The 133,020-nt window shown below is 38.7% G+C and overlaps 3 protein-coding genes and 1 long non-coding RNA gene across 9 annotated transcripts; 1 reads left to right on the forward strand and 3 right to left on the reverse strand.

Moving 5' to 3' along the window:
* Window positions 1-8,217: 8,217 nt before the first annotated feature.
* Window positions 8,218-56,149, reverse strand: ATP6V1H (ATPase H+ transporting V1 subunit H). Of its 2 annotated transcripts, XM_053981134.1 has the most exons (14): window positions 55,973-56,148; window positions 54,538-54,664; window positions 46,294-46,396; window positions 44,798-44,887; window positions 39,613-39,726; window positions 36,833-36,937; window positions 35,712-35,765; window positions 33,516-33,613; window positions 31,915-32,107; window positions 28,666-28,844; window positions 27,757-27,882; window positions 25,511-25,612; window positions 20,584-20,697; window positions 8,218-9,229 (listed from the first exon to the last, which is right to left on the reverse strand). In XM_053981134.1, exons 2-14 carry the CDS (start codon window positions 54,639-54,641, stop codon window positions 9,169-9,171), a joined length of 1,443 nt encoding a protein of 480 aa, XP_053837109.1. In that variant the 5' UTR covers window positions 54,642-54,664; window positions 55,973-56,148; the 3' UTR covers window positions 8,218-9,168. The 2 variants fall into 2 exon arrangements, with proteins under 2 accessions (XP_053837109.1, XP_053837116.1); XM_053981141.1 differs by lacking the exon at window positions 25,511-25,612 and having other exon boundaries at window positions 55,973-56,149.
* Window positions 56,150-57,467: 1,318 nt separating this feature from the next.
* LOC128819853 (uncharacterized) lies at window positions 57,468-59,751 on the reverse strand. The gene is made up of 5 exons (XR_008440769.1): window positions 59,699-59,751; window positions 58,671-58,750; window positions 58,262-58,399; window positions 58,127-58,172; window positions 57,468-57,632 (listed from the first exon to the last, which is right to left on the reverse strand). It is a non-coding gene; the product is annotated as an uncharacterized LOC128819853 (long non-coding RNA).
* A 3,103-nt stretch (window positions 59,752-62,854) lies between these two features.
* RGS20 (regulator of G protein signaling 20) lies at window positions 62,855-96,538 on the forward strand. 4 transcript variants are annotated; one of them, XM_053976471.1, is made up of 5 exons: window positions 62,855-62,977; window positions 89,643-89,791; window positions 93,815-93,901; window positions 94,770-95,004; window positions 96,216-96,538. In XM_053976471.1, exons 1-5 carry the CDS (start codon window positions 62,855-62,857, stop codon window positions 96,402-96,404), a joined length of 783 nt encoding a protein of 260 aa, XP_053832446.1. In that variant the 3' UTR covers window positions 96,405-96,538. The 4 variants fall into 4 exon arrangements, with proteins under 4 accessions (XP_053832446.1, XP_053832461.1, XP_053832453.1 ...); XM_053976486.1 differs by lacking the exon at window positions 62,855-62,977 and adding an exon at window positions 79,543-79,625; XM_053976478.1 differs by lacking the exon at window positions 62,855-62,977 and adding an exon at window positions 80,414-80,918.
* A 6,301-nt stretch (window positions 96,539-102,839) lies between these two features.
* On the reverse strand, window positions 102,840-129,242 carry TCEA1 (transcription elongation factor A1). 2 transcript variants are annotated; one of them, XM_053976444.1, is made up of 10 exons: window positions 129,120-129,242; window positions 123,147-123,209; window positions 118,638-118,743; window positions 110,795-110,882; window positions 109,627-109,775; window positions 107,738-107,794; window positions 106,729-106,883; window positions 105,207-105,353; window positions 104,200-104,271; window positions 102,840-103,147 (listed from the first exon to the last, which is right to left on the reverse strand). In XM_053976444.1, the coding sequence occupies exons 1-10, from the start codon at window positions 129,186-129,188 to the stop codon at window positions 103,139-103,141; spliced, it is 915 nt and encodes a 304-aa protein (XP_053832419.1). In that variant the 5' UTR covers window positions 129,189-129,242; the 3' UTR covers window positions 102,840-103,138. The 2 variants fall into 2 exon arrangements, with proteins under 2 accessions (XP_053832419.1, XP_053832428.1); XM_053976453.1 differs by lacking the exon at window positions 129,120-129,242 and adding an exon at window positions 128,670-128,688.
* Between the last annotated feature and the right edge of the window lie 3,778 nt (window positions 129,243-133,020).

The raw sequence follows: 133,020 nt of genomic DNA on the forward strand, positions 1-133,020 counted from the left end.
TTGTTTCTAAGTGATTTCCTGTCTAATTTACTAGAGGAGGTGTCTAGGGGAGAGCTGCTGTCACCAAAGTTTTCAGCAAATGTAGGACAATACCAGCACAAGAATGAGTAAATAAAAATACCCAGGATGAGGGCACAAACTGAAATGCAGAAAGTTTCATTTGAATATGAGGAAAAGCTTCCTTATTTGGAAATCTGATCACTGAATTAGCCTTTAAAAGGGTTGAAATCAGGAACCACTTGTACAGTAGGGCAGTGCACCAGAGCAGCTAAACACAGCAGATTCCTCACTGGTGCCCTGCTCAAGCTGCCACAGCGCTCTGGGGGGAATGGGGTGACCAAGCAATGCCCTGCACTGCTCATGGTGTCTGCCAAAAGAGCTGGGCTCTTCTCCTGAAAACCTTCTTGTTTAGTACAAACCAATGACCTCCTGATGCCATGCCTGGGGAGGGAGGCTACACAGCAAGTTAACTGTGGAGCCTGCTCATTTGCTCTGGCATAAACCCAGATGTTTTCATAACAAATTGCATTGAGAAACAGATTGCTTTGGTTTAACTTCTTTGGCTTATTACACATCCCAGGCTAAAACAATGATGATTAAACAGTATTCCCAAGCACTGCTTTAATTAAGCAGCATCACTAAGTTATTTATGCTACACAGGAGCTCCTGATAATGTTGCAACCTTTAGTTTTAATTCCTTTAATTCAAAGTTGTGCTGAGAAAAAGCACTTTCCTCTACTTTGGTCACCACTTTAGTGACTCACCAGATACTCATTTTCAAAAATGCTAAGAAAAGGGCATGCATTTCAGCTAAAGTAATGTTTATTAGAAGCAAATTCCCAAACTTTTAGAGAAGCTTTATGCAGACACCATTGTAAGGGCTTTTCATGGCAATTATTGTATTCAAAAGACAACAGCCAAAAGGTACTTTAAATGGACACATGACCTGATCTGGCAGTAGAGGTTCTTAAAGCTCAGAAAAGTCAACAAAACCACTTAGGGTCTTTGTCTTTTGTCATCACTGAGGAGGCTCTTCAAAAGCAAACCAGAAATTATTACATGCTTCAGGAATATAAGGCATCACTTTAATTTGTCCAAGACCAATGCCAGGAACAAAACCAGGATGTTGGGACTCGGGAAGGGTGAACTTACCAAAACAAGAATCCAGGTAGAACCCAGAGGAAGCTGCCCATTTCCCCCTAGTAACCCCTCACAGATCCCAACCCCCCCCCATCACCTGGCCTGGGTTATTACCAAGGATCCTCCAGGCCATCTCCCTGCCACAATGCCCCAGCCAGGCTACAGGGACACAGCAGAATCCTTTAGCTGCACAGACTCTTTGCTGACAAGTATTTTTAGCTGAACAACCCACCCAGTTCCTCCCATTTGGTGAATGATGACCTCTCAGGCACGGCACACACATCAACCTGAAGGCAGAAAGCCACTATTACTGGCCCTTTGAGTAAGTCTCAGAAGCATCATTTGATCAGGTCTGACTCTATTTCCCTCACTTCACAGGCACTTCAGTAGGTAATAGTCTACCTGCCACTTCACAAAATGACAAGTTTTATCTGCAATTTCTAACAGTGTCACATAATAGAAAAAGAATATAAAGACTGAAAAAATAGTAGCTTTAAAGGAAGTACTAACAATTCTCATCCTGGAAAAGCTGTGTGGAGGTTTTTAGCCATAATTGCACCAGGAGAAAATACCACCTCTCCTGGCTTGCTTGGTGTTTGTTCCTCAGGGGGAACATGTTTTCCTGCAGACATGGTGGAAGAGAGAAAATTGAAGCTGCAGGTCTGCTTAGGGAAGCAGATTGGCAGCAATGAAATACACTCAGCACAAGCCATGAGACTTCTGCTGCTTTGCCATGCTCCCAGAGAGCCAGCAGGTTAAGTGGGAATGCAGAGCAGTCCTTCCTTGCCCTTGGAGCTGGCACTTGTATGCAGACACAGCTCTGCACCAGGCAGTTAACCCAGCCACCTTCAGGGGACAGTGAAACAGCCACGTGTGTGCTGAGCTGAAGCCTCAGCACACTGTCCTCTAGGGGCTGGGTTTGTTGGATTGTTTCCTTAAGGCAAGCCTGTCTACAGACAGAGGGGAGAAAAGTCAACAGCATCAATTGTTGTATGCCTCTTGCGAGGTCATACCAGCTTTTGACAGCTGAAGGGCAGCTTGAGAGCCTCCACTCTTTTGACATCCCTTTACCTGACAAAAATCCTCAACTGGGGACAAGGAAAAGCAAACAGCTAGAGATGTTGCATCACAGATATTTCAAATTAAATATGGCTTGAGACACTTACCAGTGGGAGAGTTAGATGGCACAGAGCAGTCTACCTTGACAAAGACTAAGATTTACTTCCTTTTATGTAAGTCATTAGCATAATCTACACAGGCTGCAATGGAGTTCCTTTCAGTGTTTCTCAAAATGTGGTTTACACTTCCCTGCTAACAATTTATGGTAATTAGGAAACTAATTAGAAAAAATTACCTTTTTATTATTTTTGTTACTATTCATTTATTTCAGAATTTTCTTTTATATTGGTAATACATTAGCTAATTCTGTCAGGCTACTGAGTTCAGGACATGCAGATTAAATTTCAAGTATCATGCTGCTGATATTGTGGAGCCTGAATCTTGCGGTGTATGACAGAGTGAAAGCAAAATACATCTATTACAAGCACTGCATAAAAATGGCCTTTATGAACTGGCTTTTAAAATATTTTTTAAAACTGTGATTTGCCATATCTGCTGACAACAATAGTTTAAACAGTAGTCTCACTGCCAGCAAGAGATATTGTTTGCATCCCCTTTACTCCAGAAAGAAACATCTCTGTCTCCTCAAAAGACAAACTTAGAATCCAAATGTTCATAAAACATGTCAGAGATTATGTAGCAGAAAGGAAGGCCAGAGTAGACCAGAGGTCATCCCAGTACAAGAGATGAAAGTCCTCAGTTGTGTACAGTTGTTTTGCATGCAATGAACCAGCTAACAGGAAATTCAGATTGTGCATTGAGAGCAGGGACACAGGATGGAGAATAGAAGATAAAAAAATATGCCAGTGGTTTGATGGAATGATGGACAACACCACTTGTCCTCCATGCTGACTTACAGCATCACAAGAGTCCATGGAAGTCCATCAGTTACTACAGTGGATTAGGAAACAAAGACCATAAAAGGAAGATTCCAGAAATCAACAAAATTCATTTTATCTCCAGAAATGGTACAGAGGCATGACAGGACAAACAGACTAAAAGAAGTTACAGGGCCTAGCCCTGCAGGGCAGTCAAAGTCATGATGTTTGGCCCAGGTTAAAGGCTATTTAGGTAAGAAAGTTGGAACTTCCATAGACACAAAATCTAGGAAGCTTAATGTATTCTCTTTAAGGAAAGATTTTATCTCATTCCAGATTTCTTAGAAGACAAAAATCAGCACTGTGCATATGAAGTCAGAGGTGATAAAATTCAGAACATTCAATGTCTCTAAGTGAGAAAAAAAAATAAAGAAAAAAGGCCTGCCAGATAAAGAGCAAAATGATAAAAATCTTGACTATTTCTTTAGAAATAGAATTTGATAGAGTTTGAACTAGAAAATATAAGAAAAACAGGTAAAATACAACAAGATAGAAGAGGCATAGTCTTTTCTTATCAGAGGAAAGTAACTATTTTTTCTAAAACATTTCCCTTATTCTAGGTCTCATCCATCATCTGCTTGACATAGCAATAAAATATATTTAAATTGTGAAATTCTACCAATTCTAAGATAAATTAGAATATAATACAGAAAGAACTAGATGACACCTAAGAACTGAAATTTTGAGGTGTGACATTCAGACACACAACAGAAGGTACAATTTATGCAATTCCTGTAAAAGGACTTCACCAAAGACATGCCAGATGGATTTTAGTATTTCATCAGTACTCTCTTGCCTAGACACTTGGATAGGAAAGGACCAGCTTCTTTCAAGTGCACCAGCTGGGGAAGCCAGATAAAGTGATTCTTTGTAAATGCATTGTAATCTTTGCAAATCTCCAAAGATGGAGATAGCCCGTGATCTTCTAGCAGAAAAAAAAAAAAGAAAGAAATAGCTGTTGCCATGATCCCCACACTGACAGACTCATAATCCAAAGCTGCATTTTAGCCACCTACACTTGACAGAACAGACTTGTTTTGCACCCTTCCTTACCACAAGAAAATTGCCTAGAGAATGATGACCTTTAAGTCCACAATTTATCATGATTCCTTCCTATAAAATAGTCTGATATTGTAGCACTTCTGTGATTTCTAAATCAATAGGTTTTAACCGTCATTGCTGCAATCAGCTGTCCAGTTTCTTTGCCCATTCTTGGCAGAGCTGGATACATGCAGTTTTTTTAAAAGACTCAGTGAATGACACTGAAAAAGTTATTTTCACCTTAACAGTTTGCACAGAATCCAGACACGGCAAACTGAAGAGCCTTGGAAAAATTATATTATGAATATGCTCAGAAAGGCACCAAAGATGGCTCTTGAAAATCTGAATTTTTCCCTTTTATTGTGCACCTCTAGGAAAATCTGTGAGATTATCAAGTGTATATATATATATATATGTACATATATATATATATATATATATATATATATATATAACCTTTCTGTCCACTTTCATATGAAGAGGGATTATTTTTTCTTTTCCCAGTTTTGCCTCAAATTAAAATTACTTTTCCATAGTATAGAAATTATCTTTGACATAACCAAGAAAGAGAAAGAAACACTGCAATACAATCAGTCATTATTCCTTTTTTTTTTATTATTATTATTGATTAGGTTCCTTACTTTACAGTAATTTAGGCTAAATGCAGCAGTGAGGCCAAGGGGCAGGCCATGAAAAATATTCTTAAACAAAAGATACTGGCAGTTTTTAGCAAAACTTGTGTTCAGCAATGTCTCGTGCATCTCAGAACCAGTTATGCCAATGAAATATGCACACCACAAGGTAAAGAGTTCTGAGGTAGCTCCCTAAATACAGCACCTAACATTTACAAGACAGTTTGTTGCTTTCTGTGGTATTCAAATGATGATCCCCTTGGCCATTTGTACATCTTAACAGCAGTTCAGACTTTTTTAATAATCATTTTGTAGTCTAAGAGGAAGTAAATACAATTAATAACATACCTGGTCATCAAAAGAACACAAGCTCTCTTCTCAGCTTTGACAACATGTGGCTCTAAGAAGACAACTCCCAACTATTCTGCAGAAGCTGCCAAAGGGAAAAGCAAAAACTTTTGTATAGAGATTAGTCAACTAATTTCCCTCTGAGTCCTTGTCACTTACTGCATGCACTTACTGCATAAAACCAGCATGTCATATTCCTGAAAAGGTATAGACCCAGCAGCTCCAAGTGTTAGAAATTAGTGACCATCTTCATTTGTTCACACAGGCGCACAAAGGTATTTTTGAAGCTCAGATGAGATACTGAAAAGAGGTCTGAGGTAGCATGGTATACCCAGGGCCTGGGCAACCCATCTCCTGCTCAACCCTGATTTGTTTCCAGCAGAGTATCTCACTGGCCAAGACCAAAATCTGACCTCCTCTTCACCTGACTTGCAGGCCTTAAGATCTCAACCAGCTTGTGGGAATAATAAACATTCAGTAAGCACATGATTAAAGGCATTTTCCTGCCTTAGTTCTAGGTGTCAGTACTTCATCATGCATCCCTCCTACATAGAATTGTTACAGGTTTAAATTCTTTTCACAGTTGCTGTGTCTTGTAAACTTACTCAATTTTATTTCCCCTTCAGATTTCAGACCAAAACCAAAAGTTCAAAGAAAATCATTTAACCAGAAAAGTAAAAGAAATCTCAAATGCAAAACTTAAAAGTCAGTTTATCAAAAGATTTCAAAGGCTCTTTTACTTTAATTAAACTCCAGGAAAATTAAAGGAAAATTAAACTCCATTTTGTTGGATGAAACATAAGAGTGAAATCAGAAGTTAGGAAAACTAGTGAATTTCACCCAGAGAAGACTGATTACCCTAATTTGGAGGATGATGACTGCATCTCCTTGCTTTAGGAGCAAGTTAGTCATCTGGTCCATGGCAGCTCATCTCCGGCCATCTCTAAATCTTCACATCACCAGAGGGAACAAAGGAAGCTGCTGGCACACGTTTCTCTTCCTGACACTGTGCTCTACCTACACTGTCACCACACAGCTTTGAAGCACCCAACATGCCACCATGGCATCTGCCTGCCTGCACCATGCCAGATTTGGGGAGAAAGAAGCTGAGCAAGTAAAGTGAGTAATGCAAACAGGTGAATAGTAAAAACAACACTCGGTAGCAAAAGCTAGCATTAGGCTTATGAGACAAAAAAACAGATTAAGTAGAAAGTTTTATTAATTAAAATTCAACAAAAACTTTTGGTTGATTTCCCTGATTCCAAACCTTAAAAGCTCAACAGCTCTGTCCTTCTTTCTCTCTTGGGACCACATATGAAGGCCTTTCACTGCCAACAAGTGGGATGGGAGATGAAGAACCCACATCTGGAAATTGCTCTGCAGCTCCCTGCTATGCCAAGATTCCCCAGGACCTGTAGGACACCATGAGCAGTCTGACACCTGCAGATATCTCAGCTTTGGCAACTTCAGTCCAAATTACTGGCTGCACAACAAAGTCCTCTGTAACACCCTCCCCTGCAGGTTTCCAGGCTTCTTAAGGTACAACTGTTGGCAGGAACTCACTCAGACCCAACCTTAGAGCCACCTGAATGTTACCACTGACAGCTGGAAATCTCAGAGCTTGCAGGCTTTCAGGCTTCACAGGCACCAGGACATCAATAGCATACAGGGATATAAGTGAAACTTCAGAACCATTGCTTTAATTAGAGAGCTGTTGGACACAAGGTGGTAACTAAATGTCAGAGAATGCCAGGTATCACACAGTTTAGAAACACACCACATGATGAAGAATTAAATTATGCACAGGATAATACTAGCAAAGCAGGAGAGGAGAATTTATTTGTATAATACATGAAAATAATAGTCAGATGTTTTAGGTCAACCCCTGTAAGCAATTTAGTTTCACATTATGAGTAACTTGGTTATTCTAGCTCCTCTAGAAATTGAAGAGGTTTCCAGTGGTCATATTCATCATGTTTACTTCTATGATTCAATCCCAGATCTCCTTACCCAGCAGTGCTTTAGTGTTCCCTTTGGAAAAGGAAACAACACACTTGGTTTTGAAGGTGGGGAGATATTCCTTTTTCATTAATGCCACGTCACAGTTCTTGGACTCAACATTACAGCTATAACCATAGAACCAATCTTTAATAGCAGTCTTAGGCCCTGATTACACTGACAATTGTGACATGAAAAGCTGATTTGTAGAGCAAGACATTCAGTGCTAATTCAGCATTCACCCCATATGCATTTCTAAAGGCCATACTTCAAACAAAATCTTACATGGTCCAGTAGACTGAACACTTGCCACACAGCCAAGACACACAGGATGTACAGTGTGATGTACATCATGCAAGATGTACATCCTGTCCTGAGATTCAGCTTGCTTGGAGAAGAACCCCATTCATGGGCTGACACCACCATGCAATATAAACTGAAGTGTGAAATGCAGGGAGGACTCAGAGATTCATTTCAAGAGCATTCAAGTGACCCAAGGGAAGAATGGCAGTGTAGGTGCACCCCTGCTCTCCCAACTGCTTCCCACACCACCTGTATCCCCCAGCACTGCAGGAATATGCAGTGCTAAGATCTACTCACATAAACTGACTGTAGTTGGAGTGAGGTTAATTCTTTTCAGGCTTCAGCATGTATCCTTGTGATACTGACTGCAATATCAAAGCCTTTGTCTTCTATATGCAAAAGTAAGCAACAGTCATTAAGCTACACAATCTAATTTTAATTAAGCAGACCAAGAAATCATCAACCTGTAGTCCTCTAACTCTCTTCTCTCTCCATTGCAACAGTGGTCAAATTTTAATTATATATGATGAAAATCCAGGCTGGATAAGGAAAGTTTTCTCAATTAGTCTTTTCACTTGATGACGAAGTACTCAAAGCTTCCTCAAAGACTTGTACCTCAAATGACTACTGACAAGATTAAGAATTATGTTCACTTTTTTTTTTTTAAATTCTAATAATGAATCACAAGAATATTAACTGCTTGGTATTGCAAGTGCCTGGAGCCAGGCTTCTATCTATGCAACAAAACTGTTCTCATATGCCAAGCCAATATCAGCTTAAATTTATTGATTATATATTTTATACTGTCAGAAGCTACAAAACACAGAAAATATTGACAGCCAAATTATCTGGCTTAATATAAAAGAAATACAATGGATTTTGGAATGAAACCAGAACCCTAACATATACAAGTATTTTCAATAACCAAAAACTCCATGAAATTATAATTTCAGCAGTTAGTAGTGCACATTTGAAAAAAAAGAAAAAAATAAAAACAACCCTCAACTTGACCTCTGATCTACAGCCTTAACCACTGGTGTTATACAGCTGGACTAATAATCTTGGGGGTATGTTTTCACTGATGGAGGAGTGCTCATTTTCTTTTCCTCTTCTCATTTCCAGATTTTTAATGTAGTTTCTAACAAGAGAACTATCCCACCCCCCCAAAAAACTCCACCCATACATTTGCTTTTATATACAATTTTAACACTGTTTTGAGACTTGGTATATATTTTAGTATTGATAATCAATATTTCTTAGGCTACTGCACTTTCTATGAAACACTAAGTCAAAGCTTTATTAATTTGTCTGAGACATAAGGGGACAACTTACTTTTCTTGGAAAGTGACAACACTGATAACCCACTAAAGGAAGAGAAACATTTTTCTAGGCTAATTATAATATCCGTTATGGAATGGATATCTTTTAATAATAGTCTTTATTATGAGAATAAATACTTAAAACAAATGGAATATATTAGCCACATTTCCTCATATACATTCAGAATAGAACAAGAAGCTAATAGGCATAATCAGCAGAACCAGTTGAACAAACAAATTTTTAGGAAGCCAACAACACTAGAGGAAAGCTGGAATGTTTATGCACCCGTAGCAGACAAAGAGTATGTGATTTCAGAATTTCTTTTGTATTCATTTCAAGACAAACACACTGTAGTTGTAAGCATGAACTGCATGAACTGATGGAAGTGTTTAGCTCCGTGCTGTGGCCGTCTGAGGTTGTTCTGACTGCAACTGCTTCCCAAGGTATTCCCTGAAATACAACAAAAAATTAGATTGAGAAATGTTCTGGAGAGTGGGGAGTGCAACAGTGGTGGGAATTACAAAGTGCATAGAGAAGAAAAAGCTTTAAGTTCAGAATTAATCCCTCAGATAATGCCAATTGGAGCAACAATGAGAGCACCCGAGCTTTAGATATCCATCATCTGCCCTATGAAAATAAAGTACAAATCAAACATCAACAAAGCTGTCTAGAAAAGGAAGGAACCCAATGGGAACATTTAGAAGCCCTGAAAACTGACACAGAACACCCATGAAGCAGATAAATTTTGCTTGTTGAATACATATTTTAGAACCTGTGGCAAAACATTTAAAAGTATCTCTTTCCACAACCCAGCTGCAGGTGCATGAGTAACACAAAGGACATACTGGCAATACAATAGGCAAGCAAAACAGACACTGACTCAATAATTACATATTCAAGTTGAGAAAAATAAAATATAATCAAACCAGGCCCACTGTATACCAACATTTTCTTTAAAGTGTTTTCCTCACCTGCACTTTGAAGTGCACTAAGCCACTTACTTTCTATCTCTCCTCTCAACACTGGAACATCTCCCACATTACTGGCACTTGCCCTGAGCAACAGTGTCTAAATCCCACAGAAAAACACTGCACAGTTCTTCTGAACCTTACAATCCTACACTCTCTCTTGTGAAAGCAGATCAACACTTCACAAAAAAGAATCACAAAAAAGCTGAAAGGGGTCTTTAATAATAGAACCTGGGTTGCTGCTTGTCACAGAAAATACAGTAATTGTACCACTGTATCAAGTGGAAGAGAGGTTTCAGGATGCATGAAATGTAGGCGTTCTTTTTCTACTGCTGATCATACACTTAGTACTGTGCTTTCTCACTACACAGATATTTCAACCTACACAGGTTAAGCACTAGAAGCATCTCAGAGGAATGATGTTCAGAAAGAAGTCTCAAAAAAAACCCATATAACTCAAGAGTATGTGCTTTTGCTTTATTAAAAAAATTAATTTAAAATATCAGGTTTTTTGCACATTTCAAAAACTAGTTTTCAGCTTAGTGTCCTGTTGAACAGTTATACCTTATGCATTGCAATTCCTATTGCACAATGAAGTTCAGCACCTGAACTGCTGAACCCAACACCACTCTTCACAGTTTTAACATTAAGCATCCAGAAAACCAAAATTTCAAACACCTCTAGCAAAGAAAATAACACATAATTTGTATGCTGAACCATATGTTATGATTTAGCACCTTCATTTACAGCTTCATCAGGTGTTGCTGTAAAATCATAGCATTTTAATGCTTGGGCCCCACTTAATAGATACAACTCCTGCTCGTAACAGACAGGTTATCACCCTCAAAGTAGAGGCTCCTGCTGGCAAAGAAGGAAGTGAGCTGCTCTCTTGTGGTTTTGCAGGACTCAAAACTGTACCAGCAAAACAAAATTTGACAGTCATCCAAAAACACAGACAGCAACTATGGAGAACTTCCACACTCACCAAACTTCTTTCTGCTCCCCCTATGGTTTTGGTTGTCTTTTTTCATTTGTTTCATGCCTATATGCATGTACTGATTCTAGTATTTCTTCTCTGACATCCAGCCTTGAAACCAACTGACGCTGCATACATGGCTCTGCTCATCATATTACAAGCCCACAACATTATTTATTCTTAAAGCACAGATGAACCATATTGAATGTGAATTTCCCACACTATTACTTTGAAGTAGGAAAAGCAATCAAGCTAATAATCCATAACACTACAACTACTACAGAGCTTACACTGTTTCAGATGCATGGCCAAGGCTTTCTAAAAACCCCACTAGAGTGCAGTGCAGTCAGCAAAAATCTCCAAGGCAGCAGAGCAGTAGCACATTTTGTAGGTATTTAGTGCCTTCACACACATATTCAACTTCTACAGTAAGTAGAACAGTATCTTCCCTAGAAAACCTTTTGTAGGTGTAATGTTTAAGTCTAGGGTCAAGGAAAAGCTCTCATCCCATTTCCCCATACAGAATGAGCACCTGCAGTTACAGTTCTACATTGTCATGCTGCAAACCCAAGTGAAAATCCCTTGGTGTTCCTACCCCATCACCTCTTTAGCTACCACCAAGGGCCACTGAAATGCAAAAACCTTGCATTACAAGCTGTTAGAAGGATCACTTAACTTTCTGTTTGGTTATCACTTACATTTGAGGGTCACTGGTTAACCCAGGACAAATTATTGCATGGTCTAGATTAGATGAACATGGAATCATAGAATGGTTTGGGTTGGAAGGGACCTTAAAGATCATCTGATTCCAAACCCTCTGCCATGGGCAGGGACACCTTTGACTACACCAGGTTGCTGAGAGACCCCTCCAACCTGGCCTTGAATACTCCACAGGATGGGGCATCCACAGATTCTCCAGGAAACCTCTTCCAGTGTCTCACTACCCTCACAGGAAGTAATTCTTCCTGATATCTAATCTAAATCAGCCCTGTTTTATTTCACAGCCATTACCCCTTGGCTTTATGAGAAGGCTCTCTCCAGCCTCCCTGTAGGGCTCCTTTAGGTACTGTAAAGGCGCTCTAACATCTCCCCAGAGCCTTCTCTTGTCCAGGCTTAACAAATCCCAACTCAGAGCTTTTCCTCACAGGACAGGTGTTCTATGCCTCTAAATCATCTTCATAGCTCTCCTTTGGACCTGCTCCAAAATGTTAAGTAGGACCCTATTCTCCCTCTGCTAAAACACGTATTAAAAGAATAAGAAGATTCAAATATATTTTATAAATACTGGTATTTCATCCCATTAGGAGGTTAAGAAGCACTGTAAGCTCCAAACTTCACTCATAAGTTGGACATAAGTGTCCAACTTATAAATTAAGGGTCTAAGAGTTTATCCTGCACTGATACTTAGTTAATCTTAAGAGAAAAACTGGGATTTTAAAATTACTATTTACCTCACAAAATTAAAGTCACCTGTAAGAATGCAAGCCTTCAATGCATTGCACTATAAGAGCATGTATGATGAAAGGATGGATCTTGTCATATGATAACAAATCAGTTAATAAAATATTTAAAATAACATCTGAGATTTGTGATGCACACACAACGGACAGTAATGACATAATGACTTTTTTTTTTTTTTTAATTGCAAGCTATAAGCCCAAGAACTGGACCACTACAAGATATTTTAAACCATTTTCCTCACATTATAACAGAAAGGCCTTTATAAAAAGGTCAGGTATAGCCATCTTCTCACTTCCTTCAACATAAAACCATCCTTATTAAAAGCATATGAAGCTAGTGCAAACAAGTTTGCATTTACAGATAACAGCATTCAAACATTAAACAACTGATTTCATATAAATTTACAAGAACAAAAAATATTACCTCTCCACTGCAAAAAAGCTTCAAACGTGCAACTGTATTACATCACTTTTGAGACTAACTATAAAATCTTCCATTTGTCAGTTAAAACTCAGATCAACAACCACACACTTTCACTTCCCTGGTCACCCAAAAGTCTAAAGTGAAGCATAAGTAATTTCCATTTGCAAATTAATCTCTTCATTCTTACTAGAACAACCAAGTGATATTGCTTTCACTCTAGAAATTTCCCCTTTTTTGGGCCTCTTTTTTAACACACATTTTCTGCTGTTTCCAAAGTGTTTTTTTCCAAGAAGAAAAGGAAGCTTAGAGATGAATACATTAATTCATTTTGTCTCAAATAGTTATTCTAATTTGTTTCTTCCTTTTGTTTAATTTAATCAATTTTTTTTTCTCATGAGAGCCACTGACACCGTGAAGCAGAGATACACTTAAATGTCATAATTGAAACAAATGCTTAAAATTTATTTAGGAAAAGGCACACAGAACTGATCCAATATGTAAACTCAGTGAATATGGAATAAGGAGATAATTGCAAAGTGGCACAAGACACCACCTACAAATTTTATACTAACGTATCCCATATATTAAAAGATCACTCTCAACAACAGTCTATGATAGAAGGGAAAGTTATAAGACACATACAACAGATCCCTAGGGGCCATGTGTTAAAAAAAATAAGCCTTGAAGTTTAAGTAATACTACTTTCAGTGTTATTCTCCAAATTCCAGTGCAGTCAGATTTACCTGTCCTTTAAAGGATGCTGAAAATTAATGGGCAAAGGAAGAAAAGAAGATGAAGCACAGAATAAAAGAAGGACGAAATTTTCATATTTTTTCTTTTCACATTTAACTCTTGCATCCTGATTATTAAAGAAGATACCAAAAAATATCTGACAGTCCTGAATAGCTGCAATCTCTAACTTGGCTTAGCAGACTGAGGCTCCCAAGAGATAGAATGCCTTTCTTTGACACAAACCAAAAATACAAATATTGATTTTATTTTTTTCTATCTAAACATAAGCCTAGAGTCCCATACTTTTGAAAATTAAATCAAAAAGCTAGTTTAAAGAAATCCTTCAAAAAGTTTGCCACTTGACTCAATACACTCAAAAGACATTGCCAACATACACTGTTTACAGACAAATCATGAAGATATGACAATAGTTAAACAAATTCACGGGACAGGCAGCGGATAGAATTGATCCATTTTGCCAGCTTTATGTTGCAGTTCTGCTAGAGGTCTAGCAACCTGGAGAGAAGTTAATAGACTAGAAAGAGTTGAGCCAGTTTTACTAATTTATTGTGGCTTTACAAGTAGGTATTTGAATTACACAATTGATGTACTCCTAATTGTAAGCACGCTAAACTAACCCTTGAAAACATTGTCTTGTAACTGTTACATTCCACAGATTAACCATCCCTGGAATCTCTGAGCAGTACACATGAAGTGGCAACACCAGGACAAGGTTGCAACCATCTGTCTAGTCTCCATCTAATCCAATGTGAGACAAAGCTGGAACACCCACCCTTTAACCCATTCCAGCTGTGTAGGCCTGGCTTTCTCACGAGGCACCCAGAGTATTCTGGTGAGACAGCACTTTTTGTTCATGTAATTCTCAAGTGAATTGCAGTGAATTGCTTTCTACAGATAAGTTCCCTTGAAGGTGGTTACTGCAGTGTCTCATTAACACTGGTGGTGGCCGGGAGAAAGGCAAGTGGAGCTCCACAGGGGCCGGGCCACCACAGGTGCATTTGCCTCCCCACAGAGCCACAGTCACAGAAGAAAGGAAAGAAAATAAAGAAGCTAGGCTCAAATCAAACCTGGAGTGATGTTAATATTTGGTTCTTGAAATGCAATATTAACATGTCTTACTGCTGGATCCAAAATTATAATGCTGCACATTTTTATACATCTTTTCTATATATAGTATAGAAATATATATATATATATATACATTACATGCTCCTCATTATCATGTTCTTTACAGAAGTAAACAGGAAGAGAACAGTTATGAAAGTAGTAAAGTAAAAAACAGTGACATCTTCCTAGAGAGCTGGGCTGGGAAGACTGCCAAAGCTGGAGTCCTACCGCTGGAGAACTGCTGTTCTCTTTTGTCATTTGTTTACTGAACACAATTTTCTTCTTTGACTCAGTGGACTTAGGCAATAAGAAATATTCTAATTTAAAAGTGATATTAAAGAATATAAAATATGTGTCTATTATACCAATGCCTAGCATGAGTAGTTTTGAAGGTAAGTCATCACAAACCAACAACAAAAATAAAGAAACAAACATACACAGCAGAATCAAAGTCACTTTGACCAAACAGCTTGGGCCTCCAACACATCAAACTGAAGATTTTCATAAATTATCTTTTTCAGTGGAACCATGGTGATTTTCACCATGTATCTTCTTGTCCTATAAATGTGGCTGTGGATCTCAAGAGAGAAAAGATACTGCAAACATCTCTGCAATTCTCAATACTTAGTTTAACAGATTCCACTTCATACAACAAAATAGAACAAAAGTCAACTGTTAAGATAAACAAAATCTAGGACATTGTTTCTGTTTAATTATTCACAGTAAAGAGATGCTCAACATTCTGATGTGCACATAAAAACTAAACAGTCTGAATGTACACAAGGATTATGAACATTACATGAGGTGCTTTATGTTTCCAAATGGAGCCCTTTCTTCAGCTAAATGCAGTAATATTAATAGACAATCTACAGATTGCAGTAATATTAATAGACAATCTACAGATTATCATGATTATTGAAAACATTACTCATAGCATGGTTTAAAGGCCTCCTTATGACATGAAATGCAGCATAAATGTGAGTCTTCAAACTGATTCACTACAAGAAACTCCTCTCCTCTCAGCAGTTTCCTTAGTTTTTTACAATCTTTGAAAGAGTTATTCTAGACTTCCAGTTCACAACTTCACATACAAGCTATGAAGAAACAGCAGATCAATGAGCTCTTATAACAAAGCTGTTACTTAAGCATTTGATTTAAAAAAAGTAAACTGAAATCCAATTCGGTATGTGTCTTTCTATTAGGGATATAAAGCACGAGCCATTTTTCACTTATAAGATATGCTATGAACTAATACACAGAGCCATTTTGTGAATTCAAAAAACCCACCTGACTAAACCTCGCAATGTGGTTTGAAAACAGTTTTATATTTAAACAGAAGATTTAGTTACCACAAAGAATTTTTTTGCTTACAACACTTAAAGAGCTTTTTATGTAAGAATGACCAACATCAACAGTGTTTCACTGAACTTTCCTGTCAGGAAATCAAATTCTTAAAGAACAATAATCAGGAGTAAATTATCAAAAAGTTACTTCTTTGGTGACATGTTTTTCAGCATAGTTCATGAAAACTAGCAATTACTTTGAAAAAAGAAAATGCAAACTGAGCAGAATGTCTGATATCTTCCACAATAACATGAGCTCTAGAAATATTAAAAAGTGTTTCTGCAAAGAGTAGAGATCTCATGACAGAAAGCATAAGCCTAGTGTGAATCCTAGAGAGCATATGCCAAATAAAAAACACAGCCTCTACACCTACATGGAATGAAGTTTTACAAGAATACACATTTATGTGCAAATAAAAATATGAAACACTCCACTAGATACCAAGTGTGCCTGTAATTAATTGGCTTTTTGCCTAACTTGTCTCATTCTAGCTAGGAACTGTTCTCTTAAAAAAGATTACTTTTTATCAGCGACACTATCTTCTCAAACTTTTCATTTAGTTAACTTCTGTTAACTACTGAAAGAGAATTGTAGTGATAATGAAGGCTAAGAACCAAGAGAAATAAATATAGTGGAAGTTATTTTCCTGTAGATTTAAGCCTACTATTCTATTAAGCATTCCACACCTCAGTGTTGGGACAAGGGAAAAAATAAAGGGTGAGGGTGGGTGCAAACTTTGTGGCTGCCAGTTAACAACCACTACAACCTGCACTTCTCAATCCCAAATGCAGTCATTGTACAGAAGCTATCTGTAGAGTAACAGCTTCTAAATATAGCATCTTGCAAATCCTAGGCAGTTTCAGATTTTTTACTGTCTCCCTGAAGAATTCCTCATTTTAAAAGATGAAGAGCAAGTAATTTTGTTTGGGCTGTGCATTTAGAAACTCATGTATGAACCTGTTGCATATTCAAAGCTTGTCCAATTTGTTGCTTCATTCAGTATGCCCTTTACGAATTCCAATTCCATACCATACTTGACCATGCTGAAGTGACAGATCCTAACTCTCACGGTTTAGCACCTGCCAGCATACTCATACTCTTCATGTCAGTATCAAGGAGGTCAGGAGCCCCATGCCCAAGCAGGTGAATGTCTGAGGGGAGCCTGTGCTGGAGCAGGGTCCTGACAAGGATCTGCAGATCCATGGAGAGAGAAGCCCATACTGGAGCAGGTTTCCTGGTAGGACTTGTGACCCTGTGGAGGGACACATGCTGGAACACCCCTGTTCTTGAAGGACTGCACCCTGCAGAAGAGTGACCCACACTGCAGTAGTCTGGAGAGGGCTGTTGCTCATGGGATGATGAGCAGCAGAGAATGCTCATGGGATGACTCATGTTGGACAAGTTCATGGAGAACCATCTCCCATGGCAGGGACCCTATAATGGAGCAGGGAATGTATTCCTCTCCCTAACTAGTGGGAGAAAACAACGTGTGATGAACTGGCCATTACCCCCATTCCATCTACCTGCAGCCCTAGGGGAAGAGGTAGAACTTGGAAGGAGGGGAGGGATGGAGAGAAGGTGTTTTTAAGGTCATATTTACTTCTCACTATCTTGCTCTAGTTTTGTTAGTAATAAATTCAATTAATTATCTCTAATTTGAGCCTGTTTTGCCTGTGACAGTATTTGGTGAGTGATATCTCTTGGTCCTTATCTCACCTCAGGAATCCTTCACTTTATTTTCTTGCCCCTGTCCAGCCATGGAGGAGAGAGATACAGCAGCTTTGGTGGGTGCAGGGTCAACCCACTACACAGGTTCCTACTATCAGCATGGGGTGTCATGACTAACACAATTCAAGGCAGATTGAAACTCAGGATTAATTCCCATGTATAGGCAGAAAGTGATGCTAAAAAGATAATTTTGCTCCTTGCTTCATCAAGTGCATGATCATTTAACATGCAAATGTAACTGGAATATTTCACTTGAACTTATCTCATCTGAAAAGCTGACAGCAGTTACTGCTTTTGCCAACATAGCTTCACCATTTAAGAGAATGCCTGACAGTCTGATTTCCCCCCATTAATCCCTGACTTAAAAACCCCTAAGGGAAAGCCAGTTGAGCAGCCTGTAATGAACTACTCAAATTACTTTGGAGTTAATTGTCTCTAAGTTGAGCTAACAGTCAAATGATACAGCTGTGTTTTAGGCAGAATGCTACTTCAGCTGCCCCATGGTGCTCCCTCAATTCAAGTATCCCAAGTTTTCCTAACTCTGCTGGCTCCAGGCACAACACTTGCACCAAGCCTCACTGTGGCAGAGCAAAGCTTTATTTTATAATCTTTCTCTCAGTTAACCTTCTTGAAAAGCCTGACTACCTCTGTCACATGTGTCACAGACAGTAATGCCAAATTGTTCTGTGCCAGTTAAACTCAAGGAAAAAAAACACGATTGCTTTGAGTGAAATAACTGTAATTCTAGAATAAGTGGAAGCGAGAGGAAAGATGTTTATTGTTTCCCCAGCTCTGAAGAGCCACGGAAACAAAACCTTGAAGTTGCTGAATAACATATCTTATGACAATGCAAAGCTTAGTAAGTAGGCACTTAAATCACAGTCTGTGACAGTCAGGGGACACAGCTTGTGTGGTAAGAGACAGCAATGAAACAGAAGAGCTCCCAACACTCACCAAAAGCCAGATCTACACAAAGACAGATACAAACAGTGTGTCATTTCCTTCACTTAAGCTGTAAGTCCATGCCAGGGGGACACTACTTTGGCAAATAAGAGCTAAGGACAATGTGTCCCAGGGGCTTGTTCCACTATGAATTAAACAAGAAAACATTCCCTACAGAGATGATAATGTGAATCTGGAAGTGGCACTAACTCACACAGATTCTTTTTACTGAGACATCTGAAGAGCTGAAACTAGGTACTTTTGCCATCTCCCCCTCAGTCTCAAGTCTAAAAGTTCATAAACTGTGAAAAGTAGGCACAGAAATGTTCATACCATTAAAAAACCAAAACAAATCTTGAAGACCAGATGTGATGTTTTTACAAGTAGTCATCTCTCACTGAAAGTGAGAGAAACCCAGGCTTGGCATTCAGGAAAACTTTTCCTACCAGTAAGGTTTGTGCTGGAGAAAGACTAAAGGTCTTCCTACCAGATTTTCAAGACATCAGAACACACATGAAATAAAGCCCATCCCTACTGCAGAAGGCAGTATCAGTAACTAAACTTTCCATGCTGTAATCTCTATTTAGTAGCAGCTGGTTTGTAATACTCAGAATGTTTGAAATGTATCAGAACAGCATAGAGTAAAGAAATGTATTAAACTGAGAAGCAGGGTAGAGCATAATATACAATAATGACCAAAAATTAGATTGAACATGACCATGTGTTTAGACTCCCAGCTCCACACTCAAAAATTCCATGTGATCTTCAAAGTACTCCTTACAGGTGGAGAGTATTAGCTGGAATTTTCACAGTAGGATATTTAAACACATGTTTCTCTTTTATAGAAGGTTCCCACAGTATGTAAGAGAGGGAGTAGGTTAAAATGTATAGAACATGCATGAGAGTTAAAACCTTAAAACCTGTATTCTTCAGAAGGAAAGGGAGAAAATTAGCTTTGTTTTACCTATGATATACTGCAGAGAGAGACAATGGGAGCTTTTTGTCAACTTAGCCAGCCTGTCACAGCAAGGAGGTGACTTAACCTGTCAGAAGGTGCTTAGTAGTCTATGTTCCCCTACCACTTTCACACTGCCAGCATCATCCCTACTCAGTCTTTCAAGAAGTTCACATTCTGCCATAGGTGAGAAAATTGCCAGATATTATAGATATGTCCAAGCACTAAGCTTTTCAGAAATAAAAGGTTGTTTAAATCCAAAATTAAATTAGTTTTTTGTATCTCAACACTTATGTTTCAATATACTCAGATGTATTGCTGTATTTTATCTAGCTTTACGACAATGCCAGACTGAAAATATGAGCTCTGGTGCACTCATAATTAATAACCAGATTAAAAACTCCTAATTAGTATTTTTAACTCTCCATGGTTTATGCTTAGCATACCGAATTAGTTTGGCAACTTATACAAAGTTGCTTCATGAGCACTGTTTTTCAGAGCTTCAGCCCTTCAATGCTTCTCTATAAAGGTCCTGTGTGCTGTTGGAAAGGCAGCATCACGCACCAGCAAGTTCTGTGGCAGAACTTGCCAAGACTTCAGGGTTATTAGAGAATACTCAATCAGCCCATAAACCTCTGCTATTCCACAAGGAGTTCAAATAAATTCACAGAATCATTACAGAATATCCTGAGTTGGAAAGGAACCACAAGAACCACTGAGTCCAGCTCCTGGCCCTGCACAGGGCCAGCCCAAGAGTCACACCATGCGTCTGAGAGTATTGTCCAAACACTCCTTGAACTCTGTCAGGCTGGTGCCGTGACCACTTCCCTTGGGAGCCTGTTCCAGTGCCCAATCACCCTCTAGGTGAAGAACCTTTTCCTAATACCCAACCTAAGCTAAAATACGCTGTTCAAGTGAATTACTTTTGTGACATTCAACCATGCAAGGAAGCTACTCAAATCAATTGCTTCTAAAATACACAGAACTAAGTTTTTACCATAAGCATCACATTAATCTGCTATTTAAAAACTGCTGTCTTAACACATAAAAATGTTATTTCTCCCCTAAAAGAAATCTACTGTCTTGAATCCTCTCTCCACAACAAAGATGTCTCATGGTTAGTAGTATGTTAATAATCATCACATACCAATTGTGAACCATCAGCTTCTGCACAGCCAGTAGTGCATTATAACGAACTTGCTGGTCCTCGTGATGCATGTGGTTCATGACCAGCTGCTTACCACCAAGCTGTTCAATCACTCTGAAAAACAGGAGAGAAGCAAGTTTTATGACATTACTTTCAATTCTGGGTAGCTATCCTACCCAACTACTTCACATTCAAGGCATTAAGAGGTTAAGTTTAAATTATGTAATATTTATTTTATTAAAATTATTTATTTGCCAAGATACACATCTCACCTGGTATGTTGCAAATGTAGATTATCTTCTGTAATAACTACTGATTAAAAAAAAAAATTAAGAATTCACAACAGAGAGTGTTTATACTGGACTCCTGTTTGCTACTTTGGAATAAATAATCAAGAAAAGAAGCCTTTTCAGAAAGGGTTATTTACTTTACACAGCTTTCTGAAAGGGTTTGCAGGGTACAGCATTATCAATTATTACATAGGAGAGGTAGTGCCCTCCACCCCATAAATGGATGACAACCAGGCCACTCCATTTTTTTGCAAGAATAAAACCTTAACCTCTTCTGGCACTTTCTAATACAGAAGAATGCTTGTAATCACACCAACACCTATTAAATCATCCACATATAGTGCTTTTTGAGATTCAAAGTGTACTAGAGCCACAGCTACTCCTGCACAAGATGCAGAACTGGCTGTTAAGGTACCATTCCCAGAAAAAGAGCTTCACCTGCGTCTTTCACTATGAACTTCACCACCACAGTCAGCCTGAGCTTTTTAACAGCTGTACCAAATCCCTTATGAAATACTGATGGAACCTTGTATCACATGCCATGAATACATTATTTCTTAATAAAACCAGTGGAAGGCAACGCACTTAAAACCTGAAACAGTATCACTATCCATGTGACTTCACATGCAGTATTTCAGTCTGTCATAACAAGAAGTTTGGATAGAATTGGCAAGGAATATATAAGTGGATTTACTCACTGACTTTCATATGTTTTTTTACATCAGTTCTGTCATAGGTCACTTAGTAGTTAAGCATGCTATCCTCTGAAGACACTATCATTTGCTTTAGAGGCTTAACCTGATGTTGTCTGCCATTCTAAGCTTGCATTTGCATGTCATACTGCTCTTCTGATGGCCAGATTAATGCATTGCTGCTGCACAACAACCACAATGTATTTTTGCAAACTACAGAACGGGTATGAAGACATAGCAAGGAGATGAAAAAGAGAATTTTCAATTTCATTTTATAACTCAGTCAAAACTATCCTTAAGAACACAGGGAATATTATTTCCCAATAATATTCAAACATTTGTTTTATAAAGCAGGAATGGATTCAGAAAAATGCAATTGTTTCAAGCTGGAAAATCCTTGCCAAGAATTCAAGAAGTTATTAGTAATGTAACAGATTCAAAAAAACCTTTATGCCTGCCTTATGCAGCCTCACCTTTTTAATGAGTTAAATATAAAACCACTGCAAACAAAGGCAAGAGTATAAAACACAAATAATATTTTTTTTTTTAATTAAAGGACTGACTTAAGCCATTGGATTTTTAGGAAGTGAAAGGATGTGAAAAAGGCATTAAACTCAAAAGTTTCCTTATTCTAGAAGAATGCAAGAACCAAAATTAAAGGTTAAAAGCCTATAATCACAAATGGTAATAGGCTCTTTCAGATGACAATACATCATTGAAATTATGGCTGAGAACATGAGGAGTTGAAGAACAGCATTATCATTCTTGCATAATGCTGCCTACAGGTACAAATCACTTCCCAGCCATAGGTTTAACCCAAAGGTCTAAACAGTGAAGAAGGTTCACAGTGAATCATATTCCTTCAAGGTCCAAACTTGTCCAAAACACTATATTTAGTTTCCCCTCTCCTCAATTGCTGCTTATTTTACAGACGTAATAGAGCCCAGTGGAACAGTTATATGTGCACATCTTTTGCAATGACTGCTCCCCAGAACATCACTGCACTAAGCCAAAATAGCGTCATTTCAAAAAAATCTCTGGACGCTGAAGATTCAGATTTTACCATGACCCATTTAGAGGGAGGAAGAAGACACAGCAGATAAAGACAAATGAAGACAATTTAGAGTGTTATAGCAGAAAACAAATATAAAATCCACACTACTTATCTGAAAGCCAGGGTGAAAACGGGAATGCAAGTTTTTTTCTGAGTCCTGAGCTACGGAAGAGAATGGCTCTAGGTGTCCATCTCATACACGTAAAACACAAAGCCCACGTTCACAGCACTCAAGAAATTCTACGTGTTGATCGTACACAACAATAAGCCGTGGGCCACATGGAAGCTGTGCTGGTGGAAGCACCAGTGCTGTACTTTAGTTCTGCTGTTACACTCTCAGAAAATGCATCTTTTGTGAGCCTCATGAGAAACCTATAGTGCTATTGTCGCAACAATTTTGTCCACAATGTGTAATTTTAAAAGCAACTTAAAATTATTTAAGCATTGGAGAACAGCCATGAAGAAATACAGTATTTTGTTAACAAACATTTCTTTTGTCAGACAAAGGGAAAGGCTAGCCAGAACTGCAGCTCTAGGTCTCCACTGTGCCCAGCAGGTGAAGTCAAGCAGTTTTAGCATCCAATTCATCTCTGCAACCTTCAAAGGCTAAAGGATGATCCAGTTAGGAGTTCACAATAAATACTTAACAAAAACACAAGTACACCTGAATTCTTCTACTCTTCTAAACCAAGGAACTGTATCTATTCTTGAAGTGAGTCATGCAATGAGTGTGAAATACCAATCACACATGGGAGCAGTACACAACTATGTATCAAAAAACCATAAGAAATAGATTATTATGCTGGAATGAACACATAACCCATAGGTATTTTAGGCTTTTATTAAGTTCCAAAATTGCTGAAGTCATATTTGGTAAGAATACACTGGATTACAAATGAAATTCTTTAAAAGAAAGAGATTGAGGTATTTCAGTTTGTTCAATGAAACAGAAAGCTAAATAAAGCAAATCTGTAAACAGAAAGCAGCTAAAGTTTTAGAATTTGAGATAAGAATGTGGGTTGGAACAGTATACAGGATACTTTTTATTTGCTAATGACCACTCCTTTTGAAGGTTGGCACACTGCTGAATAGGCTTTAAAGCCTGGGAGCTAAGTGGAGCTGTAGTCCTAACAGCTATACATTTTCCCAACTACAGACAGAAGGATACAGGTCCTGTTTATCCACTCTAATTTCATAGCTTTGGTCCAGCGACTGCATGGCCATACTAACCCACACATTCAGGTAAATGCACGCAAACTGTTTAAAGATTATGGCAAACATTTAATAAAATAAGTTCATACAAAGAGCAGCTCAAAGCAAGAACAACCAGCATTAGACAGTCCTCCAGCTTTGCCACTTGCAGCACTTTAAGTTTCCACCTTACTGAAGGATATCTTACCTCTCCTTCAAATCCCATTTCAGTTCTTACAAGACCACAAGGGCTGGAGTTGACAAATCTTCCTAGCATACATATGGCCTGAAGTTTCAGTCCTTGTCCATGATTCTACTTCTATTCAAGACAGCAGTCTTGAACAGTACAAGAAGTGTTCATGAAATTCCCAACAAGGCTAGAAGGCAGTTCTCATCTTACCTATTGAGCTGGTTTTAGCTGAGGTAGTTAATTTTCCTCTTTGTACTAAAAGCAGTGTTGATTTCATTATTGCTGAGCAGCATTTGCACTGCATCAAGGCCTTCTCTGCTCCTCACCCCACCAGCAAGGGGAGCTGGGGCTGCACAAGGACTTGGGACAGGACACAGCCATGGCAGCTGACCCCAACGGACCAAAGGGATATTCTATACAATATGGCAACACACTCAGCACATAAAACTGGGAGGAGGAGGAGAAAGAGGGGAACCATTCAAAGTGATGGTGTTTGTCTTTCCATTATAGGTGATTAAGACCTGCTTTCCCTGGGATGGCAGAACACCTGCCTGGAAGCAGTGAATTAATTCCCTGTTTTGCTTTACCTATTAAATTGTCTTTATCTCAACCCACTGTTTTTCTCACTTTTACTTTTGTTTCTCTTCCTCATCCTGCTGTAGAGAGAGAGTAAGTGGCTGTATGGACCCTGAGTTGCCAGCTGGGGTTAAACCATGACATCCATTAAACCCTGTGCAGAAACCAGGAACAGACTGCTTCTTTGCTACAAAAATTAAGTCACATGTCCCTCTGTGTGAGTGATGAGCCAGATTCCTGCAAAAACCAAAGGCTGCTTTCTGCTTCAGTGGTCTCTACCTTAGAGGTGCAATTACTCAGTAAACATCTTTGCTCATAGGTTATTAAAGCAGGAAAATATAGCAATGTCCTTGTGTATTTCAACAGGAATTTGGGTTTATAATGAACATGAAAACTTTCACAAAAATGAGTATTTGTCTGGCTAAAACATGCTTAAATGGAAGAGTAACAACTGAATCTGTGCATCACTGAAATTACACCAGCAATTGTTTGTGAAAAAAACCTTCTCTGTAGTCTTAAGTCACAAAACAGTCTTTAGCATTGTTGGAATAGTCCATGTCTACCCCAAGTCCAATAATTATAGTCCACATAGTCATAGAGAGGAAAAATTGTATGTTGATTAAACTCTTGATAGTTCTTCCAATTTCTTCTGGTGCCTGGCTTCTGCTTTAGTCTAAACATTGTATTCAATACTTACTTTAATCATTGGTTCCCTTCACGGTTAAGAGACATTGAAATCTATTAAGTCAAAGAGCCAGTTTGCAGTTTCTCATCTGATCCAATTTGTGTTTCCTTATCTTCCCAATAAAGAAAACGTAAGCATAACCTGCAATCCCTCTGCAGCATATTTTAATATAAATAAGCAGAAAATGCCACAGGCACAATACACACTCCAGCTACCTTCTAGGATAACAACATACTGGCATTTTCCTACCGTTTCCCACGGGGATAGTGCCGTACATATTCTCCCACGTCATGAGCAGCTACAGCCAGCACCTGTGGATCATCAGAAACCTCCAGAAGTTTTGTAAGGATTCTAGGAAAGAATTTGAAACAATGAAGTCCCAGGTTTTGGGTTGATTTTTTTGTTTTTGTTTTCTTATTTGTTGATGGGTTTTTAATCAGTGATAACTTAGAATAACAAAGCCCATAAGCATGAAAATGTTTTACAAGTCACTCAAATAGTAAAGCTAGAACTTTTTCCAAACCTGCAGTTGGTACTTAACAAAACTGGGAACCTGCCCTAATTAACAGAATTACAGTCTTCACTAGAGTCAGTTTAGTGAGCTACATATACCTATAACCAAGGATTATAAAATCTCTCCTTTTTTTATACTCTGGCTTCAAGACCAACAGTTCTGAGTTCTGGACAAGCTTCGTTAAAAAGCAGCTCTGTCCTAACTCAAAGACTGAGATGAAAGCTATACTCCTTGTAAATTACTCCAGTGCCACAATATTTTTGTAGCATGCACAGAAACACAGAGCTGTAAGCAGAGAAAAAAAGCTTCTAGACTCTTAACACTGTCTGAATTTTTTAATTTAAGTAGTTAAACCACCTTTAGTGGAAAACAGCTACAATTAACACTGTTCTCTAGCCAGTAATGAGAAGGGGGAGAAATTACACAGATTATGAAGGTTAGGCACAGCTGAAAAGGTTACACATACAGATCACTGGAAAATTAGAGTGTTCTAAGCTTAGTGAGATGACAAATGTGTTCTAATCAGAGAAAGAAACAAGCTGAAATAGGTTAAAAATTCAACCGGAATTAAAAAAAAAAGGAACATCGTGGTAAAATTAAATTACCACAGCCATTGCCTCCATAGAGGCCAGAAAGTGATAGAAAAATGACTTCTCAAATGAAAAGTACTCCTACTCTTGACAAGAAGAGGAAGCAGAAACTTGAACCATAACACTAAGCAGAACACACCAAAGATCCATATAATGATGTTGAACAAAACACAAGTCCAACATCAAAGTAGGCAGTAATGGCAGAAGGTATGAAAACAATTATGTTTAACAGTAGTGTGAGAGTATTCGGTTTAAAAAACTAAAAAGCAGGCAGATGAGGAAAAATAAAATTATATGGCTCAAAGGAAATAAGGATTGTCTATCAAATGCCTTACAAGGCAAAAAATGAGGTTCTGAGGTGCAAGAATCTCCCCTTTATGTTGTGGTAGAGGGTGGGTGGGTGGGTTTTTTGGTGGATTGGTTTGTTTGGTTTGGTGTTGTGGCACTGAGTTTTTGGGGGATTTTTTTGAGAGTTGGGGGTGTGTTAAAGGAACTACTGAAAATCAGTGTCTTTGTAGTAGCAGAAGCACAAGAAATTAAGTCCCAGAATCAGGAGAAATAAATACAGCAAAGCATTGTAATCACTACAGGAAATACTAAGCCTCAACATCAATTTCATGCTGCAGTTGTCAGCATTTAAAATTTTTAAGTCTATAATCCTACATATTCAACAATACGCACTCAGGGAAGAATTTATCAGATTTTTTCTAAGGTGTCAGGCCAGCCAAAATACACATAAAGCTCAGGATCACCTTGCTCTTGCCATGTCTTCTAACATCTCACATGCTCCATTTGACCTCCTGATTTCTGTTAGATCTGGCACTTATTAGCAAGCCCTGAACTGAAACACCATGTGCTATCAGTTAATGGCAAGAGCCAGGCATCATTTCAGGACATAGTTTCATATGCCAGACAGCCAGTCCTTGACTGCAAATAAATACGAGTTCAGGTTCACTTCATCTAACAATCTACATACTCCAAACACAGCCCCAACACAAAATAGACATGTTGCAACACAATGCATTGAGTCAATGGAACAGTACCACAACTTTCAGCTCCCAAATATCCAAGACAGGAGTTCATTACTCAGATCAACATCACCACACAACACAAATCTAAGATTAAGATACAGTAAAAACATTTTTTAATTAAATCAAACCTGCATACAAGTTAAAGATACTCCCTCTATCATAAATACATTTTCACCAGTAAAAGCAAATAAACAGTTCTGGTTTTGAACACAGCAAACTATACATTCTAAAATAAGCAGGACGTTTTAACTTGCTTTCATTCTTGACTTTGTGTTAAAATGTAAAACTTTTATTAGATTCTGGTTCATTTAAACACAGAAAATATTAAAGGATCACATTATTCAAGACTTGAAAACTTACTTGAGTAGTTCATAATTCTTCTCATTTAGTCTTACAGCATTCTCCCGCCAAAACTTCTCAGATTTGTGCACAGGACTCCATTCCAGTCTTCCTGACTTGAGCTCAGAGCTGTATTCATCAAAGGAGCTGCAACACAAGACCTAAATGAGATATTGGCCAAGCTTCTACAAACACTTTGAACCATATAACCAAGCCTGTCCCTAACAAAGCTGGAGTTGAAATTGCTATGACAAATTTGGAAGTCAGTGCTCTGCAGAGTATGAGAATTGTTCCCTGTTTCACCATTTTGTAACTAAGGAAATGCATGAGAGGCAAGAAGAAAAAGTTGTTTTCAAACACAACCCTCTATCCACCCCAAGACACTATTCCCAGGAAATAAATTAAAAAAAAAAAAAAAAAAAAGAGAAAAAAAAGCCATGCAAATGCACCATTTTGGAATTTAATTCTGTTTTTCTGGGTTTTTATGCTTTAACTTCCCCAATCAAGGATTTCAGTCTACCTTCCATCCACTTTAACCTTTGCTACTACCTACAATATGCACTTCAATTTAGGCACAAGACCAAGAACTAGGTAAACACCAGCAAAAACCCGAGTTAATCTGGACAGTAGAAATTATTCTAATCAAGTAGACTTCAATTTTGACTGGAAATCCTTTAAGATCACTTTTGAGTCCTTTAACAATTTCTCAGTTACAAAGATAACATACGTAAGTGAAGATTTATTTTCTATTCAGCCTCTAAATACTGACATACAATAGGAAACTAACAACCAACATATCTCTGTATGTTCTATCTTACTAAATAGCATTTACATATCATAATTTTGTAGATATTTTAGCCTTACAAAAGAAAAAGGTTCTACCAACATTCACATAACTGCATTTTTTAAAGTGCACACTGCAAAGCATACCTAAGGTCCTGCACACTCTCACCAAGCTTGTCCAGTAGAAATTTGATATCTTCACTGATGTCTTCATCATCATATTTCTGCTGATCCAAATTCTCTAGCTGCTTTAAAACCTTACACTGAATCATGGCAAGAGCATATTCTTGGCGAGTTTCTCTCTCAGTAGATTTCTCTAACAAATTCTAGGGAAGCAAAAATATATTTATTTTGTTTAAGAACAGACTACTTTTAAACAAAGCAGTATTTTACAGAAATACTCTTAATGGAACTTTTTACATTACTAAATCACAAAATTGACCACTTCCTGAAATAATGTCTTTCTTCAATAAAAGAAAGTACTAATTCACCTGTTTTGAATATTTTCCACATGAAACTGAGATGACTACAAATACTGTTTAAAGAAAAAGGGCAGGCTTATATCCCAAATACCAGAATCTCCACCATAAACAACCACTTTTATCTTGGATTATCATTTTAGTTTTCTGTGCAGCAATAGCATAAGGCTAAGAGCCTTTAAAAAAATAACTTGAAGTCTTATTTCCAATTCAAAGTTAATATCTGGCTTAGATCAGCTCTTTTCAAGTTTGGGAATATTCCAATTAGACATTTTTATTTAAACAGAAGTTTGTTGGTAAGATTCCAAGTATAAGCACAGAATGCAGTAGTCAATTTCCAGTGTCATCTAGTCATTCAATTTCTACTCAATTTAATAAGATTTCAATTACGTTTTTCAATCAGAGCTGGCCACTTGCACTTTTTGATAAAGCTGAAAACATGAATTTCATACAAAAGACAAAGTTCTTAATAAACAGAACAGGTATTCATATAAATAGAATTTAACATCTGCCAGAAATAAGCAGCAAACTATATAGAAGGAATTTGACTGCATCACTCTTGTCACAGAACTATTACACTTGAGGTTTCTTTTATACCAGACATCCTATTAGTTACTGAGGCAGAACACTGCAAATCAATTTTAAAACTTGCAAACTAAATATAAGTCATATTGCTGCTTTTTAATGGCTATATACAATTAGCTTTAATAGGCAAAAAAAAAAGACACCCCAGTTTCTACTTCAAGTAAGAGAACTAAAAGGTAATTCACAGAAAGTAATGCTAATTTACTTAGAGTTAAAACTGCTAATGAGAGCAAATGAAAAAATAATTAACCTTAAATAAGACAATTCAACAGGTTCAAGGAGCAGGTGGATAAAGGTTCCAAAGAACTCCTAGTTAAGATAATTGCAAGCAGATGTGGAAGCTATGCTAAATATTATTACCTATCTCATACCATAGTAACATACTCAAGCTTTTCATAATGAATTTGAAAAGATACGTTAACAAAGTAAAAACACAAACACATGACTATACAGAATGGATCAGTAAACTACTCGGTAATAAAAACCAAAATCTTAAGGCATAAGAGTAGTTCTAGGCAGGAAACAGACGTAGAAGGGAATAAAAGTATGCAAAATGAGGGGATAAAATAATAGGTAGAGAAAACAGTAGATTCAAAGAGAGAGGAGTGCCCAATACTTGTCGCTTTTTAGAAGAAAATACTACATTTGCAGTTATACACTTCAGGCAATAAACTTGACAAAAAAAGTGATATACTTCAAATTAGGAGAAGCAGTAGAGAGGACATCCAAGTTGCCAGGACTCATGGAGCACTTTCCGTAATGTACAGATTGGGGAATCACCAAGCCTAGTCTTTTATTCAATTCCCTCCCACCCCACAGAAACTGTGGCATCTCACACAGGAAAAGGACTACTTTTCCTCTGCTACCTATATTAATTTTGCTTCAGAACTCGCACCTCTGATGTCTAATTTCTAATCTATTATGTTCCTAGCTGCCAGTTAACAACTCATCTTCACGCCAACACGAGTCCTTAATGTTGGAGAAAGGAAACAGCTAAGTTACACTCCCCTAAGCCTGTAACAGAAACAACTTATTCTTTCTTAGCCTTTATTTTAAAAAAATGTACCTTCATTTTTGTCTCCTCTTGCAAAACACAGTAGATCTAAGAACTAGCAATTATTTCTCCTACTTTTTATTACCTCAGAATAGGAAGAAACTGGATATTAACTGCTAAACTTCTTAGCTTCTTTTTCTTTTTCAATTTTTTTCCAATTTGTCTTGCTATATGTCCCCACTTAATCACAACACTAAGATCTTTAAGAACACTACAACATCTAGAGAGTAAGAATAGTAAGAATATTTAGTAAGAATAGCTTCTACTGAACACCTCATACCACTGTACTCCTTCAACAAGACAAGCAGCAGATTCTTATGATCTGCCTTATCCAGAAATATTTCAGATGCTTTCATATAGAGAGAGAGAGTAAGCACTTTCACACAGTTTATCATTGCTAACCAGCAAGTCAGTAAGCAACAACTTCCCTCTCCCCAATCTAATGTGCTTGCCACACTTACTATTGGAACACAGTCCACATCCAGGACAACAGCTTCCAAAACCTACATTTCCTACTCAGGATACCAAGTGCTGCTTGAAAACAGCATTACAATTACAGCTTTCCTATATTACTCACAAGACACTTGGCAAGCATGCACATAAAACTAGTAGCATCCATGAACATAAAATGGTACTCTCACAGTAAAAACATCAAGCCTTAGATACTCAGTTCTTCTAATTATCTTAAATAGCACCAGGAATTTTCAGGTAATGCAGACACAGTAAGTTAACTAATCACTCTTACATGGGTATTCTCATCTGCCTTTACAGAGTTACCAAGAAAAGATTTTTGGACTAGTAAATAAAATTCTCAGTTGGACAAAGATATGCATTCAAAATAATACTTTGTTAATTAAAGCTTCATAAGGTAAAATTTATCAGCTGTTAGGAACTCCAGGATTTTACAGTAGTACCAGAAAAAACTAGAAGTACTAGAAAAAACCTTGAATTAAAAAAGAGAAATGTGTTAATAATGGTCTTTTTAGTCAATCTTATTTTAAGAAGGCATTGAATAGCAGATATCTATTACTAGTAATAGCCTGTATATTACCTCTAGCAAAAACTCAAGTTTACAAAAAAGAAAAACAAAAAAAAAAAAAAAAAAAAAAAAAAAAAAAACCCAAAAAAAACAACCAACTAAGCAAAAAAACTCCAGAGAGTTAAGCTTTCAATCAGCTTATTGATATGGTCCAGCAGAAATAACTGTGCATCAGCAACATTTGAGACCTAGGAATTTGTGAGAGAAGCACAGCACAACTGCAGTCAACAGATACTCACCCGAAATGCTGCGAGGATGATCCTGGTTACTTTCTCTTTGACAGATTCCTGAAGAATATCCGACAGCACAGGGACAATATTGTACCGACGAAGATATTCACACATTTGAGGACTAAATGCCAGCAGCCACACACAGAAAATCATCTGATACTGGAGCTGAAAACCGCATTTGTTGCTCAAGACACCCATGATGCTAAAAAATTGACATAGTACACATTTAATTTTTAAATAATGACTACATAGGTTGCATTGCTCCAATCTGAAACGTTAAAAGAAATAGTAACATAAACTTATTGGAAAGAGCTGCTGAGAATGAGCATACAGCACACACTTCACAGTAATCTGCATCACTATTAATCACTGTATAAGCAGCTTGTTGAGAAAGCCATCTTTTAAAGAGATTTTTTCACATTAGCCTTAGAGCCATAAAGCATCTTTTCCCGTTTGAACTGATGTGGTACTGTATCCACCTTTTGGTTCACCAAGACAGTTTTTTTACTGGTATGTTTAAAGCATTATTTGTCATTCTGGAAGAAACAGAAATCTCAGCTACTACTTCAGACTTAAGAAGAAATAAACAGAACAAAATCTACACAATTTGAATTTCGTTCCTTAATTGTACTTGTCCACAGGAGTGTCTGAAATGAGCTGGAGTATTCATTATTTAACAGCAAGTTTTCAGAAAATGGCTCATAGATACAAATATACAAAGTACTGCTAGAAAAATAATAGCACCACAAGATCTTCAAGAAGACATCATGCAGAAGGTTAGCTCAGCGGAAGTTTCGAAAATTTAATAAGCAATTTACAGGTCAATTTTGAAACAGATAACTCAATTTAAAATTTAAAAAAGAATCTATATTCAAAATCATTCTTATCAAGTTTAAGACAAGTTCAAACATGGTGAAACACAGGCTTATTGTAATGCTTTTAATACTTGATTAAAAAGCTTCCTCAGTTTCAGCAGTGTCATCTTGACACACAGAAACATCACTTGAAATTTTACTTCACTAGGAATTTTGACTTTTCTCTATTTCAGTGTAAAGGGATATTTTTCAACCATTCCCAGTAGAGGCATAGATGGCAGAAAAATTATTTATAGACAAGCATTTTTAAATAAGATTAGTGCTGAAATGCTAGCCTAATGCAAAGCTATTTGAGAATTGGATAAAAGAGTGACCTACTTGAAGCCGTATGTGGAAAAAAATTGGTCTTAGCTCTAGAAAATGTTTCTCCTTTCACTAATAATTTCAGACAGAACATCTCCAAACTCAAAGACTAGGATGATTAGCAGAAACTCATTTCATTAGTCCTTGTTCTACTAAAAAATAAACAGAACATCTTCAGCTGAAGACAAATGGTTACATTCCTGTTCAGATACATACTTAAGCAGTTGTTCTTGAACAGGGAAGTTGCATCAAAGCCTCAACAGTGCAAGTTTCATTTGTCTATTTGACTCTGTTAATGTTTGAAAACAAATCTCTTTTGTAGGCAAACAGAACAGCTGTCTATTACAGGAGAGTTCTATTCCAATCAAAGGTCACTGGTGAATGTACTACTGTAAGTGCATGTATATCCATATAAATTGAATAGGTGCTCACCAATTTACTCCATCTGCTTCTACCCATGCAAAGCGGTATTCATTGACCCTGAGCATCAGCTGCAGACATCCAGCAACACACTGTACATACTGGGAACTCTGGGTGAAAAGAACACATAATTTCTTATCAGAAGAGTCAGGTAGTAAGTGCTGAAGTACAGTTTCCCTAATTAGGCTTTACTGGCATGAAAGGAGAGAGTTCTGAATATTAAAGAAGTGTTATGCAAGTGACACCAATTTACATTATCAGAACATTTGAACATGCCTTCCTTCAGTATCTATGAATGAAAGCTGTCTTCTGTTTGAATAAAGCTGCCAGAGCATGTTTTTCTCTTCTCTTACTCAATTGTCAGCATTACGTTCACTAATACTAACCATACATTAATCAGATATGCTGCTGATAAAATGTTGTTTGCTTTTATCCTCACTATAAGCCTTTTCCTTGAAAGTCTCATGGTAGCTCACTCACATAATATAAGATCAAACCTTTCAAACACTTAATAAAGTAAAGAAGTTAGGCAATCCCATATGAAAAGAAGGGAGGCAATAAACAGAATTGAAAACAAAGAGTAACTCATTCTGTGTCTCTCACGAGAGATTTAAGTCCTTTATGTAAAAACTAAGTCTGTGCATCTGGGCTCAAATCATCTAGAACATCAATTTCCCTGTGAAAGTATTCATTTTCACACCCCATGCAAATAAAACAGCTATAAACACACAAACAGCTCTCCCACTCCAAATAATGCATTAATTTATCTGGATCACCAACCCATTGGACTTGTAGTTTTCTTTTTAAAAGAGTCTGTCATAAAAGCATTCTCTTCCAACACCATTACAATTGAAATTTCTTAATAGATTCCAGCTCTCATTTCCTGTATAAAATGCTACAACTGCATCTCTAATTAACTCTGAAATTAGCCAGGACCTGCTTGAAAATCCTGCATAAGCTAGATCTGAAATCCGAACACTAACGAAGTTAAGACAATACTTAACCACTTTAATTATCCTAAAACATATTTGCACTCTGCTGCTCTTGGACCCTGCCATGGCACAGTACATCCATGCAGTGCCACAGTGCAATGAATACCAATTCCTGAGCAAGTCAGAGGAGCTCACAGCTTCATAGTAAGCGGTGCTGTGTGCTGTAGAACTATTTACTCTTTTATGGCTGTATGACAGAGGACTGTCATACATACTAACAAAATCTAACACTATGGAACACAGATCTGCACATGAAATATTGAAATACTTCAACTTATATGCTCAGGCCATTGTTCTATGCCCTACCCATAGTCATGAACAATAGTCTTGCATCTTTTCTACTTTAAACCCCAGATAGGGTAATTTAAGAGTTTTCTCCTCTACAGGAAGCTGTAGAAGCTAACACTTTAAGGCCATGACTACACTTTGAAGAACAACAAATCCCAAGTTAAGTCTTCTGAGAAACTGTGACCACTTTCAAGCTGCAAAACAAACAAAAGACCAGAATGAATTCTACTCCACATTCAAGAACTATGATAAACTGCCTCATCATGCCATAACACCACAGAAAATCCAGTCAGGATGATCATTTGCATTTGTCATACTGCCACAGTTCATCTCCAAGCTCGGCAGCTTTTACAGCTACATGAAATTCAGTACTTAAACAAATGTTGATACAAAAAGAACAACCTATTTTCCTCTGAATTCAAGCTATTCAGATATGAAAAGCTGATAGCTTTGAAAGCACTCCTGCAATGTCATGCCACAGTGGTTTATGGGCAATATCAGTTTTAATATCTGATGTGCCCTTTTCTGAGTTCTGCACAGCACAACACCCAAAAGCTTCTTGGTTTCAGGTTTCTTCTACAAGTCCAACAGCTCAGTGGTAAACAGACAGTACTGAATCACAGAATCATTTGGGCTGGAAAAGACCTCTAAGATCACCAAGTCAGGGACTTAAAAATTTTGAATATTAAATTAAATTTGTATCATTTTTTCAAGTTTTAAAATATACACTTCCACTGCTAATATTCTATGTGAAATTAGTGTTTAAAAATACTTTTGTTTCTTGGCGCCATCACCTGGCACTCTGTTGTACAGTTCTAGTTCCAAGTACTTCTTATCACTGGCACCAGAAGAGATCTGCACCTTAATCCGAGGAGTGAATGTCACCTGCCCAAAATAGCAGATTGACAGATTTCAAAGATATACTCACATCACTTGTGGAGACTGCTCCTGTATCCACAGAACCCCCCGTACCGCGTAGTTTCTAGAAAAAGAAAAAATAAACCTTTAAAATCAGAGTTGTTTCTCACCCTTAAGGAACAGCTGTTACCAAGTTTCTTTCAATTCTCCAATCTTTCTAGTCATTAAAAAAAAAAATTAGAATCTATTAGATATTTTTCCTGCTTAATATATTACCATAATATATTGTACTTATTTCCCACACGCACTTCATGTCTAGAAGAACGTAGAACGTGCTTGGAACTGATCTAGTACATCAACATTTTTAATTATTTAAATGTGGATTTATTCAAGATATTTATTTATCTTAGAATTTGCAAACTGTACTCTTGCATCTTTCTGAAGGAAATTCCAACTTTAAGATTCTCCACATAGAGGAAAAAAATAAAATTCCTTTTTAATAAGGCCAGTTTAGAAAACCATGAAAAATATACCATTAATAAATCTACTGAATGTTTCTCACCTCTCCAGAATCCATTTCTACTACAACACTAAGAGAATGAGTGACAACACTGTGTTTTGAAGACAAATGTCCAAAAATGAATACAAAGGAGAATGATTCATCTTTGAAGGACAAGCCAGAAGTTAGCTGTTCAAACAGAGCTAATACCATAAAAACTATGTCCAAATAAGTCAAAATTCATTCAGTTTCACAACACAGCAGTAAAAGTAAAGGCTTTGTACTACAGTAAACTGGAAAAAGGTTTTGATATTCAGTTTCTGCTGCCAGTTACTTTTCTTCCCAGCAACAACCTCTGATAATCAAAATAGTAGAGGCAAGACAAAAAAAAAAAAAAAACTCATCTCATATTTTCTCAGTGTCCAAAAGAAAAAAAAACAGTGTTAACCAACAGAAAAGGCAAAAAGCTTTATCATTAATTTACATTTCAAGGACTGTAGTAAAACACTTAAAATACTAAGTTAAAAAATAAATGCTTGAATAAAGAACATTTAGCTTTAAAAATAACAAAGTAAAATTTCATTTTAAAAAAACAAAACTAAAAATATACCTTGTTTGCACATTTATACATTCATATTCTTGAAAGAAGTTTCCAAAGTTACCGTTAAGTTTAAACAAAAGCAGCTTTTTACCTGTGAACTAAGCTGAGTTTTAATCCAGTTGAAGTAGTAATTCAAATCACTGCCTTCCATAAGCTCCCTCCCCCAAGCAGCCAGTTTGGCAATAATTCTTGCTGCCTGAAAAAGAATGCAATAAACCGATTTTCCAAACACAGCAATTTTCAGAATTCAGTGAGAAGTTCTGTAAACTTTGGAAACCAATTTTAGATAAAAGATAATCCATTACAGAAATCTACCTGTTTTCTATGTATGGGACTCTTCATGCCCATTATCAGTTACCTGTAGCTGATGAAGTTCACAAGACACCAATAAAGAACTCAGAAGGCAATGGAGGGACGTTGTCGATGGGCTACTGCTGTAGGATACCACTAAAGTCAGAAATCAATCAAAAGCAAGACACTTGATAGCCCAACACACGCAGGCTTGATTTAAGCAACTATGGCATATGCCAATACAAATAGTACCACAGTATTGAAGGTTTTTTTACTTAAACTGAAGGAAGTCATCTTCAAAAAGGGAGAAGTTTCAAGCCCAGAAAAAGAAAAGCAGAAAAGTAAAATGGAAGGTACTATTTAAGAATGAAGTTGGGGAGTAAAAATGTCGTCAGGTTAAGAATTTTCATGATGCCTATGGCTCTAAGAATACTTAAACAAGAGTATATTTCTACAACAGACTTTCCAAATTATATTTGAAGTGAATTTACACTGCAGCTTGCATTTAATTTGCAAAAGCATTTGAGCCAGCTTACATATAAAGAGGCAGTGTAACCAAGAAATTACTGAAGTAGGGGTTCATTTGCATGCACACAGTTCCATGATGCATATAGTGAGGACACTATTCCAGCCACCTTTCCACCTTACTGCATTCACATGTGCAGCACCACCACCACTGATTCTAGAGGGATTACAAGTGTTGAGTCTGGAACAATAATCACTACACTAAAATGCATCAAATCTCCTTAATGCAAGTAAGTCACCCTAAAAAATCCCTCCAGCTTTAAAACACATATTAGCTCTCTAGTCAACAACTCTTCTGAGTTAAAACTGCTACCTAGCCCCTGAATGAGAGACCATTTACACTTAGCAGAATTTGAGCCTTCACAGAGGATGAGTATTTTTATCTGCCTCATCAGATGTAACAATGTGGCATTAAAAATCTTCCAGTGTGCATAGTAAGGAGAAAAATAAAATAAATCGAACAAAAATCACACAATCCTAAAACTTGGGATTGAAAACATTAATGTGCTTTAAAAAAAAATGTACTGTACTAAAAGGTATAATAAAGCAGTAAACTTAGTGGATCCACTTTAAGTGGATTCATTTCACATAAGATTCTGTGTCTTGTTAAATTATTTGTATATTTTTGCAGTACCTAAAGAAAACAATATCCAAATAACACAAATCTGAGTAGAGAAATGCTGACCATCAAAATTTCTATATCTTAGATTTAAAAAATGCCATTCCATGAAGACTACATAGTTTACACTGCAAGGGGCTAAAAATTATGCTTTACCTGCATATTTGGGCAGTCAGCATTGTCTGACTGCTCAAACTGCAGTTTTGCAGGATGGGTCTTCAGTAGCACTACCACCAAAAAAAAAAAATCACAAAACAAATTGCATTGGCCAATAAAAACCCCAGCCACCTCCTCCCTCAGCTACATCAAGAAAACTGATTCACATGTAGTCAACCAGATTAAATAAATAAATAAATAAATAAATCAAGCCCAACATTTTTCTTGAGAATATGCCAGCTCACTGTTCAAGTTGCAGTACACCCCCAAACACGGTTGCACTGCCACACCCCACAGCAAATAGTATGGCTTGCTCGGCATCCTGGAATGCTTGCACCAGTTCTGCCCCCACAGACTAATGCAGACCAGGTAGTGGGTTTATAGTTTGAGTCCCTGATTGGACTCCACCATATCATTCCAGCACAAATGTATGAATTCAGAAAAATTCATAGTTGTGCAGTTTTCTCTTCCTCAAGCCATAATACAAGTTTCACTGTTGGAAACTCTGGTCTCCACTAGGAATTTACAGTATATACAAACATATTTTTGTCCCACAAGAAAAAAAACCTGCTGAGATTAAATGTCCAGTTCTCACCACTGACAACAGAAGAATATTAAGATTCCAGAAAAGCTACTCCATATACAGGGGCAGCAAACAGTAGTCAAAGCATAGCAGAAACCATACACTGCACACAGCTGTACTGGGTTTGGCTGAGATGGACTTAATTCTCTTCACAGCAGTCCATATGATGCTGTGGTTTAGACTGGTGTCCAAAACACTGCTGGTAATTTATCAATGTTTTAGCTGCTGCTGAGCAGCACTTAAACAACATCAAGCACTTCTCTGTTTCTCACTCTACACTTCCAGTGAGTCAGCTGACAAACTGAGCATATAAGAAAATAAGGTTCATCGAGGTAAAGATATTTCCTTTGCACAAGATGAGAACTTAAATTCTAATATTTGTACAGCATTGACTGGCAGCTGTGATAAAAGATTTTCAGGTATGTTTTAGTGTACTTGTTCTAAAATCCCTGCTTTTCTGAATTTTTAAAATTTGCCCTAATCTCCCAGAAATAAACCAATGCCAATTAACAATGTAACTTTGCTTTTTAAAATGTGGTTAGGTGAAGTTTGTATTAAGAATGACTTGTCTAGACTTCAAGAAGAAAACTTTCCAGTCCAGGCAGAAGTTTACTTTCAAATTCCCAAATCTCCTGAGGAAAAATAGAACCAGCATTTTTCTCTACCATCTTCAGAGACAGGTTCATTTAAAACTTACCATATGCACAGTGAAGAGATCTTGTCGATTCAACATTGGCAGAAAATAGGACCATGCAGTGTTTTTACCACGTTTTGCATAATCAAAAAAGATGCAAACACGCTGATGATTTTCCTGTAAAAATTGAGAGAGATGAAAAGATGACAGACTTGTAAAAGCATTCGACATAAAGCAGTTACTTGCTCCTCGGTATGTTGGCATAGATTATCAGTGTATCTTGGCTTGTAAGAGCCCATGGAATTTTTTTGGTTAGACTGAAAAATGACTTGTGGATACAGCTCATTTCAGCACTCTAACATTAAGACTGGAAATTTGGGGTGGAAGAAACAAACCTTGAAGCCTTAGCTGTATTCCAGTACTGCAACATCTGCTTGAGCAAAAATACATATATTCTTCTGAACATGCAAATGGAGTAAGGCAAATGAGAAACACGCTAAATACTGTCATTTTTCTAAGAATGACACTACTTTTCATTTAACCAATTATGCTTGATTAAAGTCCACACAAAGTTTGCAATGTACCGCTACTTCCAAGAGTCCGTTGTACAACTCTTCTACGAGTGAAACCTTAGGGGTATAAACAAGCCTTTCCATTCTTCTCAACTGGAAATGAGCTCTTCTCTCCTGATTCAGCAGTTATCTCAGGCAACTTGCCTATCTATAAGAGGACACTGCCACCAGAAGTCTGTTCTCCAGGACTCCTACCCTGAGCCATAAGAGACCACAACTACCTGAGCACTAGGTACAGCCTCTTTAAGTATTTCCCCGAATAATCACTAAGCAAAGCAGCTATTACAGTTCTCTTTACAGCAGGCCAGGGAATCACGAAGGAGGAAAAAACGCTCTGGTCTTTCCTAATAGCCTAGAATATAGATAGACAGTACCAAAAAAATCTCACTTTTGAAATCTTGCTTTTCCTCAAGCATTTCCATATGCTTTCCAGCCAGGCTTCCTGGTGGATTGGAAACTTTCCTTCTGAAGAGATGTCTCCCCACTGATGTCAATCAAACTACTACCACCAAGTACACAACTCTATCAAGGAAGGCAAATGAGAAACTCACAAAAGGACAGTATCTCAGTCTCCACTACCCCGACATTTTAATTTTCAAACTCTCCTAGCTAGAAAGGCTTTTCTCCATCAATTCTGCTCCCTGTTGTTAACTCTAGGGTCAAAGAACCAGCTAGGCAAGCCTCCTTATTGGAACACGATCCATTATGCACAAGACGACCATGATTCAAGCAGTGGCATCTTACTAAGCCTTAGAGCTGCAACCAACCCTTCCTTGAAAGTAACAGTCCTTACCTGAAAACACAAGTTTTCTCACTTTTACTCTTCCAATTCTCTTCCCCATCCCCCTGCTGCAGGAGTGAGTGGCTGTGTGGTACTTAGCTGCTAGCTGGGGTTGAACCACAACAGTATTGCACCAAGTCGGCTGCAAACTACTGCCCTGATCACTGACTGGGGAAGCTCAGACATCACCATTTATCTGCCAGTTATAAACCTGACAGTGATCCATTCTCTACATGGCATGCATAAAAAAGCACTCAGAAATGTTCTCAAAATTTGTTGTACAAACTATGAAATAAATAAAAGTAAGATCTCAGGAACACAGTGCCTTTGGTGGAGAGTTTTTACTCTGTGAGGGCTTGCTTGATGAGAAATGGCAATTCAATCAAATAAATCACTGTTACCATCTGAATGTGCTAAACAGTCTAGGTAAGAAAGATCAAAACTTACCAGATCAATGAGTTCAATTTACAACAAAACTAAGGAGGAGACAGACAAGTCTGGAAACAGAAATGCTGAAATAATTTCAGTATGCTGTCAGTCAGAAGATTTGTCTGGTTTGCTATTAAGGTGCAGGATCAAGATGGAAGGGAAGGAGTGGAAAACTCCCCGCAGCCCTGAAATATGTAGTGTTGCACCTTCCTAGGAAGCTACTGACTACACTGATGAAAAGAAAATTCTGAAGCTCTCACATCAACAGCTGAATGATTTAGTAGATGTCATTTCTGAAGAAGCATAATGAAGTTCGGGTAATTCTGCTACCTGCACCAACTAGAGTGTAGGTTCTTAAAGATTTCATAAGTAACAGACTGTGCAGTGTGACAGGGTCACTAATGCAAAGAAATTGTTTCAAGAATTTATCAGATGAAGACAGTAAGAAATGTTTCCTCAAGGATGGCAGTATGCTAACACTCTCCACCTTCAGACATAAGCAGAATGGAGATAATCTTACACGGTAAACACCTCACTAATTTCACGTTTGCCAGTGTTCAAAAGAAATCTTTCTTAGAAAAGTCATCAAATCAGTAAGTAGAACTGCTGGAACAATCCTAGACACCCAAGTAAGCTTTTGGTGAGCTCAAAACACAGTTGACATAATTTTTACCACTCCACAAGCAAAGCATAGAAAGATAATAGAAGAACCATAGTCAGTCATTATCAGACAAAAGCTAGATACTGCTACCTGTGATAGTTTCTAAAAGTTCCAGCTGTCAAGAGCAGCTTCAAATATTATTTGTTCATCTCATGAAACTGCAGCAAACATACTTTCTCAAGGCAAATTTTACTCAGAGTCAATGGCACCATGACAGGCCATGTCCTTGAACAATTTCTTGCTTAAAATCTTTGAATGTACTGAATTAAGATGAGTCAGGCAAAGACAGGAGACTTCATACCACAAGAAAAATAGGGCAAGACTATTTACATGAGCATTTACTGACAGGACAAGGGGGAATGGCTTCAAACTGGGAGTAGGTTTAGTTATTAGGGAAAGATTGTGAGGCATTGGGACGGGTTGCACAGGGAAGCTGGGGATGTCACATCCCTGGAGGTCGTCAAGAACAGATTGGATGGAGTTGTGAACTACTTGGTATAGCTGAAGGTGTCCCTCCCCACAGCAAGGGGGCTGGAACTAGATATCTTCAAGGCACCCTTCTAACGCAAACCATTCTATGATTCTATGATACTGTGGGTTCTTGTGTCCAGGCAGTCTGCAGAAACCTACAGTCACACCATTATTGGCCAATATGCTGCTTTCTGACAAGACTCTTACACCTTGAAAACGTGCCATAAGGCACCACTGGCTGTACGTTCCAACCCTGAACATTCCAAAACAAAACAGAAGTCCTGTTTCACCCTTGCAGAGTGAAGATGTCATAGGTTAGGAAACTGAAATAATGCCATGTGGATACCTTCACACAAGCCTTCTATGCCATCATCCCTGAATCCCTGAACAATGCAATCACACACAGCATTGCAAAAGTCAGTACAGCCTTTCAGATACTGAAGCAGAATTTCTAAAGTGAAAAAGGCATTCAATTCCAAACAAAAGCAAATATGTAGTGTGCACCAATATCTCTATTCTGCTCTATCACTATAAAGCCTGAATAATTTAAAGCCATTACATTTAACATTAAGAATTCTATACATGCCACTTCTGGGACAGGGTAAGGCCCAAAATACAGCCATGTCAAAGTCAAGAAAATACATACATCTAACCACTTATGACAGAAACAATAGAGCAAAAGAGAGATTACTCAAAACTACTTTCTGTGACTACCTAGAACTATTCCATCTGTTCAAAAATGGGCCAGTGAAAGCATTACCTGTGGGGTATTAATTCCACAGCAGAGGAGATATCATCAGCTATCACCTACTGTAGCTGCAGGCTATGTGCTAATGCCAAAGCACATTACCAAAATAAGACCTACAAACACTCACAAGTTCTGGCAAAGGGCAAGTGAAATTATGACTTCTCTGGCCACTGATGCACTGATGCACAGAAAGCAAGACCCATTCTTCACAAAAATAGCCATAATAAACAGTGTTCTCACACACTGAGCCAAAGTTTGTCATCCAATGGGTAAACCAAAACAAGGTATTCCCAACCCATACTCCTAATCAAAGAATGATACTGAGGACGCATCTTCTCTGTTTCTCTATGTTTGTGTCACACTTGAAAAAAAGTAAAACTTAATGAGAAAAAGTGACCAAGCTACAGACAAGTAAATTGCTGCCACCACCAATACATTAACCTATTAGCCCAGATGTCAGGATACTGGGCTCTACTGTGCAGACAGGCACATGAAAAAACACCATGGTGCCCATTTTATACAAACTGTGGAGAGGTTCACGCTTTTCAACTTGCCTGTTGAAATACTGAATACTCACAGCAGAAACTAGAACTCACATGGTTCACCTCCTAGGGCAATACCCTAAACCAATAGCACTAAACACATTTCACTGAGACCTGGGATCAAATATATCATAAAACAGGAGAAGAGAAACTACCAAACACAGATAGTTTATGTGAATACTAGGAAAAAACCTCACATAACTCAACCCATCTTGTTACATCCATGTGCCAACTGCCTTCTCTTAGCCAACTTCAGAGCAAGGAAACATAAAAGCAGGATTATCTGATTGAGTAAAGCATCTTCTTGAGTTATTCCAACAGCTCAGCAGTCTGAAACCAAGTTTAATAGCCTATTCTTATAAGGCACTGTTGTCCACAGCTGCAAAGAGCTGTATGTTACACTGAATTAAAAGTACCTCATTTATAATTAAACCATGCAGAATTTCAGAACATTTTGTCCCAAACAACCTAACTGATGTTGGAAACCTGAAGCTGCAGAAACTACATCTTCTCACTGAGGGTAGCCATATTAACACCTTCAAAGGAAAAGCTCCTGTGGTATCCTCCCTATACCACAGGAAACAGCTGAGGTCACAAGTCACAGAATTTTCGAATTGTTTATGTTGGGAAAGACCTTTGAGATCAACAAATCCAACCATTAATCTAACACTGACAAGTCTACTACAATGTAAGCCGATGTATCAAATATAAAAAGTATTTAGAATAAAATTCTGCAAATTAAGAGCACATAAAATGAAACTATTATGCAACACTAGCATTAACAACCAAGTTTTGAATTAAACATAGTTGAGAACCAACAGACAAGCATAAAAGTTTGTTTTATTTCCAGAATTTGAACATATTACAAGCTAAGTTACCCTTATAGCTTTAAGTCTAACATTTAATCTCTGAAGACAGGATCTGAAAATTTAACAGAATATTTTTAACATAGTATGACAAACATCTGAAAATACATTAATTACACTAAGGAAACATTCAAGCATGCATTTAAAGACTTAAAAATAATACAGATTATTGACCTACTTGCAGCATATCATCAACCATAGTCAAAATGTACTGAACAGTCTGTTCCTTGGAGATATGAGTCATCAAGTTTATAAATGTTTTAGCACACTAGAAAAATAAAAGAGACATTAAAATTAATATTAGCAATTGTCTTTGTTCCTTTTGATAATATAAAGCAGGATCTTATTAATTCACAGTTAAGTCTTACATAAGCATTGAGCATCCCAATATCTTATTCAATTGCAGTAAGAGATTAATACATTTGACATTATCTCATAAAGAAAATTTTCTGTCATATTGGTTGCTATTCTTTACGAATTGTTTTATGGCTTTCAAATTAAATAAGTACTTGCTAGTTAAAGTCACCAACATGCTTATTTGCAAGTCAGATTAGAAAATTCTCCCTCACCTTTTTTTTTATGGTAGTGAGATCAAGTAAACTGACAGAACAGCAACTAAGAGCACAAAAAAAAATTTCAGAAATTTGAATGGAGGGAGGAAGACAGGTAACTACTCTGTTCACTTACTATATACTTTGTAGAAAAATCTTTGTTCATCGTTGAATAATGTTACAATTTCAGCAACAGGCTGAAATAGTTACAACATTACTTTTTACACCTCCTCCTCCCCCTTCACCAAATTCAACTAAAACAGAAAGAAAACCGAATGTTGAACTGCTACATTGTAATTACGTAGTGACATATAAGGTACACCACATATGTTTTTGTTACTATGCAAACTATGATACATTAGCTAACAGTAACACACTACAATTTGGAGAGAAGAGAAATACAAAACCAAAACAAACAGCCTAAAATTAAAGTAGAAAAAATGGCCATAAATGCTTGCGTGTTGAAAGCATCAACTCTTCACCTTTCTCCCTGCCTCTCCCAATCCTCTTGATGTCTGACATTCTGTGCTAGAACCTCAGGCTGAGATTCCACTGATTCAAATATTATTAAAGTGTCTTTGGGCATCCTGCCTGGTCTCCATAAGGGCACAGGGCTGATTCAGTCCTGAATCAGCTCTGTCCAGTGCAAAGTCCTCATATCTTACCATGCCTAAAATGACATGGACACCCATGTCTAACTGAATCCACCTTAGCAGTCAATGGACTTCATGCTGTAACTAAATTAAAATTGCTTAGCTAACTAAGCAGCAATCTAACTGGTAGCAGCTGTCATCAATAAACTAAAGAAAAAAATCTTAAAAAAAAGAAGTGACTCAAGTACAAGTATGCATGATTAAGTAAACTGGGATGAGGGAAGACTTGAGCTAGTTTGTCCCACAATAAAATCAAAGGCAGATGACATTTAACAGTTATTTAGTAGGTTTTAAAAATAATGAAATAACATCCAATCCACATCTAAGGAAAAATAAAAGAATCACGATAGCAAGCTTTACACTTATTCCAGAACATCTTAACTGTATGTATACAGTTAACAACAATAAAATAAGAGTAGATAGGAAAATTTCCTTCCTCCCCAAAAGAGACTTCATTAAAAGAAAGTTACTTGATTGCCTTCTGTTTGCAACAACTCCTGTTTTTCTTCTGGATTTCTTTTCTGTTCAAATCTTTGAATAAATTCACAGTCTTCACCTGAAATCATCTGACCTCTGAAAAACAAAACATTAAACCGTAAGTAACACGAATAATAAGTTGGAAATAACTGTACTGGGTTCATATGGCAATGTTTTGTTAGTAGGGGACTGCTTGGGTGGCTCCTATGAGAAGATCCCAGAAGTGGCCCCCATGTCAGAGAGCCAGTTCCAGCCAGCTCCAGGACAGACCCACCACTGACCAAACCTGAGCCTCTCAATAATGACAGCAGCACCTCTGTGATAACATATTTAAGGAGTGAAAACTGCTGTGCAACAGCAGCCATGAGACAGGACTGAGACCATGTGAAAGAAACAATTCTGTTGACTGTCAGATCAGTGCACAAGGAGGGAGAGGAGGTGATCCACATGCCAAAGCACAGATTCCCCTGCAGCCTGTGGTGAAGACAATGGTGAGGCAGCTGTGCTCCTGCAGCCCATGGAGGTCCTAGGTGGAGCAGAGATCTACCTGCAGTCCATGGAGGACGCCCATGCCGGAGCAGGCAGATGTGCCTTACAGGAAACTGCAGTCCATGCAGGTTTTCTTGCAGGACCAGTGGCCTCTAGGGCCTGGAGCAGTACATTCCTGGAAGACTGGAATCTGCAGAAAGGATCCATGCTGGATGTGTTTGTGAATGACCATAACCCATGAGTGGGACACCTCAGGATGGAGCAGGGGAAGAGTGTAAGAAGGAAGGAGCAGCACAGATTGAGTGTTATGAAATTACCACAGCCTCCATACCCCATTCCCCTACACCACTCAAAGCAAGAAGGCAAAGAAGTTGAAGCCAAGTTGAGCCTGAGAAGAAGGGAGGGGGTAGGAGGTGGTTCTTCGATTTTTTCCTGTGTTTCATTAACCTACTCCATTTAATCAGCAATAAATTAATTTAATTTCACCAATAGATCCTGTTTTGCTCATGACAGTAAGTGGTCAGTGATCTCCCTGTCCTCACAGCTCAACCCCAGAGCTTTTTTGTCATATTTTTTCCTGTTATTTTGAAGGAGCAAGCGTGTCCTGTCCTGATGGACACCTAGCGACCCGTCAATGTCACCACCATTCAAACCTTGTTTCCTTCATCTTGAGCTATCATAGAATCATAAAATAGTTTGGTTTGGAAGCAACCTTGAAGAGCCCAATCCCACCTGGCCTTGAACACTTCCAAGGATAAAGCAGCCACAACTCTCTGGAGCGACCTGTTTCACTGCCTCACCAACCTTACAGTTAAGAATTTCTTCTTAACATCTAATCTAAACCTGTCCTGTTTCAGTTTAAAACCATTGCTCATTGTTCTGTCACTATATGCCTGTACAAAAAAATCTCTCTCCCTCCTTTTCATAAGCCCTGTTAAGGTACTGCAAAGTCTCCCCAGAGTCTTCTCTTCTCCAGGCTAAACAACTCCAACTCTCTCAGCCTGATTTTGCAGTAGATGTGCTCCAGCCCTCTGACCATCTTGGTGGTCCTGCTCCAACAGGTCCATATCTTTGTTGTGCTGAGGACCCCAGAGCTGGATGCAGCATTTCAGGCAGGGTCTTGCAAGGGCAGAGTAGAGGGCATACAGTATCAATCACATCACTTTACCAATGCTGTAGTCCACAAAAAATGTAACAAGAGCCTTCCTGCAAAGGGTCTCATGTAAAAAATTTAAAACTAATGGTGGAATAATCTCTCAAAAGTCTTCCCTATGCATCACCTCTGAGCAGCACTCTCTAAATAATTTTTAAACTTCCAGGGGCTGAATGACATGTCAATGATAAGAACTGAATTATGCACAGCTAGCATGTTATGTCAAAATGATAATACATAACATGAATAACAGTCTAAGCCAACCAAGAAATAAATGCTGAAAAACAAAATTACTTGTTACTTTGAGTTTGCTGTAAGCACTGAAGAAAACTGTAAGGAGAACAGAGATCATGGTTCCTAATTTATTTTTAGCTTTCACTAATCACATTTTGAGTTTAAAAACTGATATGCATGCAAGTTCATCCAAACAGATAGCAAGGGGGCTTGATATAGTGAACTGTTGTGGATACCTGTAAGAGAACAGGTGTCTACTTACTCTTCTCTTCAACTTAATATTCAAGTTGTTGCTGCCATCACCAGTGCTATTTCAGAAAGCTGTAGACTCAGCTGAAGAGTCAGACAGACTTGCAGAACACTACTGCTTTTTTTTTTTATAATACAAAACTTTACATCACAAGAAATAAAAAAACTTGTCAAAAGAGTACAGTCAGGTACTCTTCAGGTAAGAAAAGTAATTTTAAATCAAGTAGTCCTAAAAATATCCAAGATTTTAATAGGTGACTAGCTTTACTAGGTAATACCAGGAGGGCTTCAGGAAAGAAGACATTCATGCACAGTCACAGGGGATGAAAGCATTAGACATTCCTGCTTCAGTTATTTCCAAGACTCATCTCCTCTTAATATTTCCACTAAATAAAATGCCTCTTCCACTTTGCAAAGCCATGTAGCATGGACTCTTCACCCATCTTTTCCATATTCAAGGTCAGTTTCCAGATGTTCCATGACTAGAGATTACATTAAAATCATTGCAAAATTTGCAGGAAGTGTTCACCTTTTTTTTCCCAACTGGCTCACCTGGATTCTTGAAATAGCAAAGTAAGACCTACAATGTGTTCTTTTCTTTCCTCCTACTTAAATGATTATGTCTTGAGCACGGCCCCATCACAGAGCCATCTTTTATCTATTTACTATTGAAGCAAAGAACGTAAGTAGTCCAGTGCCATGTGTGCTACTCCTGTATTCCAGCTGCTTTGTTACAGATATCCTCATATGCACTGAGGAAAGGCAATCAAGATTCACTAGAAGGAAGATTCCTAAAGCCAGTGGTAGGGTAGTCCTTGCCCAACCTCTGCAAAAACTTAAATAATGATAATGCTGACCAAGCCAGGGACTCATGGATCATACTGATAAAAAAGTAACCAGATAAGCTGCTTGTTTATAAGAATATGGCCATTTACAAAACACTTCAAAGATGACCTAAGATGAACCCTTAATTTTCAGCTTTAATGTTGGAGAAAGCCTCAGTCCATGAAGAGAGATATTTCTTTACAGTCAAGCTATTAGAAGAGGTCTGCCACCTGCAAAGGAAAAAAAGCTTTCAAGCTTTTGCTTTTATCCTACATTAGGCCACAGGAAAAAAAGAAAAAAAGATGTGGGGATTGATATTGCTGTGAGGAAAAAAAAGACATTAAAGTTTTTTCTTTATCACTTTGTTAGTACCATTCAAAAATATATCTTCCAACCCATACAAAACATTGCAAGGGATCTGACAGCTTTTTAAACAAGCTGATAATATTTTATCAAGGAACTCATACATCTGATTAATAGTTTTAGTCATTTCAAATGCATCCATTTCCATTCATCTCATTTTAAAACTGAAATGACTGATATACAGTAAACATTACACAGTGAAGGGAGGGGTAAGAAAACCAATCAAAAATCATGAGAAAGTGCAGAACAAATTCAGACAGCTGATACTGAGTCCCATGATGCTATTACACATTTTCCTCACCCCCTCTTCAAAGCAACAGAAATTTCCCAGCACCTTTTAGCAAACAAGCAACCAAAGCCTCCCTCCATCCCTCTTCCTAGCAGCCATTTAACTTGTTGTTTTCCAGGATGTGTCTACAGTCTTTTGCCAAGATAGAAGTCACTTTGAGCTTCTGTGTCCTGGTTTCAGCTGGGATAGTTAATATTCTTCCCAGTAGCTGGTACAGTTCTGTGTTGCAGATCTAGTATGAATTCCTCATTATTTTTTATTATTTTTTTCCTCTTCCTTTTCTGTCCTATTAAAGTCTCTTTATCTCAACATGTGAATTTCCCCCTTTTTTTCCCTCCTGTCTGAGTACATCAGGTTTAGGACAGGAGCCCTGTAAGCACCTTTCAAAGCTCTGTTCCTGGGATACCAAGAGCTGCCTTTGACAGCACTTCCAAGAGGAGACAAAACTGAAACTCAAGGATTCAGAAAACATGAATTTGCACGACCACCATTTTTAAATCCGCCTGATCGCTCAATATGACTCAGAAGCTTGTGATTCCTTCTTTTAATTGTGCATTTCCTCCATCAACTCTTGTTCCTTTTTTTTTTTTTTTTTTGAATGCTTTAACAAAAGACACTCTGGAGGTTAGGGTATTTTTGTTTGGTTTTGGCTTTGTTTTGGGTTTGTAATATTAAAAAATTGACTATATATGCAGCAAATATGAAGCTCATATAAAACCATAATATCACGGCATAATTTCTTTTATCCAGGTATCTACAGTACTTTGCATGTACCTAGAGACACTAAATTTATCCAATTGCTCAACAGTTTTAGCACTACAAAATTAAAACAGTAAAACAGACTGAATGTACTCTATAAGACTCGATCAGATTTGAGGAAAAAAATCAAAACAAAACAGAAGAACCCCCGCCACATACTACAAATTAGGAAACCTCTATATTTCCTCTAAGACAAGACTGACTTTTAAAGTCTGATATATTTAACCTGCCTTAGAAGATTCTTCCACTACCAGGAAAATAGAAGAGATATTTTAGCACCAGAATTCACAAACATCCATGTGAAGTATTTGAAAACACACAAGAAACTATGTACAAATTAGCCATCAAGTATCTCATCTGATTAAATATACAGCATTGTCAAATGCTGTGTATCTAGAAACCTACAGCGCAGTAAGGTGCAACTTAAATGCTGAAACAAGTTCAATTTTCCATAGAATTCATTTACTACCCTAAGAAAACAAACGCAAACCTGCTTCAAGCAAGTCAAGACACCCTCCCCTGGCATTCTCACACCCTGAGGCAAATGCTGAAAGCAACCACACAGAGCAAAACAGCAAATGCCTTTTTAACTCAAGGAGGGCACCCACACCTCTGAACTGCAACAAGTCTCAAGATCCAAAGGCAGCAAAGTCCATACAGAACTAATGGCTTCCACAGACAGACCTACACATCACCTTCCACTGTTACAAGCTTTGTTACTTTCTTCTCCCTCAGACACAGACCCCAGCTGGAATCCAACACAAAGAAAGGATAAATTTTAGCGCCAGAAAACAAATAATCTTTTTCCACAGCTTGATTTTGTAAGGAGCAGTGAACACACAAGCAAGCTGGCAATACAGACAATTGTCATATCTAACAGTATATAGAAAAAAACATCAAAAGTCAGCAGTTGTGTGTTAGTGTAGTTTGATATTTAGTTTACAGTTACAACCTTCAGAGATGGAATAAACACTGTGTCAGTTAATCTTTAGCTTGAACTGACTCTACAAGAAAAGTCAGGCTACTGAAGTCTGACCAGCTACAAGTAAGCCATTTTACTTTTGCACTGAAGAACAGAGAGAGGAAAAAAGAACTTCAGAATGCCCTTTGGTGTGACCTGGAGCCCAGTGCTGTTACAAGTGATGCAATCTTTAAAGCACCATTATACACATACAACTGCCGCAGGCAGAGGAGAAAAAAACACTTCATCAGAATTTCTTGTGAAGTTCTCTGACTTCAACTATCTAAGTATTACAGTTTCTTCAACTACATAAATACTGCCTCTTGTTTAAGCAGCATAAATCATGTTTAAGAAACAAAAATCATGTCACACCTGAGTTGATGTGTTAATTTAGGGGAAACAAAAATATTTCTTTTAATTTAAAAACATCTGATGAGCTGAAGTAATCCCTTCATATATATTTATATGCAAGTTTACCACAGTAAGTGCGCAGACAATCAGAATAAGGAGCTCAAAAGAAAGAGAACTGTCCTTTCAAGTACCCCATTTTCCTTCTCCATAAACCAGACCAAAACAAACCACTCTGACCTGCCTCTAACAGGTGCATCAAATAAAGTACTTTCCACTCATTTAATAACGTGCTTCATTTCGGAAATGAATCAATATAACTGCACTGATTGACTTTCCAAGAAATCCCTTAAAGCTCAGCCTCAAAGACACCACCACATTCAAACCTGTCCATTATAAAAAGGACACATCCAAATCAAGGTATGAATTTATTTCCTTTGGAAGCACCAAGAGTTCTGCTGATGTTTTTCAATAACTCATTATAAGGAAACTGCTCAGTCAAAGAAGTTGTTATCTTCAAGAAGCTCCACAATCCCTCTGGCACCATTTAAGTCAATCCTTGAAGCCAACTTAGCCAGACAGCCAGGCTGTTATCAGTAAATATGAGACACAAAAATTACATTTCTTTCAGAGCAGTAATAAAGAGGACACACTGTTATTGACACGCAAAGGACACCAAGCATCAAAAAGTCTCACTCATCCTCTCACAGGATCATAAACAATAGCCAGATGCACTACAATAGCCTCCAAAACCTAGCTAATTCCAAGAGAGGAAATAACTAGTTTCTTGTTCCTTCATAGATTCCAGAACAAAACCAAGTCAAATTCTACTGGTAAAATCCAAAAAAGGACCATGCCCTCTGATCAAAAGAAGTTACATAAAAATTTGCTGCCAGATTTACAAACAAAACTCCCTGTTTCATATACTGTACCAGAGAAAGAATCCCAGGAATTAATGAAAATTATTAACAGCAGACCACATAGTAAAAATAAAATACTACATAAATTCAACTCCTTGTCAAATAGATCCCCTGTACCAACAAAAGTTAAAAGACTTTTCTCACCAGCCCTATAGAAACACCAGAGAAGCAGTGAAAGAATCTCATATTCATTTCCATGAACAGTAAACAAGTGTAGTCCCACTTTCATCCCAAGTAACTGCAAACCAGCTGTTCACTGCCATTAGGACAGCAAAGGAACAGCTGTCCAGGTATCCTTGGGACACGTGTCCTGTCAGACAGATAAAAGGGCAGAAAGTAACAGCAAAAGCCACTTAAGATTGTTTGAAAAGTGCTTGGGACCTGCCCATGTCAGTTTACCACCCCAACCTCTCTCTTTCACCTGCAAAAACACTGAGTACCAAACTCAACCAGGAACTGATCCATCTTAAGAATAGCCTAGCAAAAAAAAAAAAAAAAAAGTTTTCTCAGAAGATCAGTTCCTTTATGCAGATTTATCCTGCAGATATACAATCACATAGGAAAGAATAATGGATTCTTGGGAATTCAACTAATGGAATAAGTCTGAAATACACAGGCCAGGGTAAAGCAGGTAGTCATTAGTAAGATTCCACTGGGTTAGCATTTCTTAGCTTACATGAGTACAGTTTTGCAAGGTTATTTAATATATGGCATATAAACATGTACCACACCAATCTGAAAAAACCCTATTTTTTAAAAAAGTGGTATCATGTTGATAATCAGAAAGCATCATCAGTATGGTTTGTACCTCTACAATCATGAAGATTTTTGCCACTTTAGTAACAAAGCAATTAACTATAAAGTAATTTGCTATTATAAATAGTAATTTACACTTTGTCAATATTTCTTATACCTACCTGTCACAAGGAGCAGGCTGCAAGAATGTTTCATTCCACTTCAGAGTACAAGTGAAAGCCTGTTTCTTCTCCCCATTTCCTACCTCACCCATAAACTTTTTCCTCAGCTTGTCTCTACATCCTCTCAGGACAGTACTTCTCTTGCTTCTTCTAGTGCCATCACATCCATGCAAAAGGAAACACTGAGCTTGCCTGGAACCACAGCACAGCTCTCCCCAGACTGAAGTATTTGTTTCAGCCTATTTCCTGATTTACTTGCTTAAGTTATCCTCCAGAATTAATGTTCCTTTACTTAAGGTATAGCTTCTTCTCCTGGATTATCACTCCAGTTTTGCTAGTTTATATTCCCACAAAAAGCCCTTCAGCAATACATACCATACCTACACTTAAGACAATTATTACTGTAAACTCTTCTTAATTCAGCAGTCATCCAATAAGGCTGAAATTGAGACTGGTGCTTGAATTATCAGGAAAAAAAACAGTTTTATGACACATTTGGGCAAACCTGTACCATTTGCTATTACAGCATTCAGTTGACACAAGTAGAGTTCCCCTTCTGGTAATAAGTCACAAGAAAATTTTCCACAGCCACTTTTCCACAGTAACTTTTTCCAACTACTTCCCTGTAGACAAAACACTCTTCACTGCAACATAATGCACCACTGTAGCCTAAAATCTCAAGAAGTCTAACACTTAGAAGGGGAAAAGAACATGGAAATATTTTACTTACTGGAGATACGACTGCCAGTTTACTTTGTTTGCCCGAACTTCAGCAGCTTTGGCAGCAATGATGTTTGTTGGGACAGCAGCATCTACAGCACCTCGGATATCCATCTTGACAGATAATTAAAATGTACCTAGAAATGCAAATCAGATTTGAGACCTCTAATTAAACAGCAGAGTATTTGTCCAATATTTTAAAGAAATGAAAATGTCCCATTCCTTAACACTGTACTACTTTGTTTCTCTAAAAATCCAAGTTTCATAAAGAATTTAAAATGTGGCTTATTGGAAACAAAAATAAGCCATACCTACACGCTCATCTGTAGCCAATAATAAGCTAAAAATAAAAGACACAGATCATTACTAAAAAACTCCCAATCTTGTGAATCTTTAAACAATGAAATTAAGTTACTTGAATTGAGGTGACTCTTCTGCATCATCCAAGTAGCCCTACGGATAAGAGAACCTGTCTTCTTTCCAAATCTTCTTTCCAGAGTTAAAATTCAGTGCATATCCTCCCCACCCCACACATTAGGACTCATTTACTTCAGGTCTAAGAGTATTTAGACATTAGAAACATGCAAACTACAACTTCAGGGAGGAAAAAAACCCATAAGTATAAAAATTAAAACCATGCTACACAGACTTAACAAGAAAATCAAAATCATTAGTGTACAGAAAGCACACTGAAAAATAAATACGAACAGAAGCGCTTTATCAGGATATAGCACATTACCACAGATAGTGACCTTCACCACTTCTTTCCCCTTCCTTTATGGTTGAGATCTCCATCTGACTTTGATGCCAAAACAAGAAGTGTGTTGGCAGAGACTCCAGATCCAGCTAGAGCTGGAATTCCTTACAACCTGAACTGTACCCAGCCTCTCCACACAGCCTGTTTCTGGACTGTTCTGGCCCCCCTTACAGACCAAGCAAGAGCAAACTTGCACATTCAGGCCTATTCCTCGCAAGCACACTCTGCTTTTACGACTGAATGAAAACGCAGTTCTAACAAAAGCGAGCAAAAAATTAGGAACTATCCTGGGCAAACGGAGGAGGACAAATGCTCTCCCTTTGAAACCACTTCTATCGCACACAGGCGGCACCACTACGTCCTTCAAGGACTACTGAAGGTTTCCAGGCTCTCTGACCCACCCAGAGCCATTTAAACAGCGCCCGAGGGCAGAGTCGGTACCAGCGGTTTCAGGTACCTCGGCAGAAGCAGAGAGGCGCCCGGGACAGACCAGGCACGGTCCTGCCGTTCCCTGCACAGCTCACCGGCACGGCCGCCTCCCCAGGGGCCTGGCAGAGCCCAGACCCTCGCGGCAGCAGCGGAGCCCTTCGCACCCCCCGGGCCCCCAGAGCCCCCGCGAGAGGCCGTGAGGCGGCACGGCCCGACCCCGGCCCCCACCGCGCCAGGGCCCGGGGCAGCTCCTACTCACCGCAGGGGCGTGCCGGCGGCGGAGTCCGTGCAGGGCGGGCGGGAGGGAAGGAAGGGAGGGCGGGAGGGAAGGGAGGGAGGGAATGATGGAAGGAAGAAGAGCGAGAGGAGGCCGCGGGCGGCCCGGGCAGCACCGCGCACCCGCCGGCCCCGGCGCTGCCGCCGTCATGTGATGCCGCTCACGTGAGCGCGACGGCGGCCTGCGAGAGACATCCCGCCCCGCCCGCGTTTGCGCGCGGGCAGTCGAGTGACTGTATTCACGTATTTAGAGCGCATAAATATTCGCGTTTGTATATACTTACACATGTCATAGAGCCATAGGATGGTTTGGGTTGGAAGGGACCTTTAAGATCATCTGATTCCAGCGCCCCTGCCATGGATGCAGCCCAGGACAGGGTTGGCATTCCGGGCTGAGGGCACTTTGCCAGGTTATGTTGAGCTTCTTGTCAGCCAACACCCCCAAGTCCTTCTCCTCAGAGCTGCTCTCAGTCCGTTCTCTGCCCAGCCTGCATTTGTGTCTGGGATTGCCCTGACCCACATGCAAGACCTGTGACCTGTGTATACGTGTATGATCCTACACAGGGGATCTAATCCCGTAGATCTGGGAAGGCAGGATGAAGCATGTGCCCACAGGTGCCCACCTGTGCTGTTTGCAGAAATGGCTCAGCTTTTCCACAGAGACAGCGCGAGTCTGGCTGGGAAGGAAACTTGAGACTAAAGGCCCAAGTGTTTCAGAAGCTATGGGCTTAAGTTTTTATGTTTCTAAGAAAAAAAAAAAAAAATCACAGTGCATTCATTTGCTGAGTGAGATCTTCCAGTCATACCGTGCTGAAGCGCATAGACACACCACTCCGTGTCAGAAACTGTCCCGAAAAGTCATTCTGCTAACATATAAGGAGAAAACAAAAATCTTCAGCATTTTTTGGGTGAGCAGATCAAGACAGCCAATGACCAGCTCGCTTAGAGGTGGTCTACTGCTAACTTAATTTTTCTAGAGTCTCTGTATTTCCCATTTAGAGGATACACTGTTCTTTAAATTATGCCTGGTCAGTATCTCAATAGGTGGGGGAGATTTTAACTCCAGGACAGTTGTCACCGTACCACTGATTTATACTTCCTCCATAGAATTTTTCTTTTAAAATGGGTCTTCCTTCACACCACAAAAAAAAACCTGTTGGTTTCTTCATAGCAGAAGCGTAAATCCCAGGTACAGTCCAAGTAACAGCATTTACATGTCTTTGTGCTTCATCAGAAGAAAGCTCCCTAAGCGCTGTGCACACTCTGGGTCATGTAGCCTGTAATAAATACATCCATTAATGGATTCCATGGATTACCAAACATGTGGGGCTTGGAGGTTCAATCTAACACATTTGTGTTCTTGCACATTGCTTACTCACAGTGTTTAGAAATGCTGGCACAGCTCCCAATCTCTAGCGTAGAAATCTCCAGACAATTTTGAAAAATCAGTTACTCTGAAAGTTTATTTGAATCTGATTTTTGCTTCATAGCTGAGAGTTAGAATTTGGCCTTATTTTAACCAGTTCCTCTTTTAAAAGAGTCTTTGTAGCTTCAGTCCTGTGGCATTCAGTATTTCCTGCTTCTGCTCTGCCTGTTTATGGTATGTCTCACTTGCCACTCCTTTTGTGTGTAGCATTGGGCCTCTGGAATAAACATATTCACCTTTTCCACAGTCGTTTCAAATTGCATTACCAGTGATGGTACATATGGCTCTATCCATTTTATAAAGAAACAGAAGCCAAAGGTCTTGAAAGATAAACAGAACAAGGTTTGAAGCTTTTAAAATGCAACTGGCTTAATGAGGGCATATGCTGGTTTTGGCTGGGATTGAATTCGTTTTCTTTACAGTGACTAGCACGAGGCTATGTTTTGATTTGTGCTGAAAACAGGGATGTTTTCATTACTACTGAGCAGGGCTTGCACAGCACCAAGGCTTCTTCTGCTCTTCCCTCCACCCCACCAGTGAGAAGGCTGGGGATGCACAAGGAGTCTGGACAAGATACAGCCAGGACAGGTGACCCCAGCTGACCAAAGGGATATCCCACTCCATATGGCATCATGCTCAGCATAGAGAGCTGGGGGGGAAGATGAAATAAGGAGAGATATTTGGAGTGGTGGTGTTTGTCTTCCCAAGTACCTGTTATGCGTGCTGGAGCCCAACTTTCCTGGTGATGGCTGAACACCTGCGTGCCAAAGGGAAATCGTTAATTAATCCCTTGTTTTGCTTTGCTTGCATGAGCAGCTTTTGCTTTCCCTGTTAAACAGTCTTTACCTCAAACAATGAGTTTTCTCACTTTTGCTCTTCCATTTCTCTCCATTCCAGGGGGGAAAGTGAGCAAGCAGCAGTGTGGTGCCTGTTTGCCAGCTGGGGTTAAACCACAACAAGGCTTCAGAGGCCTGTACAGTGATCCTAAAAGATAGCAGTCAGCACATCACGCTTTGCTTCCATGAAACTTCCTCATTGTCCACAATGATGCTTCTGCCCAAACCCCAAACTGTCCCAGCACTGAAAACACTGATGACTGTGCATTCTCTTACCTAGGCCAAGTATGGTATTCTTTCATCTTCACCCTTCCAAGCTCAGCCCAATAGTTTAAGTAAACCCTTGCAAGCTGGATCAGCACCTTTTAATGCACATTTCCAGCTACCAGTTTTAAGACACAAGCAGAGTTGCTCCTTACCATGTGCCCCTCTGTCTAGCAGGGTAATGTCCTGAATTCTTGCTTAGATATGCAAAGCCATTTCTTCTGCCAGGGATCACCTATTTCAAGGAAATAATCCAAAATGCTGTAATCTTCTTTGCCCAGCATATTTCTCCCAGCCCTTTAGCACACTTCTGGCTTAACCCAAGAGTACCCACAGTACATTGTCTGAACCTGACTACAGGTATGCTCATGGATCATGGTTCTCTCACTTCTAGTTCCTACTTCCAATATTGTTTCAGTACCTTACTGTGAGCAGAAAATAATAATTCATGGTTTCAGTTTGGTGCCCAATGTGATCTCTTATTCAGAATATGGATCAGGTCATCAGTGGCCTTTTTTTAATAGCAGACTATTATTTACCTAATTCCACCACCTGCAAGAGTTTATCACCATCCCTTCAGCCTGGAGTCTGGCTAAAATAAGATGGATTGCTATTTGCAGTCAAAATTTTGATACTACAACAACATAGTCATTTGTCTGTAGAAAAGAAGTTTTAAAATGTGTGATTTGGCATTTGACTTCATCATAAATTTCATACTCTGGCTTTACTTTTCATTTCCCAGGCGGTTTAGAGGCTACAGTAAAAATATTTCCCTGTAACTTTTCTGTAACCTTGTAGTGAGGCATGGTTGAAAGTATGCATCTACTGACTTAGCAGAAATGCAAAGAGGGAGAAATAATTGTAATAATGATTACTTTTTTTTTTTTTTTTTTTTTTTTTTTTTTTTTTTTTTTTTTTTAACACAGATTCCAAGGGGTATTTAAGGAACTATGAGAGTAAGCATGACATCTGTGCCAGGCAGAGTAATAGAATTTCTAGCAGAGGAATCAAGATTGTGAACCCAATGTGCCATGTTGAAGATTGCAAACAATAAATTGTTCCTGAATATACCTGTATACAGATATATTTAATTTACATGTTCTGCTGTGCCATGCAATGGAATAAAGGCAAAACATGAACACAAAATTACTGTAGCTCGGTAAGGGACAGTCATGTCTCACACCTCTGCAGGGTTCTTCATGCAGGGTTCTTCAAGGTGTGTAAGGTGTGGTACTCCATCCAACAACTCTCCTAAGTTAAGAGGGAGAGTGTGGGCATTGATTCATAAATGAGAATTGTTTTGCACATCCTCTTGAATGAGACACACAGTAGAGGGTAAGAAGAAATTAGCAGCTTTCATACTACAGACAGGTCTTCAACAGAGTGCAAAAAGCATCTGGTTGGAGTCTGTTCTGTTCAGCACACTCAGAAGTGTTTGAGAAAGGACATATACAATAGTGTTATATACAATTATACATATACTACGCAATAGTGTCGTGGAAACTTTGCTCGTGACAGTGTTACTCCTTTGACAAATGCACAGTGGAATTGTGGACCACTTTGTCAGAGGGTGGTAAGCTACCAAGATTCACATGTGCTCTTATCCCCCATTTTCAAATACTTGGGCACATCTGAAAATTTTCACCAGTGTGAGTCCCATGAGGCACTCTTTGTGTGAAGGAACTTTATTGCATTGCAAGGGAAAGCTTTGAGAAAGGAAAGAATTGTACAGTTTTTACAGGAGCCTGTCTTGTGTGCCTGTCACCACTATGACAGCAAAAGGCAATTCTCAGCAACCAGTACAAACCCATCCTGTGTCATCAGCTTGGAGCATCCCATGGTGCTTTATTTATGCTGGTTGATTCTCTGGATCTTGCTGAAGGTAATGACTGTAAAAGTGCTGTGTGCCTACATTTTGGCAAGCATCTATCCTTTAGGAGTCAGGTGTGCAAAGCAATTCTCATTTAGCTATTTTTGGTCACATCAGTGCTTGTCCATTAACTTCTGGCAATGCAGCTTCACTTGAAGTTGCTATGTTTAGATAACTTTATTGATGTGTGAAACAGAGTGAAAAGTGAAAAGCACATCAGCATGCAGGAATAAAAGTCATCCATTTCCTGGATCACAAAGAATAAGAATGCTCAGTAGTTTAATACTAGAAAATTAATGCAGATGAGTCATCCTCACGCTAAAACTACAGACAACTGGATTGTGAGAGTGTTTTTCTGTTCTCCTTTCTTTCTTGTAATAAGAACAATGTATCATTTTCTATCACTTATTCTCTAAATTACAGAAGTGTTTTGCGCACCTGCCATTTAACCTTTCAGCATTCTGTGCATAACCTGGCTCCTGCATGTCTGCACAAGTATTTAACATGTGTAGAAGAAAATGCTTTGAAAGTTTATCAAAGCAAAACATGCTAAGAAGGTTAGGAAAGTGAGCACACTTCCTAATTCACAAAATGATCAAGTTTTTTTTTTTTTCCTGTCTAATTGTGGAGGGTTGAAGAGGCCTCATTAAAGAGGCCACCTTGCATGGAAACAGAAGTGATTTTTCAATATGAGAAGATGTGGAGTACTTCATTAGATGTTTGTCCTAAGGAATTGTCCCATTGTGAACTGGATTTTTACTGCTTCCTCTGTCTTTGTTTTCTCCTTATTTTATCTTCATTTTATTGTGTGTGTCATGGTGGGAAAACATTATTTTGTGAGTATCCTTTTTAACAAGTAATGCCTGCTTCCTACAGCCTATATAGACTCATCTGACTTCTAGGTCATAGATCATTTGATAGATCATAGATCACTTGGATCATTTTTCTTTTAAATTAATCAGATTCTGGCCCAAAGGATCTAGCAAAGCTAATATGCCACAGTTGTGCATATGTTATAACAGGCAACCTTCTGGTTGCTCCACCACCTCTTTGAAATTAGGTTTTATGAGCTCAGTGAAGGAAGCACACATCACTTATCTGCAATAAGAGTGGTCTTTTTGACAAAAATATAAACTAACATGTTATTGTAATAAATACATCTTCTATTTTTTCCCCTAGTATAAAGGAACAATGCTGTAATGCCAGAAAACTGGAAGTGAAGTGCTATGCAAAAACAGGAATAGAAAGGCCAGTGCAGTACTCTTTGTAGCCTTGACAAATAATGCATCTGGGGTTAAAATAGTATTACTTTAGGGAGTAGGGACACGTGTCTCTGTCTCATGCACATTCCCTTCTCTGTTGAAAGCTGAAGAGTCTCCAGCTACTCTTTGAGCCTACAGCATCTCCTCCTTTCAACTGTTGCTCTGTGACAACAGTTTTTGTCTGTACAAGATCTGTACACCAGCAACTCTGACAAAGTCAACTTCTTACTGGAACTTATGCTGTAACAGAGTTTACTGTACAATGACTTCTAGTGCAATTTACCTTGTCAAGCCTCATTAGTCTTAATTTTTCTCCTTAGCATTTACTGGGTTTATCTGAAAAGAGGATAGAAATGTGACCAAAGTAGCTTTTCTCACAAGAGATGCTGTGTGGGCAGATGTGTTATATCTACCTTGTATCTACAGTGCTGAATTGTCAAAACTTTGGATTCTTGGTAGAAAAAAAATAGTTGGGTTAGACATATCTTTTAGCTTGAAAAAAGATGTAAACAATAACAAGTGAATGTTGGCAAAAACCAGGCAGCCCTCTATACAGCTGGGAGAAATAACCTATTAATAATCTACCTGGAGCTATAGTCCTTATATTTAGTGTATGTCCTGAGACATGGCTGCAGCTCCATGTGCTGTTTTCACTGGCACTGCAAGGATTAGCAGCAGGCCATCTGTTCAGCCAATGAGGAAAAACATGTGATTGGCAGGTACCACTGACCTAAGACAGACATCTCCATTTGGTGCTGCCTGCAGAGTGTAACTGTGTGCTGAGTTCCTTCTTCTTTCAAGTTGTAAATGAAATACATTCACACGGAGGTGATAAAAAGTGTCTCATGGTTGTTACAGCTTGATTCTCTGGTATGTTGAACCACTCTGTGCTTGTCTTTCTCCTTTGCAATTTACTAAAACCTACAAAGTTGTGAGTCTAATCTCTAAGCTGGCACATGCTGAAGGGATGAGACACTGCAGATATCTGAGAGCAGATAATCCTGTTTGTCTCCAGAACTGCGGAGGCTGCAGGAAGAACAGGCAAGCTGGACAGTAGTCCATCAGTGTAAGGACAAGCAATCTTTATGTTGTTGTCATTCAGCTCAATGTCTGGGATTTGGTTTAATTTCATCTTTAAATATAAGTGGTGCTTTTCCAAGAAAGGTCACTGTACAATTTGATTCAGGAACAGCCTTTTTATTTCTTGATGTGGAGGCAAGTTGTGCTCTACTTCAGGACTCACAGCTACCATGCAGACAACTGTCAGGCAAAGGAGAACCTCCAAAATGAAGATGAAGCAGATATTAAAGCTGCACAGTGGATTTTCAAGGTAAGAAAAAAATTTCAGGATTAGTTATACAAATGTCCTGTAGGAGGGGGTGAAATGGTGTATCTGAAAAAGAGGAGAAAAAAATATAAATGTAATGAATAACAGCCATGGGCTGTTCATCACCAAGACATCACTATTCATGCAGTTTACCTTTTTCCTGAGCCTCATCCCCTGTCCTCTGTTCCTCAGCATGTTGCAATCACAATGACAAAGGAGGTAGTGATCCGCTTTCCCACTGTCTGCTTTCAAAGAATATAATAAACATATCCATCTAACAAAAATTATTCATGTTTTGTGAAGCTAATCTGTTGTTAAAAGGGTGAGGGAAAATATGTTGCTTTATGGTGTTTAGGCACTGAAGAGTTCTGCAGTTTTTACTGATGCTATGTCAGATTATTTTTATTGGTAGTTGACAAAAGATGATATGCCAAAGAAATCAAACTGCATAATACTGAAGTCTACTAGGGAGTTATTACAGTAAATCCTCTTTAGTGAACCTATAGAGTATTCCTTAATTAGAAACAACAGTCATGTATCTTCTAGATTTTGTCAAAAGCCTGAAATCTACCTGAGGGATGAACTGATATTATTTATTTATTTATGCAAGACCTATCAGCACAGCAAGAGAGACAAATGCAAGAAACTGTATCTTATTAAAGCTTTGGGGCAAAAGTGGTGCACCATTGTGCATGATAGGGGAAGGAATGTGATAGCAAAGTTGTGCACTCCTGAAACTACAAAGGTTGTCTTTTTTCAGACTTAAAGCCAGCACAGAGGGGGACTAAGACATCCAGTTGAGTTTGTTGGCAGGGTTGGTGAAAGTTAAAACAGGGGAAGGAGCCATTCCTCATTCCACATCTGCCTTACAAATACTCAATTTAAATCTAGAATTGATCTCTCCATTTCATTTCCTTAGCCAAAGTATAACCATTTCTAAGAGGCCATTTCATTTGAATTATAGGAATGCACTTATCAGAAATCCTAAATGACTTTCATTTCTTTTGCTGAGAGAAAATGCTCAGCCTGGTTTGCTGATATCAGAAAACTGTTTCTGATAATGAACAAAGTACACTCTGTTCAGAATTTCATGTAATTCTGTCCTGTTTTCTGTCCATTTGGCACATGAGCCTGGGGACTTCTTGACCCTCTTGAAGGCAGAAGTGGTTTTGTCATAGGCCCAATGGCTCCTGAAGTTAACAACTGACAGGCATGGTTTCTGAAATCCAGATACTGAGTTCTTCATAACTCATGTCCCCAGTCATTTCTCATTTAGCCATCCTTTAATTCACTGCCGGTGAATTGTTCCCTTCAGCTTGCTGATTGCTTTTGTGGATATCACCTGAATTTGTAGTTTGTTGCTGAGTCTCTGAGAACATGGTGCACAGGACTGAGTCAGCAACCTTGTAGAGGATAACTTATTATTTCTCTATTCTGCAAAAGATTGATCTGTAGAGGGACATAAATGCCACTGGAATTATCAGAGCCAGCTACTGTCCACAATTCCTTTAACAGCATTGCTACCAGAACTTGCTATGTGTTCAATTTACTTTGTTTAGTGCTTTTGTTTCTAAATGCTGCAGCTCTACTGGTGTGGCTCTCATCCCTGGTAGCAGAGACAGCCTGCAGGGACTGCCCAGGAGATGTTCTGTAACCACTTTCTGAGCTCAGTTGAGTTGAAATTGCTGTGATGTGGAAGCTCAGGTATGAGGCTACATTCTCTGGGGGAACATGTCTCCAAAACTTCATAAACCATATCAGCAAATGACCCTTCCACATATGTAATGTAAGCAATCTTACTGGTAGCTAATGAGTCTACAAGGATTGTGATAGGAAGTTAGAAAACTTACCTGTCTAGAAGTGTGTACAGCCCTAAGGCTGGGGAACTAAAATAAACTGCAGGCTTTACTTCACATGGGTGGGAAATGCCTTTCTCTTTTAACAGATAGAGAACCACTGCACAGAGGGTTTACATGATTTCCTAGTAGTATTTAGGAAAATAACTTCAGGTTTGTAAGGTTCAAGACCAGTTTGTCACTTACACTTCCAGAATGGAGGAGATCACATTAAAAGTTGGGGTTTTTTTAATAACTCCTGGTGACATTGAAATGTACAGAAAGTTCAGGTTCTTTTGGTAAAATGTTTCTATATGTGACACTGGTTTCTATAGAAAGATTATGTTCTTAGACCTGTAATTTGTGTGACTGACAGGGTCCTTGATCAGACTGATTCCACAATCCTCATTAATTCCCATGTTCCCTTCCACTTTAGATGAGATTTTGGATTTGATACTTCTCAATGTGACTGGTGGCTGCTTCTAAGAGCAAGTTGGCGTCTAATTCAACATGCCAGAGGGTAAAAAAGCCAAAATATCAAGTAAATTTTTCAATTAAAAAAAAAGCAAAAACAAAACAAAAAGCTCAACAACAAACCTAAATATTTTAATGGAACACTTAAATTAGGTTTATTTATTCTTGAATGTGCTTTCAAAGAGAAACTGAATTACAAGAGAAATGTTTTTGGAAAATGGTAGGCAAAGCTTAAAGGCCTTTTAAATTCTCTTCATGACATTTAAATTAAGTCAATGAGTTGTTTGTTTCTATCTCCATTTGCATTGCTTAAAAAGCTTTTCTCTCTGGCATGTTTGCATCTTGATTTATAAAAGTGTTAAAAAGCAAAATGAATAAACTGCTTTTTACCACTATCAACACAAAGATACAAGGATTTTCTTAACCCAGAGACAGACACAGACACATTTATGTGTGGTCCCAAGGAGCTTTTTGCAAGTAAACAAAATAAAACACCCCTGAAAAATTATGATGGCCTGCATCATATAATGCAGTGCAAAGAGAGATAGTGTAAGGTTTCAAATATATCACAGTTTCTTTCCCCCATGGACAAAATTTAGCCAAAGTCCTGTTCCACTATCTCATTGCTATCCTTTCCTCAGAAGAGGGTGAGAATGTTCCCCAGAGCGCTGCCACATTTTAGTTCATGTCCAGATTACACCTGGATAGAACCTGTTTCACTTCTATAACATAAATGTGGTTTCTAAGCATACAGTCTCCAGATTTGGTTGGGTTTACATGAATAACACACCTACAGACAGCAAGGGACTGGGCAAGTGCAGATAGGAAAGCAGTGTGAGGGCTCTGAGGACATTAATAAGTGTTCATGGCCCTGACCAGCCTCAACTGGGACCTCTACCCTCACCCATGGACCCAGCAGCTCTGTTTAAGTTTAACCCAGAGGGCCTGTTTCCTTGAGCTGAGCCTGAAGGAGTGATGGTCTCCAGTCAAGTGACAGCCATGTAGTGGAGTCTGCCACCTTGGGCTGACTTCCTGGCTTGACCTTGGCTGTCACCTGTCAGTGTGGGCTGGGTGGTTGTGGGACCTGATCGTAAATCTGATCTGAGGAGTTGACTTCCACCTTGTTGTGATACTGTTTTATGATCTGCATCTTTCTTGAATTTGTCTCTATGTTCAGTTTGCCTAGCTCAAGTAGGGGGAGTGGGATCCCTTTGCTTCCAGCTCTCCTCCTGTGAGGGGGCAGCCCTGTCCTTGCTAGGGATTGAAGCAGAATCCTTTCCAGTTTCTGCTGACATTTGCCTCACCTGTAAGGGCTTTCTTTCCTCCCCAGGGCATGGAGCAGAGAGGTGAAGAAAAGCATAGTGTTAAGTGAGAAGGTATCTGCCAAGGAGATGCAGTGAGCAAGTATGAATCCTCCTTAAACAATAACATGTAGGCTGAGGCACCGTGACACCTGGTTATACCAGCATGGCTTTTCTGCTTGCCAAGTCCTATCCACTTAAATTCTGTGGGGGGGACCAGGCAGAAATGGAAACGGCCTAGAGTATGCTGTCTGAAGGAGCAGCCCCAGGGAAGTGTGGTATCCTTCATCCTTGGTCTAGCTTATCTAGCTCTGCAGGGATCCTTTGGGCCTGGAGATGTCCAACATTATTCTATGAACTGCTTGTAATGTGAAAGTCACTCATGACCATGCATAGGTCACCTAAATTATTTGGCAACTGCTGTGAATCGTAATTTCTTTGATAAAATAGCAATCCATTCACAAACAATTCCAGAAAGGTCAAAAATCATAACAGTTGTTATTTGCAAAACTTTGATGCCAGTTGAATAATTGCACTACTTTATCCAAGTACTCCAGTGTCTTCAGCTGATGAGTGCTGGCAGTCATTAATTGGTGCTACTCTTAACAGTCCCTCTGAAGTCACATGCTCTCTTTATCTTTTGTAAGAGTAGGAAAAGTCCTGGTGTTAGTAAATATACTCATCCTTTTCAGTCAATATAATCCCCACCAAGTGTGTTTGCAGTATGTTTTTCATACTTAGTCACAGTAGCATTTGTGTGTCTGAAAGCTTGTGATTGTCAGAGGATGCTGAGAACAAACCAAGAACACACTTCTGTTCTTCTGAACAGGTCTTGTACATGGTTAAACAGGCTGAAACATAATTTAACAGTCACATCTTATCTCTTATGTTTGAGATGGGCTGGGAATGCAAACTGTATGGCTAGAGATTGAAGCCCTTTCAGATGCAGCCAGCATTCTTTGTCTATGCCAAAATAGTTATTCTTACACAGCAGATGTAAAATTTGAGACATGTTTGATGCTCTGTTTTTTCAGGAGCAAGGTTTCAAAGGGAGACAGAATTCTGGGAGAGATACAGGAGTATTATGGGGCATTTAGGACCACCAAGTTATGAGCAGCTAGTCGTACTGACAACTTCTTTGATGATACAGTATACCGTTTGATAGGGAAAAGAGTGGGTATTTTGCCAAATAGTTATAGACTGAGATAATAAAATAAAATCATAAGCACTTAGTTTTAAAGGTAAGCAAAATTATTTCTAGGACAAGCTGGAGAGCATTTTCTCTCTGTGATGTTCTCTGGTGGTTAATTTAGTTTGCTGGACATGTATCCTTTATAACAATAGTATATCCTGTCCCTGAAGTGCTTTCACTAGTTAAGAAAGGACTACTCCTGCACATTTTTACAGACGATCAACCTTTATGAGACCTGCAGTGTTGTCTTGGTTTCAACTGGGATAAACTTAATTTTCTTCCAAGTAGCTGGTGCAGAGCTGTGTTTTGGATTCAGTGTGAGACTAACTTTACTAACAAAGTGAAGTTTTAGATGTTGCTAAGCACTGTTTGCCCTAAGTCAAGGACTTTTCCATTTGCCATGTTCTCTTGGTGAGTGGGTGCACAAAACCTGGGAGGGAGCAGGGCCAGGAGAACCGACCCAAACTGGCCAAAGGAAACATTCCATACCTTAGGGTGTCATGCTCAGTATATAAACTGGGAACAGCTGGCCAGGAGAGGCCGATCCAGCTCTGTGGGTCCTGCTGGGGACAGTGGAGGAGCACGATGTGCTGTGAATGAGGCACCCTTCAGCAGACCTAGCCTTGGATGACATGCAGTGAGCCACTGGCTTAGCTTCTGTCAGTACATGGGACTCATTTTCACCAGCCTTGCAGAGATCCTTCATGTTGGGTTTGGGCTTTTCTTCCCACATTTCCTCCTGGTGTCCATAGTATACTAGTCTGCTCCAGGCAGCTCAAACCATTAAATATAACTCCTTTTAAAACATTATCTTTTAATCTTTAACATGAAAGTAAGAATAGATGAATGTGGCTTAAGCAAAAATTGTTCTATCAGCCAGAAAAAGTTGTGATCTTTTACAGTTGGGGTGTGGAACAGGTTGCCTAGAGAGGTTTTGAAGTCTCTGTCCTCAGAGGACTCCAAACCCTGCTCAGCACAGATCTGGGAAGCCTGAGGAACAAGAGGCAGAACTAGACAATACGCAGAGACTCCCTCCCAATCTCAGCTATTCTGTGAAACAAAGAGCTCTTCAAAGAGTCTTTCTTTTTAAACTGTTCTGTAATTACATGGCATAATAATATTTTTAATTCATAAATTCTTTCTTTTTCTTTTTGCATCCAGAAATATTTTTCAGAGAATAGCTGCATGTACTGCTCAGCATTGTCTATGAGCCAATAATAGCTGCATACACAGCAATCAGAGGGCATTCTTTTGTAAAAGTTGTCAAAATAATAATGTACTGCACATTAATGGGTGGATTACTTGCATATTAATGGTGTGCAAATTGTCTAGACCTCATAGATAATTTGTACTAATTTGCAATAATGTGTTTTTCTAATTTAGTGATTTACATATTTTACTATTGAAATAGTCCCAAAGCTTCCTTTTCACCTATGAACCTTTGAAATGGGCAAAATGCAGATTCCTGGGCTGATTAAGATATTGCTGTCAGAAAGAATTTAATGAATATGGAAACCAAAAGGCAAAGTGCTTTTACACTAGTTCTGGAAATTTTTCAGCAAAACAATACTAGACTGACCTGAATTACAGAGATTGTTTTTATTCATTTACGATGACCTTCTTTAAGTGGAACAAAATGTCATGCTGATTAATAAATAACCTACTCAGCCTAAATCTAGATCAACTCATTTGAGATATGGGCAGCTTCAGGTTTACAAATACATTAATTTACTATATCCTTTTATCAGCAACAAATAACAATTTAGATAAAGGACACTGGGAAAAGCAACATTTATCTGGAAGACCACGGAGACCTTCTTAAAAAGGCATCTAGTTTGCATGTCTGGGAGTCAGAAGGAATTTACCTTTGCTCCATGATATACCTCTCACACTCAAACTTGATGAAACTAAATGACTTTTGGTAAAATACAAAATTAAAATGACATACCTTTCTGCTTCACCAGCCCAGCATAATGCAATTGGTGTTGCTGTGACTTGCAGTTCAGCCTCAGTGCCATGAAGTGTTAAGAGATCACCTGAGCATAGCATTCCCATTGTACTCTGATTTATTTCCAATACACTTTATTTCTAATTGAAAGAGGAATTGGTGCATGGGGTTTTTTCAGCTCATATTTCTCAGGGATTTCTGAGTGCTAGAGGAATCCTGAAGTACCAGATTAGCAAATCCTTCCAGTGACCAGGAGAATGATGTGGGGTGCAGTATCATGGTAATCAGAAGACTGGAACAGCTCTCCTATAAAGACAGGCTGAGAGAGTTTGGGGTTGTCCTGCCTGGAGAAAAGAGGGTTCTAGAGGGTTGTGACTGTGAGGGTGGTGAGGTACTGGAACAGGTTGCCTGCCTAGAGAGGTGTGGATGCCCCATCCCTGGAAGTGTTCAAGGTCAGGTTGGATGGAGCTCTAAGAAACTTGGTCTAGTGGCAAGTGTCCCTGTTCATAGGATATGGGAGGTTGGAAATAGATTATATTTAAGGTCTCTTGTAACCCAACTCATTCTATGATCTAAGATTATCAGGGGCAGTTCTGGGTGGAAGTTTGAAAGTGTCATCTGACATTTGCTGCTAGGATCAGCCTAAATATTCCTGCCTGCTGTTTAAATTCATTACTCCTTGCTGTGTATACCATAAGCGTGAAGAGTAATTTACTCCTTCTCCTTGCCTGTTTGTATACAATGCATGCTACACGAGATGCATTTCGCATGAGTGGTGCAAAGACACAAAAATAATGATTTCACATGCTTTTTCACAAAAAAAGCATCTTTTCTTGTGGAAAGAAAATCACTTTCTTTCCACAAAAATTTCAAAGACTCCACAGGAAAATAGAAGTTTATTTCAAGCCTTTTAATACTTACTCAGTCCTACATTTGCTGGCCCTTTCTGTGCAGTAAGGACAGTTTTTTACTTCCATTTATTTGTGTCTTTTCATAAGGCATATTCAACTGGTCAAAAAAGAGATACAAAAAGAGATCAGAATCCTATCACAAATACCTTACTTTCAAAGCCCAACTCCATGTTGCTAGCTGACAGCTAGGTGCATCCTTCTAAGAAGGTCAAAGCCAAAGCCATGCCAAGTCAGGAAATGCAGGGGAGACACCATCACTCTTCTCCTAGAGACCACACAGTGGATGAAAACACCTTGTTTATGTACAATGTAAGTAATTGTATATTTCTTCACAAGCATTAAAATTTAGAAGTGAGACAGGCAGAACATTATTTTTCCATCAGACTCATCCAAAACATGGGCTGAAGGGTAGTACTTGGGAAATGGCAAGGATCTGTGAGCAGGTGAAACCTGACTTGCAGGAGCCTGTGCCTGTTTACTGACAGTTCTGGATGTCTCAGAAGGCTTGGCCTTTCCCAAAGCCTCTCCCTGTCCTAATGCTGATTCCAAGACCTTCAGGAAACTAGATGTTGAGATCTTTACGCTAACAGATATTTATTCTACCACCTTACGTGGTTGGAAACAGCTCAGGAGGCTAATTTACTTCAATATTATGCATTTAGTGTCAGTCTCAAAATAAATCTAATCTAAAATACCATATCAACTGTTAAAGGTAGGAGCAGGCTAAAATAAATCAGGAACTGCCCAGTGATGCCTGCCAAGCAGCAGCTGATTGTCTCACAAAATGTCACATAATTTTTTCTGGATCACTGTAGCAAGCACTTAATTACTCTCACAAGAAGGATGGATTATTTTCAGGAGCCTAGAGATGTCAGGTCTATGCTGAGGAACTCATACAGAAAAAGGGGAAAGGCTCAGATTTGTTTTGTTATTTATTTGGTTCCAGTTGTGAACACAGCTTAATTTCGGGAAGTAGCTGTGATTTTTCCTGTGCTGTTTTGTGTGATTTACTTTAGGACTAAATAAAGAAGAAAACAGTTCTCACTGTTCTGTTTACTTCACTGCTTCCTTTGAGAATAATCAAGTTAAGAGCAAAAACAGTGGGTCAGGCTTAGACCAAAATAGGATAAATTATTTTTTCTTCAACTGTAAAGCAATTTATTATGAGAAACAGGCAGATTATAATATTTTAAAGTATTAATTTTCTTGCACTGCAGTGCTTCATTTTGTAAAATCTATGCTTTTTCCTTTTTATTATCAAACCAATTTGTTCAAACACACAGATTCTTATGAGACAGTTGTCTTTGGGGAAGAAAATCTCCTTTAAGGGATTCCTTGCTAATGCTGTAGTTCAGTATCCCAGATGAGTTGTGGCACTCACACCCTTTGTGCCTTCTGGTACTTGGAACTCATGCTCAGATTTGCAGAGGTGCTCAGACTGTGCTGGAGAAGCTGCAGAATTGCTCCTCTCTGACCCCTTGTCTTGCTTTTTCATTTGCAAATTCTTGCTCCATTTACTGATTTACATTACCCAGAATTCTGCATGGTAATGCACGGGACACGTATAACATTTATATTTGAATATCGGCTCTAAATAAGAGCCTAAATAAGGGTTTAAAGGGTATTTCTCAGTTTTCATCCAGATCTTCTGAATGGTTCAGCATGGAATAGTTTTCCAGTCATAAGACTGACAAAGTGAGTCACAGCCCTTAAAAGCCAAGGACATTTCTTCCAACTAGCATAACCTAATGTTCACTGAAATGTATGATTCTGGTTTTGATGACAGACTAGTCTCTCTTGCTGCACTGCATTTATTCTGTTCATACAGGCTCTGTGCAGGTAAATGCACACTATTTCAGTACATGAATGGTGTCTTACTGAATGATTTACCTGGAAAATAGTGGCATGCTCTGGTTATAAAATTGTTTCAGGCTCACAAAAAAACTATGTTTTCTCATTTATCCCTCTGGGTTCTTTAAGGCACACTTTAAACAGGTTCTTAGCAATCTTTCCAAAGCATCAGGAGAAATAAGTTAGAGGTGTTACAAAAGAGAGGAAGAGGTTAGGCTATTGCAGACAGGACAATTTCAGTCCCACTTTGTATTTTCTTTGTTTGGTCAGGAGGTATGTTTGAATTGAACTGCAGAAAGGAGGTTGGAAGAAACATTTTGTCTGCCCAGGAGGAGAACATGGTCTTTCAAAGCAGTAGTGTAAGAGAGGGAAACAAGCCTCAAGTGTGGCCTTGTCAGTGAGTTGATTTGAACAGTGATACACAAAGATGGGATACAAAAATAGGAATGTCCAAAATTCTATCCATCTGGAGTGCTGTTCTCCCTCTCTCAGGACAATTCTAGAATCCAGAGCAAAGTGCAGTGCAGGGAAACATAACAGACAGCCCTGGAGTGGCCAGAGGAAAAGCCAGCCTGCAGAATGGAGGGTCAGTCTCTCTGAACATCAAATATTGTGGTTTCACAGGAACACATCAAGTGCTTCCCTCAAAAGCTCGGTAACTCTGAGTTGGTTTTTTGTTGTTGTTTTTATTGGGTCATTTATCGGGGTTGTGTTTTTTTGGAGTTTTTTGTTTGTTTGTTTATTTCTTTGTCTACTTGAGATCCTCTGTCTTTAACTTGTAACTCGGTATCTGTGGTGTCAAGGGAGATCTGGGAAGTGATACCATTTGTTACGCTGCTTCAGGCCTAAAGCAAGCACAACATTCAGCCAGTGACGGGCTGTCTATAATTACAGTCTCTCTAATCTAGGCAGATACTCCTGTAGGGGCAAAATCACATAAAGCATCCCTGAAATAAATGTTAGTGAGAGATTGTTCAAGGAAACTCCAGGGCTTTCTATTCATTTCCACAGGCATACTCACTTCTACATAATAGGGGTAAACTGACCTCTTTAAGAGAATATTTGTTTGGTACTACTGATAAATCAGTCCACTGGGATAGATAACACCTGAAGTCTTCCCTTTCTCAAAATATGTTCACAGCTTCTTCTCTGTGTTATTCTTATCAAATCAGCTCATTTCTTCTTATTCATATGTCTTTTTAAGATGCTGGATAAATACTCCTGGTCACCAGCTCAATCTAGTTTGCAATGAGTCAAATACAGAGTTTCGTTTTCATGCAGCACCAGCCTGCAACATTCTCATTGATACTGACCTTTAACCTCATACTCTTCAGCAGTCTCTCATTGCCTGCTCTTTATTCTTTTGTTCTTCTTTTTCAAAGGAATTATAGTGTATTTCTCCTTTCATCCTCTTCACCACCAGTCCTACAAGTGCATTATATTTTCTCCCATCAGTCTTTTAACATGGCTGCATAATTTTCCATTTGATCCATATTTTATAAATTCCAAAACCTGATGAAAATTAATGGCAAAAATCACAGTGCCTTCCTCAGAAATCTTCTCAGGCTGGACTGTTACTGTGCAGCCACCTTGTGCAATGAAGCTGTCAGACTCACTTTGAAAGTGAGTCTCAAAGACTCTGAAGCCTTGATCTGTTCAGGGACACTGGTTGCGCATTGCCCCATTAATCTTCCTATCAGAATCAGCTCTGGAACGTAACTACAAACTGCTCTATAAGACCTAAAAAATGCATTTTCAATTTTTGCAAGGTTTGATTTCTTCTTTAATTTAACTATATTTATTTCCTTACAAGTAATAATCCTGTGTAATAATTAGGTTATGTGTGACCCAGAATATCAGAGATACTTCTGCAGGTCATGGTTGGATAGGTACCTCTTGAGTGAGGGTGATACTATGGAGATAGTTTTACTTTTCTTTTCATGAAAAAAGAGAAATATAGTTCTCCAATCGATCATTTAATTTCCATATGGGCAGAGAAGAGGAGCCCTAATAGCACAAGGAGGAATAGTGCTTTGGCACTAATCCTTAAATGTTTAGGTTCCCCATTCAAATTGTAGGTGCACAGTGACACCTTCTGGAAGCTTGTAATGAGCGTCCCTGAGCCACTTCCTCCATCGTCTGGAAACTCGGAGTTTTTGTATGCAGAAGCAAATCTTTTTCTCATCAACATTTTGACCAGAGGCTTCCTTACAGGGTCTATCATGTCGCTGGCACATACACTAACAGACCATGGTCGTGATGGAAGAGATTTTTCTTTTTGAATCAAGCCTGACCTGTAAGGGTTTTCAGTTATTCCAAATAATTCAAAGGTTTATGGGGGAAAAAAATAGGGGATAGAATTAGAGACATATGCTAACCTCGTGGTTTAAAACAAAATATAGTTGGCATTATATTTTTAATTATTTAATGTCATATATCAAGTGAGAGGATCAGAGAATATTGTGAAGATTCAATTTGCCAAACATGACAAATTAAATGAATGACAGAATTTCTTAATGCATTTGCACTTTAGCAAAGATTTCATTTTTGTGTGTCACATTGCAGTTTCTAATTAGATCTTCTCTGCCCAAGTCACCACATTCCTTTGTAGTCTGTAAATCTGCCAGAAACTCTGCATCAACAAGGATTTTAAGCACGAGTTGGGCCACAGAGCAGTCCAAGGGCTGTCCAAGGGCTCACAAACCCCACAGAGCCCGCACCCATCAGCTTGACTGGGCCAGAATGGGGAGTACAACCATCACTGAGCTAACTCTGATGCTCTGAAAGCAGGCATTCAGTGCCAAATCAGTATTACTGGAGAACATATCTTTAGCTCTAATATTGAATTCCATCTCAAATGTTATTTCTCTTTAAGTTTCCTCTGCCTTAGAAGTAATAAAGATGTGATATGTAGGAGTAAAAAAGAAACAGAGTTGTGAGTGGAGACGGCAGAGGCTTCCTGCAGCTCTGGAGCAGACACTGACTGATATAAATACTGAAGCTAAGGGTTTTGTCAGAACATACATATGGGACTGGACAACCCTGAGAAAATAAATCACCCTAGAAAATGACCTTACAGTGATGAAATAATTATCAAAGCACTAAGCAGAACCACCAACTGCAAAAAAATTTGCGTGCACTGAGATCTAAATCATGTCTAACCATTCTGATAACGTTTCAAGCCCTAATGTAATGCAACCATAGGTTTTAGCATCAGATCTTGAGGAAATCTAATCCTCCAGAAAAAGGCTAAGAGACACCCTGTGACTGCATGGATGACATGACAATGGGACTTCCACACTTTGGCTTACACAAAATAAATTCTACTGATTAATTAATACACCACTATCAGTGTTGATGAAAACTTAATCCTAACAGGCATCCCTCCACGTAGGACAATTTAGTTAATGCTCTGTGGGACCATACCACTCTATGGTTCGTCTTACATGTTTGAAGATGCCAGTTTATTCTTTCTCCCATCAACTTAGAATCTATATTTCCTACTTGAAACCAACTACTGATAGATCCATAAAGAAAAGTGGCTTACACCTGTAAGAAATTTATGTTGAAAAAACAAAAATATTTAAAAGTTCAGCTGCTTCCCATAATATCACTGGTATTATGTTCACTTCAAAATATGGTTATTTAAATGCATCTTTTATTTTATTTTTCTTTTTACATTTTTAGTTTTTATTAAGGGGTAAGGGAAAGCAAATACTAGAATACTGCTGATACTGAAAATTGAAGTTCAGCTGAAATCCCTGGAAACTCATTCTCCTTCTGAAAATATCTCCTTTCCCCGAAAAGCCTATCAGATCAAAATGATTTGTAACAAGTGCACTTTAATGTCAATGAAAAAGGTAAAAAATGGCTTCTTATTCTCTGTTTGAATTACTTCCTAATTCACTATGAATCAGCTCCATTCAATGGTCTAGAAACTCCCTTTTTAACAATTTAAGGGGGCAGGAAACACTGAAATAGACTAGAACACAAAAGCTGCCATAGAAATGTGTATGACCTCTCCTTGGGCAGGGAGCAGAAGTTCAGGTATGAGACCAGCAATCAGCCCTCACACCTTAAAGGCAAACAGGCCCCAAAAAAGCTGATATGTGCATTATGTCACCCATTAATGTGTGACTGCAAGAATGTTGGAATACAATGTTATTAAAATACAGATATATGTTCCGTATTATCTTTCTTATCACCTCTCCTGAACAGTAAGAACAAATTAAAAAGGTGCCATAGAAGTTTTCATTTAAAAAATAAAATAAATAAGAACAATAACAGATTTCTTCATTTCCCCAAAGGCAAAATTACGAAAACATGCTAACTGGACAAGTTTGCAGAAAGAGGGAGAGTGGAATCTAAGAAACATCCAAAGGGACAATATTAAATAGCAAAGGAACCCTCATATAAAGCCATCCCTTTCTGATTTAGAATAAAAAAAAAAAAAAAGCTACTGCATGCTGGATAGAATTTCCTCCTAGAAGTTTATCAAGAGCTGATGAGTATAATGTGAAGTATTCAGGAAAGTCAAGTAAAGGGTGGAGGTGGGTTTTATAATGCCTGATATACTGGTAGATAATACCAATATTGAAACCAGATCTCCTGATCTATTACTTACCATGAATGTTACAGAAAAAAACGTGCCACTATATGGGATAGTTATATTAAATATATAGTTCACATGTAAGGTCTCAATTTCCCATAACTTATTTTTTGAAACAGAAATAAGTTCAAGGTCAAATGCTTCTGAGCCTTGCTAGATTGACATTTTGCTTTCCCTCTGTCCCAGTGAAGTTGAATTAATCTGAACAAAGTAGAGCAGTAGAGGGGACCAAGAGTAAGGTCACAGAGGCACATGCAGAGCAAGCTGCTCTGATGACTGAGGGAATTTTCTTTCATGAGAAATGCATGCTCACATTCCTTTAGAGAGAGAAAGGGTTCCAGTCTGTGTCTCTCAGCTTTCTCAGCTCTAAACCCCATTTCATCAAAGTCCAAGCCCTTGTTTATGCAGTTCTGTCTCATGCAGCTGGACATCAGCCTGCATCCATCATTCTCAGGGAAAGAAGAAGATGACTACATTAACAATTTTGTGAGGACTTTATGCCTCCAAACCATTCAGCTGTTTCAGGATGTGGTTGTGTACACACGCAGTGATGCAGAGGTACCTGCCTACAGACTGAGACAGAGTTGCCTACAAACCCCAATCACTGGAAGATAGTTAGCTTAGGTGGCTTTGTTTATCTAACACCATTTATGCTAGGGAGCATAAATACATTTATGCTAGGGAGCATAAATACAATATTTTTATACAGTACTACCCACCATCACTATGCATCATGAATTTTGAAAAAAAAAAATATAACCTTCTTTAAATGTTAGCTAGAACCATAGTATGGTTCGGATTGGAAGGGACCCTAAAGATCACGTCATTCCAAACCCCCTGCTATTGGCAGGAACAACAGATCATGACTCTCCTAAGACCAATGGAAAGGATGATGGAACAAGAACATACCTTCCAAAGGGGTTACATTCTGCCAGCATTTTAAACCTGAACTTGATCAAGCATTCCTGCTAAGATTTAGGGTGCCACCCGGGACCATAGTCTAGAGAGGTCTTAGAGGATTCACATTTACTCACCAGTCTGAGAAACGACTGCCTGTCTTGACAGAGTGACCAAGAGCTGAATTCAAAGGCCAGTGGTGTTAACAGGTGTTTTGAGCTTGGTCTCAAGCCACATAAATAACCACCTCAGTACACTTACTGAGACTTTGTTCCCTTTTCTCTGCCAAGGAGTGAGGCAGTGTCATTTAATCCTACTTGTCAAACCTATAATATCTCCATAGGTCCTGTCTGGGCCTTGGCAATTGTAGTTTGGCACAGATTCAACATCAGTTCTATGCTTTCTGCCACAACCAAAATGGCAGAGATTTGCAGAAGGGTTCCTTGCCACTGGGCAGGAAGAATATTGAGTGGGGTTCTGGGGTGGGAATCAACCTTTCTATTTTTTCTGCTCTCCTGGGAACGTTGTCCACTTTCTGCCGTAGCTTACCTCTCCAAACAGACTAGGGGAACTCTCTGCTGCTAAGCAACAGCAAGCTCTCCTTCTGTGTAGGAATGGCAGCTTTCCCTGCTGGTTTCAGCTCTAACGAGCACCTTCCCTGGCATCAATGGCATCACAGTCATGTTCTCCCATTGCTGTAGCAGTGCTTTGGCCTTCAAGGGCAAGGTCACTTTACCTTGATGCCCGCAGATCAGAGCGGGCCCGCCGAGCTCCCCGGCCACGGCGGGAGGCGGCGGGGCAGGTTCAGGACCCTGGACAGTTCCAGCGGCAATGGCTCTATTCCGCTCCCCGCCGCAGCAGCTCCGTCCGTCGTCTGCTGTTGGCTTTTCGGGTGGGGATTTTTTGGGAGGTGCTCTTTGGGGGTAGGTTGTAAGTGGCCAAATTTGTTCCCGTGCTCCTCTGGCACTATGGACAGCCCCGAATCCCAGTGGGCACAGGCTGGGTAGGAGAGCTGTCCTCCGGCCCGCACTTGAAGGACCGACTTAGGAAAGTTAAAAAGACTGAGTGTACGTGGGGGGAAGGGGGTGTGCGAGGGCAGCAGGGTGTGGGTTCACAGCTGCGAGCACTCCAACCCTCATCTTAGCACTGTGGGGCTCTGCTGGGTGTGCTGGGCCCCCGCCTGCCCCCTCGGTGATGCTCACTTTGTGTTTCTCTCTCTTTCTCTCTCTCTCTTCCCGCCCCGTCCCTCCGCTCCCACACCTCCCCCCGCTCGCCGCAGACTCCGAGGCCTGCCAGGTCCCTCGCCTCGCTGTCAGCTCTGCTCTCCAGCCCCTTCCTGCGGCCGCAGCTCCCTGCCCGCCGGCCTTGCCCGCGCTTCGTCTCGGCGCCCCGTCGAGACGCCCCGGAGCCCCGCTTCTGTCCCGCGGGCTTGGCGGTGCTGCTGGCCGGGAGCGGGGCGCCCGCCCGCTGCCCGCTCGCCGCCCTGCTGCGGGGTCGCTGGGCTGAGCCGCCGCCGGCCCCCGCCCCGGCCCCGCCGCCGCCCAGCCGCCTCCCCCCGGAGCGCCGGAGATGCCCGGCGTGCCACGGAGCCGCGCCGCCGCAGCCCCGCGCTGCCCCCGAGCCTCCTGGCGCCGTGAGTACCGCTCCTGGGGCCGCGTCCACCCCTTCCTCCTCCTCCTCCTGCTCCCCACGCCAGGGAAGCCGCTGTCCGCCCACGTGCCCTCAGCCGGCAGCGGCGTGGGAGTCTCGGGGGCGCAGGGCGAGCTCCCGCGGCAAAACCCCCGGGCGCCAGAGCGAAGCCCGCTGGTTCCGTCTGCCATCCCCAGTGCCCCCGGGTCCGCTGGCTCCAGCAAGGCGGCTTCTGCGGCCGCCCTGCTCCGCACCCGGTGCGCGGGCGGGAAGGGAACAGCCCCGACGGCAACCGGGTGCCTAGCTCCGGGAGCCGGGAACGCGCAGAGCGTTCACGCACCGGATCAGTCTTGGTTTCACGGGAAGTCAGTTTCGGTCTGCCCGGGAACGGCGGAGGTACTAGCAAGCCGCAGTCGTCCCGTTAACCCTTGTCCCGGCAGACGCCGGCCCGGGGGGTGGAGGCGGCAGATCATTGTCGGTGAGAGAATCCCCTAAACGTGGCGATGTTCCCAAGGGCGCCTCCGAGGAGCAGAGTGAGCGCCCAGCCCGGTGGCCCCTGGCACACGCTTTGCACGGAGCGCGGTTGCCGCAGCCGTGTCACACCTGCCCCGCGGAATGGGAGAGCGAGCTCCAGAGAGCCCGGCGGCTGCGAGCCCTGCGCCGCTGGAAAGCAGGAGTCGGCTAGGGGAGGGAAGACGTGTATCTTAACACGTAGTTACTTAAAATGCGAGCATGTTCCAGCGCCGGGTTGACAAGCCTGGCTCTCCTCTAAGGCATCTGTGAGCACTGAAGCACCAGCACCGAGCCCCACGGCGGCACCGCCGCCTCTCCAAGCCCTTCCCAGTCCCTCCCATCAGCGCACACACACGCACACACACACACACTCTCCGCTCACACGCTCTCACTCCGGTCTCTCCGGTATTTCTCCCTGCGGCGTCTGTCCCATGGCTTCCCCCGCGCCCTCCCCAGTCCGCCGCCGCGGTGCGGGCGCTCCTGTGTTTAATCCCGTTGCAAACCGGCTCTGAGCCGTAGCAGCCCCCGGTGTTCGCCTCGCTAGGCGCGACCCGGCGGCAGCCCACCCCGTCGGGCCGTGCCGGGGCGTGGAGCGCGGGCTGCCGGCCTCGCTCCCTCCGTCTCCAGCCACGGCGAGCGAACCCACCCGCGGCCGCACCGAGACGAGCCCGCGGGGGCCGAGCGCATGCGTGGGTCTGGCGAGCCACCGTTCCCGGTCGCCCAGCCCGCCGGGACCGGAGGGGAAGCGTGGGAGGACGCCCGGCCGGGCCCCGCTGCCGACACCGTAAGTAGCGCTCGGTCCCGCTCGGCGGCAGCCGGGCACGGCATCCCGAGCTCCGCCGTCAGCCGCGACCCCTGTGCCCCAGCTGGAGCCGCCCCGGGTGCAGCGGGACGGGACGGGACGGGACGGGACGGGCTGCTCTGCTGGCGGTGGCCCCCGCGGCCGGGGCAGGACAGCGACTGTGGCCGCCCTCCCCGGGAGGAACGGCAGGGACTCGGCGCAAAAGGCGTTTCCCCCGGTCTCCCGGAGGGTCGGGAGCTGCAAACCGGGAGCGCCCGGCGCTCGGGCTCTCACCGCCACGTCCTTCCCCAGGGGCTCCTAGCGCAGAGCTCGGGCACCTGAGCTCTGACCTCGGTTCCGGGAGTGGGGTCAGGATTCCTCCCTGGGGCAGGATCACACCCCGGGCCGTGCCACCTCCGTGGCCCAGCGCAGGTAACACCTCGGCTCGGCCCCCGCCACGCGCTCAGGGGCCCTTCTGCCTCGTCTCACGAAGATGAGGCAGCATCCGTGCCCCCGCCCCACCGTGAAGGGGGTCCCGTGGTGCGTCTGTTCTCAGAGCCCGGGGCTCCCCTGCCAAGTTAGAGAGATAAGCAGCAACAGGCGAGTGTTTCCGTAGAGAGACTTCCAGTACCAGCCTGCCTCATCAAGCATCCTTAGAGAAGAGAAAGAGCTCTTCCTGAGCTCTGTCATTAGGTAATGTCAGTGGGTAAGAAAAAGCAGGTAACGAAAATTGGACACAAATACAGAAAGTGAAATAAGATTATCCTTGTATACTCCAATAAGAACCTACAGTAATTTAATAGTGGTGTAATTTACTTTATGCAACCATTCCATTATTTCATTTTTTTCTGTAGAAAAACGTAAAATGAAAACTTTTCATATGGCACTTGTCGCTATGATGTAATGGTAAGGAGTCTCCTTGTACCTCTGTTGCACAAACAGAATGTCAGCATCGAATCCAGTGCTCTGCAGAACTGTGGGGCTGTGGAGGTAGCTACACCACTGCTGTATTACAAGACCAGAAGCAATAAACACCAGTTCGACTAAAAAGAGCACCGGAATCATTATCTGCTAGGAGATTCATAGTTGTGGTTCCTAAAATTAGAAACACCATGTTAAAATTAGGAGTGTCTCTCTAAACTCAGAGCCAACTGAATGTAAAACTATCACTGTGTTTTATAATATGCTCAAAGGTGAGAGAACAGTTACTTTATTTCCCCTTTAATTTTTTTATCTACTCCTCAAATCAATACTTACTTTGATATCTTTACTCTAGGTCCCAAATACTTAATCATGGAAGCATCACCTAAGCTGTTACACACCTCTCTACCTGTTGCTTAGAACAGACTGAGTAGTGATGTCTGAGAACTGAGCTTAAAGTACCAGGGAGGAGTTTTCAGAGTGTAGGGTGCTTGTGACTCTTGGAGCTCAGGTCAAATGTTGGTGAACTTGAAGCATTTAAACAACCATCAGTACTCAATCACTTACAGAAATTCATGCCATCTTCTTGTCACTAAGAGAAGTGACAAAGGGCACAGCAAGTCTTGGAAGTGCTCTGGAGATCTCCTGGCTTTCAGAAGTAAGAGGATTCTTAGCTAGAGGTTCATTACTCCTCACTTGCTGTTTTCAAAACTTGTCAAAGCCAGGTGAAGCAAAGAAGCCCAGAAAGTGTCATAGCCAAAGTGAATGTGTACTAAGCCAAATTCTGATCTTCCTTCGGCATTAAATTGACTTTGGTACTACTCCTCCTGGCTGACACTGCAGGCTGGCACTACAGGCGAGCTCACCAGGCAGAGGGTTGCTATCACAGTGCCTGCCCTGCAGAGCAGCCTGATGCCAGCGTAGTACAATCAGAAGTGAATCGCGACAATCGGAATCAATAGGAAACAGTGTGTGAATCACCGCTTAATGCACTCCAGGGTGAGTCATCCCGATTCAAACCAGCTTTCGGACCAGTACAAGTCAGTCAGCTTCTCACACAGTTCAATGTGAGTCAGATCTCAGCACCGAGTACAATGTGAAATGAGTCACTGACTAATACAGCGCCATGTGCCTCCAGTACCCGGTGCGAGTTGTCAGAGCTTCTGTGTGATATGAGTCACTTCATAGTACAGTAAAACAGGCTTTTTGGAGGCCATTCATAATTAAGCACAATGCAACCAAGCACTCAGGAGGAGATAATGCGAGTGAGCAGAGTAAACTGCGACATGCACCAGATTCATTGCATAGTAGAGAGGTTTGTAAAATGTTAGGAGGAATGATTTCTTAAATGTTATTGTTTCTTAAAACAAGCTGCAAAAAAATAACTAGGAGCAGGTACTTTCTCTGACATCAGAGCCAGCAAAAACAGGGTTGAAGCAGTGGTAAAAATCCCAGTACTGGAGAAGTCTGTGGGGTTTTATGTTGGTTTTTCTTCTAAGAGAGTTGATCAGTCAGTGTGACTGACATGCATCCACTGAGGCCGACCCCAGCTGCCACGGAAGACAAGGCAAGGGATGCTGACAGCTTGTGCTGTGCAGAGGAGAAGATCCTGACATTGATTTAACTTAATTGCAGTTTGCAGTGACCTAGTTTGTGAAGGACTCAGCATGGGATGAAGTTATATCCATACTTACATTCATACTGCCCCACTGTCATAGCATGCACTTAATCAGCTGGACAGAAACAACATATTATTTTGTTGCTTTTTCTATGCAACTGGTAAAGAATTCTTTCATGTCTTTCCCTTATTACAGGAGAAATGACAGTAACCCTGCTTATTACATGTTAGAGTAACATTTTCAATGAAGTCTCTTGTGATAAAATCCAAACTAAACAAATTCTTTATCCAGAGGAGATAGAGGGCATCTCTCTAAAAAACAAACAAACAAACAAAAACAAACAAAACCCACACAAAAATCCCACTGAAGCCCCAAGTAACTAGGTTTCTAACAGAAAAGTCAGATTTTACTCAGAGAAAGACTTTAATGCAGGAAGTTTTTGCAGAGAGTGGCCTTGTGGTGGCCAACTGGGCAGAACTGAATACCAAAGAAAGAGGAGCAGAAGACATCTAAGGCATTAGTAGAAAAATACCTGTGACAGGTGACATGATCAAGGCTCCATTTACCTCTTACTAGGTGAGTGTCATACCCTTTCAGCCATTCCTTTCGAAATGTAAAGCAATGCTTTAAGCTGGATAGACAAACTCAGCTCCTCTGGAAAAATAAATTAAGTAAAACAAGCAAAGGTATTCAGTTTCTGGACATTTGACATGAAAGTGTCCCAGAGCTGTTAGTTACAGGATAACACTTCCACTTGTAACTTCATCCACTGAAGCCTTTAACAGGCTTGGGCACAGCAGTGACATAAAAAGCTGGTTTATTCCATGTGCTGCCATTCTCCTTTCTGTCTTGCAGTCACAAACTCTCAACCATTTCAGCCACCCCACTACAATATGCCAAATCTCCAGTAAAAAAAGATAACTTTCGAGGAGCTCTTACTCTTAACCTACTGAGTGGGCAATCTGACAACTATGCCTAAAGCATGTGCATATGTGTGGGCGAGTTCATTAACATACATTAGAATTCTTTTCTGTCTAAAATAGCACACTGCTTGATGCAGAAAGCCTGCCTGTCACATTTGTCAATGAAAAGGAAGAAGCACGAGCATCAAGTTTCCTGTTCCTATTTCAGCTGACAATGAACTGCCACAGTCTTCAGTGGGAGTTTGTTGCAGCCCCAAATATATCTGAATTGTTAAAAAATAGATGTAGAGATTTATTTGGAACTTGACCCCAGTTGCAAGCCTCTTATGACATTAGTAGATAAGAACAGAATCTCTTCCAACTCACTGGTTCTCATTACTGGGAGGATTCAAAGTCAAAGCAGCAACTGTGAGAGCTACATAACCTCACCTAAAGCTTGCTGACACCAAGAGGTGGCTTTCATTGCTTTAGTGGAGTTTGGACCAGGCCTGAGTATTTACTGAAGAGTAACTGGACTATATGATCGACATCTGTGCCCTCACTCCAGTGGCCGTCAGCTAGTGCTCCAGCACAGGGCTTCCCAGACTGTGGAGTTACTGGGAAAGCAACATGCTGTGGCCATGCAAATCAGCCCTGAGAACAAGCTAAAGGCTTGCACACCTGCCTGATTGTAATGTGCTGGTTTATTCCATGTGCTGCCACTCCAAGGAGGTTTATTCCATGTGCTGCCACAACCAAGGAGGAAATCTTACGTCTCAGTAATTAAGTTTAAGTAATAGAATCTTTGCACTCTGAGCTGAAAACATGTCATTGTGTTTTAGCATAAAGTGGGGATAAAAGTATAAAGTTTTATCTACGATCTTCTGCATATTCCTGGGTTTGGGGCTTTTTTTTTTTATTTGGTTGAGGTTTTATTTTGTTTTTTAAATTGACATTTGTGGCTTAGATTTTAAATATTCCTCCTTTGGGAATGTAATTTTCTTGGTAACCCACCTTTCTGCTGAGAAATCAGCAAATACTATAAATGTTACAACTAAGCCAAATATCACCTGAGGTGTTTTTAACCAGGGAAATAATTTTCACTCCTGACCTTTACACTCCTTTGTGTTTATAAGGTTACATGGAGAAATGCTTCATAATCTGAATGTCAGATAGGTATGCTTTGGAGTGGAAAAGTTATGACAAACATCCTTATCTCACCACCTCAGCATTACTCTTAAGGCATACAGTGGTTTTGCCACTATTGTCAAAAGTAGCATCTCTGATGCTTGCCTAAATCCTTGGACTATTTTTTTTTAAATTACTTATTAGCACTCAATAATATGAGCCCATACTTTTTTATATGATTCATAGATACTGTCTAGCGGGATAAGAAGCAAGAATATGTGCCATTAATTTTCCTTTATTTTTGTTTCATTGCTCTTTAGGGACAATTTTATAATGGACTAAATTTGTTATCATTACCTAGAGAAGGACATCTCTTTCCTTGGGAGATCCAGAAACTCTGCACCTAGGCATCTGCAGAGATGCTACATTAGATTAACCTGAAACAATGAACCAACTGGAGACAAGCTGATCACCTCAACACCTACTCCCCATTCTCATTTAAGTTTTTGAGTAATTGGCACTCTCCAGGTGGAATTTGGATGGTTCTGTGGATTCCTCCAAGCAGGACCCACTGCCTGAACAACTTTCTTGATGTTTCAGTGTGCTGATTAATATCCAGGGTGGAGGATATCCAGAAACTCCAAAGCTACAAAATCAACCCAATTCTGCACAGACTGCAGGTAGTCAGAGGAGACTTGTAAGTGGCCAGTCACTTCCATAGTCAGAAGAAACTTCCTGCAGATGCAAAATTATCATGCAGTGTTGTAGGTTGGGTTGGGCAGCTTTTCGACTGCTTGAGGTCGAAGCAGGTACCGCCACAATGCAGGATAGACTCGTGTACACAATTTAGGGAGGTAGAAGATGTTTTGTAGCTCCAGACAATCCCAGGGATGGATTATGTGTGTGCTGGAGCAGTCACAAGGCACATGAGACAGCTACATGTAGGATCTGAGCAGTAATGCAGGTCCTCATGAGATCCAGCCAACACCACACTATGAGGACCTGTGCAACAAAAATCGTTTCATGCTGTCTTCAGTTGGGGGGCTCAGTGAAAACCTCTTGCCATCTAGACACTGACACTGACTGTCCCATTCAAGGATTTGATTCCTCACAGTGACTCAATATTAGCAACATTAGACCCTACTGACTATTCGTGTTATACTCAGCAACTGGCTGAAACCATACCCAGTTTGAGTATAAACAGAGCATGAGATGGTAGGGGTTGAAGTCCTTTGGTTAAAGGTGTCTTACATCATTCCATCAGCAGCCTAAAAGCATTTTTTGATTCCTCAGAAAACTTGTACAGGATAGCAGTCTATCTCCAATTTTCTAATCCTCTGTGTTTTCTTCTCTAACCCATTTTCAACCCATGGCACATTGCTGCTCCAGATGGTGGGGACAGAGAAGGCAGACTCCAGTTCTCAAAGTGCAGAGAACATCCAGTACAGAGGGTTCTCATATAATTTTTTCATTCCCATAGCACCTTCAGAGAGGTCTGGAAATCTAATGTCCCAAAGTAACAGCTGTAAAATTACATGAATAGAAGACCTTTTCACTATGAGGTCTAAAAACATCTTTTTGCCCTGAAGGAGACTGAAGTCTACTGAAGGCAAAATAATAACCACCTCAATTCCCACAGATCCATGAATCAATCAAACAATTGCTTAAATTGTTGCTAATGGGGCTGCACTCTAAAGGAGCAAGGAATGTTGTTAATTGCTACAAATAATATTCACTGGATTAATTGATAAATCTACTACCCATTCCTGCACACAGCACAACTCAAACCAGCAACTGCTTGGCAAGGCTCATTACACAGCTCTGGTGGTTGCAGCAAGAAGCGGCAAAGTGTGATGGAAAACTTCTATGTCCTACAGTGAAATTCTGGATATATTAGAAGCAGCAGAAAGATACCTACATACACAAAATAAGGCTCTTCTGAAGTTAGGTAAACAGTGCTGAGATAGATTACTTATTGCTTGTTCTGTGTACCTGACCAGCCTGACATGGTTTTGTCCTATGGGACTTAATACTATGTGCACCAAAAGAATTTCTACAACTCTGTAATAACCTGCACCACTGCTCAGCTCTCTACCTTGCCATCCTATAACATGGGCCCTGGATCATATTTAGCCCAGGCAAAATCATTATTAATATGAATTAGAGATATGAATGTGTGAACATAAATTATCTCAGAAGTAAGAGTGGATGTATTAGGCTATATAAACAGCACATGTCTGAATCCAAGTTACATTTTTCTAATCAATAATAATATTTTACTGTCCAAAGAAGCCTGAAATATTGTTAGATATATGATCCTTCCAAAAAATGTTTTATATGCTATCAGTCTCTAATTGAAATGTGAAATGCTCCATTTAAAAAAATATAGGTATCTGGAAGGAAATTAACACTTATTCATTCCATTCATGTGAATCTGAAGCTGACAGGAAGAAATCTGAAACTACAAATGCATTCTACATTTCAGTTATCCTTTCACATTTTGAAACAAGAAAGGTTGGGGAGGGGCAGTTGGAAGCTATGTTATTTTTTCTGATTTTCTATTTCTGGTCATTTAGGCATTGCTTGTCAGATTGAGCCTTCAGAGTTTTAAAATGGGTTGTAGTTTCTATCTATATTGTTGTTCTTGTCTTTTATTCCCCCTGCTACACAGGTGCATCTTCTGCTACCGTGTCATGCATTTGTCTCTTGGGAGAGTGGGTGGTTCTCACAAATACAAAACCTATTAAGCTCTACAAAACAGAAATAAATTCTACATTGGAAGAAACCACGGCAGCCAAAGTGCAGTAAAATGTAGTGCTGCACTCTGCTAAAACAACATTCTTTCTTCTCCTGACACTTCTGTCGAGTCCATGACACCATCCGTACATTCCCCCTCAAGTTAAAACAATAGCATTTCCTAAACCTGGATGAACACTTTAGAAAGGAAAGCAACTTTTAACCCCCAAGTATTTATCTCATTAGATTCAAGTCTGATATTATAGATTAAAAAAACCCTCAAAATTGGTAGCAGCTAATTTTAATTCCCTTACAATTGTCATGGCCTCAAAAGAAGGTTTAGCAAACTGAAAAACCTACACACAAAGGGATCTTGTGACACAGGAGGATGACTAGCTATGTATCCAAAAATCAAATACAAATGAAATTAAGAAAGCTATACTCATCTTTGTACAAGCTAGCATTTCATCTCTCAAAGACATCTGTCACATATGGCACAACTTTCAGCATAACAGAGAGAGCACTATTAAGTGCTGTAGAGCAAATGTGAAGCTCAGAGATAGGTCAGAAATGAACAGGGACTTCAAAGGGACTTGTCATTTCATCAACACCACTTATCTGCACACTCTGCAAAATGCAGTCTCCAAAAAGGCTTTGTACAACTGTGCAAAAAACCAACCTTTGCATCCACCAAAAATTGTTTCATGCTGTCTTCAGTTGGGGACCTCAGTGGAAACCATGTAATTGTTATCATCTAGTTTTGTGTTTCCTCCTCACCTTCACAGAAGCACAGAGAAAAAAGTTTTTAAAAACTGTGGCAGTCAGACCTTCAATGGAGAAATGAGCATTGGCCCTTCCCCCATTGCTACAAAGGGAACCAGCAGGTTTGAGACATCCTCAATACTCACCAAAGGCCAGATTTTCAGGAGAGCTCAGGTGTCTCACTCAAGCATTGTGAAGCCTGTGCATTGACTGATCAGGTGAAAGAAAGAAAAAAAAGAAAAAAAAAGAGGCCCTAACTACTTCTATTCTGTACCATTTTCTTTAGGATGGCCTTGAAGTCAAAACCTCAGGAAACCCTTTTCAACTCCTAGGCTGATACACCTCTGTGCCAAGAGCTCTAGCTCTCCAAGACCCCTCACTTGTACCTTTTGTTCTCTGCCTCACCATTCCCTCCTCATTGTATTCCCATGCACGTGAAGAATTCATTAGCCCTTTGCCTTCCATCACAGCACTTAAATGAGTGAATCTTCCAAAGGATTCAACACCTCAGAACTTCCATGGGGGAAAATCAGCGATTTAAGTTTTCAGTTCCCTTGAGGTTGTGGCCTTCAGCACTTCTGGGTAAGACTTTTAAAGCAAACAAAAAAGGAAAAAAGAGAGAGATGTTTCTTACTTCCCCCTTCCTTTGTTGTTTGCAGCCCATGGGATCAGAGAGGACGGAGATACGCAAACGGCAGATGGCTACGACCCCAGAGACCCCAGGTGCTGCACAGGCTCAGCTCAGCACAGGAAATCGAGGGTCCAATGCCTGCTGCTTTTGTTGGTGCTGTTGCTGCAGCTGCTCATGGTAACCCCTCTCACTCAAGCCTCTAGGGAAGAGAATAGCAGGGAAGGGACACATAGCTTCTGCACAGGACAACATAAACCAAAGAAAATACTTGTATAATTCTGCAGATCTGGGACACAAAGAGATAGCTGTGCTCTACTATTAGACACAACCCTCTACTTTTTCCCCTGCCATTGAAACAACAGATTTTAAAAGAAGTATCTGTATAGTATCTCTATTGCTCTTTTTTTTTTTTTTTTGTCAACACTGTGTAATGTCTGTTTTGTGCTGGACAGGGTCTCCTCAGCACTGAGCTTCACCAAGGCTCCCACTAAAAACTGAAAGCAATACCAGAATATGTCAGATCTTTATTTTTAGATTTAGGCCTTGACAAGCAGCACAGAAGGTGTTAAATGGAGTTAGGAGAAGGTGGAAGAATTTGTAGGTCAGAAAATGAATTAGCAGGTGCCCAGCACACTTCTTTTCCCCTGAAGGTAACTGGATCTGTTGTCATTAATTAGTATTGCAACTCATGGCACCTGCTACTCATATGAAGATAATCATTGGGACCAGAAACTTTAAACATTGTGGGTATTTGCTGAGGGTGAAGAGCTAAGCAGAAAAAAAATTCAGAAAAACTCCCATTACAAAAGTCTCACTTATATTAAGGAAGAAAATTTATCAGTCAAAGCAAAAGAGAAGGAATCACTTGATTCCTTAAATTAACAATGTGTTCACTTTCATACCAGCTCCTCCAGATCCAAGTGATTTCATTCTAAACTGAAATAAATCTTCCCATACTCAAAAGCCCTGAATCTGTTTAGGGCAAAGTGCTACTTAATGGGTGAGAGTAGAACTTGCATTCAAATAAACAAAAAGTCTTAAACAGCCATAGAGTTCAGCCAACTGAACTGGCAGCAAGTAGAATGCTTCTTAGAAATTCACTATCCACCACATAAACAATGCAGAGCAAGCAAACCTGGCACTAAAGTGATGGGAAGTGGTCATAAATAACCTTACAGCCTGGGCTAGGAATCTATTCCACTAGGTGCTGTTTTGCAATAGCATCTTGTGGTAAATGCTTTGGAGAACACCATTAGAAGGCAAGGGAAGAGCAGACTGATCATTTCCTTGCTATTGGTCTTCAGCTCATCAGAAGCCAAGACACACAATGCAAATAGTGAATATTTTGCAAGGACAAAATGCTGCTTGGAGGCTTGGGTTTTTTTGTGAGATGTCAAGACTCTGGCTCTGATCCTACCAAGCTTTTCAGCAGGTGCTTAGAGGTAAACTAAGGTAGAATTTAGAGAGAGACATTAACACTCTGCCTGTACAGGATCAGTTTGCTATCTATTGCATCTATATTAAAGCATCCCATACAAATTCCAATGCCATTTCAACAGCTGTCCACTGCAAGTGGCTCAGTCCAGAGCTGCATTACACAAAACTTATTTTTCATTAAAGGAAAAAATAAGACATATTTATCTACTAAGTCATGGTATATAAAATTTGCATTTTACCTTTTAAATTGTTGATAAAGTGCTTTGTTTTTGTCATTTTACCTGATATTTTCCAGGATGCTCATTTTCTGTGTATCTCACTATTCAAACAATTCAAAGAAAGCACTTTACTCAATAGAGTTTGTGAAAGTACCCAAATTTCATGATGCTTAAAATTCCTATTTGCATTTCAGAATCATCTGGGAAACCAATATAGGCTCAGAAACAGAGTAGCTTGTTTCAGCTTTAAAATAATTTCTGATTTAAAAAAAAAAAACAATTGTTTTCTAGTAGCAAGAAATGCAAAACAAACCAAAATGAAGCTATTTATGTTCCCCATTCATAGACCATTTCCTCAAAATAGGCTAAGCTCTTGGAACAGAAAGATTATGAATAGGAATAAAAATAACAGTCTCCATGAGTCATGCTGCTGAGCTGCTGAACATCCAATATTCAGCATATTCTTAATAGTAGATTTAGAATGAACTGAAATGAGTCTCTCAGCTGGATGCTCAGAGCCTGTGCTCATTCCTACAGTCAAACCCAAGCCTCCAGCCTGTTACTCTTCCAGATCCTGAGAGAATACACTATTGCACTAGTCTCTTTATTGTTTACTTGTACATTTCTAGGGAAAGAGCCTGCCTGTAAGTAATTTTCTGAAGCATGTTCTCTTAGGGAAGCTTTTGTTATTTCTTTGGTCTTTTTCCTTTTCTGTGCATTTTCCTTTGAAGACTATTCCTTTCTATTGGATCTGTTGGTTCCCCTCAATCCAAAAATAGCTCTGACAAGAGTATCACTTCCTGTCTGTGTGTGAGGAATACATATGACTCTACATATTGAAAAAAGGCCAGAACCACTGGTAAAAATGGTACTAAAGGCTTTGGACCCATATAACCTAACAGAAAAAAGAACTAGCATTACTAATTACTTCTCTTTTTTTTTTTCTTTTTTTTTTTTTTGGAAAGATAAGTTGAGATAGTTCATTGGTTTGAACATATAGTTCAGATATTGCCGAAAAAAAGTGTTTGCAGTATCTGCTCTCCATCTTAGTTACACAAAAGCTTTCCTATGTCTTCAACACATGGACTGCCGTGGCAAAGAGAAAAGCAAGTCTCTGCAGATTATGGACTAACAGTAGACAAAGGTGGAGAAGGAGATGCCCAGTAAATAACAAGGCAGCAAATAAGACTTGGCCAAGAGTTTAGAATGCAAAACAGTCAGGAAAATCCACTGGTTTAACAAAAAAATCTTCCTAGAGATAAATGAGATTCTTAGGGATTAAGGCAGCAAAACTTAGAACATTAGCATGAAAGAAATGTAAGGTACAAATGTAGAAATTAAGTTTGGTATTTCCCTAGCAGTTATAGTGACTGTGTTGCCTTGGTTCAGCTGGAGGACCCGTTTCATATAAATACCAGGCAATATAAAATATAAAAAACACTGTGACCTTTTCTTCTTGACATATTTTAAGCAGCTTTACAGATTACATGACAGCATGTATGTATGCACATGCATTTCTCACTAAGCTACTATAGCCTGGATGAACTGGAATGTTGTCCCCACTCCCTAAAAAAATATTTTCATTTTCAAATCCAGTTTCAAATGTAAATGAATCATCTACAACTACAAAAGAATTTTTTTAAAACTAGAGCTAACTTAACATTTAATGAAAGAAGCAGGAGTTCACAGCTACCCTTCCACAGGACATCAAAAACTGTCATTGATCACTAGTGATTGCAGCAAATTTTGTTTTTGTAATGCTACAAACGAGTCTTACCATTCAGATGTACTCAAAATTATATTCAGCAATGACAGATCTGCTCTTTGTGCTCCAAACCTCACATTTTGATGCATGTATTAGCAATTTTCTAAGATGCAATCAATCACCACACAATCTGGCTCCATCTACATCTGAACTCTGAAAGATGCTTACCCTTCCAACATCACATACAGAAGTCTTTACCTCACTTAAATCTTGTGTCCTGCTTCTGAACTCTGGCTTCCCTGTGACATGGTATCACCAGTCCAAACCAGAGTCTTGGCTCTCATCACAGTCGAGAAATAAATGCAAACAAATCCAAACCCACCTACCTTGAAACCTAACTCACATAAAACCAGTGCATCAGGTCCAGCTTAAGTAAATGCATTGCACTGAGCATACACAATACAAAAACCAATGGAGAATAGATTTGGTATGTGACAAAGGGTATGCATGTATACATATACATTCCATACACACTTGTGTGTATATATATATAGAGAATTGGACCTGACAATCCTTATGGGTCCCTTCAACTTGAGATATTTTATGGAACTATGCTCCTTCTGTAAAAAATCTTTATTATACAATATTAAACAGCATTCAGCTACACTCAAGGTTTATACAATTGTAAAAATAAGGTCAGAATGTAACTGTGGGTAATGTGCCTATCATTAGCTTCTGTCCTTTTAGAATTATTTTTTTAGTATAGAAGGAAAAGCATCTGGTGTATGTTCAGTCTTTTTCTCTAAAAAGTTGACTAAAACTTTGCTTGCTACTTTGCAGTCTTACTGTTAGAAATCAAGAAGAAGAGAGAGCAAGGAGAACATCTCATGAACTCCAAGCAGAGGGTATTCCAAACTGTGAGGAAAGGTATGGTCTTTATTAAGTGTTCTGTCAAGCTAAAATGAAACAAACCCAACAAACCATACTAAGTAATTATAATGGTTTACCTGAAATATGAAAATAACTATTATCTACTTGTCATTTACACCCAATTTGCAAGTCACTTGTTTTTTATCTTCTAATGAACCAAAGGTCTGATCTATAATATTTTCCTTCATTTATATGCAGCACATAAGCACATCCCCACTCCCATTACAAATTAAAACCAGCATTGTAAACTGTCTCCCTTTTTCCTGAAATAATTTTAAAATACACCCTGTTCCCACCAAGCAAGTATGCAATGGGCTTAACTGGCAGTGCTCAGCCTTACAAAAATAATAAACTGGAGCTTAAATCCTCCCAAAAATCTGGCAACAGTTTCTTCAGAAATGCTCAGGCAGGTAAAAGCACCTGCAAAACGGTAACATACAAATGGTAACATACAGTGGTAACAAAATGGTAAGGTGGGTACCTTTCAAAGTGTTTGAATCATCGCTTCTTTATATGTATTTTCATTCACTTTTAAACCATATTTTAACAAGGAATATTAGGGATAGAAAAAATGTTTAGCTGTTGCTAGTACTTCTTTGTTGTAATTACTCTGAGCAGTAAACTGCAATTTCTGCATCAAAGCAGAGGCAATCACCTGCATCAGAGCTTTTGATAAGCAGACTTTCAAAAAATATCTTATAAATGTGTTTGCACAAGTTTGCACTTGGGTAGTTCCAGTGAGGAATCAGAACCCCATGAACCTTACAATTTTGTTCCATTGTGATGGCAGATGCCTCCTGCCAGCTGCAAACAGCTTGAGTAACAATCGTTCATTTCTCTCCTTTTGCTCTTCTTCCTCCTTAAGCCCTGCTCCCACTCTCGAAGAAGTAAATGCCTGGGCTCAATCATTTGACAAGTTGATGCTTACTCCAGCTGGCAGAAATGCTTTTCGTGAATTTCTGCGAACAGAATTCAGTGAGGAAAACATGCTTTTCTGGATGGCTTGTGAGGAACTCAAACAAGAATCCAACAAAAGTGTCATTGAAGAAAAAGCAAGACTAATTTATGAAGATTATATTTCTATCCTTTCTCCAAAGGAGGTATATTGCTTTCCCTAATACATTCTTTGATGTTTCTTTGCACAGTTAGTTCTAACATGTTTAAAGCTACAGCAATACTCAGGGAGAACTTCCCATCTCCCCCCCCCCCCCCCCCCCCATTCCACTGCCATCAAGTAGATATTTAGGGGAAGAAGGCACCCACCATTGAGGTGAGATGGTCAAAACTACTTTCACTGGTTGTAAGGAAGCTCCTCCTGTGCTACCCTGGCATGATGTGGAATTTTTAGTTTGAGGCACAAATATATGGCTGATCACATTATCCTTGCCCAACTCAATTTTTATTTGTTGGACAAATCAATTCCTTTTCTCGTTACACTCGAAAGAGGGTGTATACATTTCTCCAAAAGCACACTAATCACATATAAACTGTTATTTTCAAAGTACAAATTTCTCAAAGAGCAGCTGGAAAATATGGCATAGAACACAATGACTTCCCCAAAAGTTTCAAAACTACTTGTCACTTTGCTGTTAGCAAATATGTCAAGTTTCAAAGACACCTCAGTACAGTTTGAATATAATCCTGCCAAGCAGGCTAGAATTTTAAACCTTTCAACAGCCTTGCTAAATTGCAATTTAATTTTTTTTGGTGCCAGCTATACTTAAAAAAATGCTGTTTTAAATCTACCCAGTCTGTTCCTGCAATACTAATATCTCTCTACAAACAATAGAGACTTGCAGAAAAAAGAAAAAATTACATTGTTGTATGGAATCATTATATAGCCCTACCTGTGGTTCACATCAACTCACTCTGCTTTTTAACAGCAATTTGATTAAGAAACAGCTTCCCATGTTACATTGTCCACCTGCGTCATACTCTAAACTCAGTCTCTTTACAACAGCACTAACTCTCCAGGAAATGAACTGTCACAAAAAATTATAAATGCTCTCTACTACAGAGCAGGAAGTTGGTCTGGAAATAACCCATCGGTCTCAGTAATAATGGGATTTCAGACAGCCTAGTTCAAATAAGGTACCTCAGTGAGGACATTACCCATACTCAAGATATTACTCCATTCAAATTTTGACAGAATCATTTTTTGCATAAGTTTATTTAATAATTTTTACAGTCTTGGAGGACACCAGCTGAAATGCTTAAAAAAGATGGCATTTTCAACCAGTGAAACAAAACTAAGACCCCACCTGTACTATTCACCACTATTATTTACATGACTTTCTATTTTAATATGCAGGTCAGTCTGGACTCCAGAGTAAGAGAAGTTATTAACCGAAATATGCTGGAACCCTCACAACACACCTTTGATGATGCACAGCTTCAAATTTATACCTTAATGCACAGAGACTCTTACCCACGGTTTATGAACTCTGCTATTTATAAGGACTTGCTTCAGTCCTTGTCTGAAAAACCCATTGAAGCATAGAATTTTTTCTTAAATGTATTTATTTTAAAACAGACGTTACTCTGCGCTACAGAAATCCACAGGGAATTTAGAATTAATCAGATATTTACCTGAAAATAACTCAGGCAAGTTTTACTACAGACAGAATAATTTAAATCCGCACAAAGCTTTGACACAATCAGCTAAATACAGTTTCTGATTAAATTCAGTATTACTTTCCAAAAGGAAATGAAGAGAATGAAGAAGAAACGTTTAAAAATTGCAGTATTTTTTCAAACATAGCAGACAATTCAGACACAAAGCGATTACAACTTATGTCCGAGGTACAAATACCAACTGAGCATGAAAATAAAACTGATTTTTAAGTGGAGTGTTAGAATTTTCTTGAAAACCAAACCAGTTGCCCCATCCACACTGTGACCAAAGTAAAAATATTACTGTCAATACTGTGTTACTCTAGGCAGTGCCATCACAGCTGGCATAGGTACACTCCACTTGTTTTGGTATATTTAATGCATACATGGTGCACTAATGGAAATTGGCATGGCAATCTCAAGTTTATGAAAGTTACTAGTTGAAATAATGCTGCTTATAAAAAAAAAAAAACTTTTGCTGAAGAATTGTTATTTTAGTATTAGAATCTGCTGAAAGCATTAAGTTCCCTTTGTTAATGTTCATAAAGTTAAATAATTTATTTCAGAGGAAGACAAGTCTGGGCATTCAAATTCCAAAATAAAGCACAAGAATTCTCACATTTTTTCTCTTCCCTCAGTAGGTGTTTGTAAAACCCTTCACTATTTGCTCCCAAGAGAATGACAGTTTCAACCAGCTTGGATTTGTAAATACTAAATTCTCCCATTCCCTGACAGATCTTGTAAGGTTTCCATTACAGATATACACACAATTTCCTTAATAAAAACAGGAAGATGGAACTTGTGTTCTGATGCTATTTCGGACTATCCAACAGCACCAGCTCTCTCCAGTTATAAACCATGTTCATTTACAGTATACCCAAGGCATTACACTTAATTCCTGGTCATATCTCAAAATCAGTAATCATGGGAAATACTAGGAAGAAAGTAATTTGAATCCACATTAACTGTCTGTAGATCTGTTACTCTAATGTCTTCTTTCTTTTAAATTACAAGATTCACTACAATTCCACTACATTAAACTCTGGAGTTTATAGTGGATTTCCACTGAATTGTATTTTTTTCCTGTGTATTTATTTAAATGAGCCAAATGACACATATAGGTTGGGAAAAGACATATGAGAAAGACACAAAAAAATACCCCTAGAAGGGAGAACCACAGACATAGTTCAGTGATGTGTACTGTAGCCTTTCCAAAACCTACTCTTTGCCTAATTCCAGCACTATGGAAAATACAAAATGGGAACTTTCTCTAAAAAAAAATGAAATGGGAAGAACAAAACAGAATTTAAGAGATCAATTTAATTGTTTACTCAGTGCACTTGGCAGATGTTGTGCCCTTACTGCATTTGCATTTTGAAGCACATAATGATTTGATTTTTTCAGTACATAGCACCAGAGAAGAAAGAGCTGGTACATGGTAATTCATCAATGCTATGGGCTGGTTCAAGCCAGGCTGGATGGGGCACTGGGCAACCTGGGCTAATGGGAAGTGTTCCTGCCAGTGGGGTTGGTACTAGATTAAGGTACCTTCCAACCCAAATAATTTATGATTCTATGACCAGTTTTCATCATCTCCTTCCAACTATTCAACATGTTAGCACAAAAAAGTAAACAAAAAGCAAACAAACAAACAAAAACAACAACAACAACAAAACAAACTAGAGAGAGCAAAGCAAAGTGCTTTTGCCCACTGTAGCATAGTGCTAGGTGACAAAGTTAAGAGGAAACCCTTCCATATGCCACTAAAGACACAGTTCAGGTAGTGTTTGCCACTGCTTACCCTATCAGTGCTGCTTACCTCAGCTGAATTTCTATTTAACACACCCAAAGCACTACCAATACAATTTCAGTTTATGTGAAATATTACAATGTAAGTAGTAACTTCAACAAAACAAACTAGGCATCTTCAAAAGGCAGCACTCATGGGGAGCTTGCAAACAGACGATACTGCATTTGTTTTAATTAGAGTGGGCAGGGGTGCTCTAAACCTCTAAGCTGACAAAGTTTACCTAGGTCAATTCAGCTTTTTTGAAAGATCATATGCACACACAAAAAAAAAACTTCAAAGCATGTCACTTCACAAAATGGAGGATTTAATTTCTTCTAAGTTATCTTTCTTCCCTGCAAAGATACTTCATTAAAAGCTGAAAGACAGACTGAACGCTTATAGTCCATATCAAACAATATATTCTATTATTCTGCAAGAAAAAGAAAAAAAAAGATGCAATGAAGTTAAAGGGCAGAGAAAACTAAATTGGTTTGGGCAGTCTTATGGTTAACATTAAATTATTAAAAAAAGAAAGTAATTTCTAAGCTTATTTTCTATGTGCCACAACTTCTAAGCAATTAAGATTCTCGAGGCAATTTTCATATTATTTCTGCATTACAGTACATTGATATTTGCAATGTGCATTCTTTCCTGAAATATCTTACCGAATCTTAATGCTGTGCTTTAGGCTTAAGCTTATACCCACCACTAGTTGCAAAATGCTGATCCCTAGATATCCTGAGAATATCTCCTAAAAACCCAAACAACCCACTGCCTTAAATATCGTGTTATTTTGAGGCTGGTTAATGCTGGATTTAATTGATGGCATGGAGGCAGGGAGGGAGGGAGGGGGAAGATGAAAACAAAAACCCACCCACAGACAACAAATTTTTAATTACATTTCATTGCTATATACCTGCTCATGGTGCATAAACTTCTCAGGGCAAAAGAAAAGTGCACTGAAAAGGAAAAGTTTCCATAGACAAGCTCTTACATGAACAGCAAGAGAAAATAATCATATTGACATAAGACATTATTTAATCATGTAAGAAATTATCACAAAATCAATTTATCCTAGGTTGAAAATGAGCACGGTTGGTTTGCCTTGGCATTTATCGAACTGCAGGATATCATTAAGCTGTAACAACTTTCCAGTCCACTGGCATTCTTCCTTCAATGTCTGCACTTCATAAAGCAGTAACTCCCACAGAACATGCATACTGTTAACGACTGCTCTTTTCACCAGCCTGCTAAGCACCATTAAAATTGCATAGGCTCCTTCAGCCAACATATTGTGCTGTACAATGACCTTTAAATTCCAAAGTCATTAGCACAGTACAAATGGAGAAAAAAATATATATATATTCTGAAGGGCTCTACCATATAAAGTTAGATTAAAATTCGTAATACAAACATCATTTAGTTATGCAGTTTCTGATTACAAAGGATATCAGAAAAAATATAAAGTGATGAGAAAGGCTATCGCATCACAACGTTAAGTAATTTGTAAACAACTTTGCTGTAAGCAGTTCTTACAAACATGTGTCTTCTGCCATAAAAGGTATGAGTATTGTTTCAATGACATTATGAAAAATTTTTTTATACTGTTGTAATTAAATTAATCCCAAACTCTTTGAAATGGTAAAAGAATTCAAGAGTTGAATGAATTGATCTAGTGAAACAGAAGTTAATATACAGCTGTATAAAATTCTGCTTAAAAGAAAAAAAATTCCTCAGGTTTGTTTATATGAATGACTAATATTTCAAGATCCATTTCCAGAGGCATTTGTTTGAAAGGTAATACAACCACATTGCACAGAGTGAAGACTTCATGTTGATGAATTAAGTCCTATCTAGGCTGGTAAGGACTGTGAGTTTTAATTTAAAATTAATGTATGTGATCACAAGTGGAATCCTGAACTCTGGATAAAACCCAGGCCCATCCTTGGATTCACAAAAGCCAAGATCACTGGGCAGATATTTCCCTTCTGCTTAGTCATAGTCAAAAAGAACCATTCAGTACAAGACAGTTTAAAATGCATACTTTCTCCTGAACGAGATGACAGAATATACGAGCAAATGTATTATATATGACAAAATGTCTTCTAATGAAGGATCCAGAAGTTGTGTTTTCTGAGCAGCAGGATCCTCTAGCCTTGCTTACAGAAGACTGGATCCTTAAAAAACACACACACACACCCCTTTAAAAGGAATGTGGCCTCCTCTTTCTCTCTATTAGAATTTTGTACAAGCTACCTTAAGTTGTAGGACAACTCTGTTCCATCTGAGCGAATTCAAGTGTCCATAAAGGTAGTAACCAAACCTGCTATTCTTAGATGGGAGAGATTCATCACCAATTCTGCTGGCACATTTCAGTGCATGAAATACCCCAGTGTACTGGGTCAGTCTGCAGCAGCACAACTGCAGCCCAGTAGACAAGCCAGCCAGCTGGAGAAATGACACGGTTCCAGCCCCACCTTTGCATCCTCTTAGATACAGGAGGGCAATTTCAGACAACTGGGAAAACTGCGGCAACTGTTGAACAGAGGTCCATCCAAAGATCAGTACTGGAAAGTTTTATTCTTTGATTTGGGTAACCAAAATAAAGCATGAATAGAACTCATGCATTTTTGGATCTAGTTGTTGTACTCCATCTTTCATGGGGCAAAAGAAGCAGTTCTTTTTACCATGGGGGCAGAAGAGAGAAGGATGAAGGCTGCTGCTCAGGTATCATCAGGTGAAATCACATTTTATTTCAACTCCTACTTGGATATACCTGCATCACAGAAAGTGCTACCACAGTTCTGGTTCTTTCAATAAAGTCCAGATATAATCTGGTGACTACAGAAAGACAATTATTACATTTTCTCAAAAGATATTTCTTCTAAGTGTCACAATCAGACACAAAGATTAAAGGATACACAGTATAAGGAAGGTCATGCAAACCAACCACTGCCTGCTCTGTATATATATGTGCTGTGAACAGCTGTGGAAATTTAGGTCTACCTGGCATCCAATTCACTGTCATTTTTAACACAATTTTTTGGACTTGTTCTTTTAGAAAGGTCCACAAACAAAACACTCCAATTGACAGTAAACATCTGTAATTGGTTTGTTGTCTTCAACAACTTGAAAAAAAAATAATTTTACACATCTTCTATAACTCTTAGGAAGCAATCCTGCCAATGGACCTACACACAGGCTAAAAATTAACCCATGCTGCTAGTAGAAAAAAATGTTTTCTAAAGGGCATTAGTATAAGTTGAGTTAAAATGTATATATATAAAAAGCTATGCAAGAAACTGTAAATGCTAAGCAATTTTCTGTCTAAAAAAATAGTATGTAACAAAACTTCTTCTATTTTAATAATTTCTTTCCTTCAGCAGAAAAGCCACACTTCCTTGCATAAGCTGACTGGAAAAGTTTGCTGTATCAAGTATTAACTGAACAGTTCTTGTCTCCCAAAGTTCAAATGTCATCATACTATTTCCAACTCATTTATTATGGTTGCCACTATCACACAAAAAACATTCAACATGGAAAAACTTGTTTTTCCTTTACATTCAAGGAATTTATTTTCTAGGAGCTGTGTATACTCTTCCTATCCCCTCATGAATAATTTATACAGTGCCAAAATAGACCTCCTCAGCCCCAAATGCTAACAGATTAAGTAATATAAAATTAGATATAATAAAAAATTTAATCTCTTCTAAAGATGTTGACATGTTTTTCCTTGAAAACACATTTGCAAATATTTCTAAACATGCACTGTTAAAAAGCAAACTCTAAAAAAGCAGCATTTATATAATTTCTCATATGGAAAAGATCATAACTTTAATAATTTATTCCTACTTGCAGGTCTATGATTGACACCGGATACTCTACATCTCAAAAATCAATTCATGAACAAAATCAATGCCATTTAAATGAAGGGGTATTACCTCCCCAGCCAGTTTAATGTAATGAATTGGTTAGCTGGTGTTATTAGGATAGCCTACAACACAAAGTCTTTGCTTATTTACAAAGTCTAAACCCAAGTTGGTTGTCAAGCACATTAAGCAAGACTGAACACTCAAATCAGATTTAACCACTATTTTAAGACATTCTTAGAAATAATGCCTGCTGACAGAAAGTAAAATACATGCTTTGGGCAATAAAATATATTGCATTGATCAAAGCTGGTTACATAAATAAGCTTAACCAACCCTTGCAAAAGAGGTCATCATATCCACTAATAAATATTCAAACCCCATGACTGCAAATTTAGTCCTAGTCCAGAAAGACCACATACAAACTAGAGAGTTAATTAAATTGTGTTTTAGTTAACAACTGAGTTTAATGTTATGAAGAACTTATATACTTTTTCTGCTTGCAAAGCAAAGTGATCAGAGCAGAGAGAAACAAATTTCTTTCTTACAACCGAGCAAATTGGAGAAGCAAAATACACACAGGAGGAGTGTGTATGTTTCAGACCACAAAAAATACAGTACATTATTCACATTGTTAGAAAAAAACAAGACAATTACCAAAATGTTTAACTGGTAAAAGTTTAATGTCAACTTACTTATAAAAATGAAAAAATATTTTAAAATTCACCATACAATTGAGCAACCTGGCCCTACTGACTACCAGCTATAGGAAGGCATTTAAGGAAATGATGGTTGTGTCAAAACAAAGGCTAACTTGAGGCATGTATGCTGCTTTGAAATAAAAAGAAAAGAAAAACCAAAAAACCCTCTAATTTGCAGGAAGCTAGATGCTTAGCCTAGTTTTTAAAGCTAATTACAAAATCCTCGTTCATACTGGTCCAGATGTCTTGACAATTTCTTCTTCTAACAGAACTGTCAAAAGAAAAGAATGTTTTATGAGATCTTCATACATCTTACTTCTAAATCTCTGCAAGAAGAAACAGAAATACAACACCATACTTAGGATACGGAAATCAATAATTAAAGCATTTGCTTATATTTTAACCATTCCTTCAGGCATCTGTATACAGACACTTCTGTAACTGCCACCTTACAAAAGGTTTTAAGGAGAAATATACATTTTCAGGTACTGCAAACAATTCCATCAAACGATTTCTAAGCTTTATATATTATTTAGATATTTGAACAATATTCAGCAATAAGCTACGTAAACCAAGATGCATAGAATATTTTTTATGTGACAGTCTTAATGTATATCGTGGCATGGCCCTGCAGAGCTGCAGCATTCTTAACATAGAAAAATAACAGAATGAGGTTACCATGCTTCCTATGGCATGTGATCACACCTTAAACTGTAAATTTTACAAGCCTTCATTTCAGTGTTTCTCTATTTTATTGAACTACCAGTGTTTCTCAGAAGCTTTATAAATTCCTGTTTCCCAAACTTAAAAAAAAGATTCAATCAAGTTATCACTGCCCTACACTTATCCTGGCACAGGAATACAGCATCAGTCATCTCTCTTTTTTATTGCTTCTTCTTTTCAGAATCGCAAAAAAACAGAAAAAACAATAACAACAAAAGGTCTAAAAAAGGCTTGTTACACTCACCAAAGCAGAGATTAAAACCAGTTAAAAGACTTTGGGTGAAGAAAGAGAAAACACAGTGACCAGCTTGTCACCATTTCGTATGGTAAAGCAGTATTGTAACTAAATGTCGCAAGGACCAAGTCCTGATTTCTCTCCCCCTTTGCCACCAGCCTTCTTGAGAGATCTCACACTTGCAGTCAAAAATACATTTCTGATTTAAAGCTATTTTGCAATCTCAACATGTAATATCATTAATGGGTTAAGAAGTAACCCAAAAAGTCAACAGAAAGTGGTTTGTCACATTTACTGTAAACCCAAATTAACCACAGAGGCTGGCTGCCTGCTATCAAATATGCAGAGCAGTCTAACAATCTTACCTTCCATCTGTTTCCACATTCATTACAGACAACAAACGTTGTCATGGGTTCATCAGCACTGCGGGTTTGAACCTTTGGCAAAAGCAAGAGCCAGAGCAGAAAAGGAAAATTAGTATCTTCAATTTTTGTTAGTGTGTGTTCAATGTAACTGTTTAAATCAAAGTTTAACATTAAGGAAAGAAATTTGCATAAAAATACAAGTTAACTTTATGTATCAACTGAAACTGGGCTTTTTGCCTCATTATAAAGCCATAATAAACTTGGATTTTGAGAGATTTAGTAGCACTAAAATACCAATTTCTGCATTGAAACTGTGCACATATTTCTAGGAGCAGATTCTGCACTGAAAGTACAATGTCCAGTACAGCTTCACATACATTTACCAATGTAAAGGCTTAAAAGTCTCATGACTGAAAAACAACTTGCTATTTAAAGCATCTGATAAACAATATAAAATACAAATGCAGCTGATCCTATGATGGAAATGACATTCCCTGAAACACAGACAAATTAAAGCACCCTTCCTGTGGCTGTAGGAATGACTGTAAATCAGGGTCTAGTGTTAGTCAAATGGTACATTAAATATACATAAAAATATACATGTGCATATATGTATATATAATTTTCTGCTTTTAGTCCCTCTGTAAAAATAAGCTTACACACATTAAAAAAACAGTATCTCTCCTCCACATAAAACCCTTATGAATATGATGTAGTAAGAAGAATTATCAAGAATTCAGCATCGCAAAGAAACTCAAGTTTCAATCTATATAGATATTCAGCTTGGATCTACATAAAACTTTTGGCAAATAAATACAACAAACTTGCTTTACACAAGCACAACTAAGTAGATCCAGCTATCTTCACGTTTTATAATTTGTCAGCATTTAGTTGAAAGTTCATTTTGCAATTCCAAATTTTTTTTCTCTGACAATCTTTATATTTTATATATATTTATATTTTAAGGTTTGAAAAAGGAAAACAAAAGAGTCTGAATAACCACGCACCTGGGTGTATGTACAGTTCTTCTTTTTGCACTTGCCACACGTAAACAGATCAGTTTGGGTACCTCCTGTTTTAGCCATCTGGTGCTCTCTGATAGCTTCTTTGGTCAGATTTTTGCGCATTTCTTTCAGCTCATCACTTGCCATTTCCTACAAAGGACAAAGAGCAGACAGAGTTTACTAGGGAGTTTTAGCTTAAAACAAGTTATCACTGTGTGAGCCAATACAATTTTTTACTTAGAATCCATGAGCAACAACTCTGTTGAAGGGCAATGTAATTCTATACATTTTTAATTTTACAAGATTTAAGCTGGACTATTTCACAGCACAGAAGCTACAAGAAGTTAAACATGTTCTCTTTTTTAACACAGATAGGAAAAAAAAGTACAAGTTGCAACGTCAAACATCTAGAAACATTTCTATGCAAATACACTTCTGAAGTTCAGAAATGTAAGCAAGGCAAAGTAGAGGACTTAAAAGTCCTCCAAAGAGACAAAAAAGATGCTCTCCTTAAGTTAGATCCTTGGATAATTGTCTCATTGACCTACATAACATTTATTACAGGAAAAAATTTACATTTTTTTGACTTCCATATTTGTACTGATAAATACAAGTACAGCCATAATTTACCATATGTCATCAAAAATCATATAAACTTTGTTTCTAAACACTAACCAAAGAGTTCAGAATCACCCATTTTCTTTTTCCTTTAAAATAGTTTTAGTGCACAAGATCTTCACAAGGTCTAGTAATCAAGTGTGCACAGCAAAACCAATTTGTTACATTTTTCTTCAATACAATTTTTTTCATTATCCCATGTAGATGTGGAATGAAAATCTTGTATCAATGCTTTTTCACTTCAGAAGTAATCTTAACACTAAGGGGGTTTTAGCCATTTGACATTTTAATCCAAAACATTAATCAAACAAACAATGTGCACTGGACAGGACGAAATATATGTTGCTGCATATGTACATAAATACGTAGAACAAAGAAAATCAAAATACATACTGAAGGTACAACTTGCTTTTTTTACACATTCTTTCACCAGCCTGTTTGTCCTAACCTTTATGTAAAGCTATAGTTAAAAAAAAAAAAAAACAACCAACCAAAAAAACCCATCACAACTTTCTTTTGGAATAAAGTTAGTCACGATTTTCATTAGTTGACCATAGCTAATTTCTCTCAGCCTCCAAGGCACTCCTTTATATCTCATTTGAGGGGGCAGAATCTAACACATAGAAGCAGTACTAGAGAACTGAAACAAGATGTTAACAAGATACACTTTCATTTTTCTCTCCCATAAAATATCATTTTCCATTTAAATTTCTACATCTATTTTCACTTGTAAAGACACTTTCATGCCCTCTACCCAACACAGCCCTGTAATTCAGATTCTGCAAGCCACAAAAAAGCCAGTCTTTCAGAAGTATGCCAGCTTACACAAATTACTTTTATGGCTAATAAATACAGGCCAGGATGTAAGTCCAAGAGGGAAATAGTTTAAAACCTGTGCTTTACTTACCTCTGCTGTCATTTTAGCAAACTTGTCAGGAGGAATGTTTCCACATAATACATTTTTCCTTAGGTTAGGGTTCTTTGCATCCTTGAGATTCGCTATCCTACTTCGTACCCTATTTTTGTATTTCATATCAGTGTTTTTTAATTCTTGAAAAATAGGTGCTTTGGATTTAAGGAACAAAACATGGATAAGTAAAATAGAGTAAAACATTAACAAGTAAAACAGAGTACTAGAAAGGATTAATTCTGGGGGGCAAGATCTAAACCAATGTACTTCTCCACTGTTCGTCAAGTCCTCCTCCCACCCCAACCAACAGCTACTTTCCTGTTTAACACAGCAGAATTCACAACCTTCTGAAGCCTAATCATAGTTTAGCACAGGGTCAGTGAAATAAGAATTTTTGGGTAGTAGGACCTCAACTGTAACTGTGAAAAGTCACCCATAACTTTACGTCCAGTTTCTTGATCTCATTCTGAGAATTAGTTCATTTCTGAATGAAATATACAAACAATGATAGCTTGCGAACACATTTTTTTTTGTTAAAAAAAGAAGCACAGACCTCTGTTCTGGAACGATTCAAACACTGGTACCAGAACCACCCTTTTGAGAAAGGTTCATTTAGAAATAAACTTGTAGAAAATTAAATAAAGACACTAAAAAATTATTAAGACTGTTAACAAGAAAAAAAATTTAAATAGCATAGAAAAGCCCAACATTTTATGTAAGAATACTTCAAAAAGATATAATATTGCAGCTACAAGGAAAACATACTGAGCCAAAAAGAACCCACACACACTCACCTACATGCATTCCTGCATATTTTAAGGCAAATCATTTAGGTTGGGCTGGTTTTTTAAACACTACATTTATGTACTGATGTGTTGAATACAGTTGCCATTTTTGTTTTGAGAAACACTCAATATATAGATGAAGTTAATTAATTTAAAAATTACTGTGTTTTTCAAAAATACTACTCCTGCCCTAGAGCCCATAGATATACAACAAAGGATATCTTCTTCAATCTGAGAACCCAGCTCTTCTTCATCAGCACCAATAGCAATGTAATCATCTGAGGAAAACAAATTATAAAATATTAGCAACCTGACACTCTGTGTTCTCTATCCCTGGGATCCCTATAATTCCAGAACGCTGTAGCTCAGCAAATTATAAAACACTTGCAGAGTATCTTCTTTTTGTATATGTAATTTTAATTTACTGCGTACTTAACCTTTCAAAATTTATTACTTAGAAGAACACAAATAAGTGAAAGAAGCAGAAGTTTAAAAGAGTTAAAAACATTTAAAAACTTCTGACACCTAGTTGTAAACACAAATAGAAACAAAAAACACTGTTACACAGAAAAATCTAAAATATTCCAATAGGCTTGGCATCCCTCCCATCTCCACAGCCTGTGCATAGAACAGCCTATTATAAAAGGGAAACATTTTATCTTGTTTAATCAATTGTTTTAGTCCATACAATACAAGAATAAGCAAATAAATATTTTGTATGCATGGAAGAGAAAAATTTCATTAGAAACATGGTAATTAAATAACAAGCAATCTTATTAGATTTTTTTTAAATGCAAAGCAGAGATGTGTCATAAAACATGTAAATTAGAAGAAATAGACCACAGTAGTCTTGAAGGCAATAAAACACTTGAACTAAAATGTCTCAAGATAACTGTTTACTGTTTCTGACCAAAATGCTTCCCCACAAAGACATCTGCCTTTCCAAGATAGCTTAAGAAAAAATTATATATAATGTTTGCCTCCTTATTTCAACATAGGTATATTTCAGTGAGTAATCCAAACATTGTTTGTCCTTTGATCTCATACCAAAGGCCATAAAACAAGAAAATAACCTTATGTTTTTAACTCACAGATCATCAGTTTACATTTGCTGTAGAAAGCAACACAGCAAAAAAGGTTTTTGGAAAACTATTTAAAATGAAGACTACATAGAATTATGAATATTAAGATGCTTTAGGTGACTGTCTGGTCCCAAAAGAAGTCTATGAACTATATATTCAGATGACCACTAATTCATGGTCTTTAGTCAGTTTTGCTTATTGTCTATACCTGAATGTATATGAATTAAAAGAAAGAATAAGAGTAAACACAGCTGATTCAGAAGTCTACTTACACTGGGCCAAGTTACACTAAGCTAAGAACAGAGAAATAGGAGCTGGGTCATAATTTTGATAAAGAGAAGGATGCACCAGAAAAAAAAAAATCAGGTAATTCTGATAAGTCCAGCTTTCAGTTTGCTCCTTATCCAGCAAATCATTCAATTTGCCAGTTTAAAGACACCCAAGCGTACATGAGAGATAAAAAGGAAAAAATCCCAGAACAGTCAAGGAATTTACAGATACCTAAAAGGCATTAGGTTAAGAGCAATGCAAGACTCTATTATTCCAAGTTATCTTAATAAAATGTCAAGAATAAATCAAAATAGAAAGACAGCCTTCAAAAACTAAAATCTGAAGGTTTCCAGGACCTCTGGTGTAAGAAAGACAGTCTTGCATATAGTCACACCCTCTAAGTCAAAAAGACTGAGACAAAAAAAAAAATAGCAGCCTCTATAAAAAGATTTAAATGAAGCATTAAGGAGACAATAACATTCCTGAAAAGAAGATCCCCTGTTGGCAAGGTATCAGATGAACTGAGCCACAAAATGTCCTGAATTAGCAGCAACGAAAATGCATTTTCAAACATTCCCATGCCATCAAGGTTACTCATTACGTGCACCTTGGGTAAACTGATTTATGGTCTACACACACAAATAGATGCAAACAGGGTTTATTTGACCCTACAGGATAGGTGAAAAAGTAGAGTGGGAAAGACAGAAATAGAGAAGGAGGAAATAGTTAAACTTGAAAATATAGTCTACAAAGCTCACCTCCTGTTCTGAGAGCTGCAGAGAGCATTTCTCTACATTTCACTCGTACAGAGTCTGAAGTGCTTGGAGCCCGGGGAAAAGAAGGGATGAAAGAATTTGAGGGAGCACTACCCTCCTCCTTCCTGCTGCTGGAATTGCTACTTGAACTGCTAAAAGAAGGCAAAATGAAAACCAATATTAATGTTTTTCCCCCCTTCAAATAACTTTGTTTCTGGGCAAAATATCGGTCTTTTGCTACATCCATTTGATGGTATTCCAAAATAAGAACACAGGCCACCTTTTAAAAGTTATTTATAGCTCTAGAGTCAATACAATTTTTAAAGTGTCTTTAGACTATTCACTAGGGTATTCCACACAATAGAAACACAGCAGGTATTTCATTCCATTATGTGGCACATAAGCTTTAATTCTCAGTTCTTTACATTAACATGAAATTTCTTTTCCTCCCACAGAACTTTACTTTAAGAAACAGTGACGATACATCACACCAACATTCACTCTGCAGCAAATGCCTTGCATTCAATCTGTTTACTGTACTGAAGAGGTGCCATGGTCACAAAAAAACCCCCACAATTTATGTAGTTTTGCAAACTGTAAAACAACTTTTCAGCTTCCATCTGGACATACAGTTAGAGGTTAAACTTCAATTTTAAAATGGCTGCTGAAAAAAGATCACTAAACTCCAAAACGTATAGAAGAAATGGGCTTGCAAATACCCTTTTGTAAATGTTCTTCAGCTCCTGCAGTGACATTAATGTAGGCTTCTTTTTCTGGTAACATACTTTGTGTTTACCAAAAAAAGTGCAGAATGTTTATTAAACATAAAAGCTAACACACAAAAGAAGCATATGCAGTTACCAAAAAGCAGAGACTGAGAGTTGTTTTACAGTTCTCAGAGCTTGGTGCTAGTACCGAGAGAGGACAGAGTATCTGACAGACCCAACAGATGGAATAAACAAAACTTGTCTGGCCATATCTTGACCATTTTCTTTTAATCATGTCAACAGTAGCACAGTTTACTTCCCCAACAACACACTGTTTCTTGTACAACTCTGTCTTTCAGAAAAGAACACAGCAGCTGTCTCTAACATTACAAATTCAGACCAAGTAGTTTTATGTTAATTTATACTGAGTGAGACTATTTGCACAGCCATTAAGAATTAAGCACCTTTCTTCTCTGGCATCAGGGCTGTTTTGTGAGGAAGATGCAGGCTCCTTTTTCTTTTCTTCAGAATCTTTATCAGTTGAAGGTCCATCTGGAAATACAAAACATGAGAAACTCTCTTCTATCCAGAAATAGTAACTGATTTAAAGCAGTGGTAAAATATCATTATTTCTCCTGAACCAGTTAGAAATGCTATCAGCTCCCACTCTCTGCTTTGACCTTCTCTTGCAGTACAGCCTTCCACTTCCCAACACCCTCCCAATGCAGGAAATGGAAAACATGACAACACCTAAGAGCCTTCAAGTCAAGTCCAGCATCTGCTTAAACTGGCAATGAAGACATGATGGAAACATAGACTTTTATGATTTATTTTTTCCAACACTACTGCATTAGGTAGACAGTAACTTCCCAGGTCTCTGGAATTTGTCTTCCATGTTTTATACACTGAAGTTCCTACCACATACGTGCCATTCTTTTAAATTATAGTGTGGAAGACACCATAGTTGGCAAAATATAAAGTCATTTTCATCTTTCTGAGGAAGTTTTCCAGACACACAGACAGTATTTTCTCTGATAGCTCTTAAATTATTTGCCTCAGTATTTAAATATACTTGCATCTGCCATTCCCATTCAGACTATGTTTCACTACAATTTTATAAAGAATAAAGACAAAAGTCTTTATGGAAAAGAGCAATCACAACATTTAACTCTAGCACAGTAAGAATGCATACACCCTTCCATTGTAAAGAGGATTTCAGAGTGGCTAAATTGAGTGCCTACTTTGATTTGCTCTATAGAAAGGATGGTTCTCTACTGCCTACAGAGAAAGCCTAGTGAGATTGGCATCACTGATTGACAGATTTTGTGAATTCTTCTTTCCAAGCCCTTATAAAGCTGCTATTACACTTCTAAATTTGTAGACTGTATTACTGGAATAAGCATATATTATAAACTCTAAAATTAATTAAAAACAGAACAAGAAAAGGAGGGAAATCTGTTAAGGCTCAGTCTTGCCAACAAAGATGTCCTGAACTAAGCATGTAAATCCTTGCTTTAGCATCTAAAAGTATCCTTATTTCCAGTGGAAGCCCATCCCTGTGCTTCTCAGAGGAACTTGGTTGTATGTAATTCACAAATCGGGGTCTCTTCAAACATTGAGCTTTTTCATTTAAAAGAGTAGAAAATAACTGCACTGACTTTATTTTTATAGGAACAATAAACTGAACATTATTTTGATTCCTTCCTTAACCTGTGAGTTAAGGAATTTATCCAATCAAACACCACTTTTAACCACTTTGTTAAAAAATCATCATAAAAGGAGAGCAGAGTCAGCAGTACTGGATCAGACTAGGCACCAATCTACTATCCTGTCTCCAGCTGCACCTATAAAGAGATGCACACAAAATAGTAAAGGAACCAGAAAAGCACAAGAAGATACTTCTCCAGAGTATTTCCCCAGCCTTCAAGAGCTCACCCATGTTTGCAATGTTGTATTCAATCCTTGATAAATTTAGTTTAGGAAAAAAAAGATAATTATACACAGATAATGCACTCAGGCTGTCTTTAATAAGCTGAAGATGTTATTCAAAAATTCCTAATAAAAATACCATTTTAACGGCTTCTGTTTATAAAAATAATTTCACTAAGAAAGCAAACAAGACTATAAGCTGAATGGGTCACATGAGTTCTCTGCTATGACAACTGAAGTGCACTAAGAGAAAGAAAACAACTCCCATTTTTAACATGCATACTCACCCTCTCTATGGCAACAACTGATTACATGATATAATCTTTAAAGATGTTCCAAATATGCATGCAATCTCATTTTACTTCATAATGTTTTAAGTACGTGCTCATTTTTGTCAGAGACTTTAAGACAAACCAGTAGATCAAACAGGTATCTTGGGGTACAGCTCAAATCCTGCAAAGCAGGAGGTGTGCTTCAGCCCATTTACCTACACATTTTTTTCTGGCACACAGATTCAGGTCTGACCTGGATATCTCCTGCTTATCAGGCATACACACCACAGTGGTATAGCTGGCACCCAGATCTCTTTGATCAAACACTTCTACTTAGCCCAGCACCATTTCACCAAGGACAGGCACTTGCCAACACCTGCCAATACCCCAGTGGCTTATTTCCCTTATGGAGGGCAGGGTATACACAAGGCAAACAAATAAAAGCACACCTCCTTCTACAGCTGCAGACCAGTCTATGCCAGGATGTCTCAAACCAAGGTCAGACTTGAGCAGCTGAGACTGGACATCTTCAGCAAGTAAGTCCTCAAAACTACAGCTTCTTTAATCACTTAAGAGTTTTTGCTTAATCTAGTTTCAGAAAGCTGAAAATAATATTATCCTAAGTGTTTAAGTCGCTTTATGGGTCATAAATTGGAAAGCATTAGAAGAGATGCTTTCCATCCTTAAACTCACACAGTAATAAGGGTATCTTGTTTTATTGAAATACTGTATTGACAAAAGAACAGAGCACAATTAACAGCCTCCTATGCAGCATTTCATCTATCCTCTGGGGAAAGAAAAATTATCCTTGACAAATTAAAAGCTCCTACTAATTAGCTTATTTTACATTCAATGACCTGACTCTAATACAGAGGAAGAATGACATCTAATGGGAACTATGAACAACCACAGAAATTGTAACAAAGTAAGGTGGAAAAAAATGGCCCTCCTGTGAAATGTCTTTAAAAATTCCAATGTGATTCACCTCAGGAAGTCTACAGAACATTATAAATATTTATATATTACAACCTACAAGTTGTGCAGCTCCTTTTTGCAACTCCATACAGCTATTCAAACGTAACAAATTTTTCTTCAGAAACAAATAGAAACTGTCACCAATTTTAGGACTAAAACTGTAACTTCACAGTTTTAGCTATTGCATCTTCAGGCAGCCATAAAAAAATCTCAAAGCTTTGGTTTTTTTATAAGAGAAGCTAATTTATATTAATACTTCTTTAAAATACAGAGAACATGGTAGTAACAAGAATAGACTATTAGCTATTGGAAAAAGACATTCCAAGTTTAACAACTGCATTGCAGTTTCTACCTGGGTCTTGCAATTAATTTGAAAGACACTTGAAGCTTCTTCAGTGAAAAATCTCTCCAGGGTCAAAAAGACATAACAGTAGTTTGTGTTATCAAACCAAAAATTTTAATGCAATAAGATACAGCCAGATAACATAATTAATCTGAATGCTAGAAGCCATTAATAGCTTTCTCCTAGATTTTTCTATGTTACAAGGCAACACTAGACATTTTGCTAGTAACGAGAAAAAATCAGAAAATATAAAGATGTAACGTTATTCATTTATAAATCTAACTTCAAATTAGGAAAAATATTAAATAAAAATTTTTCCAGAAACATTAATGAAAGGTGGCTAGTTATTACCTGGAAGCACATGAATATTTAATTTAGCGAGATATCGTGTGTTACGTACTCAGGAATCACCACCAGAACTTGGAAAGTTTTCAGAGTATTCAGTTTAAATAAGTTAAAGGAAAGAGATAAGAGAACAGGTATCAAATTACATAGTTATTAATTTAACAACAACGTTCATAAGCAATAATTATTTAGGCTCCATTTTCCAGACTCTGACCAAATAATCTTGAGATGCACAAGGCAGCTACACTTGTCAGCAATTCCTCTACAAGATGTAGTAAGGCATGAAGGTAAGATCAGTAAAGTTTCTTTTCAGTAGTAGCTCTGGGAGGAGGAATATCTAAAAATCCATAAGTAAACAACAAAATTATGAACTGTTTGCTAAAAATTTTATCATCAGTGACAAAAGACCATAACACATGGACTTAGTCACTATATGTGTTTTTCTCTTAAATACTATAAAGCATTGTGTGTTATCTCTCTACTGATTAGCTTAAAAAATTACAGACCTACTACCAGTACATGAACAGTTCCAAATATACACTTCACAAGAGGTGATTTCTTCAGCTCATACTCGATATGAAAATGAAACTACTGAAATTGTTTTTGCACTTGATTCTGCTTGATGTCTTATAAAGACATGTACTCTTCTTATCAAAAGTAAATAATATTCGTAAATGCTATTAGACTCCAATTTAAGAACTTGCTTTTCCAGGAACATTTTTTTTTTCAGCAAAGCCAGTAGGCTTTGAGATGTCCTTGAACAACTTCACTTACGACAGCATTAACATACCTGTAAGATAGTCCTAGACTGCACCTGCTGGCTCCAGGAGAATCAAATCCAGGTTTGAAATAACAAAGGATTTTGTGAGCAAAGTAATCTTAGTATAAAGACTTCTGTGATGCCTGACTGGTGTTATTAACACTTAAACACTCTTAAAATAAAATTACTCAGGCATGCCCTTCTTTGAAATAGGCATTTCAAAATGTTTGTGGCCTCACTTTTAGTTTTCAATACTGGCAACAATTGATCGCTTAACATTAAGAACATTGTGCCATGCTTCTGCATTTTGAGTTCAGTATATAAAGTTACTGGAGGAAAGTTTACCTACAGGTCTGGACATTCTTTTTCACTGTATACTCTTCAGTTCAGCAAGTAATTATTTATTATGAGGGTTATATTTCTTAAGGAATTTTTGTTGCTTTTCTGACATAAGAAACACTTCTGACAACCTAAATGAGTGTGCATAAATGCATTATCTGCACAGCATACTCTCTATATTCAGCTTGGCAAAACAATCATTATTGGTAAATTCCATGTTATAACTGAGCAGCATTTTATTCTGAGAGCTGAATTTAGCTCCTTATGCAAATTCTGACCATCTCTGCTGTGTAGTTTAACTTTCAGAAAGTATCTGAGAGGGACCTTGCACTGTGGCTCACCCAGTGAGTCACTTCAGATGGTCACAAGCCCTCTGCTGCACAGCTTCTGACCCCTCCAAAAAACGTTTGGTAACCTGGGAAGGCTCAAGTCAAGCCACAAAGATCTGGTGATTCACAACTCAAAACTTTGATTTGTTCTCATGTTTCCCGTGCATTCCTAAAACTTAAATTCTGATAGCATCGAACTGAAACATTACATGCAGCCTGAACAGTGAACAATTCTTGCCTAAATTCAAAATGTCATTTATAAAAATAACTCACAAAGACTTCAGAGCTCTGAGTACAATGCTTGGTACGATTAACAGCTGTCCGCTTCTGCTGCCATCTTTGCTCCATACCATTTTACATGCACTATAAACAGCATAATCGAAACTGATTTCTCAAGCAGCTCAACATACGGTATTTCGTATTCTTCCAAGAAAGTCAAAACTAATGACAAAACAGAATAAGAGTACTTTGTAAGATTCCCACCCATACTTATACCCTATCTTTCACAGAAACTTTTCACATGAAACTTTATGTTCTAATGAGTTATTGAGCAGTGATAAGAGCCAAAACATTTGCCTTACTATGCTTTATTATAAGATCTACATTACAACCAAGGAAAATTTAACTACCTACATTTTGAATGTAAGCAGTGCTGTATTTTCAGGATTAATTTGATTTTATGTAGTAAGACCATTACCACAATTATATTAGAGCTGGCACAATAATGTACACACAATAATATCTGTTCTGTAACAAAAATTAGCACATGAACGAAGGTCATATACTCACTGCCTCAATAAGTATTCAGTTCTGATAAATGCCAAATATTTCTTATTTACTTTCCAGCTCCTCACATGTTTGACTTCACCTCATGCAAAATGCCTCAGTTAGAGTCTCCCAACTGTGTTAAAACAATCTGAATCTAGCAAGCTATAAAAGGGGAAGGTCACAGCTGTTTGTTACTGCTGCAATCCCTGTGCAGGAAACAGCAACTGCAAACAGGCTGTACCAAAAAGTGATAGTTGAGATTTCAAGCCAGAAGAAATTAACAAAACAATTCGTTTCCAACTGGTTGGTTTCCAGCTCTGGTCTTCTGGATAGCCACTCCAGCATTAGTTGTAACACAGGAGGGAGCAAAGAGGCACCTGTGCAGAAAGGAAGTCAGGACCGCTCCTTTACATAGCAGCCCACACCCAGATTGACCTGCCGTGACCTTCAGGCACCACATTCTTACCCAGACTACTACAGCATGGAAACCCTCCAGGCAGGAGTGACACTCCCCATGTTTCACAATGTTTGAACACTTAAACACCAGTAAACTTTAAATAACAATGTATTAAGACAATTTTGACTGATTTAAGGAACTCAAGCGTTGAAAAAAATGAAACAATTATTTTTAGTGTCTCAACAAAAAAATGGCAAATCCTTTAGTCAAAGGACAGCAATAATCAGGCAGATCTCCCACTTCCTAAGGACAGCAGCATCTGAGCACACTCCAGGTGAGAATTCTTTTGGAAATGAGAGTATCTCCTCTACTGTGTTGTCTAAGCTAAGTGGCAGTATTAAAAATTTAAACTTCCAAGAAGAAAAATTAACTGTCACCAAATATTGATAGGGTTTTGTTTTTAAAACTTAGACTAATAACTTTTAATAACTTGAGAGCTAAATCACTCAATCCAGCAGCTACTTTTAGAAGTCTTTAGAGCAACTGATGCTAATATGCAAGTCAATTACTCCACTTATATACCTTACCACTTTTATATACTGATATATTAAAGTTGGACTTCTACTTTTAAGTTTAAAATTAAAAAGTATATTACTATCACTATTTACCAGTTAACTCTGACCAGATCCTACACTAAGATCCTGTATATGCATTTAATTTTATTATTAAGATCATTATGAATTTTAAGGTGTTTTATCAGCATGTCTAGTATTATCCAATTTTTACTACTAAAACTAACATTATTAGTAAGTAGATTAAAAGTCTTTAAGGTAGCTTAAAAAAGTTTGCTGTAGAGGCTGTTGTTTCTTACTAGAGCATCAAAGTTTAAGGTTCTGACAAATTGTCCATTTCTACAGAGTATTTTCTACATCATTTACAAGACAGTAATAAAGTATCTGATAAAACACTTCACAATCGATAAAAATGAGGCTGAGTTCCAATGGTATGGGACTCACACTCTCCTGGTATTTGGCATATTTTTCCAGACAGAATGGTAAATATTTAAATCATTATGTAAACTGTTTTCTATTTTAAAATTTTAAGCTGCAAAAATCTTAATTTACCTAAACTTACATACAAAGAAACAAAACAGAGTGCACCACAGTGTATGAACAAAAATACCCAGACATATTTTGAGATATAAGTGTTTTCAGATATATTAAGTACTACCAAATACCTTTGAATAAAACCCTAACAGAAAGGTTTTAAGCTTATTAATTGCTTTAAGGGAAATTAAACAAAAAGTATTAAGTTGCTAATTAGTAAGCTGTTTAAAATTATGAAGGTTTTAGAAAATGCAGCTGTTCCTCACTACCTGTAAGTTCTAACAGATTTTAACATAATTTTTACTGTTTTTTTCTCTTCAGAAATCACTTCATAACCAAACATCAAAGCCTCCACACTCTCACATGAGATTTTGCACCAGTTCTTCACAGTACTTGTTATATTTGACAAAGAAAATAGTCAAGAAGTTTGTTAGTGCTTAGTGCTGCAGTACAGTCACCCCAGCTCAACTGCAGGCAATGAGACTTCAGAAATGAATGACGTCAGAGAACCTGATTTCCTGCTGCCTGCCAGCCCCAATAAATTACATTAACTGTTTCTCTGCACACACTCTCACAGTAATGGCCTGGTGAGAGGCAGACTAAAAAACCAATTACACCAGTGCAGGAAGTTTCAATATTCACACAAAAGCACAAATATGTCTAAAGCAAGGCAGTGTTGATGATGAGCACCAAGGCTAGACAGAGTTAAAACATGCAAGAGCAAGGACATTTCTGTTGCCATACCTAACAGCTTTTTCCAAGACTTGATAAGAGATTTTGCTAAAGATGTAACCTCTTCATCTGTGCTTTGCTTGCGTATTGCATTCACTGACATTCCAATTCTGGTAGACTGCAAAGGAAATAGAAATGTACATTATCACAAGTGACATTAAGGCAACTTAACAAGTAAACATATACAAATTTGTACTTTGACATTAATTTTTACAGTATCTTTTTTCTTTTTCTTTTGTGGTGGGTTTGTTTCCTTTTTTCTTGTGATTATCAAGACAAAATATTGCAAGCCTTTATAAAAATTACTTTAACAACATGGACATTTTATAACGAAATACAACAGTGTTACCATCTGTCTTCACCACAAAAGTTTGGGGAGGGGTGGGCAGTGGTGGTGGGCACAAGGGTTAAGGACTGTATTTATATTTCAGCACTATAAGAAGCTTGCTAACTTCTTCACTGACACCATACTCTTAGAATTCCCATTTAGTGGCTGCAATACCCAGCTGGGAGCAAGCATGTTTTAGGTACTTAAAAATTTTGCTGATACTGAGATTCTTTAGAATCGTTAGCACAGAGAGTTCTGACTTCAGATAGAAGCAGAACTCTCTGTGTTTAAGATTTTAAAGAATGAGCTACCCTATCTTTCTGAAAAGGCCGAGACAGTGACAAGCTTCAAGCCTTTGTCACTACTGCCACCTACAGAGTGAATATGAGAGTAAATTACAATTCATGCCTTTCAAGACTCAGAAGATGAGGACATAAATATAGCTCAACAGTAACATTTTAGAAGATTTATGGCTAATGCGTACATGTAACAAGGAGAAAATTTCCACCCTTTTAGCTTCACAAGAGGAGAAAAGCATTTAACAATATAAATAAGGATTTTATTATCCTTTTGTATTCTGACTGATGACTAATTTTTTTTATTTGTTGTCAAGATGCTCAGTTTTGTTGCATTACCATTTACAGGACTTTCTAAATATAAATTACTCTACTTACTTTTGCAATAGATCATCATAAATTTCCTTCTTCTTAAAATGAAAATGTAAATTTTTGTGGCTTGCTAAAAATGGAAATGATTTGTTCCTGTATTATCCTAAATTACTTCTTACAATCCAAACAACACTTTCTGAGGCACCACGGATGTGCTAAATGACTGGAAACATACTGAAATAATCCATAGCTATTTCAGCCAAGGAAACACATTAAATAACCTCAGGCCTGAGCATCAGCTCTAAACATGTATTTAAAGGAAACAGATGGTTACTCACCTGTAGCTAAAATGTTCCAAGATGGACTCTGCTCACTCACATTAATGGTACTGGCCATTTCACTTGGTATTTCGAACACTTAAACCTCAACATTATGTTCAGACAGTAAAAAATAACATGTCCTTGAAAATCCATAAAATACCACATCTGGATGAGAAGAATGTATCTACCAAAAATTTCAACCCTCCATTAGTAGCTGGGCACAACAGCAGCCTATTCTTATCAGCAAAGGGAAAACACACAAACTTACAGACTTAGTTAACTAAGTAAAATCCAAAAACTCAAGTAAAACTCAAAACTAAACAGAAAAATTTCTTCTTCTGATCACACAAGAGAGACAGTTTATGGGAACTTTCTGAACTGTCAGCTTTCTTAAAGCAGTACATAAAAACAACTCATCTATTTGCTTTTATAGAGCACTGGATCAGGTCTACCTGAAGAGAGGAGGTAATGATCTACTAATTTATCTGTCTTCTAACTGGCACAGATAGTCACAAAAGATCAGTGTTCTATTCTCAAAATTACTATATTTTAATGACAAACCAGCTGACAATATTTGAAATTTCCTTAGTTGGCCTGTCTGTAAAGCTATTCTTGTGATTGCCATCGTTAAGTGATAAACTCCAGTATTTTCATTCTTCCCCACTTTAAATTCTAGAGCACTTTACATCTGCTTTCAGAGTAAAGACAGACAAAGACAGCATAAAACAGCTTTTTTCACCCTGAAGCACTGAAGCTTTGGCCAGCAGCCCTCAGTAGGTGCGAGCAGCACTGAGCATAAGTAACCTATGACAACACAAAGCAGAGCACATGGTGGCAGCAGGTATTCTCTAAACCAGAACAAATGCAAAAATGTAAGGAACAGAGCTGTGGAGGAAGAGCAACCACCGAAGCAAGCAGACCGTGCTTCCAACTTTAAATTATAAGTGTATGAGGATAGAGAAGTGGTGAGCACCAAGACAAAGCAGAGCCAAACCAACCACTGAAGAATAACCACCCCTGGGTTTCTAGTCTTGCCAGTGAACTGGCCTGAAGCCATTAACAAGGGCTGCACATCACAGCCTAGTTCTGCACATGTGTGTGTAATTTCCTGTAAAACCTGTTTGTGCAAATAAAGCCTGACTGTGTCGCTCACTGTTTAGCTGTGCACTAACCACAATTTGCACCAGGGACATGATGCCTTTAATGCTGTGAAGCTGCTAAACAGATTTGCAAGTCAGACCACTGGATAAACTGTGTGAGGAAGCCTACTGGCTCCCTGCCTAGCTGAGCAAGGATCAGCTTGCTTACATAAAACTCATCAGATGTAACACAGTGGTATTATTGCCTGCAATCACTTCAGTTTTCTGTGAAAATAAATGTGGCAAGAAAGAGACAATACACCAGCACAAGTCCAGACTACTAATATGCACCTTCCTGTTGCACATACCTGAGAAACTAGTCAGAGGACCTCATAATTTCAGGCTGAAGTAGCAGTGGTATTACATGAAAAATCATAACTTCTCTTATTACACAGGAATAACAGAGCTAGTAGAGCTTTTCTCAATGTAGCCAGCTTTCAAAACTTTGTAAAAATGGGTATGGAAGTATGCTTTTCACTTTTGTTCCACATTTTATCAATTCAAACATATTTATCAGAAGTCTTGATTTACACAGAGGAAGATAGTAGCTCCACTATCTCATGATCATCACCCTTCTTGACACTGGCACGCTAATGATCCACCACCAGAGCAGCGAGTATGATTACTTCGCATTTCAGCTCTCACTCCGAGTCCACCATTGCTTAAGCAAATTTGGGAGGCCAACAAAGAAAGTTTATGGCAGACTTAATATATTATCAAACTCCTAAGAATAAAAAAAAAACCAATTTGAGTCCCAATATGTTGCTAAATGCAATCTTATGCAGTGGAACTGTTTTGAATACAGCAATGGATATTTATGAAAAGCTTTCTAACTAAGGTACATACAATGCACTTTGCAAGAGTATCCCAAAGTACCTGAAATTCCAGAGCACTTGCAGAGAGATTTTTAATTCCAAAGTCAAAATAACATTATTATACTTAAAGCAAAATATAATTTGCATTAAGACCTGCACAAAGAAACTCCAAAGAATCAGGTTAACCAGTGGGGTTTTCTGGATTTTGTTCTTGTTTTGTGTGGGGTATTTTTTCTGGGGGGTTTTGAGTTTGTTTTCTTTTTAAAGAAGAAGGCTGAACCTAAGGGACAAAGTATCACAGTTGTACCAACATTTATGCATAAAAGTGACACCTTAAAAATCCTATTTTCTGTCAGAAACAGTATTAGTAATAACTTACTAAGTACATTCTGCAAGCATATAGGATGTATGAATCAAAAATGTTACTGTTTCTTTAAAATTTGAACTTTATGCTAATTCTTTATCTCTGACTATTCATTGCCCCTTAGAAAAAAGTTACTTTTCAGTCTCCTCCAATTTATTTGGCTACTGCAGGAAATCAGGTCTCAGATTTAACTCTGACATTTGAAAATTTTCACAGACAGGGAATATCTGGCTAGTTTGGAATAAAAATTGCTCACTGATGAATTACATGACAGGAGCTGAAACATGACATGTAAGGAAAGTTTGTTTTTTGAAAGAATTTGAAATAATACATGAAATACTGTTAAATATGTAAATCTAAGTAACATTAGTGAGAGTATCCATGCAGCTGGGAGAGATCCATCATTCCAGCCCAGAAGAGTAAAAGAGGAGAATAATTACCTTAAGAAATACATAACTCAGAATGAAGGAGGGGGGATGTGGAGTGTTTGTCAAATACAACTTGCCTAAAAGGTATCAACTATGTTTCTCCTCACTTACAAGACAAAACCAAAACTAACTATATAAGAAAAGATGGTATCAGCTGTAATCAGGTGCATTCTCCTTCAAGAGGAAGGAAACACACCACATTTGTCTTAGAGTAAAAATGTGAGATTCTATGTCCGGTAAATTTGTAAGCAGCTCTTCTTTCTTGTCCATGACAAAATTCACGACTCTCAATCAGAAAGACAAGCTTTAAGAGTTTGCTACTGGAAGAAAATACTCAAGATAAGTGTGCTGCATCAGGTGAAGTGACACTAGACTACCATGTAAACAAAACCGATGCTTCCAAGGACTTTGGATTTAGGAATTTATTTAAATAGTGTAACCTTCTACCAAATCTGCTGGCTCCATCTTCTTCATTAGGGAGTTAACATTTGCAACGCAACAACAATAAGAAAATCATACCTGTAGTAACTCAAGGGTCATAGGAATATTCTTAAGCTCCTTCAACAAATCAAGAGCTCCAGCCTAAAAAAAAAGAAAGAAAATAAAAAAGTCAAGTTAGTAGCAATCAGGAACTTCAAATAAAATATCAACAATATAATCCTATCTGTCTTCAGGGACACATACTGGGTTCAAACCACCAGGTCTCAATTTATCCACAGAACTAGAACAAGGAATGTTCCACTTCAGAAACTCTAAGCATTAACAGGCCTTAACTTGGAAATCAAAGTATTCACTCAAAGACTAGGGGAGTTTTACCCCATGTAACTCAAATGACAGTCAAAGCATTCTGTCAATTAGTACTTAACCAGCACATATCTTCAAGGGTGCTTCGCTTAACAGCATTAGAAACAATCCAGACAACAGCAGCAATTTTCAGTTCAGAACAACCACATCAGTTTTAGCACAAGAACGTGGAGTTGAGAAGCTCTGCACAGTCCATCAATAATGCACACATATATATAAAACACACACAGACATCATTCTTAACTGTGTTTGTGATGTGGTAAAGCCACACGTCGAGGGTTTTTCTTCTTCCCCTGCTAAGACTGTTAGGAAAGGTACTAACTAATTCTGTGTAAGCAGCCTTCTAGATAGATGATTCAAGTTCAGAGATTGCACTATTAGATGTTAACGAAGTCTATACCCAGCTACTTTAACAATTCATTTCTTAGCCATGTCGGCCTTACTTTAAAAAAGTTTGCATAAATATGAGCGCTGTAATTCTCTTTAACCTCTCCAACCTTGATGATTTACCAACTCTACTTCAGCAAAGCTCTGCAGCATCCACTTGTGACTGTGCACATGGGCTGTCAGCCTACACAAACCTCCCAAAGGCTTAGATGATTTGGCTGTTATTCAAGTGCACGTGGTGCTGAACCTGGAAGCTATGAACAGAAGGGAGGCAACAACTGCCTGTGCATCCAAGAGGCCATTCAGTTCACTCACAAGCTCAGTTAATAACCTTTTCTTTTTTTTTTTTTTTTTTAAATTCATAAGGTTCAGAAATAAATCCCACGAAATTTGCATTTGCAAATCTGTGGAATTTGATTCACTTTCCTTACCTCTCAACTTATCCTATTTTATTTTGCATTTTGCTTACTTTTCAAATTCTCCCTAAACAACTTCTATTATAATGCCTGTTGCAAGGAAACTTAAAATATTCTGCTCCATCTGCAGTCTTACACTTTAACCACTAAAGATAAAATAACTACCAGGAGGTTGAGAAAGATGGAAGTGGAACTTTGGTGTCACATCTAAAAACCCTCAGCTTTGGACACCTTCAAGTGTTGGCTACAACCTTTGTTTTTCAAACACTTCTGACCTCCAAACCCAAACATCTCACTAAATCCCACCTTACACAAATTCAATTAACATATAAAGCTAAAGTTTCACTATTTTGCCATGAGAGCAAAAGTTCCATTTATCTTTTATTCATGTTATACAAAACTTCTCCAGTCTTAACTTCTCCAGAATTTTAGCAGCAATGATGCAAGACTGAGAAATGTCACAATATTTTCAGGTGCTAAATTGAGTTGGCATACTAAACCATATCTTTTGCTCAACAGCCATAAGCATGGTTTCTTCTGTGCAAACACAGATCCAAATAAAGCAAGTTAATTATCTTCACTGCTACAAAACAAAATCAAATTCAAGAAAATTTTCTTAGCCAAAACAAAACTAATGACAGAAGTCAATGTGCCATTTAAAAAAATATAATCCAGTAAGACTTACCTCCAAACCAATTAAGTTATTAGCACACCGTACACAGCATGTAATTTTAAAATTAACACAGCTGATTGTAGTCTGCAAATTCAATATGAAAGTAACACTGCAATGCAAAGTAGCACTCTCTTCATCTCATCTTAGAAATACAGTCTAGGCAAAATTCCTTTGCCTGTTATATTCCTTCCCAACTGCACACATGAAAACAAATTTATTATTCCCAGAGTAAATGTTTTCCAATACTAGCAACTTGATACATAGCAGGTTAACAAACCATGCAACAATTAAAAAGAAAAAAAAAAAAAAACAAACAAACAAAAAAACAAAAAAAAAAAAAAAAAAAAAAAAAAAAACAAAAAAAACACAAAAAAATCCCACAAACAAGAACAAACAACAAAAAAAAAGACAACCAAAACCCCCATAAACAAATATCAAAACCAAAAAGCCAAACCCAACCAAAAAACAACAGGTTAATAGATGATATCTACATTTTATGTTGGTTTCTGTACCAAATTACCAAAAATTGATAATGCACTAATCCTTTCTAAGCCTTCACTTCTCTAATCAATTATACTGTGCACCAAAAATTACATGCTTTAAAATTAAATTTATATTGGTTTTAAACTCATACCAACTAAACATTTTCATAATCACTTTTCTTAGCATAAAGTCAAATGCTCTCTGTATCTCAAAACTAGTGTGGAAGCTGCACAGTATAACTTGCAATTACTTTTCTCCTAATGTAAGACTTCTGTGTTCAAAAAAACTCCCAACCATTAAGACCACTGTTATAAACTCTCATTTAAAGGTATTTCTATAATTTTATAGAAAAGGAAAGGCAATGTCCCATTCTCCCAGGCTGGCTGGCTTTCAATTTACCTTGTCACTTAAATTAACAGAAGTCAGCTTCATACAGACCCAGCAGATTATTCCTCCCAGCTTCTTTCAGTTGGTCAGATCACAACAGCACAGAATGGTATTCTATAGCCATATTTTAAAGCTGAGCTTGAGGCAATAGAAAATGAAGTACATTTTTGAAGACAGCAGAGCTATCCAGTTATAATTCCCTTCTACTTAAAGGAGTACACATTTAATAACACACACAATTTTATTTTCTTCTCTAAATTTACTCAAGCATTCTTGTTTTTTTTTAATCCATGGGTGCAGCCTTAGTTTTCATACCTACTCATTACAGCAGCTTAATGAAAGAAAGGTGTACTTACAACAGAAGCTCAAAGGAAGGCACTACAGGTTTTAATCCAATCACAGTTCTGAAGGAGGAGTAGTATCTATTTCAATTCGAAGCAACAGCAGAAATGCGTATCGCACAGTGCATTAAATACTAAATCAGATTATTTCCTCCTTCAAAACAAAAGAACTGCATGTATCATTTCACTAAAATAGTTATGAAATCTGCACAGCTACAATTAAATCCTTAGTCAAGGCAAATCACCAAGAGTCTGACTCAGAAAGAGTGTCTGCATGGCCTGCCCTTTTTACTCATCAAAAGACATGCCACAGAGTGCTTTGCCACAACCCAGTCGCCTTTTGTATGAGAGATCAAACATTTCTTGTCATCTGACTCTTGACAGCTTCAGAGAGAGCAAGTATCAAAGCTTTTTTTCTTTCTTTTATTATTAATGCATCTCATCAAATCATTCTCTTTCAAAGACACAGACCAAAACCTGTTCTAGAAGAGTAAAAATGGAGAAAGGAACACAAGAGGTTGTCAAGAGCATCATTACTCAGTGGGTACTTGTGTAAGAATGCATTTATCAATTCCTCTTCATCTTTGTGAGACAATAAAGTACCTTTTCATAGAGACTACCTTAATTTTGCTAAAGTTAGCATTTTAACTGCAGGGGAGAATTAGGTAGGAAATCACTTTGTGCAATAAAGAAATACCTTATAAATGACAAAGACTTAGAAAAACACAGAGACACCTCCTGGTTTGAATACTAACGTACATCCTCTCCTTTGATGCCACTAAGGGTTTTTATCACGCTACACACATGTGCTTTGGACAAACTGTCAGATCTCCACTCTTGGCCACAGTGGCAGCTAACAAAGGAGCGACTTGTGTGCAGCAAGGAGCCTGACTGAAGGAGCTCTGTTTCAACACAGTAGAAAAGCCCAGCACCTCTGGTGCTCCCACGCTCTCACTCCTCGCTCTCACTGCTGGGACAGAGGTGAACATGAAGGTCCAGCTCTGGCTCCAGGCAGGCACAGCCTGGCCCAGCTGTGCCCGCTGTGTTCAGCCACGTCACACCTACGCTGACCCCAAGGAAGTCACCGCAGCGCTCCCCAGAGCTCTGAAAGTTAATTAGGTTACACAAGTCTGAATACATGTTCCCAGCTGCTGTTAGGAATTTTATGCAAATTCCTACGCCTCTCAAAATACAGAGAAATACCCTGTTGTCACCTGCAGCATCCCTGGTATGGCTACTCCCCAGGATCGTTCTCATGCCACCTGAGAGCTGTAATTTTCTTTCTGTTATCAGAAGTTTTACAAATAAAATTGAGCTGGCTGCCCTTTATCAGTCTCATGACTGTGATATTTAAGCGTTTCAGTCAGCAAGTTTCCACCCTTTCAATACCTTGTTGGAAAGAGCCATGACTTCAGTTTTAGAGAAAGTGAGACAGTAAATGCTTTTGTGCTTAAATGCATAGAGAATAGAAATAAAAACAAAGAGGGAAAATAATGGAATTAATAAATGCTAGTCATAAAATATTCTTTCCTCTAGACAAGGGTCTTGCTGCCACAATGTATCATTTAAGAGTCCAAATATATCAGAGCTAAACCAAGCCATATTGAGGAACTTCACGGATTGAAGCATGGCATGTATGTGTTTACAATGAATTTGTTTGTATTCTGAACTAAACAAATCTCCTTGGTTTAATACAGTCAGTATTTCTAAAAATATGCAAATATTATTAATAATGCTCTTTATACTCTCTAGTATTAAGCAATAACAAAACTACTTCTATACAGTGGAATTGCACAGTGTTGAGTTCTGAACTATTACTGTTAATAAGCTTTTAATGCATTATCATAACACATAGGAAAAAAACCCTTAACTTTATGTATATAATACATACATATATATGTATATATATGTATATATATGTATATATATAATGCATAATATACATTATATATGTATATAATTCCTCATAGTAGGAATTACAACAGTAATTCCTACTGTTGTTCCAATAACAGTAGGAACAAACAGTTCCTACTGTTGTTCCTTGCAGTAGGAACAACAATCACATATACAAGCACAAATTTACAGAGAATAACAATGTGCCCACCTGATAAAGAAACAGTAAACAGAGCTGACAATTTACTTGCATGCTATTTTATGTATAACCAGGATCAGTTATCTGGCTGTTGCTCTACACTCTGATTTTACTTACTTTGATATGTTTGCAGGTACCATATGTTAAAAAAAACCATATGTTACCTCAGCTCTGTATGAAGGGCATACATGACAATACCACTTGAGCTAAGCCAACTGAATCCTACCAAACTATATTCTTCCCCTGTTCTAAGGCATGAGTTATTCCTCAGATTAATGAACGCAATTAGAAGTGTTGCAGGTTAAAGAGAAAGAAAAAAAAAAAAAGAAGAAAGGAAAAAGGCTCACATTCCTCATCTGTGAAGTTTACCCACTCAATTCTGGCCCTGCCGAAGCTGGGTTTGGGCTCTTCAGTCATATCTTAGTTTTTACATCCCACCTAAAACTCCAGCTTTCACACCTATAAGCGACAACACCCCATGTACAGAGGGCCATCTCCGCAGGCGTTCTCCTGGGGGTGACAGGTTTTCTTTCCCCCGCGCAAGGCCAACACCGCGGTTTCAGCGAGCAGGAAGCGGAGGGCGCAGCCGCTCCCAGCCAGGGCCGGTGCCCGGGCGGGAACCTCCTCCCGGCCGAAGGCGCTACGGCGAGGGTGGCGGGGCCGCCCCGCCGGGGAGCAGAAGCGGCTGCCGTCCCCTCTCCTCTGGCGGGGCCGGGGGGAGGCGCCGCAGCCCCGCGGGGCGGCGAGGGAAGCGCCGAGGCCGCCGGGCAGCGCGGGGAAACTCGGCGGCGGGAAGGGACAGGCCTCGCGCCCGCGACAAGGAGGGAGCGCGGGGCCGGCCGGGGCCGCGCCGGGGCCCGCGGCAGCGCCGCCGATCCGCCTCCAGCCCCGTCCCGTCCCGGCGCTCACCGCGTTCTTCTTCTGCACCATCTTGTCCATCTTCTTGGCGATGCGGATGATCTCGTCCTCCGTGGCCATGGCGGCGGCGGCCCGGGCGGCGCCAGGCAGCGCGCGTCGAGCGCCGGCCGCGGGAACCAGGCAGCGCTGCCGCTCGCCGAGAGCAGGGGCGGGGCTGCGGCCACTCGCGCACCGCGCTCCCCTCGGAAAAGCCCCAAACGCAGCAAAAGTACGGTGAGGTGTCGGACCTCTAACAGCCTTCACTGGGCACTGCACCAAATCTGACCGAGTTCAAGAAGCGTTTGGACAACGCCCTTCAGCCCATGGTGTCATTCTTCGGTGTCCTGTACGCGGCCAGGAGTCGGACTCCGTGATCGTAGTGGATCCTTTCTGTCGCCCTGGTTATCAAGAGTTTTCTAAAGCCTTCTGAGTTTACATTCTTGTAGAGAACTTTCTCACACAACTTTCTGTAAATAACCTATTGTTTTGCATTCTTTCATAGAGGCGGAGAAATTTGATGTACAGGTAGTTTGTCCAGTGTCTTTGGCGAGGTGGCACGTTCACTCTCCAATCCACTGGCATCTTTTGAGAACTATAAAAGATTGGAGTCAGAAAAAATAACGTAGTCTCTTCATCGTGACCAAGGCTGTGGTGCGTCGTTTTTGCTTGTGTCATTTGGTGACACCTTTCCAAATCAGGGTAGTCTGTGGTTCTGTGACCCTCTTCCCCTCTCCATTTCCCAGCAATGCTGCTAACGCTGTCTCTGTTCGTACCCGCTGACACAGTGCGAACCACGCCGCCCGGAACCCACCCCTACCACCGAGCTTTTCTTCGGCTGGCAGGAGACTCAGACTCACAGCAGAGGCTTGATTTTTACTAGCGTCAAAGGGATGGGGAAAAGCCCCTGTCCCCTCTGACAGAAAAGGGTTTTATACACACATCTTTTTCAGAGGCTTAAGAGTTACTTTTATATAAAATAGAGTGAAGGTTTCAAATTGCAGCTTTAGAGTGAAGTTTGGAAGATACTGCCTGTTCCAAGGCAGTACAATAGAGATGGAGATAAACTTTGGCATTGGTCAAACATCACACTGCAAAGTGCTACCGTGCTTCTGAGTCTTAGATCTAGTTTAAATCTTGTGTGTGTTCCAGTGGGACATACCACATTTATAAAGTTTGATATATAAATATTACACATCATTACTAATGGAATTCTGTTCAGCTGAGCTAGATGCCTTGTTACTGTGATTTTTGATTATCAAGAGCATCATGAAACCATTTTTGCTGTAAAACAGGAGCGTTTACTTCACAAAAACAGTAGGCACATCTGAAGGTTACAAGAAGATTATCCCTTCCTAAGATCCAGGAGGGTGCTTACACAGCCACTCAAATCCATTATTAGTAAGCAGTCGAATGCTGTGGGTGCCCCAGTTGTGAACCAAGGGCTGTAAAATACGGGGACATTTTGGAGAAAAGACAAGGCAGACCTTTTCCTCCAACAGCACTCAAGGAAGCCATTATGGCAAGAACCATCAATACACTTGTGTGTCATGCACTGAACAGCAGGACTATCCTGTGTTTTGAAGCCAGATAGAGACAGGTGGGTTTTGGGCACTTCTACATCCTGCTCAATGGACACAATGGTCAGCTCTAAGGCCTGCACATAGTAGAAGCAATTAATGTTATTTGGGACCTACACAGGATCTTCCCCCAGGTTAGATCTGGGCCATGAACTGGACAAGCATACAGAAACTTTGTCTGCTGCTTTTTTGTTTAATCTGCCCAACAGGGGGTAAAAAAACCCACAAGAACAAAGAAAATATTTTTTAAGGAAAATAATACCTTTTCATTTAGGAGCAGATTTTGGGGAGACAAAAATAAAATAATGCTGCTTCTCACAACATTTAAGGGATTGTGCCATTTCAGGTTTAATTCTATTTTGTCTATGTTTAGTTACCTAGTACCTGTAATAATCAAACACTGGTATTTAACCTTAAATGAACTTTAGCAACATTGTTCCCCACAATCACATAAATGATAAAAACAACACACAGGGTGTTGGCAGCTCAGAGCTATTGCTACACTACAGGATCAACATGCTTGTACATGTTCTACAGTAAGTGCAAGTTAAGTCAGGGACAACACAATCATAAAACCAGAAATCTCAAATCAGTCACTTTGGTTAGTTTAAATGTATTTAAACTCTGGAATAAAGTTATCCAGAATTTTCTAAAATTTCTTTTAAAAATACAATTCAACACCTGCTTCACTGGAAATGCATGGAAAGAGTTCAAAATGCAGATGAAATCTATTGACCTCCATAATGTATCAGGTGAGAAACTGACAATTACAAATTAAATCCCTTGAGAGCACTTATAAAAGGTAAAGCACATCATAATTATTTTACATCTAATCTTTAAAAAGTAGCATCAGAGAAACAGTTCAGTAGGGAAATCAAAGAATAATCAGATGGCAATGCATACCCTTTTTATTTTTTGCAAATAGATGCATTAAAAGGAAACATAATACAGCTCACATTATTTATATTGTATGCTACAATACCAGAACAGAATCAGCTAACTGAACCAGTACTAACCAAATTCTCTGTATCAGCTGCTCCATCAACCTTGGGACAGCAAGTCTTCATCAAAAAGGAACACACAGCACTCCTCATGCTTGTTCTCTTTTAGCTGGTTCTAAAGCAAGCAGCTTTATACAGCACCAATCTCTTCTATAACGTCACTCCCAGTCCAAAGAGGGAAAAACAACCTAACTGACCTTTTCCTTTCTGTTTTGCATCTTTCTCCTAAATTAACACATTAGGAAGAAGAAATAACACACCGTTCATTGCAGTGCACTTACCTGTTATAGCACATCCTCACCATTCTCTTGCAACATTTTCTAAAAGTATTGCACACCTGCTCATGCAGAAAGCCTGAGTCCAACTCTTATTCACTGGACCATGGGGCCTTCTGCAATACTAAGACTTAGCAGGCAGAGATGACTCTTCCAAAAGAGTGCACTTATAAAATAATGTTGATTTTTACTGACTAGTCTCATTTGATATGGGATAGCATCTTCAGAAATTTGGGGCAGGAGGGGCAACACAGTAGCACATTCACTACTACAGAATTTGAAGTAAAGAATCTCTGAACTGCTATCAAGGCACTTAAAATCCTACATTTTCAGGACTGATATTCTGTATGGAAAAAGCTCCTCTAATCGGGTAGTAACAAAAATGTGCAAAATATAACATTCCCAGCATTGGAAAAAGCTTTATGTAGCCATGTTATGGCCATTAACCCTCTCCTCTTTATTTGAGCCCTGAATGCAATAGATCTTCCAAAACAGAATCTCAGCTGGTCTGAATCAGCCAAGGGGTCCCCAACCTTTACAGAGGAAGAGGAGATAAGTCCAATCACAGACACATAAGGGGAGCTATAGCAAATGGAAATTCCAATTTCTCATAACAAGATTTTGTTAAAAAACTTCTGAAATATCAATAAACATCTTGATTAGTTGTTCTATAGCTATACAACAGATGGGTTAGGGGTTTTTATTTACTTTTTTCAAAATTTTATTTACATCTTCAAAATGTCTTCACTTTTTTTCAATTTAGAAGCAATAACAGTAGGCATTTGACTATAAAAAATATTAAGCTAACGTTTTGGGGTTTTTTACTTCTATTTTAGTTTCTAGAGTTTTTAAGTTCATTAGACTTCTCTATTCTGTGGCATCTTTATCTATTTTTTCAGTATAGACTTAAAATATTTAAGCCTTTTAAAGATCCCTCTGATAATTTCAAATACTGCAACGTAGCTAGCAAATTATTTCAAGCACAAGCTACTTTAAGAGTTTGCTTGTATTCACAACCAAGGAACGTTCAGACTCCATCTGTTAATACAGAGAAGTAGCT

This window comes from Vidua macroura, chromosome 1 (genome assembly GCF_024509145.1).
Source record: "Vidua macroura isolate BioBank_ID:100142 chromosome 1, ASM2450914v1, whole genome shotgun sequence".
In the NCBI taxonomy this organism is placed as follows: domain Eukaryota; kingdom Metazoa; phylum Chordata; class Aves; order Passeriformes; family Viduidae; genus Vidua; species Vidua macroura.

Bases quoted from the DNA above. Each gene is read 5' to 3' on its own strand.
- ATP6V1H (XM_053981134.1), bottom strand. From the start codon at position 54,641: ATGGATATCCGAGGTGCTGTAGATGCTGCTGTCCCAACAAACATCATT. The intron at 36,938-39,612 runs GTAAGTTTTAAA...ATTCTTTTTCAG, and splicing joins ATCTCTTCACTGTGCATATG to GCAGCAAGAATTATTGCCAA. The intron at 35,766-36,832 runs GTAAAAAGCTGC...TTCTTTTTCTAG, and splicing joins AAACTCAGCTTAGTTCACAG to AAACTACGCGGTACGGGGGG.
- RGS20 (XM_053976463.1), top strand. From the start codon at position 89,502: ATGGGGGAAAATCAGCGATTTAAGTTTTCAGTTCCCTTGAGGTTGTGG. The intron at 89,792-93,814 runs GTAACCCCTCTC...GCTACTTTGCAG, and splicing joins TGTTGCTGCAGCTGCTCATG to TCTTACTGTTAGAAATCAAG. The intron at 95,005-96,215 runs GTATATTGCTTT...TTTAATATGCAG, and splicing joins CTATCCTTTCTCCAAAGGAG to GTCAGTCTGGACTCCAGAGT.
- TCEA1 (XM_053976444.1), bottom strand. From the start codon at position 129,188: ATGGCCACGGAGGACGAGATCATCCGCATCGCCAAGAAGATGGACAAG. The intron at 109,776-110,794 runs GTGCTTAATTCT...GCCTTCTTTTAG, and splicing joins CCTGATGCCAGAGAAGAAAG to CAGTTCAAGTAGCAATTCCA. The intron at 107,795-109,626 runs GTGAGCTTTGTA...TGTTTTCCTCAG, and splicing joins TGCAGCTCTCAGAACAGGAG to ATGATTACATTGCTATTGGT.